The sequence below is a fragment of the Scyliorhinus torazame genome, chromosome 14 (genome assembly GCF_047496885.1).
Source record: "Scyliorhinus torazame isolate Kashiwa2021f chromosome 14, sScyTor2.1, whole genome shotgun sequence".
In the NCBI taxonomy this organism is placed as follows: Eukaryota; Metazoa; Chordata; class Chondrichthyes; order Carcharhiniformes; family Scyliorhinidae; genus Scyliorhinus; species Scyliorhinus torazame.
Genome location: NC_092720.1, coordinates 38,043,728 through 38,169,119, shown reverse-complemented (window position 1 = coordinate 38,169,119; position 125,392 = coordinate 38,043,728). Strand labels below are relative to the sequence as shown.

The following is a 125,392-nucleotide window of genomic DNA, read 5'->3' as shown; positions in this document are numbered from 1 at the left end:
TAGAGCTACGTCGGAGGCGTCGCTCTCGACCTGGAAGGGGAGGGACTCGTCGATGGCACGCATCGTGGCCTTTGCGATATCCGCTTTGATGCGGCTGAAGGCCTGGCAAGCCTCTGTCGACAGAGGGAAGGTCGTGGTCTGTATTAGGGGGCGGGCCTTGTCTGCGTACTGGGGGACCCACTGGGCGTAGTACGAAAAGAACCCCAAGCAGTGTTTCAGGGCTTTTGGGCAGTGCGGGAGGGGAAATTCCATGAGTGCGCGCATACGTTCGGGGTCGGAGCCTATTATCCCATTGCGTACTATGTAGCCCAGAATGGCTAGCCGGTCGGTGCTAAAAACGCACTTGTCCTCGTTGTACGTGAGGTTCAAGGCTTTGGCGGTCTGGAGGAATTTCTGGAGGTTGGCGTCGTGGTCCTGCTGATCGTGGCAGCAGATGGTTACATTGTCGAGATACGGGAACGTGGCCCGCAACCCATGTTGATCAACCATTCGGTCCATCTCCCGTTGGAAGACCGAGACCCCGTTTGTGACGCCAAAAGGGACCCGTAGGAAATGGTATAATCGCCCGTCTGCCTCAAAGGCTGTGTACTTGCGGTCACTTGGGCGGATGGGGAGCTGATGGTAGGCAGACTTGAGGTCCACGGTGGAGAAGACTTTATATTGGGCAATCCGATTGACCATGTCGGATATGCGGGGGAGAGGGTACGCGTCTAGTTGTGTGTACCTGTTGATGGTCTGGCTATAGTCAATGACCATCCTTTGTTTCTCCCCTGTCTTCACTACTACCACCTGCGCTCTCCAGGGACTATTGCTGGCCTGGATTATGCCCTCCTTTAGTAGCCGCTGGACTTCGGACCGAATGAAGGTCCGGTCCTGGGCGCTGTACCGTCTGCCCCTAGTGGCGACGGGTTTGCAATCCGGGGTGAGGTTCGCAAACAAGGACGGGGGTTGCACTTTGAGGGTTGCGAGGCCGCAGATAGTGAGTGGGGGTATGGGGCCGCCGAATTTGAACGTAAGGCTCTGTAGATTACATTGGAAATCTAATCCCAGCAAGGTGGGGGCACAGAGTTGGGGAAGGACGTTAAGTTTGTAGTTTTTGAACTCCCTCCCCTGCACCGTAAGGGTAACTATGCAGAATCCCTGGATCTGTACGGAGTGGGATCCTGCAGCTAGGCAAATCTTTTGTGCGCTGGGATAGGTGGTTAAGGAACAGCGTCTTACCGTGTCGGGGTGTATAAAGCTTTCCGTGCTCCCGGAGTCGACTAGGCATGGCGTCTCGTGGCCGTTTATTAGGACCGTTGTCGTCGTCATCTGGAGTGTCCGGGGCCGAGCCTGATCGAGCGTAATCGAAGCGAGCTGTGGTTGTAGTAGTGGAGTGGGGTCCGTTGTTGCCGTCCAAGATGGCGTCGGGATGAACAAAATGGCCGCCCCCATACATCGCATGTGGCTGGGGGGTCACAAGATGACGGCGGGGTGGACAAAATGGCCGCCCCCATGCGTCGTACAGGTCTGGGGTGGTCCAAGATGGCGGCGCCCCTCCTCCCCTCGTGGTGGTCGGGACCCAAAATGACGGTGTCTGCGGGTCTCACATCGGCGCCCCTCCTCCCCTCGTGGTGGTCGGGACCCAAAATGGCAGCGTCTGCGGGTCGCACATGGTGTGCTGGGGGGGCTGGGGAGCGCTAGGACCGCGAGCGCAAGGACCGCGCGGAGCTCCCTCACCGGGGACAGCGGTGGTCGGGGCCCAAGTCGGCGGCGCCGGCGGGTCAGGCGTGGGGCCGCGAGCGCAAGGACCGCGCGGAGCTCCCTCACCGGGGACAGCGGTGGTCGGGGTCCAAGTAGGTGGCGCCGGCGGGTCAGGCGTGGGGCGCGGGACGGGGGTTAGGGTGGCGTTAGGGACGCGAAAAACTCCCTCCTCTCCGTGGAGAGTGTTGGCCGGGACCCAAAGCGGTAGCGCCGGCGGCGGGTCATACATGGGCTGCGGGGAGAGGGGTTGGGGAGCGTAGGCGGCGTGCAGGGCTCCCAGTTCTCCCGGGACCGCGGTGGTCGGGACCCAGAGCGGCTGCGCCTGCGGGTCGTACATGGCGTGCTGGGGGGGGTTGGGGCGCATAGACTGCTTGCAGGGCTCCCTGTGCTCCCAGGACGGCGGCGACCTCGCGGGACCGGCACACAACCGCATAATGGCCCTTTTTCCCGCAGCTTTTGCAGATGGCTGCGCGGGCCGGACAGCGCTGTCGGGGGTGTTTCGCCTGGCCGCAGAAATAACAGCGGGCGCCCCCGGTGCGACTCGGCGTTTGGACCGCGCAAGCCTGTGGGGTGTCCGGGGGGGGTAGGGGGTTTGCCGCGACGGGTACGTACGGGGCCCAATGGCCTGCCGCGCGGTCGGGGCCGTAGGCGCGGGTATTACACGCGGCCACGTCTAGGGAGGCTGCTATGGCCCGTACCTCTGAGAGTCCTAGCGACTCTTTTTCTAGAAGTCTTTGGCGGATTTGGGAGGATTGCATACCTGCCACAAAAGCATCGCGCATTAACATGTCCGTGTGTTCGTTTGCGTTCACCGACGGGCAGCTGCAGGCTCGTCCCAAAATCAGCAGCGCGGCGTAGAACTCGTCCATCGATTCTCCGGGAGCTTGCCGTCTCGTCGCGAGCTGGTAGCGAGCGTAGATTTGGTTAACTGGGCGAACGTAGAGACTTCTGAGTGCTGCGAACGCCGTCTGGAAATCGTCGGTGTCTACAATGAGGGTGAAAATCTCCGTGCTCACCCTCGAGTGCAGGACCTGCAGTTTTTGTTCGTCTGAGACTCGGCCGGTGGTCGTTCTGAGGTAGGCCTCGAAGCAAGTCTGCCAGTGTTTGAAGGCTGCTGTTGCGTTCACTGCGTGGGGGCTGATCCTCAGGCATTCTGGAATGATCCTGAGCTCCATAGTCCTTTTTAGGCACGCTTAATAAATTGTAGCGCACAAAGATTCCATGAGACGAATAGAGTGAAGTCGATGAGGCTTTATTAAGCGTGTCTGTTCCCCCGCAGCTCGATAGTAAACTGGCCTGCGGGGGAAGACTCCGGCTTCTTATACTCCGCCTTCAGGGTGGAGCTTGAGGTCAACGGCCAACCAGGACCCGGGATCTGTCAGCCAATGACATTAGGGCTTCCAGTCCCACATGACCCCCAATACATACTACCACAACTCCCAGACCAGAGGAGTGGCCATTTTGGTCAGTAAACGAGTGGCATTTGAGGCGGGGAGCATTGTGGCGGACAAGGGGGGCAGGTATATAATGGTGAGTGGCAAGCTGCAGGGGGCCCGGGTGGTGTTAGTGAATGTATATGCCCCGAACTGGGACGATGCGGACTTCATGAGGCGCGTGTTGGGTAGGATCCTGGACTTGGAGATAAGTTACCTGATAATGGGAGGGGACTTTAATACGGTCTTGGATCCGAGCTTGGATCGTTCCAAGTCCAGGTCGGGAAAGAGGCCGGCGGCGGCCAGGACCTTGTGGGAGTTCATGGGCCAGATGGGGGTTGTGGACCCCTGGAGGTTTGCGCGGCCAAGGACGAAGAAGTTTTCCTTTTTCTCCCATGTTCATAACATCTATTCGCGAATAGATTTCTTTGTGCTGAGTAGGGCGTTAATCCCGAGGGTGGAGGGGATTGAATACTTGGCCTTTGCGGTCTCGTACCATGTCCCGCCCTGGGTGGACCTGCGACTGCGGGCGGAACGGGGTCAGCGCCCTCTCTGGCAACTGGATGCGGGCTTCTGGCGGACGAAGAGGTGTGCGGGCGTATAAGGAGGAGTATTGAGAATTGTGTGGGAGCGAACGACACAGGAGAGGTGACAGTGGCAGTGGTTTGGGAGGCTCTGAAGGCGGTCGTTAGGGGAGGGTTAATCTCCATTAGGTCCCATAGAGAGGAGAGGGCGGAGAGGGAGAGACTGGTGGGAGAGATACTCATGGTAGACAGGAGGTACGTGGAGGCCCCAGAGGGGGGGCTGTTGAACGAGCGCCTGAAGTTACAGGCGAAGTTTGACCTGCTGACCACGGGGAAGGCGGAGGCACAGCTGAGGAAAGCGAAGGGGGCAGTTTATGAGTATGGGGAGAAGGCGAGTAGGATGCTGGCGCACCAGCTGCGCAGGAGGGAGGCAACCAGAGAGATTGGGGGAGTGCGAGATAGGGAAGGCAACATGGTGCTGAGCCCAGAGAGGGTTAATGAAGTCTTCAGGGAGTTCTATGGGGCGTTATACGAGTCGGAACCCCCCGGGGAGGAGGAAGGGATGAGGCAGTTCATGGACCGGTTGAAGTTCCCAAGGGTGGAAGCAGAGCGGGTGGAGGGACTGGGTGCCCCGATTGAGTTGGAGGAGGTAGTCAGGGGGCTGGCAGGCATGCAGACGGGCAAGGCCCTGGGCCCGGACGGCTTCCCCGTAGAATTTTATAAGAAGTTCTCAGAGCTGCTGAGCCCGCTCCTGCTGAGAACCTTCAATGAGGCAAAGGAGAAAGGGATCCTCCCTCCGACAATGTCGCAGGCATTGATCTTGCTTATCCTGAAGAAGGAGAAGGATCCGCTTCAGTGTGGGTCCTACAGGCCGATATCGCTCCTGAACATAGATGCCAAGCTGTTGGCAAAAATTCTGGCCACCAGAATAGAGGACTGTGTCCCGGGAGTGATTGGGGAGGACCAGACAGATTTTGTAAGGGCAGGCAGCTGAACACAAACGTGAGAAGGCTCCTGAATATCATCATGATGCCCTCGGAGGGGGGGGGGGAGGTGGAGGTGGTGGCTGCGATGGACGCGGAGAAGGCCTTTGATAGGGTGGAGTGGGAGTATCTGTGGGAGGCGCTAGGCAGGTTTGGATTCGGAGAGGGATTTATAGGGTGGATCAAGTTGCTGTACCAGGCCCCTGTAGCAAGTGTGTCCACAAACCGGCTAAGGTCGGAATATTTCAGGCCGCACTGGGGGACGAGACAGGGGTGTCCCCTGTCCCCGTTGCTGTTTGCCCTGGCAATTGAGCCATTGGCCATTGCGCTCAGGACTTCGAGGGATTGGAGGGGGCTGGTGCGCGGAGGGGAGGAACACCTGGTCTCCTTCTACGCGGATGACCTGCTGTTGTATATTCCGGACCCGTTCGAGGGGATGGGGGAGGTCATGCGGATCCTGAGGGACTTTGGGAGGTCCTCGGGGTATAAGTTGAACGTGGGGAAGAGTGAGCTGTTCGTGGTCCATGCTAGGAGCCAGGAGGAGAGACTGAGGGAGCTCCCGCTCAGGATAGTGGAGAGGAGCTTTCGGTACTTGGGGATACAAGTGGCCAGGAACTGGGATGCCTTGCACAGGCTCCCCCTTTCCATGGCGGGACGGGTGCAGACTGTGAAGATGACGGTTCACCCCAGGTTCCTCTTCGTATTTCAGTGCTTCCCCATTTTCATCCCCAAGTCCTTCTTTAAGCCGGTGAATAGGATTGTTACGGGATTTGTGTGGGCGAATAAAACCCCGCGAGTCAAAAGGGTATTCTTGGAGCGTAGCCCGGGAAGGGGGGGGGGGGGGGGGGGGGAGGACTGGCTCTGCCGAATTTCTGGAGTTATTGCTGGGCGGCCAATGTGGCCATGATTAGGAAGTGGATGATGGAGGTGGGGGCGGCGTCGTGTAGAGGCATCAGTCTAGGGGCACTTGTCACGTCTCTGCTGCCGTTCTCGCGAGCGCGATACACCACAAGTCCGGTGGTGACGGCGGCACTGAGGATCTGGGGTCAGTGGAGGAGACACAGGGGAGAGGAGGAGGCCTCTGTGTGAACCCCGATATGGAATAACCGCAGATTTGCTCCAGGTAGGATGGATGGAGGGTACCAAGGCTGGTATAGGGCAGGTATTAGGAGGATGGGGGACCTGTTTATAGACGGGCTTTCCCCAGCATGCAGGCGCTGGAGGAGAGGTTCGGCGTGCCCCCGGGGAATGTGTTCAGGTACCTTCAGGTTCGGGATTAACTTAGAAAACAGGTGGGGACATTCCCGATGCTGCCCCCATGTAGGATCCAGGATAGGGTGGTGTCTGGCGTCTGGGTAGGGGAGGGGAAGGTGTCGGACATATATTAGAAGCTGCAGGAGGTAGAGGAAGCCTCAGTGGGGCAGTTGAAGTATAAGTGGGAGGAGGAGCTGGGCGAGGAGCTGGATGAGGGCCTGTGGGCCGATGCCCTAGGCAGGGTGAACTCCTGCTCAGCATGCTTAATCCAGTTTAAGGTGGTGCATCGGGCGCATATAACGGCGGCAAGAATGAGTAGGTTTTTTGGGGTGGAGGACAGGTGCCCGAGGTGTGCAGGGAGTCCGGCGAATCATGCCCATATGTTTTGGGCATGCCCGGCGCTTAAAGGATTCTGGCAGGGGTTTGCAAGGGGATGTCTAGGGTTTAGGATGCTAGAGTGAAGGCGGGTCCAGCGGTAGCGATATTTGGGGTGTCGGAGGATCCGGGAGTGCAGGAAGCGAAAGAGGCTGAGGTACTGGCCTTTGCCTCCCTGGTAGCCCGGAGACGGATTTTGTTAATGTGGAGGGACTCGAACCCCCGAGTGTGGAGACCTGGGTTAGCGATATGGCGGGGTTCCTCAGCCTGGAGCGAATAAGGTTTGCCTTGAGAGGGTCCTTGATGGGGTTCTCCCGGCGGTGGCAATTTTCCTTGACTTTCTAGGGGAACAGTAAGTGTCAGCAGCAGCAGCATCCTTGGGGGGAGGGGGGGCGGTTCAGGTGGGGGGGGGGGGGGTACTGTTGATATAATGTGAGTTGGGCATGGAGACAAAACCCACCTTGTTCTGTTTAAAAAAATGTTTTTTCTGTTTTGTAATTAGTTTTATTGTAAGCTTTGGGCTATGATCATTGTTATTTTTTATTACCATCTGTATTTCTATTTTTGTTATGTAAAAACACTGATTGGAAAAACTTTAATAAAACATTTATTAAAAAAAACAAATCACATTTGATTAACTTGTCTGCATGAAGTTAATGAAGTTAGCAGAGGTTCTTGAGGTAATCTGGTCCTGGATATGAACTTTCAAAAGGTATTTGACAAAGTGCTACCTAATAGAGATGTTAGAAAATTAAAGCACGTGGGATTAAATGAACAGCAACAGATACAAAATTGGCTCAAGGATATAAAACTAAGAGGAGTGGCTATCGGCATCATAATTCGGAAGCAGAAACAATAAGTAAAGCAATTTTCATCAAGGAAATTGTCTGTGATAAAAGCCCATAAAAGGCTGCCACCACATTAAAGGGAAGCCATTTATTTCATCTCACTTTTGAAGACTTTTGAACTTGACATGATGGGAGAGTGTTTAAAAGTTTTAGGGCTACGGACAGAAGACTTTCAGTTTCTCCTCACAGATCTTTGATCTTGACATGCTGAAAGGCAGTTTAATGATTTTCAGGGCTACAGATGGGAAGACCAGTCAAATGAACCCATCCCTGGAAAGACCCCCGACCTGAGCTCCTCCAATCTCCCAGGCCCCCATCTTCCCTGAAGGGCCCCCTCTGCAACCTGGAGACAAATGACGGGAGGGTACTTACAGCCTTGAAATCCAAGGTGCCAAGGGGTGGGGACTGAAGGGGGGACTTGGGGGGGAGCACCCTTGCCAGCTATTGTGGGGGCTTGTGCCAGCGATTGGGGGTGGGGCTTGCCAGCGATTTGCCAGAAATTCAGAGGGGGGCTGCAACATTATTCTGAGATCAGGGCGCCCATTCACAATCTCTGCGGATTGGGACCTGTCAGCGAGAATAGGCCACACCTCTCTGAGGTCCAGCATAGAATCTGATCCGCAGAACAAAGATATCTAAGTGCCGTTGAATGGTATGTTAGCTTTTCTCTTTCTTAACACCAGCGAGGAACAATCCCGGTTCTCCGCTGGTGGAAGCGCCTAGGTTGAAAATGCGAGCATTGTGCCCAATGGGCAAGATTCTCCATCCCGGGTCACCTGGATTGCGGGTTCCCCATTGAGACGGGGAATCAATGCGATACTTCGACCCCCCCCCCCCCCGGGGGCGAGAATGAGCTCCATGCCGCACGCCAGAAGGGGCATGTAAATGAATGCAAATGGATCACAACGATCCATTTGAATCCATTTTGCAGGCCCAGTGCCTTATACTCTGACCTTCCATGATTCTCCGGTCCCTGCGGCTGGGAATCACGCGGGCCCAGATCACTTGTGGTCTCTACCGCATGGCCCTGGCATGGTGGGCCTCGTGGTGAGCCAAGGGAGGTAAGTGCAGTGAAATCACACGCTTGAGTGAATGGAGTGCACGTAATGCTTAGAATGCACTTACCTCTCTTTGATGTGGTCAATATTTACAAACATCGAGGTTTCACCACTTAGGCTACTGCACTGTGAAGGGAGATGAATGAATCAAAGCTGCAGAAGCTGTCAAACACAGACCACTAATAGAAAGCCAAGGAATGGCTTGCAGCCAATGGATCTGTAGGAACCAGACGCAGGTCACAGCTGCTCTCCTTCCAGGAATAGACACATGGAACTGCAAAGTAAATTATAACTGTAATTCTTCTCAGTGCCCATGTCTGGACTGCTCTCTAGCTTCCTCACTGAATATTCATACCTCACCGACGTGAGAATTTACAATAGCTATATAAAAATGGCAATCAGTCGAGTGGAACCCGCCGAGAGTGCCATGGCACAGGTTGGCACTGTCCTGGCACAGGTTGGCATTGCCCCCAGTGCAAGTCACCACTGCCCCAGCACTGCCCCCTGGCATAGGTTGGCAATGCCCCAGCATAGATTGGCTCTGTCCCTGGAACTGACCACTGGGACAGGTTGGCACTGCTCTCTGGCAGTGTCACCCTGGTAGTGCCACATTGGCACTGTTAGGTTGGCAATGTTCTCTGGGGGCCCCATGGAGGGAGTTCTCTCACATGTGTTGGCTGAAACCTGTAAGGTGGGGGGGAGTGCCCTGATACACGTGTGGTAGGGGGTGAAGGCGGAGTGAGCCCCCTTTATGCCTGTGATTGAGGGTCACCAATGCTTGTAGGGGGTGGGGGGGCAGTCCTCCTTGTCTGTGGGGAGGGGTGAAGTTTTTATCAATGCTCTATCAGGCCCTGCCCCACCAGAGTGAGACAACCCCCCCCCCCCAGATTTTCTCTGCACTAAATGCCAGGCAATCTGGTCTGAAAACTCAATGGGGGAAATACATGTTGGTTTTCAATCAGAACCTGACACTCTGCCAGATTTTGGTAACATTCCGTCCAACATGTTTTGGGCAAAGAAGATGGGGTCCCCATCAACCTCACCATTGGATTTTGCTGATCCTTCATCTGAACCGAAACTGGGTATATTTGAGAGTGTTAAATGACAAACACAGGATGTTTATCAACCTGATCACCCAATTTATTTGGAAAAGGACTTGTTACACGTCATATCGATGTGTGAGCCATGTTTGGTTCCTGTTTTTAAAAACATTAAGAATCAGCTCTGCAGTGACAGAGACCAATAGAAAGCCATTGAACTAGCTGCAGTTAAGGCCATAAACAGCAATAGCTTGAGAGTGCGAGAAGGAAGATCCTGCAACCTGTTCTGACTTCAGGTTCACTTGAGGGCTAACGTCCTGGAAAGGCAACTATAAGAAGCCTTGCAGCTCATTGACAAACCTCTAATTACAAGATCTTCAATTCAACTAAAAGTATCAACTCATCTAAGAAACTATAGGCCTGCCACAAAAGAGAGATTGAGACATTATAAAATATATATTGGAATTGCACTGCTTATATCTAATCCTTTTGTGAGTGATGTGTACGAGGCGAGTGATTGAGACAATGTATTTTAAACTTCCGGCAAGTGTTGGACAGTAAATATCCTTCTTTATTTTAAACCTCACAAAAATGCTTGTTGCGGGAATTATTTAAATTGGGATTATCTCTCTGAGGGTAAGAAAATACACACACACTTCACATGGAAAACACACTGAGCATGGACAGTAAGAAAACCGATTTTTTTTGTCCGTAACAACAGTTTATTAAATATACACTGTGCACAAAAGGGCAATTTTAAAGCACAAGCTCTAATTTTCTTCTGCATTAAGCTAAAAGCTGTGAAAGAAATGCAAAATACATCAAATGGACCGCAAGTTTCTTTAAAATTGGGAGCAGCGCTTCATTTTTCTGTGCAAACAGTTTTCGCCAGAGCACAGAAAAATTATGAAGGTCAAGCACCATCTACTAATGAGATCAATGTCTGTTTTCAAGATTCCAAGAATGTGTTGTTTGTCGACAAAATGAAAAGGAAACTGGACGTTTTAAGCTCTGTATAAAACTGGATCCGATACTTCTGGAAGTCACTGATCCATCAATCCATTACATTACTTCTTTTTCTGTAAAACATATTCGATTATCCAGTGAGATTTCTTTCTTACAATTTTCTCCCTTCTCACCCTGAAAATATTGGCGGCTTGCTGAGGTAGGGATCCATGGGCACTGGTTACCCTCCTGTACATTCTTCAAAGCAACATCATTCATGCATCAACTCTGCAATGAATGACGGTATACTGTTAAAACCTTCCCCCCAAATGTCTTCATCCAACATTCACAATGACATCAGGATATTGCTCGGGATAGTGAACATTGGTCACTTTTTTCCTGTTAATTCAAGGAATCTGAGGTCAACTTCTGGCATCCTGATTGTATGAAAAAGAAAATCCATTCAGCCTAATTAACTAGCCCATTTTGGGACTTCATGCAATCTTTGAAAAAAGCATTTTGCAAATTCAAATCCATTTGCTTTGTTTGGTAAATTAGCAATTGATCAAATTTCTCTGTAACTGTTTGAATTGAGTTTGTGTTGCAGTAGGTGGCAGTCTTCTCCACAAAGCGACAGTCTATAGGAAGTCCACAAATTCTAAGTTTGCAGTTTCCATTTCTTATAATCATTCACATTCCCTGGTTCCAAATTTAAAAATAAATAAATGTAGATTAGGAGGCGATTTAGCGTGGCCAATCCACCTAACCTACACATCTTTGGATTGTGGGGGTAAAACCCACGCAGACATGGGGAGAATGTGCAAACTCCACACGGACAGTGACCCGGGTCCTGGATCAAACCCGGGTCCTCAGTTCCCTAGGTGGCAGTGCTAACCACTGCGCCACAGTGCTGCTCCCCTGGTTCAAAATTACCATGTTCCAACCATTCTTTGTATGGGCAGGGAGATTAGTAGATTTGTTTGTTCACTAAAATGAATCAAATTGCCCACTGAAGGTAATCTTCACGTTGTGAATTCTTGTCTATATAATGTAAAATAACTGAAGTTCATGTGGGTGATGTTCAAAATGTCTGTTACCTGAATAATGTATTGCAAATCCCATTAAATGACAATGCCTTCCTTGTCTCCTTTTAATCTGCATTACTAAAACAAACTTATTTCCCCTTTAATAATTATATCCATGGCCTATGAATTTAACGCTGGTGGATTTTACAGTCCCACTGAAGCCAATAGAGCTTTGAACAGTTCGTTACATTTTACGGTTCCACCCTTGCCGAAAAATTCCTCCTTCTGTTTTTTCCCTCAATTGTTCCTTTTGCCTGAGTTTCAAGGGAGTCACCTAACTTAAGATGTGCATTCATTATGGAACACCATCTCATCAATAATATTGTTTAATCCCCTGTTCGGGGCATCACAAGATTTTAGCACTGAAGTTTAGCAATTTGTATACATACACGTTGATGTGTAATATCTCTTGACCATGGTTAATCCTAAATAGTTTTCTGGTACCTTGTAATTGAATAACAGTATAACAGAAATGAAAGCATATTTTTTCAGATTGACAACTTGAATCCATCCTTCTGTGAATAGTTAAACTGCTATTCCTTAATTGCCTTTGGATAGTCACTTATGAGGTTCAGGCTAATAGGCCAATCAGGAGGCAGAGAAAGGTTTGATCAGTAAACCAAGGGGCCAAAGTGGTTGAGTTCTATATAGTAAAAAGTAAATGGTGATGACAGATAGTAAATTTACGATTTTAAATGCACAACAAAACAATAATGTCTCAAGACACAATTTTCAGTCAGATATAAGGACTACGACCTTCCTATCTGCAGTGATCGGACTGTTGCCATGTTTACTGGTACAATACTGACAAAGATCAGCTATGATCTTATTGAAGGGTGGAGCAGATTCGAAGGGGGATATGACGTATTCCCGCTCCTATTTCTTATGTTCTTATATGGATTCAGGTACTTCCATAACAGCATGATTTAGGGCTGTGTCCTATGGAGGACCCTAATGGAATCATGTTAAGGTATGTAGCAATCCTCATGGCCACTGGTGGTACAGCATGGATGGATGACTGCAGGTGACCCAACATAGTCACAACCTCCCTCATTCACTATCATTTGGTACGCCCAAGTAACTGCCAATTATATGGCTGGTACATGCTGTGAGCCAAGCACTACATAACTTCTGCACCCCAGAAAGTCAATTCTTCCTGCTCAAGCTTCCCTGTTTGATTCTCCTTTTTCTTAATGCACTGGGCATATTTTGTTTTTTATTTTAAGTTCACAAACTCTGTGTGTAAACTGGAATTAGTTTATCATGCCCTTCTGCAGCTGTTACACACTGTGGCTTACCTTCTTTTTCCGCTTGGCTTTTTTGAGCTTTTTTGATTTTTTCAAAATGTTGCTGAAGGTATCCTCACTCATTTGGGCTGTCACTTTCATCGTCAAACTTGGCAACTTTGCTGGAAAGGAAAATAAATCGGAGATCATTCTCCCAAAGAGTGTATTGGCTATTCTGTGCCTTTAACTTTAGATTAATAAATAGAATGAAGGCTGATTTATAACATCGACCGTCAATATTTCCTTCTGTTTTATTGACAAGGGATGTATCGTGATCTTTCACAATCTTACACATGTGAAATTCTACAAGCCACAAGTGCTAACCACCACAAATCCAATCTGCATGAACCCCAAAGTAGTATAAATACACTGCCTTAGCCATTATTCATAGAATCATACAGGTGGAGACTGTGGATGGGATTTACTGAACTGCCCCCCCCCCCCCCCCCCCTCTGCAGCGAGTGCTGCGGTGGCGGAATCGGTCCACTATTGGCTGGTGTGGGATTTTCCGGCTCCGCCGTGGACAACAGATTTTACCATGGCTCGCACCCTCCACCATTGGGGAATCTGCAGTTGGGGGGGGGGGGGGGGGGGGGGCTCTTGCAGTCAGAGGCTGCCAGAAATGGCTGGAAGATCCCAACCTGTTTAGAACATAAAACATAGAACATTACAGCGCAGTACAGGCCCTTCAGCCCTCAATGTTGCGCCGACCTGTGAAACCACTCTCAAGCCCATTTTTGCCCATCATCTCTGTGCTGGCTCTTTGTAGGAGCAATGTCGTTAATCCCATGTCCATGCTCTTTCCCTGTAGCAAAGTAAAATTCTCTCTTTCAAGTACACATCCTCTTCAAAGTAACTATTGCACCTGCTTCCACCACCCTTTCTTAAAGTGCATTCTAGACCATAAGCACCTTGGGACATGTATTTTATAAATTCAAATTGTTCTGGTAATAACTCACTGCATAAAAAAATACCTCATTGCCTCCTCAGATATTTAAAAAAAAACGTATTATCTTAAATCTGGGCCTTCTGGTTTCCAAGCCTCTCGCCAGCAGAGACAGTTTCACATTATCGACTCTTTCAAAATCCCTCAATCTTGAACACCTCTAAGAAATCTCCCCTTAATCTTCCCTGCACTAGGGAGAATAACCCCAGTTTCTCTGGTCTATCCACAGAACCCCAAAAGGCCCAGATTGTCACCGCGTCTTTTCAAATACTTGTGAAGTACCCAGCTGATGTTAAATTTTAGGGCATTCCAAATCCTGGATGGGAAACTTGGAATGGTGGCTCCTAACTGTATTTTTTGTTATAATGTGGGAAAGGCGTGAAGACCAGTGAGGAAGTTTCCAGTCTTGTTGTAACAGTTAAACAAAATAAATGTTTATTAAAAAATAAAAGACAGAACAAGAAAGGCAACTAAAAAAAACCATACACTTAATTACAATAATGGTTACACACAGTAACTAAATTGAGAGCTAAACCTCCCCAAACAACATCCATTGGTTTTACAACTATAGACAAAATACAATAGTTACCATGCTCAACACCGACAGCTCATTTGGGATTGCTTCTGGTCTAGAACAGAAACAATTGGCGGCTCAAACAGGATTCCCCAGGCAATGGCTTGTTTGGAATGGACACAGCTTCCTGCCGTGTATAGCTGTGATGTTGGACCAGCTCAGCTCACTATATACGATGAAGCCTGCCACTAATATACTTATACTTATGAGATTTTCTTATCTGAACATTTTTCAGAGTGGTCTCTCTTCATGAAATTTCTTCCATGAGTTCACCTCTTTAGACTATCAGTGTGAAATTGACCCTCATCTTCTCTTTTGAACTTTTACGATCTGTGCTTTAATTTCTGAAATTCGAAGCCCTTTTGTTATCCACTTCTCTTCGGGAGGTGCCGGTATACGGAGTTGCTAGATGAATCCGCATATTAAAGGCCTCAGTAAAATTGTCTTCCTAACCAATTCCCGGTTAAAATTAGTTTGCTGTCTTTTAATTGTACATTCACCAGAACACATTCCCAATTATTCGATTCCTTCATTTTCACAACTTGTTGAAAACTGGGTGGGGTTTGGATACAGAGCCTCACCCCCAATTTTAGGAAATCCCATTATTGCCAGCTGGGGGAGGGGAGGGGTGTGAATCACTTGGGTTCGAAACACAAGAATCTGCTGGGCCATTTGAAATTAGTGCTGCATTCAAACAGACCCCCTTTTCACTGTCTTAACCCACAGAGTGGGAGCCATGGTTTTATGAAGGAGGAGTAAATACTTGTGAAAGGTGGACTTAAGTTCTGTTTAAGTGTCATGATCTGAAGTGATTTAAATCCCTAGTTCTTTAAGATTGAAAAAAAATCTGTTTGCAGCTTCTACTTAGAGTATAAACAAGATGCATGCTAGAGTGCATTGATTGACAGGCTATCTGATATAGCTTAGAAAAGAAATATTAAACATCCGTTCTTGCAACTTCAACTCCATTGTTTACTCCTGTCAAGATTTGGTATTACAAGTGAGCCTGTTACGAATGCTAGGTTGAGTTTCAACATGTCCAGAATCGCTTATTTCAGCAGTGGCCTATATATACATATTGATTGACAGTTTAATAATAATAATCTTTATTGTCACAAGTAGGCTTACATTAACACTGCAATGAAGTTACTGTGAAAAGCCGGTAGTCCACACATTTCAGCGCCTGTTCGGACGCAGGGAGGGAGAATTCAGAATGTCCAAATTACCTAACAGCATGTCTTTTGGGACTTGTGGGAGCACCCGGAGGAAACCCATGCAGACAGAGGGAGCGTTCAGGCTTTGCACAGACAGTGACCCAAGCCGGGAATCGAACCTCAGTCCCTAGTGCTGTGAAACAACAGTGCTAACCACTGTGCTACCGTGCCGCCCAGAGGATTTGATGTCTTTGATATAGTTAGTGAAATAGATGTTTATTTTTAACAACAGATTGATATCCTGACGGAATTTACAATTTTTGAATGGGCACCATGAATGAGAAGTTTTATTTTCAGTACCAAGTGTGTTTGAGTGAGACATCTATTAGATAGTTAGAAGTTTAATTATTTTCATCTACTTATGGTCCCTGAGGTCTTCCCATTGTGGATACTGGATAAGTGGCTGTGGAGGATACATGAGGGCAAGGAGTTAACGTGGTGTTGGGGAATATGAGGGGGCATGGAATTGGGTGGTGTGAGTCTATTTGAGGGATGAAGGCTAGAGGCCATTTAGCCTTTAATACAACTGGGCTGTAGTCAAGGCCCACTTCTGTAATATCTCACCTTTGTGGCCACCTCTCATCTTCCACCGGAGATGGTGGGCCCAACTCCATCCGCCCTCATCTCGCCAGAACCAAGATATGGCTCCTTTTAAAGGAGACAGGTCTGCCGGGCTTAGCAGATTCCCAACTGAACGTTTTCATCTCCCAGTAAATCTGGCCCAAAAAGTCTTAAATTTACACTTTTTGGTTCTCACCCCTCAGTGTTTGTAGTGGAAGGGTTGCACTGAGTGCTGAATTTGGGGCATTTGAGTGCTATAGTGAGAGTTTGGTGACTGAGGGAGTTAGGTGAGGAGGGAGTAAGGCGCTCCTTTCATTTTGTTTCCTACATTTCCGCAAAGAGCGAGAAGGGAGCCAGGAGTTTACAGAGAGTGCAGCTGACGGGGAGCAGAGTCGGAGGGCGGAGGTCCAGTTGGTCCACAGGGCAGCTATATTCTGTAAGGTAAGAGGGGATGGAGGCTAGGCCAGTTGCATGCTCCTCCTGTAGGATGTGGGTGGTGAGGGATACCACCGGTATCCCCACTGACTATACCTGCGGGAAGTGCACCCGACTCCAGCTCCTCAAAGACCGTCTTAGCGAACTGGAGCTGAAGCTGGATAAACTCTGGATCATCCGGGAGGCAGAGGGGGTGATAGAGAAGAATCACAGGGAGGTAACCACACCAAAGGTACAGGACAAGAGTAGCTGGGGAAAGAAAACAAACAGGCTGACAGTGCAGGGATCCCTCGTGGCCATTCCTCTTCAAAACAAGTATACCGTTTTGGATGCTGTTGGGGGGATGACCTACCATCGGAAGGCCCTAGCGGCCAGGTCTCTGGCACTGAGGAACCGGATTTGTAGTCCAGCAACTAAGCTAGCCGATGTTCAGGACGCCAAAGCGTGTAGTGAGGCAGTGGGGGAGGGAACACTGACAAAGGAGAGTACTTGCAGGCACGGAGATGGGTTGAAGTGTGTATACTTCAACGCAAGAAGCATCAGGAATAAGGTGGGTGAACTTAAGGCGTGGATCGGTACTTGGGACTACGATGTGGTGGCCATCACGGAAACTTGGATAGAAGAGGGGCAGAAATGGTAGTTGGAGGTCCCTGGTTATAGATGTTTCAATAAGATTAGGGAGGGTGGTAAAAGAGGTGGGGGGGTGGCATTGTTAATTAGAGCTAGTATAACAGCTGCAGAAAGGCAGTTCGAGGAGTATCTGCCGACTGAGGTAGTATGGGTTGAAGTCAGAAATAGGAAAGGAGCAGTCACCTTGTTAGGAGTTTTCTATAGGCCCCCCAATAGTAGCAGAGATGTGGAGGAACAGATTGGGAAACAGATTTTGGAAAGGTGCAAAAGTCACAGGGTGGTAGTCATGGATGACTTTAACTTCCCAAACATTGAGTGGAAACTCTTTAGATCAAATAGTTTGGATGGGGTGGTGTTTGTGCAGTGTGTCCAGGAAGCTTTCCTAACACAGTATGTAGATTGTCCGACCAGAGGGGAGGCAATATTGGATTTGGTACTTGGTAATGAACCAGGGCAAGTGATAGATTTGTTCGTGGGGGAGCATTTTGGATATAGTGACCACAATTCTGTGACTTTCACTTTAATAATGGAGAGGGATAGGTGCGTGCAACAGGGCAAGGTTTACAATTGGGGGAAGGGTAAATACGATGTTGTCAGACAAGAATTGAAATGCATAAGTTGGGACCATAGGCTGTCAGGGAAGGACACAAGTGAAATGTGGAACTTGTTCAAGGAACAGGTACTATGTGTCCTTGATATGTATGTCCCTGTCAGGCAGGGAAGAGATGGTCGAGTGAGGGAACCATGGTTGACAAGATAGGTTGAATGTCTTGTTAAGAGGAAAAAGGAGACTTATGCAAGGCTGAGGAAACAAGGTTCAGACAGGGCGCTGGAGGGATACAAGATAGCCAGGAGGAAACTGAAGAAAGGGATTAGGAGAGCTAAGAGAGGGCATGAACAATCTTTGGCGGGTAGGATCAAGGAAAATCCCAAGGCCTTTTATACATATGTGAGAAATATGAGAATGACTAGAGCGAGGGTAGGTCCGATCAAGGACAGTAGCGGGAGATTGTGTATTGAGTCTGAAGAGATAGGAGAGGTCTTGAATGAGTACTTTTCTTCTGTATTTACAAATGAGAGGGGCCATATTGTTGGAGAGGACAGTGTGAAACAGACTGGTAAGCTCGAGGAAATATTCGTTAGGAAGGAAGATGTGTTGGGCATTTTGAAAAACTTGAGGATAGACAAATCACCCGGGGGGCCTGACGGGATATATCCAAGGATTCTATGGGAAGCAAGAGATGAAATTGCAGAGCGGTTGGCAATGATCTTTTCGTCCTCATTGTCAACAGGGGTGGTACCAGGGGATTGGAGAGTGGCGAATGTCGTGCCCCTGTTCAAAAAAGGGACTAGGGATAACCCTGGCAATTACAAGCCAGTTAGTCTTACTTCGGTGGTAGGCAAAGTAATGGAAAGGGTACTGAAGGATAGGATTTCTGAGCATCTGGAAAGACACTGCTTGATTAGGAATAGTCAGAACGGATTTGTGAGGGGTAGGTCTTGCCTTATAAGTCTTATAGAATTCTTTGAGGAGGTGACCAAGCATGTGGATGAAGGTAAAGCAGTGGATGTCGTGTACATGGATTTTAGTAAGGCATTTGATAAGGTTCCCCATGGTAGGCTTATGCAGAAAGTAAGGAGGCATGGGATAGTGGGAAATTTGGCCAGTTGGATAACAAACTGGCTAACCGATAGAAGTCAGAGAGTGGTGGTGGATGGCAAATATTCAGCCTGGATTCCAGTTACCAGTGGCATACCGCAGGGATCAGTTCTGGGTCCTCTGCTATTTGTGATTTTCATTAATGACTTGGATGAGGGAGTTGAAGGGTGGGTTAGTAAATTTGCAGACGATACGGAGATTGGTGGAGTTGTGGATAGTGAGACATAGATAGGATGCAGAGCTGGGCTGAGAAGTGGCAGATGGAGTTTAACCCTGAAAAGTGTGAGGTTGTTCATTTTGGAAGGACAAATGTGAATGCGGAATACAGGGTTAACGGTAGAGTTCTTGGCAATGTGGAGGAGCAGAGAGATCTTAGGGTCTATGTTCATCCATCTTTGAAAGTTGCCACTCAAGTGGGTAGAGCTGTGAAGAAGGCCTATGGTGTGCTAGCGTTCATTAACAGAGGGATTGAATTTAAGAGCCGTGAGGTGATGATGCAGCTGTACAAAACTTTGGTAAGGCCACATTTGGAGTACTGTGTACAGTTCTGGTCGCCTCATTTTAGGAAGGATGTGGAAGCTTTGGAAAAGGTGCAAAGGAGATTTACCAGGATGTTGCCTGGAATGGAGAGTAGGTCTTACGAGGAAAGGTTGAGGGTGCTAGGCCTTTTCTCATTCGAACGGAGAAGGATGAGGGGCGACTTGATAGAGGTTTATAAGATGATCAGGGGAATAAATAGAGTAGACAGTCAGAGACCTTTTCCCCGGGGGAGCAAACCATTACAAGGGGACATAAATTTAAGGTGAATGGTGGAAGATATAGGGGGGGATGTCAGAGGTAGGTTCTTTACCCAGAGAGTAGTGGGGGCATGGAATGCACTGCCTATGGAAGTAATTGAGTTGGAAATATTAAGGACCTTCAAGCAGCTATTGGATAGGTACATGGATTACAGTAGAATGATATAGTGTAAATTAATTTGTTCTTAAGGGCAGCACGGTAGCATTGTGGATAGCACAATTGCTTCACAGCTCCAGGGTCCAAGGTTCGATTCCGGCTTGGGTCACTGTCTGTGCGGAGTCTGCACATCCTCCCCGTGTGTGCGTGGGTTTCCTCCGGATGCTCCGGTTTCCTCCCACAGTCCAAAGATGTGCAGGTTAGGTGGATTGGCCATGATAAATTGCCCTTAGTGTCCAAAAATGCCCTTAGTGTTGGGTGGAGATGTTGACCTTGGGTAGGGTGCTCTTTCCAAGAGCCAGTGCAGACTCAATGGGCCGAATGGCCTCCTTCTGCACTGTAATTTCTATGATAATCTATGATTAATCTAGGACAAAGGTTTGGCACAACATCGTGGGCCGAAGGGCCTGTTCTGTGCTGTATTTTTCTATGTTCTATGTTTTATGTTCTAGATCAGCGATATAAACCCCTTAATTGTCATGTTAGTGCATCGATTATTTACAGTAGCATGAGTGGTAATGTCCTTGGTTCTCCGGATTGAGTGCATTTTCACAGGACTCAGAAAGAACAACATTTGCTCTCTGTAGTGGTGGCTGGACTCAGATGATGGGTAACCCTGAGTTCAATGACTACACCTACCTGCTGGGTGAATAGGTGCTCTTCTACAGTGGTGACATGCTAATGCTGTGAATCTTCATTGTTGCACCAGTGTAGGGCCACGGGGGGAAAACCCTTAGAACAGTATTTGAGATGAGATTAATAAACATTTAGAAATGTATCATTAATCAAAGTCAGCCAGCATGGATTTGATAAGGGTAAGTTTAAACAACTTAAGATCTTGTTACCTACAGGACAGGGTTCTTTCCTGGTCACCACAAACACAATGGGCATACTTCAAACCTCCCCAAGGCCATTTCTGAGTCAGACGAGAAATTTAAATGTAAAACATTTCAAACACAACCTCAACCTGCCTAATTCTGGTTTTAATGGAGGTGGGAAAGGGTGTGGAGGACCAGCTCACTCTCAGAAGATGTGTTAGTGGTTAAAAGGTTTTAAGGAAGCTATGCACTTCCAATTTTACAAGCTTTTAATCTTTAACCCATTTGGTTGGGATTCCAGGGCTACAGGAGCGAATATAGCCAGATCCAAAATGGAAGTGCTTTTACAGAACAGCTTGTGGGCCAGGAGCAACAGGGGTGCTTCCATCCTCCTTCCTCTACTGGCCCAACAACTCTTAATTGACTTTGTTTCAATGATCGGCAACAAGCCCCTCAATGCCCCCCCCACCCCCCAGACTCCACCGACTATGAAAATCCCTCCCTGTAATTTCTCCACCCACATCCACCTCTCTGTTGCTTGGCTGTAGCTACGCATCACAGGACTTCCCACTCAACAGGCAGCCAGCAGCAAAAAAATGTTTTAAACGCTCCGTTAATATCGACAAGACGTCTGGGAAAATCACATTTCTGTAATTCCAGTTCAGGACTTGTCCCCACAAACACCCTCCTCATTCCCCATGTGAATATTCCAAATGGCTTCCTCCTTTACTGTAAAGAAAGATGTAGAGAAATTGTAAGTTGTTGATAAACTGATTGGATAATAGCACACATTTTGAAAATACCTTCTTTTCTTTCGTGTAAGGCATTCAGTATCGCTTTTCCACACAGTTCACCGAGGCAATTATCATCTAAATCCAGTTCAGTCAAATGATCAGAAAACTTGATTAGCCTGCGAGAGAATTTCCATTGAAAAGACACAGTAAAACAGTGATATACAGGATGGTTCAATTCTGAATATATCTTTAAAAAAGCTGAGAAATACTGGCCCATAATTTGCTGTAGCATGCCGATGAAAGGCATCCTCTATTTGTTAGTAAAACATGCATGGACCATATAATGCTCCAAAGTAGGCTCACTGTGTTGTTATGGGCTCAGAAACTCCAAAGTGTATTATGAAGCTCACCTGACCTATAACTTTTATGTTAAATTTGGCTAGGATGAGCACAAGAGCCTCCACTTCAGGTGTGAGTCATCAGACTTCCTAGGTGCTTTTATCAAAACAAAGTTTATTATAAGAATGTAGTTAACATATATAAAAAACTCAGCAAGAATTTGTTATCAATTACAAACATGAACAAAACACAACAGCTACAGTAATCTATGTGTATAACTCCTAATGAATCCCCCTTAGCTGTTCCAATTCAATACAAAATCTAATAAAACCAAAATCCCTTTTCAAGGGCGTGGCCCAGCACACTGTAATATTCAAAACTCCTTCAGAAAGCAACTCTAGCTTTAAGGTTACCAAGGCAGCTTGCCTCACCCAATGTACTGTCAGTTCACTGGAACAGCTTTAGAAATAAAACAGAGAAAACAGGGGAAACTTCCTGCAGCTTAGCACAGTGCTTTCCAACATTCCAACTTCTGCAGTCCAAACGAACAAATCGAAAATGAAATCACAACGCCAAGCCCCCTCTCACCTGTCAGCCACAGCCCAGCTCCACCCACAAATTACATCACCGAAGCCGTGCTGCAAGCCATGTGGCAAAAACAAAACCTTTCTTAAAGGGACACTCACATGACAGTGTCACATCAAACCAGCTATCACTTTCTTTGTTGAATGTAGCTACTATCTACGGTGAGAAAATCTATCAGCGGAATGCTCTGTTCATGAGGCGGTGTTGACGTCGGGGCAGGATTTGTGGACGGCTACGACAGCAAAACTGGCGCCCCACCTGGACCGATTCAAAGACCATTGAGGGGTTGGAACCGGCACCATGTGGAATGCGGTCGATTCCAATGGAAAATAGTGTCTAATTTGCCGGGGTCAGGATTGACACTCAAGAGGCTGACAACCTGCAGCCGCATATTAGCACTTACTCCCCACACACACTCATCCCAGCCAACAAGATGAGACTGGTTGCGAGGAGCACGCCTATCCGGTTGATGGGTCGGCTGGGGCCAGAGCGTACCTAGGAGGGGTGGCCTTATGAATCCAGTGCTAGGTTCACAGTGGGTAGTCAGTGGTGTGCGCAGTTGCATGGCTGCCTGGCAGGCTGCGGCAGTGGTGCCAGTCCACTACGACCCCACGGTCAACTCCTGGCCACCCCCTACTTCTCCCACAGTCCCTGGTAGAAGATCCCCGGCCAGCGGCACAACTGTCAGCACACTATGGCGATGTTGGACACTTTCCGTGCCCCCTCCCTCCCACTCATCAGGAACGCCGCTTGTTTCATGATTTTTAAAAACACAAGTGAACCTCGCCGCTGGGAATTCCCCCCAGTGGAGGCAGAAAATCGCCAAGGCCCTGGACAATACTGGGTCAGGCCCGCTAATGATATGCCAATGGCATTTATTGTAAGTGCGGAGTAGAACGCGTTGACACCTCTGTTGAGGCACCGGCGAATTGCGATTTAGCGTGAACCCGCCGTCGGCCACGATTTTAGCGTTAAAACCGATTCTCCGCTCAATTGCCTTTCCCGATTTTGGAGTCTGCCGACGGAGAATCCCACTTAGAATCTTTGTTTGTGTGTTTTTGGTGTGGTGTTATTGTGGGAAAGCACCTGTGGGAGTCCCCCTAGGTTAACTGGATATTGTAACACCTATGGCACAGACTGCACCAATGTTTTAATACACCAGATCCTTTCTCAGGTCAGGGGCCTGACCTCAGCTCAGGTCAGAACTCTGTTGGGCAATATTAACAGGTCCCAGGGCAGTTAAAGGTGCAGAGTGTAGCAGTGATCAGGAACCCGTGGTGAACAGCTTTTAGTCAAGAGCTGAAGAGGTGGCAGCTGAGATGCTGTCATTAGCTGGGTCGCAGAAAAAACCATTAGGAACTCAAGAGGCGACAGAATATCCTTTTTAAAAAAAAAAAATATTTTATTGAAAATTTTTGGTCAACCAACACAGTACATTGTGCATCCTTTACACAATATTATAACAACACAAATAACAATGACCTATTTTATAAACAGAAAATGAATAAATAATAAATAACAAAAATGAAAACTAACCCTAATCGGCAACTGCCTTATCACAAGTAACACTCTCCAAAAATATAATTTAACAGTCCAATATATAATTATCTGTAGCAACGACCTATACATATTATACAGTATATATTAACAACCCTGAGAGTCCTTCTGGTTCCTCCTCCCCCCTCTCCCCCCCAACCCCCCCCCTCTCCCCCCCCCACCTCCCCGCCCCCCCCCCCCCCCCCCAACCCCCCCCTCTCCCCCCCCCACCTCCCCGCCCCCCCCCCCCCCCCCGATCCTGGGCTGCTGCCGCTGCCTTCTTTTTTCCATTCCATCTATCTTCCTGCGAGGTATTCGACGAACGGTTGCCACCGCCTGGTGAACCCTTGAGCCGACCCCCTTAGGACGAACTTAATCCGCTCTAGCTTTATAAACCCTGCCATGTCATTTATCCAGGTCTTCACCCCCGGGGGCTTGGCTTCTTTCCAAATTAGCAATATCCTACGCCGGGCTACTAGGGACGCAAAGGCCAAAACATCGGCCTCTCTCGCCTCCTGCACTCCCGGCTCTTGTGCAACCCCAAATATAGCCAACCCCCAGCTTGGTTCGACCCGGACCCCTACTACTTTTGAAAGCACCTTTGTCACACCCATCCAAAACCCCTGTAGTGCCGGGCATGACCAAAACATATGGGTATGATTCGCTGGGCTTCTCGAGCACCTCGCACACCTATCCTCCACCCCAAAAAATTTACTGAGCCGTGCTCCAGTCATATGCGCCCTGTGTAATACCTTAAACTGAATCAGGCTTAGCCTGGCACACGAGGACGACGAGTTTACCCTGCTTAGGGCATCTGCCCACAGCCCCTCCTCGATCTCCTCCCCCAGCTCTTCTTCCCATTTCCCTTTTAGTTCATCTACCATAGCCTCCCCTTCGTCCCTCATTTCCCTATATATATCTGACACCTTACCATCCCCCACCCATGTCTTTGAGATCACTCTGTCCTGCACCTCTTGTGTCGGGAGCTGCGGGAATTCCCTCACCTGTTGCCTCGCAAAAGCCCTCAGTTGCATATACCTGAATGCATTCCCTTGGGGCAACCCATATTTCTCAGTCAGCGCTCCCTGACTCGCGAACTTCCCATCCACAAAATGATCTTTCAGTTGCGTTATTCCTGCTCTTTGCCACATTCCATATCCCCCATCCATTCCCCCCGGGGCAAACCTATGGTTGTTTCTTATCGGGGACGCCCCCAAGGCTCCAGTCTTTCCCCTATGCCGTCTCCACTGTCCCCAAATCTTCAGTGTAGCCACCACCACCGGGCTTGTGGTGTAGTTCCTCGGTGAGAACGGCAATGGGGCTGTCACCATAGCCTGTAGGCTAGTCCCCCTACAGGACGCCCTCTCTAATCTCTTCCACGCCACTCCCTCCTCCTCTCCCATCCACTTACTCACCATTGAAATATTAGCGGCCCAATAATACTCACTTAGGCTCGGTAGTGCCAGCCCCCCCCTATCCCTGCTACGCTGTAAGAATCCCTTCCTCACTCTCGGGGTCTTCCCGGCCCACACAAAACCCATGATGCTCTTTTCGATCCTTTTTAAAAAAGCCTTCGTGATCACCACAGGGAGGCACTGAAACACAAAGGGGAATCTCGGGAGGACCACCATCTTAACCGCCTGCATCCTCCCTGCCAGTGACAGGGATACCATATCCCATCTCTTGAAATCCTCCTCCATTTGTTCCACCAACCGCGTTAAATTTAACCTATGCAATGTGCCCCAATTCTTGGCTATCTGGATCCCCAGGTAACGACAGTCCCTTGTTACCTTCCTCAACGGTAGGTCCTCTATTTCTCTACTCTGCTCCCCTGGATGCACCACAAACAACTCACTTTTCCCCATGTTCAATTTATATCCTGAAAAATTCCCAAACTCCCCAAGTATCCGCATTATTTCTGGCATCCCCTCCGCCGGGTCTGCCACATATAGTAACAAATCGTCCGCATACAAAGATACCCGGTGTTCTTCTCCTCCTCTAAGTACTCCCCTCCACTTCTTGGAACCCCTCAACGCTATCGCCAGGGGCTCAATCGCCAGTGCAAACAATAATGGGGACAGAGGGCATCCCTGCCTTGTCCCTCTATGGAGCCGAAAATATGCAGATCCCCGTCCATTCGTGACCACGCTCGCCATCGGGGCCCTATACAACAGCTGCACCCATCTAACATACCCCTCTCCAAAACCAAATCTCCTCAACACCTCCCACAAATAATCCCACTCCACTATATCAAATGCTTTCTCGGCATCCATCGCCACTACTATCTCCGTTTCCCCCTCTGGTGGGGGGCATCATCATTACCCCTAACAGCCTCCGTATATTCGTGTTCAGCTGTCTCCCCTTCACAAACCCAGTTTGGTCCTCGTGGACCACCCCCGGGACACATTCCTCTATTCTCATTGCCATTACCTTGGCCAGGATCTTGGCATCTACATTTAGGAGGGAAATAGGTCTATAGGACCCGCATTGTAGCGGGTCCTTTTCCTTCTTTAATAGAAGCGATATCGTTGCTTCAGACATAGTCGGGGGCAGTTGTCCCCTTTCCTTTGCCTCATTAAAGGTCCTCGTCAATACCGGGGCGAGCAAGTCCACATATTTTCTATAGAATTCGACTGGGAATCCATCCGGTCCCGGGGCCTTTCCCGCCTGCATGCTCCTAATTCCTTTCACCACTTCTTCTACCTCGATCTGTGCTCCCAGTCCCACCCTTTCCTGCTCTATCCACCTTGGGAAATTCCAGCCGATCCAAAAAGCCCATCATTCTCTCCCTCCCATCCGGAGGTTGAGCTTCATATAATTTTTTATAAAATGTCTTGAACACTCCATTCACTCTCTCCGCTCCCCGCTCGATCTCTCCTTCCTCATCCCTCACTCCCCCTATTTCCCTCGCTGCTCCCCTTTTCCTCAATTGGTGTGCCAGCAACTTGCTCGCCTTCTCCCCATATTCGTACTGTACACCCTGTGCCTTCCTCCATTGTGCCTCTGCAGTGCCCTTAGTCAGCAAGTCAAATTCTACATGTAGCCTTTGCCTTTCCCTGTACAGTCCCTCCTCCGGTGCTTCCGCATATTGTCTGTCCACCCTCAAAAGTTCTTGCAGCAACCGCTCCCGTTCCTTACTCTCCTGCTTCCCTTTATGTACCCTTATTGATATCAGCTCCCCTCTAACCACCGCCTTCAGCGCCTCCCAGACCACTCCCACCTGGACCTCCCCATTATCATTGAGTTCCAAGTACTTTTCAATGCACCCCCTCACCCTTAGACACACCCCCTCATCTGCCATTAGTCCCATGTCCATTCTCCAGGGTGGGCGCCCTCCTGTTTCCTCCCCTATCTCCAAGTCTACCCAGTGTGGAGCGTGATCCGAAATGGCTATAGCCGTATACTCCGTTCCCCTCACCTTCGGGATCAACGCCCTTCCCAGCACAAAAAAGTCTATTCGCGAGTAGACTTTATGGACATAGGAGAAAAACGAGAACTCCTTACTCCTAGGTCTGCTAAATCTCCACGGGTCTACACCTCCCATCTGCTCCATAAAATCTTTAAGTACCTTGGCTGCTGCCGGCCTCCTTCCAGTCCTGGACTTCGACCTATCCAGCCCTGGTTCCAACACCGTATTAAAATCTCCCCCCATTATCAACTTTCCCATCTCTAGGTCCGGAATGCGTCCTAGCATCCGCCTCATAAAATTGGCATCATCCCTGTTCGGGGCATAGACGTTTACCAAAACCACCGTCTCCCCCTGTAGTTTGCCACTCACCATCACGTATCTGCCCCCGTTATCCGCCACTATAGTCTTTGCCTCGAACATTACCCGCTTCCCCACTAATATAGCCACCCCCCTGTTTTTCGCATCTAGCCCCGAATGGAACACCTGCCCCACCCATCCTTTGCGTAGCCTAACCTGGTCTATCAGTTTCAGGTGCGTTTCCTGTAACATAACCACATCTGCCTTAAGTTTCTTAAGGTGTGCGAGTACCCGTGCCCTCTTTATCGGCCCGTTCAGCCCTCTCACGTTCCACGTGATCAGCCGGGTTGGGGGGCTTCCTACCCCCCCCCCCTCCTTGTCGATTAGCCATCCCTTTTTCCAGCTCCTCACCCGGTTCCCACGCAGCTGTATCTCCCCCAGGCGGTGCCCCCCCCGCCCATCCCCTCCCATACCAGCTCCCCCCTCTCCCCAGCAGCAGCAACCCACTAATTCCCCCCCCCCCGATAGATCCCCTGCTAGCGTAATTACTCCCCCCATGTTGCTCCCAGAAGTCAGCAAACTCTGGCCTACCTCGGCTTCCCCCCGTGATCTCGGCTCGCACCGTGCGACGCCCCCTCCTTCCTGCTTCTCTATTCCCGCCATGATTATCATAGCGCGGGAACCAAGCCCGCGCTTCTCCCTTGGCCCCGCCCCCAATGGCCAATGCCCCATCTCCTCCAACTCCCCTCCTCCCCCATCACCACCTGTGGAAGAGAGAAAAGTTACCACATCGCAGGATTAGTACATAAAACTCCTCTTTCCCCCCTTTTTAACCCCCCTCTTCGCCCCCCACATTCGCCCCACCACTTTGTCCAAACGTTCTTTTTAATAACCCACTCATTCCAGTTTTTCTTCCACAATAAAAGTCCACGCTTCATCCGCTGACTCAAAGTAGTGGTGCCTTCCTCGATATGTGACCCACAGTCTTGCCGGTTGCAGCATTCCAAATTTTATCTTCTTTTTATGAAGCACCGCCTTGGCCCGATTAAAGCTCGCCCTCCTTCTCGCCACCTCCGCACTCCAGTCTTGATAAACGCGGATCACCGCGTTCTCCCATTTACTGCTCCGAGTTTTCTTTGCCCATCTAAGGACCATTTCTTTATCCTTAAAACGGAGGAATCTCACCACTATGGCTCTGGGAATTTCTCCTGCTCTTGGTCCTCGCGCCATCACTCGGTATGCTCCCTCCACCTCCAACGGACCCGCCGGGGCCTCCGCTCCCATTAACGAGTGCAGCATCGTGCTCACATATGCCCCGACGTCCGCTCCCTCCACACCGTCAGGAAGACCAAGAATCCTTAGGTTGTTCCTCCTTGCATTGTTCTCCAGTGCCTCCAACCTTTCCACACATCGTTTCTGATGTGCCTCATGCATCTCCGTCTTCACCACCAGGCCCTGTATGTCGTCCTCATTCTCGGCTGCCTTTGCCTTCACGACCCGAAGCTCCCGCTCCTGGGTCTTTTGTTCCTCCTTTAGCCCTTCGATCGCCTGTAGTATCGGGGCCAACAGCTCTTTCTTCATTTCCTTTTTGAGCTCTTCCACACAGCATTTCAAGAACTCTTGTTGTTCAGGGCCCCATGTTAAACTGCCACCTTCCGACGCCATCTTGGTTTTTGCTTGCCTTCCTTGCCGCTGTTCTAAAGGATCCACTGCAATCCGGCCACTTTCTCCTCCTTTTTTCATCCGTATCCAGGGGGGATTCCCTTCTGGTTTACCGCACAGTGTTTTTAGCCGTCAAAATTGCCGTTGGGGCTCCTATCAAGAGCCCAAAAGTCCGTTTCACCGGGAGCTGCCGAAACGTGCGACTCAGCTGGTCATCGCCGCACCCGGAAGTGCGACAGAATATCCTTGACTCCATGCTGCAGTGGGACTGGATACCAGGGATGTCCCAGAAGCTATTGGCAGCTCCATACTGCTGAGAGATGCGGCACATCAAAGCCCTGGAGCAGTCATTGATCAGTGGAGCTGGATGCTAGGGCTGTGGATAGCCCAGGAGCAGTGGTGTTCTGCTCAGAGCAGCTACAAAACTGGGATAGTTCTGATCATTAGATGCAGAGGTTCAGCCTTATGAATCCAGTGAGATGCAGTCTCATGATAAGATTGACTAACGACGAGGCACGCAGCCATTAGGGCAGTCTGGGGTGGAGTAGCTATTGAGGGAAATTGGAGACCACGGACTGGATTCTCAGTTTCTGCGGCTGTGCCGGTGCGAACGTAGAATCTGCGGGAGGTTCTCGACAGGAAAATCGGCGCAAACCATTCACCTATTCTGGTACCGGTGAGGGGCTAGCACCGGCGCCACATGAAATTCCCGCGGATTGTGCCAGAGAATGGCCGGGTCCCGGGCCGTGCATGCACAGGGCTGACGACTTGCACCGGTCGCGCCGCAAAACATGGCGCCGTCCGTGCACGAACCCTAACCCGCCAACCGCGACCCCACAGCCCACCCCCACCAGCCCGAGCAGAACTTCCCCTCTGGCCACTGGCACGGAACCCGGCGTCGGAATCCATTCTACGGAGAATCCAGCCCCACATCCTTGACAGAGAGGAGTTGAAATCCCTTGTGAGGAAGAAAGAGTTTTAAAGAATTTTTGTGACTTACAGTGATCACTGACGTGTGGATGGGTTACTGAGAAATTCATGGGATCTGTGTTGCTTGTATCCGCCGTTTAACATGCAGTTTGTAGTGTGTTCAACCGCAGTTTACTTCTTATATCATGTTTACCTCATGTTAAATCTGGATGTTAGAGTATAAGATAGATCGTGTTGACTTTGCTTTGTTGACTTTTGTATGGTCAGTTTAAAATGGTGGAGTTTTGGGATTTTATTTTCTTAAAAACTGGGATTTCGAATTTACTTTACTTTACAACAAAATAGTGACCCCTAACTAGATCGTAACAAAATTTGGGGGTATCATCCAGGACCGGAACAAACTTGTGGGGTCTGCTCTGGGATCATAACTAAATTAGAGGCTCTTTATGAGGCCTCAAATCCACAGTGGATACAGGTGCCGGGGTTTGTTAGGACTAGCAGTATCTTGCGGTGAATTGTACTGTACGTATCGGAAATCATGATGGTTTTGTCAGTTACTGTGACTTTTCTGGAGAGGGGAGATTTGCCTCTAAATGACATGCAACAAGTGACCAAGGTTAGGTTGATAGTCTTGTCAGGAAAGTTGAAGATAGCGTTAAAAGCATGGGCTAAAAAGCAGCCATAATTGAACCAATACCACAGTATTTGGACTTGGAAGAAGAAAAGTCTGATGCAAATAAAACACAGCATGAGTTGGCTAAAATTCAGGTGCAGCAGCTTGAAATAGAATGAGATAGAGAAAAACAAAAACACGGACTTGAAAAAGATGTACAGTATAAAAAAAGAACAAATTAAATTGAAATGCGAAAGTCAAACTTAAACTCGAGGGAGGGAAGTTAGGGAGGGAAAATATAAGGAAAGAAAACGAGAGCGTCAGGGAGAGAGATAAGTTAAAGAGATAAGTGGGGCAGCACGGTAGCATTGTGGATAGCACAATTGCTTCACAGCTCCAGGGTCCCAGTCGATTCCGGCTTGGGTCACTGTTTGTGCGGAGTCTGCACATCCTCCCCGTGTGTGCGTGGGTTTCCACCGGGTGCTCCGGTTTCCTCCCACAGTCCAAAGATGTGCAGGTTAGGTGGATTGGCCATGATAAATTGCCCATAGTGTCCAAAATTGCCCTTAGTGTTGTGTGGGGTTACTGGGTTATGGGGATAGGGTGGAGATGTTGACCTTGGGTAGGGTGCTCTTTCCAAGAGCCGGTGCAGACTCGATGGGCCAAATGGGCTCCTTCTGCACTATAAATTCTATGATAAACAGAATAAGCTGGACAAAGAAAAGCTTAGGTGATTTGATTTAAAAGAAGTCATTCTAGTCAATAAAGATGGTAGTTGTCGTGTTGGGTGTTCCGATATACAAACGGACCAACACGGTTGTAGATGGTACAACTCTGTTTTATTATTCTGTATAATAACAACTGTTAACTTCTGGCTGTGGTTCTTACTTCACCAGTTTACCTGTGGACCCAGCCCTAACACTATCCTAGAGAGGCACTCAGCACATGGTGTATGTCTGAGTGGCACGCTGTGAGCTCTGTGCTCTGAGCTATCTCCTGGTGGAATGAGCGGGAACTGTTGTGTTCCCTGTTTTATAGTGCGTGTGCTCTCACTGGTGATTGGCTGTGATGTTGCGTGTGTGTTGATTGGTCCATCGACCTGTCCATCAGTGTGTGTGTGTGATTGCACCATGATATGTTAATATGGATATCATGACAGTAGTATAAACAAGAAATGTGACAGAAGGAAACCAATATGCTTTCATTGCCATAAGAAGAGGCATTTGAAGCAAACTGTTGGAAGTTGAACAATAAATGGATGGCAGTCATGAGGACACCTAAGGTGTGATCAGACAAGACTGTACCAGAAAAGGAAATGTGTGTTCAAAACGTAGCAATGGTACAAGTGTACAGCGGTCCCTCAGAGCCTACTGGAATGGAGGATAGAGTTCAGGATAGTCAAAAGGATTATTTCCAGGATACTATAGGATCCATAGAATCTCTACATAGAAGGCCCATTAAGCCTGCTTCAACCCTACCTATGCCCACTCCCCTCCGCCCTATCCCCATAATCCCACCTAACCTGCACATCTTTGAACGCTAAGGGGAAATTTAGCATGGCCAATCGACCTAACCTGCACATCTTTGGACTGTGGGAGGAAACCGGAGCACCCGCAGGAAACCCACGTAGACACGGGGAGAATGTGCAGACTCCACACAGGAATTGAACCCAGGTCTCTGGCGATGTGATGCAGCAGTGTTAACCACTGTACCACCGTGGTGTACTGATGAAGTGAGTCAAATTACTGGTGGTTAGAGATTTTGTCTCCAAAGGGGAACATTCCTTTACTCCTCCAACAAACCACAGGGCTCAGAGTTTGGGTCCTTGCTGTTTGTTATGTATATTGATGAATTAGACTTAAATGTGGCAGGCATGATTGGGAAATTTGCAGAAGACACAAAACCTACCCATGTAGGTGACATTGAAGGGGATAGCCGTCAACTCCAGAATGATGTAGAATCCCTACAGTGCAGAAGGAGGCCATACAACCCAGCAAGTCTGCACCAGCCCTCGGAAAGACACCCGACTTAAGCCCACGCCTCCACCCCACCCCTGTAACCCCACCCAACCTTTTGGACATTAAGGGGCAATTTATCATGGCCAATCCACCTAACCTGCACATCTTTGGACTGTGGGAGAAAACCGGAGCACCCGGAGGAAACCCATGCAAACACGGGGAGAATGTGCAGACTCCACACAGACAGTGACCCGAGGCCAGAATTGAACCCGGGTCCCTGGGCTGTGCGGCAGCAGGGCTAACCACGGTGCCATCGTGCCGCCCCATATCAATGGTTTGGTTGAGTCGGCGGAGAAGTGGCAAATGGAATTCAATGTGGAAAAGTGTCAGGTAATGCTTTTATGGAGGGAAAAGAAAGCAAGGGAATATTCAATAAATAGGTGAATATTTGAGGGGACAGAGGAAGTTGGAAACCTTGGAGTACATGTCCAGAGGTCCCTGAAGGTGGTAGGTCAGGTGGATAAAATGGTAAATAAAACATATGGAATGCTTTCCTTCATTGGCCGAGGTATTGAGTACAAAAGAAATGATAATGCTGGAACTGTATAAAATGCTGGATAGGTCACAGCTGGAATGTTGTGTACAGTTCTGGTCGTTATGGTAAGGTTGTGGTGTGGTGGTATTGTCACTGGACTAGTACTCCAGAGACCCAGGGTAATGTTCCCGGGACCCAGCTTCGAATCCCACCATGATAGATTATGAAATGTGAATTGAATAAAAGTATCTGGGGCGGAATTCTCCGTTATCGGCGCAAAGTCCGCCGATCGGCGCAAAAAACGGCGCAAATCCGACTTGCGTCATGTCGGAAAAATGGGTCGAAAGTCTCCGGCCCGAAATGGGCTAGCAGCGACGTAATGGGATCCGCGCTTGCGCAGTGGTTCACGCCGTGCAGCGTCATACGCGCCGCACGGCGTGACAGCTCAGAGGGCCGCGCTACTCCACCCCACCCGACCGGAACACCCGACCGGAACACCCGACTGGATGGCTGGCCGCCGCTCAGCCCCGAGGTTCGAGTCACGGGATGTGGAGGCGCTCCTGGACGCAGTGGAGCAGAGGAGGGACACCCTGTATCCCGGGCATGGCAGCAGAGTTGCCCCACGCCACAGCCGGCGTCTGTGGAGGGAAGTGGCAGAGGCCATCACCGCTGTGGCCCTGACACCACGGACAGGCACCCAGTGCCACAAGAAGGTGAACGACCTCGTCAGAGCAGGCAGGGTCAGCCTCCCCATATCCCCCCCTCCCCCATATCCCCCATATCCCCCCCTCCCCCATATCCCCCTCCCCCATATCCCCCTACCCCATATCCCCCCTTCCCCCTCCCCATATCCCCCCACCCCATATCCCCCTCCCCCATATCCCCCCTCCCCCATATCCCCCCTCCCCATATCCCCCCTCCCCCATATCCCCCCTCCCCCATATCCCCCCTCCCCCATATCCCCCCATCCCCATATCCCCCCTCCCCATATCCCCCCTCCCCCATATCCCCCCTCCCCCATATCCCCAAGTGAATCCAGCCCTAATCTTAACCTCTGCAATGCACGCGCAACCGATGGCGTGCATTCATATACCTGCCTAACAGTGTTGCCTTTTACCCCTGCCACCACCCCCACCCACCCCCGCCCCCACAGGAGAAGTGCGCACACAACAATAGGGAGCATGTGAGGACTGGAGGAGGCCCCACTGATGAGAGGCCACTGACCGAACAGGAGGAAAGGGCCCTGGAACTGGCTGGCGGACCTGAGGACTGGGCGGTTGCTGATGCAGAGGTCGGGGGCGTACTAGCAAGTGAGCCACCGACAGCCCGTCCCCATATCCCCCCTCCCCTATATCCCCCTCCCCCATATCACCTGATCACTGCCTGCGTGTCTAACCATGCATGCTTCATTGTGTATCGCAGGACCAAACGTCCAGGCACCCATCCCCGCAGATGCAGACCACCCGCAGGATGCCCCTCGGAGGCCACGGGAGACAGAGAGACCCGGACCCTCCAGCATGCGACGCCCGCAGGAGACGGAGAGACCTGGAGCAACAGGGAGCTGACACCCCCGTCACGTGCGGGAGCGACCACCCAGCGACGAGGGGGGCAGCCACAGGCCCCCGTCACATCCGAGCCAGGACACCACTACCCAGGACACCACTACCCAGGACACCACTACCCAGGACACCACTACCCAGGACACCACTACCCGGGACAGCACTGCCCAGGACACCCCTACCCGGGACAGCACTACCCAGGAAGACAAAATACCGGACAGTGACTCAGAGTGGATGGGTGGAGACGAACCCCCACCCCAAAGTGCCATGGACTCAGAGTGGGACGAAGAGCACGACACAATGCCACTGCTGTCACCAACACCCTCCACCATCGCAGAAACACTCACCTCGGGTGGGCACTTTAGTGATGAGGCGTCTGGTACACTCACTGGTGCGCACAACACAGCCGTCCCGGTACAGCAGTTGGAGGTAGGAGCAGCAGAGGGGCCGGGCGGTCGGAGGGCAGCCCAGCCCAAGCGAACATCTGCCGCCCAGATGGATCCCGGGTTCCTGGAGTTTCCACACCCACACATAGATCCGATGCAACCACTGACCCGGAGACGAGCGAAGAGGGTGACGGCCGGCTTGCGGCGGCTGCAGTCGCAGGTGGAGGAGTCCACCCGCGTCCAGGAGCTGGAAGTGGTGCCGGTAATGCGTGCCACCCAGGCCGACACCGCACGAGTGGCGTCCGCGGTGGAGGCAATGGGTGCGACGGTGTCAGACATGGGGAACGGTTTGCGAGGCCTGGGGCTTTCCGTGCAGGCGGCGTCTGTGGCCCAGGACATGGCTGCCCTCTCACAGGAGGCCATGAGCCAGTGCCAGCGCCAGATGGCAGAGGCGCTCAACACCATAGCCCAGTCTCCGCAGGCCATGGCCCAGTCTCTGCAGGCCACGGCCCAGTCTCTGCAGGCCATCGCTGAGGGCATCGGCGCCAGTGGCCATGTGCGAGCCGACGTCGCACTGTCACAGACAGGGTTTGCCAACCCCCTGGGCTCCATGGCTGCAAACCTGCAGACCCCTGTCGATACCAGCACGGGCCTCCAGGACTGGCAGCGCCAGATGTCGGGGCGTCGGATGGCCAGTCCGTTCGCATCCCCCACCCATGTAGAGGCCTGGGGGCCATCGGGCACCCCGAGGGAGGAGGAGGTGGTGTGGTCCGTCCCGTCCGTAGGGGAGGTCCCTGAACACCGCGACACCTCGGACTCCCCCCCTTCCGTCCCAGGTGCATCGGGTGGGCAACGGGCAGGACAGGCTGGCAGCTCGCCATCCCAGTCGCCCGGGCCGCAGCCTGGCCCATCTAGGCCAGGACGCCCCAGGAAACGGCCGCCAAAGGGATCCAGTGTCAGAGGGCAGGAATCACAGGAGTCCACCTCCAGTTCTGCTGTACCATCTGGGAAACCACGTAGACGTAGTCAAAGGGCCCGTAAGGCCAAACAATTAGACACTGAGTAAGTTGGCACGGGAGAAGGGCACAGATGAGTTTTAGGGGCTAGGGCACGTGCATGAACTCCTTTGGTTATTAAAGTCAATGTTACACCTACAGAAGCTGCCTTTGTGCTCTGTCCAAAGCGTGCGGGGGTGTCATGTACGTTGAGCGCAAGTGTGTGTGTGAGGGGTGGTCTTACCTCAGCCCCAGGTGAGTCTTCACCCTTTCCCCTGGGCTGCCATCAACATCCCCCCGGGCAGAGGACGGGACCATGCGCTGCAGTGTCACAGCCGCATGCAGGGATGGTCCGGGTGGTTGGTGGTACTGTGGCCATGGGTCAGACATAGTCCAACGATGTAGAGCCAGGAGCTCATCGGAGGCGGGTTGTCATCATCCTCCATGGCCTGCAATAGACACGCGTCCACCCGCAACTGTGTGAGCCCGGCCGTTGTGCCGCAGGTGGATCGGCAATGGGGGGGGGGTGGTGTGCATGCGGGTGGGGTGTGTGGGGTTGGGGAGGGGGGTGAGGGTGCTGGGTGGGTGGATGGGTGGGGGGTGTGGGTGGTCGGCTGTTGCCATGGTGTGCGGTCTGTGGCCATACTACCCGATTCCCACGCCCATCTAGTCAGTGAAGCGGGCGGCTATCAGTCTGTCCCGTGCCCGCTGGGCCAGCCGGTAACGGTGGACAGCCACCCGCCTGTGTCTACCCCGTCTGCCCTGACCATTACCCCCATCCCCCTCATCTGGGGAGCACTGCGCCTCTTCCTGCTGCTCCTCCACTCCGCCCTCCTCTGCCTGCAGCACATCGCCCCTCTGCTGGGCTATGTTGTGCAGGACGCAGCACACCACAATGATGCGGCCGACCCTATCTGACCGATACTGGAGGGCGCCCCCAGAGAGGTCCAGGCACCTGAAACGCATCTTCAGCACGCCAAAGTACCTCTCTATCACTCCCCTTGTCGCTACATGGGCATCATTGTAGCGGTTCTCTGCCTCATTGCATGGCCTCCGTATAGGCGTCGTCAGCCACGATCGCAATTGGTAGCTCCTGTTGCCCAGCAACCAGCCCCTCAGCCGGGGATGGCGTCCCTCGTACATGCTGGGGATGGATGACCGCGACAACACGTATGAGTCGTGTACACTGCCTGGGTAACGGGCGCAGACTTGCAGGATCATCATGCGGTGGTCGCAGACCACCTGTACGTTCATCGAATAGGTCCCCTTCCTATTGGTGAACACGGCCCTGTTATCTGCAGGTGGCCGCACGGTGACGTGCATCCCATCAATCGCGCCCTGGACCATGGGGAACCCGGCCACGGCAGAGAAGCCCACGGCCCGGGCATCTTGGCTGGCCCGGTCCACAGGGAAGTGGATGTAGCGGTGCACCATGGCATATAGGGCATCTGTCACTGCCCGGATGCACCGATGCACCGATGTCTGCGATATGCCGGACAGGTCCCCACTCGGTGCCTGGAATGACCCCGTTGCATAGAAGTTCAGGGCCACCGTAACCTTGACGGACACGGGGAGAGGGTGTCCCCCGCCAGTGCCACGCGATGACAGGTGTGCCAGCAGGTGGCAGATGTGTGCCACGGTTTCCCGCCTCATCCGGAGTCTCCTCCTGCATTCCCGGTCCGTGAGGTCCTGGTATGACTGCCAGGGCCGGTACACACGGGGCGCCCTCGGGTGCCTCCGTTGCCGTGGGGCCGCGACGTCCTCCTCCACCTCCTCGTCCTGTCGGTCAGGTGTCCCTCCAGCCTGGGCGGCTGCCGCCTGCCCCTCTGCGGCAGCCTGTGCCGCCTCTCTGGCACGCGCCTCCTCCTCCTCCTCATCCAGGGCAACATGGACATTAGCGGCTGCCGCCACGGCGGCCAACATCGCTGGATGATCGGAAAACATGACGGCCTGGTTGGGGTCGGGGTGGGGGGGGGGGGGGGACGTCGACATGTCATCATTGCCCATATCCCCTCCTTCCCCCCAGCCAGGTGGCATGGACCGCATGGGTCCAACTGTTGGAGGCTGGCACCTGGCCAGGTGGACCAACTCACTTGCCCTCTCACCCCCCCTTCCCCGGCCCGGACCCCCCATCCCCCTCCCCGGCCCGGACCCCAACCTCCTCCCCGGCACGGACCCCCCATCCCCCTCCCCGGCACGGACCCCAACCTCCTCCCCGGCACGGACCCCTCACCCCCCTCCCCGGCACGGACCCCCCATCCCCCTCCCCGGCACGGACCCCCCCCAACCTCCTCCCCGGCACGGGCCCCCCCATTCCCCTCCCCGGCCCGGACCCCAACCTCCTCCCCGGCACGGACCCCCCATCCCCCTCCCCGGCACGGACCCCCCCAACCTCCTCCCCAGCACGGACCCCCCAAACCTCCTCCCCGGCACGGACCCCCCATCCCCCTCCCCGGCCCAGACCCCCCATCCCCCTCCCCGGCACGGACCCCAACCTCCTCCCCGGCACGGACCCCAACCTCCTCCCCGGCACGGACACCCCATCCCCCTCCCCGGCACGGACCCCCCCAACCTCCTCCCCGGCACGGACCCTCCATCCCCCTCCCCGGCCCGGACCCCCCATCCCCCTCCCCGGCCCGGACCCCCCATCCCCCTCCCCGGCCCGGACCCTAACCTCCTCCCCGGCACGGACCCCCCATCCCCCTCCCCGGCACGGACCTCCCCCCATCCCCCTCCCCGGCACGGACCCCCAATCCCCCTCCCCGGCACGGACCCCCCCCCATCCCCCTCCCCGGCACGGACCCCCCATCCTCCTCCCCGGCACGGACCCCCCTCCCGGCACTCCCCCGGAGCCCAGCCCACTCTAACCACCCCCTCCGCCGCACACACACACACACAACCCGAGACACACCTCTCCCCACACATTCAGACTGCGGCCACGCCATCGCCTGCCCAGCGGCCAACCCCCCAGGCCGTCACTCACCTCCACGCTGGTCGGCGTGAACCTGGAGCACAGGTTCACACCGATGAAAAGGAGGTTTGATTTACGTCGACGTGAACGGTCATCACGTCGACGGGACTTCGGCCCATCCGGAAGGGAGAATATCGGCAGGCCCAAAATCGGCTGCCTTGCGCAGACCCGTGCCATTCTCCGACGTCAGCGGCGCCATTAACGCCCCGCCGACTTTTCTCCCTTCGGAGACTTCGGCAACCGGCGGGGGCGGGATTCACGGCGGCCAACGGCCATTCTCCGACCCGCTGGGGGGTCGGAGAATGACGCCCCTGGTCTTAAAAGTCTCATGTTGACCACGAAACCATTGTTGTAAAAACCCATCTGGTTCACTAATGTCCTTTAGGGAAGAAATCTGCCATCCTTACCTGATCTGTCCTACACGTGACTCCAGAACCACAGAAATATGGTTGACTCTCAAATGCCCCCCCGAGGGTAATTCAGGATGATCAATAAATACTGGCCCAGCCAGCCACGCCCACATCCCATGAAAGAATTTGAAAAAATTACAAGAAGGACATAACTGCTCCGGAGAAAGCGCAGAGGAGATTTACAAGAATTTTTCCACCCCGAGTCTGGTGGGCATCTTGAATACATCGCCCCAATTGGTGGTTGAGGCTGAAACACTCTACTTATTTAAAAGGTACCTGGATCTGCACCTGAGGTGCTGTAACCTGCAATGTTATGGACCAGGTTCTGGAAATTAAAAGTAAGTAAAGTCACCATAGTCCCAGCTGACCAGAGGCAGCTTTCCCCTTTGAGGGGGGAGAGCTGACTGGTGGTGATTTAACCTGAGGATCACCACACCTCAAGCGAGGGGCAAGGTTGAGAAGGCGGGGACTTCATTGATAACCTCAGCTGGCATGGGAATTGAACCCACGCTGCTGGCCTTGCTCTGCATCATGTACCAGCTGTCCAGCCCACTGAGCTAAACCAGCCCCAGCTGGAAAGTGGGCTTAAAATGAGGGGCGAGTTTCTTTTTCTCTCTTTTTTGGCTGATGCAGACACAATGGGCTGAATGGCTTCTTTCTATGCCATAACTGTTTATTAAAAAAAAAAAGAGGATCTAACATGTAAAATGATGGAAGGAACAGTCAGCAACCATGAAAGAAAGATTCAGGAATTAAATGAATGCCCACATGAAGTTGTCAGACTTGTAGAAGGGTTCTGCAGATAACTCTGAAACAAAGGCAACCAAACCCACCCAGGGGAGTTGGTAAAGGTCATCAAACTTGAAAAAGAATTGGAAAACATGATGACGTACAAATATTTGGATGAAATTATGAAAGAAGGGGAGATGGAAGCTCCACTTTTGAAGTACCAGCAGGAAGAATATGAACATATGCAGAAGGCTCAAGCACATCTCTCAGCTAAATTAGCAGATGACATAGGTAAAGGGAGCAAAACTTCCTCCGTGTAAGCTTATTCATGTGGTGTTGATCAAAATGATGAAACAACAAAATCTGGTCCAAGGAAATGATGGAGGAAGATCATTTAAGCTGGCTGTCAATCAGAATGCAAGCTTTCTTTAACAAACTTAAAGTAAAAGGCATGTTTTATTATCAACAGAGGAAAAGAATAAAATCTCTCCCCCGCCGCCCTTCATTAAAGTTGGGAAAGCTCTGTATCATATAGCGTGACTACTATGCATCCATATGTGACGGAGGGGACACCTCCAAATTCTTGATGCAGTTCCATCAGAAAGGTTGAAAAACTATGGCTCAAAATAGAATATAAACTGCTCAAGATATTTCTAACAAAAACTTCAATGTATTTTCACTACATTTGGTTGACAAAGAAAACATTACATGAAACCAGGTAATTGTTGATGGCGTCTCCGGAGTTTTAAAAAGGAATGTAGGAGAAGAAGCAGGTTCTGAGTTATGACAATTCCATGATGTCTGAATCCTGCTAATCCTACTTGTCAGAGTTTTTGTTTCGCCTTATAATTTTGAAAATGTGATATGTGTAATGGTAAAGTGTGGAAGCGTTATCCACACAGTATTTAATGAGGGAGTTAGTGAAAGGTTTATGATGATAAGAACTTGCTGTATTCCAAAGTAATTGTCCTCAAAATGGTGAAGCTATCTTTTTCCCAAGGGGGGGGTGTTGTGAGGAAGTCTATATTTTTTGATTTTTGTCTGTGTTTTTGAGGTGGAACCATTGTGGGTTGGCATCTGTGGAAGTGATTCTTGGTTAACTGGCTATTGTAACATTAAGGTGCACACTGTACCAAGTTTCGATACACCAGATTCTGCCTCAGAGCAGGGGCAGGACCCTGTTGGCAGATCTTCACAGATTAGTTCAGACGATCGAGTGTAGCAGTGTCTGGGCAGTGTACAGCAGCCCATGGTGAACAGTTTCTAGGGCTGAAGTGGTGGCAGCTGAAGTGGTAGCATTAGCTCCATCTGCAACTGGGACTCGGAGAAGTCTGTCATGGCTGAAGAGGTGGCGGGACATTACTAGCTCCATGCTGTTGAGGGGGCTGGGGCTTAGAGATGCCCCGGGAGCCATTGGGAGCTGGGAGTCCAGGAGCAGTATTTGCTCTGAGTAGCTGGGCCTTGAGGATCAGCAAATCCCAGGAACAAAATGAATTTAGCAGCTGATGACAGGGATTGGAGGCTATATCCACAGAAGAGAAGAGCTGAAATACCTCATGAGGAAGGCAGAATTCTAAAGAATATTTATGACTCACAGTGATCGCTACATTTGGATGTGTTTCCAAGAAATCCATGGGATCTGACTTGGTTGTGTCTGCCATTTAAAGTACAGTTTGAGGTGTGCTCGACCATAGGTAGTCAGTTCATGTTTACTTTATTTTAATTCTGGATGTTCGAGTTTAAGATAGATAGTGTTAACTGTTTGCTTTGCTCACTTTCGTATTGTAAAATCTATTTTCTTTGTTCAAACCCGTGGAATCTTGTGGTTTTATTCTCTCAACAAGGAACTGGGATTTCAGATTTCGTCTACTTTACAATAAAAGTCACTGGCCACTAACTGGATCGTAATAAAATTTGGGGTTTCATTTGGGACCAAAACAAATTTGGGGGTCTGGTTTGGAAACATAGCACTACCGAGTCAATACAACGACCTCACACTATTTAACAAACTTCAATGGTGAACCAGGCAGCAAAGTTAATGGCGGAGCAACACATTCCATGTTGCAACTTTTGGGTTTCCATGTTTAACTGCACATTGCCAGAATTGCTGTCGTGATTGTGCATAAAAAATAGTGAGCATATTGCCCTCACTGTTATTCTGACAGCAGGTTGTAGGCCAATTATAGTTTCTTCCAGTCTAATCCATACAAATTCAGTGCCATAAATATTTCTGGCGTAACCTTCAATCAGCTATGGGATTTTTGCTTCATTCAAGTGAACAATAACTCAACATTACTTCTTGTCAAATCTTCTGGTTTGATAGTGGAGTTGCCATGCATCTATAACTACCACTGAGAGGACTAGAGCAAATATTAAAACATCCATAGTCCTGAAGTGCTATACAGAATTGTATATTATAGAAGGTATTCCAAAATAGTAACATTGGTTTATGATATGTGTAACTCCAGTGGAGGAAGGGGGAAATCAGGCTTGGCTCTGCCTACAGAAGGAATCTGTCTTGGTTGAATGGCCAGAATATGCAGGAAGAATAAAAAAGAAGCATATTATCTAAATGGGAAGAGGTTTCATAGCTCTGAGATGCAGAGCGATTTGGGTGTCCTCGTGCACGAGTTGCAAAAGGTGAATATGTAGGCTCAGCAAGTAATGAAGACATGATGACTGCAACGGTATAGTAGAGGTTGTAATACCAGTGAATGGTCTAAATGCAGTTTACATTCAAGCAAGCTTAAAGTCTTAAATCTATATGAACATTCATAAAGTCTTAAAGCAATAAGTGATATTCTACACACTTTCCACCCGCTAGAGATGAGTAGAAAAAGCAAATACTTTTTAAATGGTCAAAGATGCCCACGATCTTAAAGGAAGTATGCACGAATTTGAGAATCGGATTTAAGAATGGAGGCTTGAGGCACTGAGCTCATTTCACCAATAAGAAGGGAGTCACTCTTACCCAGAAGGCAGCAGTGGGAACCAAAGCATGAGCTTCTGAAAGTGCTAACCAGAACAGATTAACCTGGATCACATCTTTAACTGGGTGAATGTTTGATCAGCATTTAAATACTGCTCTACAATGCAGGTGGTGCATTTGCATCACTTTTCTTTCCTATATCTGATCTAGGTGTAAAGCAGCAACTGTAATTTTACATTCAGGTGGTTAAGGCAGATAATTGAGTTGGTAGCGAAATATATTGTTGTGATGCTTTTTTCATATTTGTGAAGTGGGCATTGGATCGTTACATGTTCTGTGATCTGCAAAGTTTTCAATTTTCCACGTGCAAATATCTGCATCTGCTATGGTTCGTTCAGAGGCGGCTTAGGGTTGTCCTTGAGCTTCACAGGAGATCAAAGCCAGCGGAGCTTCTGTGTCAGGTCCTTCACTATATGGTTGTGACTTCTTGTGGACTCCATTCTTGAGAATTCCATCTGGCTTGACAAGCTTCAGCAGAGCTCGAGCCACATTGTCAAAGGTGAAATGAACAGGTCCAAAAGGACTTGGGCAACTTCAAATGGTATTAGAACCATAGAGAACCATAGAATTACTGCAGCGTAGAGGGAGGCCATTTGGGCCATCGAGTCTGCACTGACCCTCCGAAAGAACACCCAACCTAGACCACTCCTCCGCCCTATCACCGTAACCCCACCTAACCTGCACATCATTGGACTCTAAGAGGCAATTTAGCAAAGCCAATCCATCTAATCTTCACATCTTTGGACAGTGGGAGAAAAGCAGAACAGTCGGAGGAAACTCATGCAGACACGGAAAGTACAAACTTCACAGAGACAGTCACCCAAGGCTGAAATTGAACTTGGGTCCCTGGCTCTGTGAGGCAACAGTGCTAACCTCTGTGACACCATGGTGCCCTGTTGAAGGGTATTGTTGAGATCCTGGTCGATGAGGCAGTCATTGATTTATCTTTATTCATTGGATTTCCTGGAAGTTTGTGGCAGTGCAGCTAATGGATGGGAAGTGATGTGTGGTATCATTGGCAGCCAAGGGGTTGGGGGATGGTGCTATACAGTATCACACTGTAATTGGACGTCAACAAGTTGAGTGTGGCTACTGCTGGTCCTTATTCGAGCATAGTACTCAACCATGTGTTATGGGCCAGGGTTTAGAGAACCCCCAAGTGTATCATGGAATTCACCTGACCCACAACTTTTAATAGATTGTGGTATGGGGAGCACACGGCCCACTCTACATGTGGTAGAGCAGAAATGGAAAATTATTTTTTAAAGCAAAACAATGTTTATTCTATGAACTCAAGTTAACCTTTTTAAAACATACAGTGAACATCTTAGCAACCATTATTCAAATACAACCCCCAAAGAATACAACACTAAGTAATCCTTAATAACTTTCCAAACAACATCCAGACAAAAGAAACACCTTTTAACAGAAGCACATTAGGTTTACATTTACTACTGAGAACATTTATAATTCTGAATTCACCAAATGATCAAGAGATAGTCTTTTCATGGCAGAGAGATCAACAGTACACTTGCTCTGTCAGGCTTCACCTCCAACACTGAAAACGAAACTAAAACACACCCTGCAGCAAACAGCCTAAAATGAAAGTAAAAAGCTGACAGACAGCCCAGCTCCACCCACACTCTGACATCACTGATCACCCATTTCTTCAAGGTACACTCCTGAAACACCCATTTCTTAAAGGTACTCTCACATGACACCTCCCCCCAAGAAAAAAAAAACCCATCAACTTCAAGATGGTTTCATTTTTCACTTTTCACCATCCTTTAAGAAATGCACACAGTAAATATACTTTTTCGTTTAAAAAAAAACAACACACGCAAACAGGTATAATAATATAGTCCATTTTTTCTTCTTCCTCCAACTAGAAATGAAATGAAATTGGATTGGATTGGATTTGTTTATTGTCACGTGTACCGAGGTACAGTGAAAAGTATTTTTCTGCGAGCAGCTCAACAGATCATTAAGTACATGAGAAGAAAAGGAAATAAAAGAAAATACATAATAGGGCAACACAACACATACAATGTAACTACATAAGCACTGGCATCAGAACGAGTATAGGTTAAGTAAAAAGTGGATCTGTTTGGGAGAGCTCGCAGAGAGTCGCCTCGCTCCGGCGCCATCTTGGAACCATCGAACCAATGAAATGAAAATCGCTTATTGTCACAAGTAGGCTTCAATGAAGTTACTGTGAAAACCCCTAGTCGCCACATTCTGGCGCCTGTTCGGACTGCTTCCGTTCATCACATTCGTGACAAAGCATCGGCTATCACGTTTTCTCGTCCTGCCACATATACTACTTTTAAATGAAATGGCTGTAACAATACACCCCAGTGAAACAGCCTTGCATTGTTAATCCGGAATCGCTCCAAATATGTCAAAGCATTATGATCAGTATATATAATGGTGTCAAACGGATTGCTGGTCACATAAATGTGAAAATGTTGAAAGCCAGCACCAAACCCAAAGTCTCCTTCTCAATCGTGGAATACTTTTTCTGGTGAGAATCCATTTTCTTTGAAAAATAATCAATAAGCCGCTCTAGCCCTTCGTCGTCGTCTTGTAGAAGCACCGCACCTACACCCACATCACTCGCATCAACCGCCACTTTGAATGGTTTCGTATAATTTGGGATGGCTAACACAGGAGCAGAGGTTAACACAGCCTTCAGGGGGACTTCCGGTTGCGGCTATGCGGAGCTAAGCCGCACGATTCGGCAGCTCCCGCTATCACGGACATTCGGGCTCTTTAGAGGAGCCCCAACGGGAATTCTTTTGAAGACGATCCGTGGGGAAGGGAAGAGCAATGTCCCCCTTCACCTTTTATGGACCGGACCAGAAGTGAAACGGCCAAAAAAACGGCATTGGAGCAGCGGGAGAAGCGAGGGAAAAAAAGCAAAATGGCGGCGGTCGGGGACAAAGCGGAATGCGGGCCGGAGCTGCAGGAGTTCATCAAGTGCTGCTTCGAGGAGCTGCGGAAGGAGATGCTGGTGCCTATGTTGTCGGCGATTGAAGGACTAGGGATGACCCAGAAGGCCCACGAGGTAAAGATCCAGGAGGTGAAGAAAAAAGTCAGTGAGAATGAGGACGAGATCTTAGGCCTGGTGGTGAGAGTGGAGTAGCACGAGAGGTGGGCGGGAAGATTCGAAGACCTGGAGAACAGGTCGAGGAGAAAGAACTTGCGGATCCTGGGTCTCCCTGAAGGAGTGGAGGGGGCCGATGCCGGGGCATATGCGAGCACGATGCTTGAGTCGATGATGGGCCCGGAGGCCCCTTCGAGGCCTCTGGAGCTGGATGAGGCACACCAGGTGCTGGCGAGGAGGCCCAAGGCTAACGAGCCGCCAAGGGCGATTGTGGTGAGGTTTCACCGTTTCACGGACAGAGAGAGGGTCTTGAAATGGGCCAAGAAGGTGCGGAGCAGCAGGTGGGACAATGTGGAGATCCGAATATACCCGGGCTGGAGCACGGAGGTTGCAAAGAGGAGAGCGGGTTTCAACCGGGCCAAGGCGGTGTTGCACCGGAAAGGAGTGAGATTCAGAATGCTGCAGCCAGCGCGATTGTGAGTCACATACAAGGATCAGCACCATTATTTCGAAACGCCTGAAGAGGTGTGGACCTTTATTCAAACCGAAACGTTGGACTCAATCTGAGGGTTTGTGAGGGTGGGGGGGATGTTTGATGTTTGATGGTTGTTGTATATAGGGTGTTAATCACGCGCAGGAAATGTTACAGGGACTGGGGGAGAGAGGGGGGATTGCGATGGGGAAAAGAGACAAGGAGCTGCGCCAGAGGGGGAGGGGTAGGCTTAGGAAAGCGCGGGTTTTTTTCCCGCGCTAGGGAAGAAAAGCGGGAGGGGGAATGGAGGAACGCACACTGATTGGGAGATTCCCACACGGGGAGGTCAATGGGACGGCGGGGGAAGCCGGGGTCAACAGGTGTCAGCTGACTTACGGGAGTGATATGGGGGAGCAAAAAAGCTAGACACGGGTCTAGCGGGGGGAGAGGGGGGAAGGGGGGGGAAAGGGTTGCTGCTGCACTAGCCGAAGGGGAATGGGACACAGGAGAGGTGGTCGGGGCGGGGCTCTCCCGGCTGGGGGACTGGAGGGTGAGGGCGGCGCGGACACGGGACTGGCCTAGAAAAGGAGATGGCTAGTCGGCGGGGGGGGGGGGGATCCGGCTGATAACATGGAATGTGAGGGGCCTGAATGGGCCGGTAAAGAGGGCCCGAGTGTTCACGCACTTAAAGGGCCTGAAGGCAGACGTGGTGATGCTCCTAGAGACACATTTGAAGGTGGCAGATCAGGTCAGGTTAAGAAAGGGGTGGGTAGGACAGGTATTCCATTCGGGTCTGGAGGCGAAGAATAGAGGGGTGGCAATATTGGTGGGGAAGCAGGTGTCGTTTGAGGCCAAGAATATCGTAGTGGACAACGGAGGGCGATATGTGATGGTGAGCGGGAAGTTGCAGGGGACGTGGGTAGTATTGGTAAATGTATACGCCCCGAACTGGGATGATACCGGATTCATGAAGCGCATGTTGGGGCGCATTCCGGACCTGGAGGTAGGAGGCCTGATAATGGGTGGGGATTTCAATACGGTGTTGGACCCAGCACTGATCGCTCCAGATCGAGGACTGGAAAGAGGCCGGCGGCGGCCAAGGTGCTTAGGGGGTTTATGGATCAGATGGGGGGAGTGGACCCGTGGAGGTTTGCCAGTCCATAGGCCAGGGAATTTTCTTTTTTCTCCCACGTGCACAAGACCTACTCCCGGATAGATTTTTTTGTTCTGGGCAGGGCGCTGATCCCGAAAGTGGAGGGAACGGAGTATTCGGCCATAGCCGTTTCAGATCACGCCCCGCACTGGGTGCAACTGGAGCTGGGAGAGGAGAGTGACCAACTGTGGCGGTTGGATGTGGGACTGCTGGCAGATGAGGTGGTGTGTGGGAGGGTAAGGGGGTGCATCGAAAGGCACTTGGAGGTCAACGACAACGGGGAGGTGCGGGTGGGGGTGGTATGGGAGGCGCTGAAGGCGGTGATCAGGGGAGAGCTAATCTCCATTAGGGCTCATAAGGAGAAGATAGAGGGCATGGAAAGGGAGAGGTTAGTGGGGGAGATTTTAAGAGTGGACAGGAGATACGCAGAGGCCCCTGAGGGGGGATTACTTGGGGAGAGGCGACGTCTCTAGACGGAGTTTGATCTGTTGACCACAGGGAAGGCAGAGGCACAGTGGAGGAAGGTGCAGGGAGCGACCTACGAGTATGGGGAGAAGGCGAGTCGGATGCTGGCACACCAGCTCCGTAAGAGGATGGCAGCGAGGGAAATAGGGGGAGTCAAGGATGGAAGGGGAGCCACAGTGCGGAGTGCGACGAAAATAAACGAGGCATTCAAGGCCTTCTATGAGGAGCTGTACAGATCCCAGCCCCCAGCGGGGGAAGAGGGGATGAGACGATTCCTAGACCAATTGAGATTCCCGAGGGTGGAGGAGAAAGAGGTGGCTGGTTTGGGGGCACCAATTGGGTTGGAGGAGCTGAACAAGGGTTTGGGGAGTATGCAGGCAGGGAAGGCCCCGGGACCGGATGGGTTCCCGGTTGAGTTCTACAGGAAGTACGTAGACCTGTTGGCCCTGCTACTAGTGAAGACCTTTAATGAGGCAAGGGAGGAAGGGACCCTGCCCCCGACAATGTCGGAGGCGACGATTTCTTTGATCCTAAAGCGGGACAAGGATCCACTGCAATGTGGATCGTACAGGCCGATCTCGCTCCTCAACGTGGATGCTAAGTTGCTGGCAAAAGTGCTGGCTACGTGAATTGAGGACTGTGTCCCGGGGGTGATTCACGAGGACCAGACGGGATTTGAAAAGGGCAGGCAACTAAACACCAATGTGCGGCGGCTCTTAAATGTGATAATGATGCCATCAGTGGAGGGAGAGGCGGAGATAGTGGCAGTTATGGACGCGGAGAAGGCCTTTGACCGAGTAGAGTGGGAGTACCTCTGGGAAGTGCTGCGTAGGTTTGGGTTCGGGGGAGGGTTTATCAGTTGGGTTAAGCTCCTTCACAGAGCCCCAGTGGCGAGTGTGGTGACGAATATGCGGAGGTCGGAGTATTTTCGGCTGTACCGAGGGACGAGGCAGGGGTGCCCCCTGTCCCGCTGTTGTTTGCATTGGCGATTGAACCCTTGGCCATATCATTGAGGGAGTCTAGGAAATGGAGGGGGGTGGTCCGAGGGGGAGAAGAGCATCGGGTGTCGCTTTATGCGGATGATCTGTTGCTGTATGTGGCGGATCCAGTGGAGGGGATGGTGGAGGTTATGCAGACTCTAAGGGAGCTTGGGGATTTTTTGGGCTATAAGCTCAATGTAGGGAAGAGTGAGCTTTTTGTAGTACAGGCAGGGGACCAAGAAAGGGGGATAGGCGATTTACCGCTGAGGAGGGCGGAGGGGAGCTTTCGGTACCTGGGGATCCAGATAGCCAGGAGTTGGGGGGCCCTACATAAACTGAATCTGACGAGGTTGGTGGAGCAGATAGAGGAGGACTTCAAAAGATGGGACATGTTACCGCTCTCGCTAGCGGGTAGAGTGCAGTCGGTCAAAATGGTGGTCCTTCTGAGGTTTCTTTTTGTGTTTCAGTGCCTTCCCATTGTGATCACCAAGGCCTTTTTAAAGAGAGTAGGCAGGAGTATTATGGGGTTTGTGTGGGCGAATAGGACCCCGAGGGTAAGGAGAGGGTTTATGGAACGCAGTAGGGACCGAGGAGGGTTGGCGCTGCCGAACCTAGGGAGCTACTACTGGGCAGCAAATGTGGCGATGATCCGTAAGTGGGTGATGGAGGGAGAGGGGGCGGCATGGAAGAGGTTGGAGATGGCGTCCTGTAAAGGATCGAGCCTTGGGGCGCTGGTGACAGCACCGCTGCCGCTCTCGCCGTCAAAGTACACCACGAGTCCGGTGGTGGTGGCAACGCTAAAGATCTGGGGCCAGTGGAGACGGCACAGGGGTGCAATGGGAGCCTCGGTGTGGTCCCCGATCAGGGGTGACCACCGGTTTGTCCCGGGGAGGATTGACGGGGGGTTTCAGAGCTGGCATCGGGCGGGGATTAGAAGAATGGGGGACCTGTTCATTGATGGGACGTTTGCGAGCCTAGGGGCACTAGAGGAGAAGTTTGAGATATCCCCGGGAAATGCTTTTAGATACATGCAGGTGAGGGCGTTTGTGAGGAGGCAGGTGAGGGAATTCCCGTTGCTCCCGGCACAGGGAATTCAAGACAGGGTGATCTCGGGTGTATGGGTCGGGGAGGGCAAGGTGTCGGCAATATATCAGGAGATGAAAGAAGAGGGGGAACCGTTGGTAGAGGAGCTGAAGTGTAAATGGGAGGAGGATCTGGGGGAGGAGATTGAGGAGGGGTTATTGGCTGATGCCCTAGGTAGGGTTAATTCCTCCTCGTGTGCCAGGCTCAGCCTGATACAATTTAAGGTGGTTCAATTTAAGGAGCGCACTTGACGGGGGCGAGGTTGAATAGGTTTTCTGGGGTAGAGGACAGATGTGGAAGGTGCTCAGGGAGTCCGGCGAACCATGTCCATATGTTTTGGTCATGCCCGGCACTGGAGGGGTTCTGGAGAGGAGTGGCGGGAACAGGTGGTGAAAGTCCGGGTCAAGCCAAGCTGGGGGCTAGCAATATTTGGAGTAGTGGACGAACCGGGAGTGCAGGAGGCGAAAGAGGCCGGCATTCTGGCCTTTGCGTCCCTAGTAGCCCGGCGAAGGATCTTGCTAATGTGGAAGGAGGCGAAGCCCCCCAGCGTGGAGGCCTGGACAAACGACATGGCTGTGTTCATTAAGCTGGAGAGGATTAAGTTTGCCTTGAGAGGGTCTGTGCAGGGGTTCTACAGGCGGTGGCAACCGTTCCTAGACTATCTCGCGGAGCGTTAGAGGAAGGACGGTCAGCAGCAGCAACCCGGGGGGGGGGGATGTCCTGTGAAGTGGGGGGGGGGATGTCCTGTGAAGTGGGGGGGGGGGGGGGAGGAGGGAGGGGGGGGGGGAAGCGGGTTTGCCTAGGGGGTGTTTGAGCAAGAGAACACATGAAAGATTTGGGAAACTGACATGTACGGGAGGGAGCCAGTGTACAAAGCTCTGTAACATATCGTTTTACCATGTATATATCTTGCTATGTGCGTTTTCTTTCTATTTTGTTGCAAGGGGGGGGGGGGGGTTTAATGCTTGTAAGGGTGACAAATTGTGTTAAAAAACTTCAATAAATATATATTTAAAAAAAAACACAGCCTTCAGGCCGTCAAATACCTGTTGACACTCCACTGTCCACTGGAATTTGTTATGCTTCGTGAGCAAGTCCGTCAGTGGAGCGACCACACTGCTAAAATTGGGTACAAATTTCCGGTAAAATCCACTCATACCATGAAATTGCATTATTTCTCGTTGTGTCGAGGGTATCGGAAACTCCCCAATAAGTTTTGTTTTCACATCCTGTGTGACCATTCGACCCTGTCCGATTGTATGGCCAAGGTAAGTGACTTGAGCCTTTCCAAATTCACTCTTGGCTAGGTTTATCACCAAACCCGCCTCCTGAAGTCGACCGAATAACTCCATCAGATGTTTTAAATGTTCTTTCCATGTCTGGCTGAAAATGACCAGATCGTCGATGTATACCACACAATTGGGTAATCCTGAAACGACTTTGTTACTTAATCGTTGAAATGTGGCTGGGGCGTTTTTCATGCCAACTGGCATAACTTTGAATTGGTATATACCATCTGGAGTCACAAAAGCTGAAATCTCCTTCACCCTTTCGGATAAAGGTACCTGCCAGTAACCTTTAAGTACATCCAGTTTGGAAATAAAGGCTGATTGTCCCACTTTCTCAATGCAATCCTCCAAACATGGGATAGGATAAGAGTCAGTTCTTGTAACTGCATTAACCTTTCTATAGTCCACACACAACTGTTGGGTACCGTCTGGTTTAGGTACCATCACTATGGGTGAGCTCCATTGGCTGCAACCCACTTCAATTATGCCATTTTTAAACATACTCTCAATCTCTTTGTTAACCTGTGCCAATTTTAAAGGGTTAAGTCTGTATGGATGTTGTTTGATTAGAACAGCATTTCCCACATCGACACCATGTATAGCCATTTTAGTACTTCCCAATTTATCTCTACAAACTTGCCCATGTAATATCAATAACTCTTTCAGGTCAGTTTGTTTTTCCTCTGGAAGGTAACTCAACAATTTATCCCAATTTTTAAGAACATCCTCATTTTCCAATTTAATTTGAGGTATGTCAAATTCACAGTCATCTGGATTTGTTTTGTCACTTTGAGTTAGAATCATTAAAACCTCCTCCTTTTTCTCTCCTTCCCTTTCAAAGTATCTTGTAAGCATATTCACATGACACACTCGGTGAGTCTTCCTTCTATCTGGTGTTTTTACCACATAATTCACCTCACTTAATTTCCTTTCAATCTGATAAGGTCCACAAAACCTTGCTTTTAAAAGTTCACCTACCACTGGTAACAACACTAAAACTTTATCTCCACTGGCAAAACTACAAACTTTGGATTTCTTGTCCGCTACCCGTTTCATCACATTTTGTGCAATTTCTAAATATTGTCTAGCCAATTCACCTGCTCTGTTTAATCATTCCCTAAAATCTGACACGTAATCAAATAATGTAATTTCCAATTTCTCTTCACCAATTTTTCCTTAATCAATTTAAGTGGTCCTCTTACCTCATGACCAAAAATTCGTTCAAAAGGACTGAATTTGGTTGACTCATTAGGTGCATCCCTAATTGCAAACAGTATGAATGGAATTCCTTTATCCCAATCCTCTGGATAATCTTGACAATAAGCCCTCAACATTGTCTTTAATGTCTGATGTCACCTTTCTAACGCTCCCTGCGATTCTGGATGGTATACAGTTGATTTAAATTGTTTTATTCCTAAGCTATCCATAACTTCTTTGAATAACCTTGAGGTAAAATTTGATCCTTGATCCGATTGTATTTCTGTGGGTAGTCCATATATAGAAAGAATTTAAGTAACTCCTCCACAATCTTTTTAGCTGTAATATTACATACTTGAATGGCCTCTGTAAACCTAGTAGACACATCCATTATAGTCAAAAGATATTGATTCCCACTTTTTGTTTTACGAAGCGGTCCTACGCAATCAATTAAGACCCTTGTAAAAGATTCCTCAAATGCTGGAATGGGTATTAAGGGTGCTGGTTTTATCACTGCTTGAGGTTTCCCTATCACTTGACATGTGTGACATGATTGACAAAATTTAACTACATCTTTATGTAGTCCAGGCCAATAAAAATGTTTCTGGATTTTAGCTTGAGTTTTCCTTACTCCCAAATGATCTCCCACTGGTACCTCATGTGCAACTCGCAACACCTCCTTTCTACCGGCAACACTACTTGATGAACTTCTGCCTACTTTTCATCCGCCTGCATATGTAAAGGTCTCCATTTTCTCATCAAGACATCACTTTAACGGTAATAACACTCTGGTATACACTCAGATTCCTCTTCTGTGTATGCTGTCTGATACATCCGTACATCTATATCTTTTTGTTGTAACTCTGCCAATTTTCCTGAACTAAAAATTTCCGCTTCATTCTCCATCTGTTCTTGTTCCTTTTCAACCATCTGATCAAAAATCGTTTCTGGTAATTGCACTTCAACTTCACTCTTTGATTTCTCCTCTTGTCTTAACCTGTGACTTTGCGACCTTGTTACTACACAATCCAGAAAAATCCCAGGATATTTGCCCTTCAGCACTTCAGTTGTCTGATTTTCCACTGGCTTATCAACCACAGTAGGCATCACTCCCACCTGCGATCCAGCTATATCATTACCCAAGATAAACTGTATTCCTGGACAAGATAGTTTCTCTATTACTCCTACTACCACTTCACCACTCTTCACTGGATTTTTCAACCTTACCTTATATAATGGAATACTACTCCTCTCACCCTGAATTACACATATTACCACCTTTTCTGGCAACATTCTTCCCAATCTACATAACTCCTCATCTCTTACCATTAAAGATTGACTAGCTCCCACATCTCTTAAATTTGTGACTTCTTTACCTGCTCCCCCTGATACACATGAGTAAACTTTACCCACACAAATAAATTCTTTAAAGAGATCTGGCACCTTCTTATCAATCACCTCTTGATCAGGCTGAACGATCTTTTGCACCTCCTTCGCTTCACTTGGGCTTTCTGTTACCACTTTAACAAACCCCACTGTCTTATTCTGTTTTACCATCACTAGGTAAGGTTTAGAGGAGATGTACGAGGCAAGTTTTTTACACAGAGGGCAGTGGGTGCCTGGAACTCGCTGCCGGAGGAGGTGGTGGAAACAGGGATGATAGTGACATTTAAGGGGCATCTTGACAAATACATGAATAGGATGGGAATAGAGGGATACAGACCCAGGAAGTGTAGAAGATCTTAGTTTAGATGGGCAGCATGGTCGGCACAGGCTTGGAGGGCCGAAGGGCCTGTTCCTGTGCTGCACTTTTCTTTGTTCTTTGTTCTTTGTTCACATCAGCCTTCCCAGTGCTATTCTTCAACCACCAACACTGTGACTTTACATGGCCTAGTTTATTACAGTGAAAACATTTGAAATTTTTCATTTCTTTTCCACCGTCCTGGATTTCTTTTTTAATCTGAGGTACACACTCCTTATTATCTCCCATCAGATCACCTTTACCTTTACCACTTGAGTATTTCTAATGTCCCCAGTTTCTATCCCTCACAGGCTGAAACTGATGTCGGAAACCAAGCTTTGATTTATAAACTAATTCATAATCATCTGCCATTTCTGCTGCTAACCTCGCAGTTTAAACCCTTTGTTCTTCCACATAAGTTCTCACTACATCAGGAATTGAATTTTTAAACTCCTCCAAAAGTATAATTTCTCTGAGAGCTTCATAGGTTTGGTCTATTTTCAAAGCCCTTATCCACCTATCAAAATTACTCTGTTTGAGCCATTCAAACTCCATGTATGTTTGACCAAATACGTTCCTTAAATTTCTAAACCTTTGTCTGTAGGCTTCAGGCAATAGTTCATATGCACCCAAGATGGATTTTTTCACCTCCTCATACGTCCCAGATACCTCCTCCGGTAGTGATGCAACCACTTCACTAGCCCTACCTATCAACTTTGTTTGAATCAGTAATACCCACGTGTCCTGTGGCCATTTCATTTGTTTAGCTACCTTCTCAAATGAAATGAAAAAGGCTTCTACCTCCTTCTCGTCAAACCTTGGCAATGCTTGGACATATTTAAATAGATCCCCACCAAGCCTTTGACTATGACCCTCTTTCTCACTATCATCCAAGGTACGTTTCCCTTTACGTCTGCCAATTTTAACTGACTGTCATGTTTCATGACCATTTTCTGAAGTTCAAACTCTCTTTATCTTTTTCCCTACTCGGTATCTCCCATTCTCTTTCTTCTTCCTCTCTATCTCTTTCGTATTCAAGCTGCTTTAATTCTTTCTCATGTTCCATTTGTTTAAGTTGTAACTGAATTTTTGCCATTTCCAATGAGTCAAACTGTATCTCAGGCAACTTTAAATGCTTAGCCACCGCCATAATTACCTCATCTTTTCGCATTTTGTCAGGTAATGTTAACTGCAATGTTTTTGCCAAATCTAACAGTCTGCTTTTAGTCTCTGACCATAAGGTACTGTGTGTGACCGTCTCCACCCCTAAAAACTTCAGAGCCTCTGAAAGAGCCATTGTCCACAGCACACTCCCTACTTTAATTAAAATACCACATCTGATTACCAACCACAATATGCTTACCCCTCGCTGTCTTTAAGTTCACTAAGCCAATCCAATAGATCGACTTTTATCCCGGACGGGCCTCCAATTTGTTATGGGCCAGGGTTTAGAGAACCCCAAAGTGTATCATGGAGTTCACCTGACCCACAACTTTTAATAGATTGTGGTATGGGGAGCACATGGCCCACTCTACAGGTGTGGCAGAGCAGAAATGGAAAAGTATTTTTTTAAACAAAACAATGTTTATTCTATAAACTCAAGTTAACCTTTTTAAAACATACAGTGAACATCTTAGCAACCATTCATTCAAATACAACCCCCAAAGAATACAACACTAAGTAATCCTTAATAACTTTCCAAACATCCAGACAAAAGAAACACATTTTAACAGAAGCACATTAGGTTTACATTCACTACTGAGAACATTTATAATTCTGAATTCACCAAATGATCAAAAGATAGTCTTTTCATGGCAGAGAGATCAACAGTACACTTGCTCTGTCTGGCTTCACCTCCAACACTGAAAATGAAATTAAAACACACCCTGCAGCAAACAGCCTAAAACAAAAGTAAAAAGCCGACAGACAGCCCAGCTCCACCCACACTCTGACATCACTGATAATACCCATTTCTTAAAGGTACACTTCTTAAACACCCATTTCTTCAAGGTACCCTCACATGACACATGGGGTACACAAGCACCATCATATTCATGATGCCATCAAAGTGACACTGGGAGAAGATACATCTAAATGGTGGGTGTCCCTATTGGGAAAACTATGTAATTAGTAAAAATATAGATTTATTATTTTGTTTATCAAACACATTTGAAAAGAAAGCATTCCCACCAAAACTTTCTTCTCCTTTAACTGTCTCCTTTAAAGGAGGTGAAGCTATGTTTTCTGGGGCTAGTGGTCAATTTTGGCAGGAGTTTTTTCCCCCTGATTTTGAAGAGTTTGCTTCTTCCAAATATGATAAAATTCATTGATATCAAGCTTATATGGCCCAGTGATAAACATGCAAAGAGCTCAATGATGAAAACATTGAAACTCATAAATTAGATAAATGATCAAAAGGTTTCATGATGAACACACTGTCATTCAGAGTTAAATACTCCTATGCATATAATTAACATCTCCAGTCAGATTACAGGACAATTTTGAAGATACTTACTGACACACCATTTCAGTAAACATCATTGGACCTATTCTGCTTTGGTTTCCTCTCCCGTCGATGCCATTATCTGCGAGGTGCAATTTGGATAACAGGGGAGCAATTTGTGGGGGTTCCTTCTTACGTTTCCCTTCAAACATTGAGAAGAAAGATTTAGAAGACCAGATGATTTTTCACATATCTTTATGACAATATTTCATGTTGACAAATACTCCTAACATTCTTAGATGTAGTGGAGTGGGCTTCACAGGTAAAGATAAAAGGTAAAATCATCTGGCCTGTTGGCAGTCTTTCCGTGCTTCTTTTCTCTGGCTAGGCTTGGGTCTGTGTCAAGAGACATCAGAATTCCTCCCCCCCCCCCCCCCCCCCCCCCCCACACCATGAGCACAGAAACTGCCCTCATAGTTCACAGTCTTATGTAAATCAGACCCGACCATCAAAATGGCTTGGGCCTCACGTTTATGATGCCTGGGAGTAAAGTTTACTCCACTTCAGTCTGCCATGTAGAATTAAACACAGTGAAATTTATTGTGATATATTGATTAAATGCACCAATTAAATCTCAGACGGTGACCCATGGAAGACTGATTTAAGATGTGAGCATCTATTTTGATTTTTTTCTGAAAACCTTTTTGCAGCTGTAATGTCTATTTATTTTTGCCACAGAATTTTTGTGGTGATTTTCTCTTGGTGAAAATCTTGTTTGTCAGTCTCGTTATTTTTGCAAGCATTTACACATTTCACACTCACAGAAACATACATAGAAAATAGAAGCAGGAGAAGGCCATTCGGCCCTTCGAGCCTGCTCCACCATTCATTATGATCATGGCTGATCATCAAATTCAATACCCTGATCCCGCCTTCCCCCCATATCCCTTGATACCCTTGGCGCCAAGATCTATATCTAACTCATTCTTGAAATCACGCAACATTTTGGCCCCAACTACGTTTTGTGGTAGTGACTTCCACAGATTCACCACTCTCTGGGTAAAGACATTTTTCCTCACCTCAGTCCTAAAAGGTTTACCCCTTATCCTCGAACTATGACCCTTAGTTCTGTACTCCCTATCTAATCTTGTTAGAATTTTATAAGTTTTTATGAGATCCTCTCTCACTCTTCTAAACGCCAATGAATATAATCCTAACCAACTTATTCTCTCCTCATATGACAGTTCCGCCATCCCAGGAATCAGCCTGGTAAACCTTCGCTACATTCCCTCCATAGCAAGAACCTCCTTCCTCAGATAAGGACACCAAAACTGCACACAATGCTCCAGGTGTGGCCTCCCCATTGCCCTATACAATTGCAATAAAACATCCCAATTCCTAAACTGAAATCCTCTCGCTATGAAGGCCAACATACCATTTGTCTTCTTTATGTCTGCTATACCTGCACGCTTATTTTCAGCGACTGATGTACGAGGATACTAAGGTCCCGCTGAGTATCCACCTCTCTCAACTTACACCCATTCAAATAATAATCCACTTTCGTATTTTTGCTACTGAAGTGGATAACCTCACATTTATCCACATTATACTGCATCTGCCATGCACTCTCACTCAGCCTGTCTAAATCCCGCTGAAGCATCTCTGCATCCTCCTCACAGTTCACCCTCCCACCTAATGTTGTATCATCTGCAAATTTGGAGATAATACATTTAGTTCCCTTGTCCAAATCATTAATGTATAATGTGAATATTTGGGGTCCAAGCACAGATCCTCTCGGTACCCCATAAGTCACTGTCTGCCAATCAGACAAAGACCCATTTATTCCAACTCTTTGCTCCCTGTCAACTAACCAGCTTTCTATCTATCTTTGTTTCAAAATAAATTTAGCGTAGCCAATCATTTTTCTTTTCCAATTAAGGGGCAATTTAGCATGGCCAATCTACCTAACCAGCACATCTTTGGGTTGGGGGGATGAAACCCACGCAGACATGGGGAGAATGTGTAAACGCCACACGGACAGTGACCCGGGGTCAGGATTCGAAGCTGGGTCCTCAGCGCTGCAGTCCCAGTGCTAACCACTGCGCCACATGCCACCCAACTTTCTATCTATCTTAAGACACTACCCGCAATCCCATGCATTAATAATTTGCTACCTGAGACCTTGTCAAAAGCTAGATGAAAGTCTAAATAAACCACATCTACCGGTTATCCCTGGTCAACTCTACTAGTTAAATCTTCAAAGAATTCCAGTAGGTTTGCCGAGCATGATTTCCCTTTCGAAAATCCATGCTGACTTTGTCTCATTATACCACTGCTTTCCAAATACTCTAGTATGGAATCCTTGATAATGTACTCGTAACTTCCCTACTACTGACTTATAATTCCCTGCTTTCTCTCTGCCTCCATTTTTGAATAGTGGGCTTACATTAGCTACCTTCCAAACTGTAGGAAACATTCCAGAGTCCAAAGAATTTTGGAAAATGACCACAAACAGATCTACTATTTCTAGGGCCACTTCCTTAAGTATTCTGGGATGAATATTATCTGCCTTCAAAAAAACATTTCTCTACCTCTACTGATTTCCTTCAGCTCCTCACTAAAACTTGTGTTTCTCAGAACTTCCGGTACATTATTCATGTCTTCCTTTTGTGAAGACAGAAGCAAAGTACAAATTTAGTTCCCCAGCCATTTCTTTGTCCCCGTTATGAATTCCCCTGTTTCTGACAGTAAGGGACCTACATTCGTTTTTATCAATCTTTTTCTCTTTACATACCTACAGAAGCTTTTACAGTCAATTTGTATGTTCCCCGCTAACTTACTTTCATACTCTAATTCCCTTTCTTAATCAATCACTTGGTCCGCATTTGCTGAATCTTAAACTGCTCCCAATCCTCAGGCTATTTCTCACTAATTTTTATGCTTCTTCTTGGAATCTTTTAAAAAATATACGTTTATGAACACATTTCTCACTATAACGGGCTGGATTCTCCGTTTGGGAGACTAAGCCCCCACGCCGGCGTGAAAACGGTGGTGTTTTATGGCAGGAAAACTGACGCAAAAAGGCCACCGATTCCCTGCTAGTAGGGAGGCAGCATAGAGCTCCCAGCTCTAGCTGCCGATACAGCCACAATGTAGGCAGGGAGGACCAATGAGTCAAGTCCCACCTTATAGACGCAGTCAGCTGAGGAAAATTGGCCTGGTACAGTTGTTTAAAGAAATGGGTAATTACAACACCCAGATAAGTAAACTCTGAAGGGGACCACCTGAATGGGCAGTTAGCCGGGGAGAGATATCCAGCTTTGAAACAAATAGCAGCACATCATCAGCACAAAGCGTGTTCTTATGCTGTACCCCCCCCCCCCCCCCCCCAGCACTTTGCGATCACTGGAACTCAGTAGAAATTTAAGTTAAAACTTCTCATGTGCAAATAAGAATTGTTTTATTTGTTTGCTATTGATTACAATTTGAAAGTCATTTAAAAGGCAATTCGTAGACAAATTGAAGCTTTCAAAGAATCACAGAAATTATCTTCTTGCTTAGGCAAACAGCTTGACACTAACTTTTAAAGTCAAAGTCTGAAAATGAAATATGAATACAGGTAGACAGATAACGAATAGTAAGTCGAAAAAGAGAGAGAGAGAGAGAGAATCTTCAGCTTTAAGCCAACACCACCAACTAACCAACCTGGCAGAACAAAACTTACAGCTATACTGTTTCATATCTGTCTTAAGCCATCTGATCACACCCCAATATAATCCTAATTGGTTTGCGTTAGACTCAAACATATCTGATTTGATGGCAAGCCGTCCATCTTTAATATGTAACATTACTTCTAATAGTTTAATCTCTGCATACTTGTGTATGTTAAAGAATGCGATATTGTGCTTGATCAAGGCCAACAGAAACTGATTTTATGTTGGCTTGGCTATTGCAACAATGGAGACTTCATGTTATCTTGTCATGCAATGCTGGACAATGAGTTGAAAAATGTAAATCAAACTGTCTGTTTTAATCTAGTAAAGTGAATTATGCTGCTTCTATGAAATTGTTATGTTTTGAGAATGTTGGAATCAAATATATTTGATTCGATGTTCTAACTGTTAATTTATTAAAAACAAGCCAGCAATAGTCTAGAATGTTTCAACCTGTATAAGTTATGGAATGTGATTCAGGCTGTTATCACTAACGGCCCGAAATGAGAACAATAGAGCCTTTAAGTTACTGGGCTCATGTCCCCTCGTTGCCATGGATTCAGCCCTTGTCCTTGGAGAAATGTAATGAAAAGTGTTTGTCTTATCAGACTTCTGTGTTACTTCAAAACTATGTACCTAAAAGTTGTGTTGGAGAAAATGCTTAAATGAATTTGCAGAATATGTGTTTTTAATCCTTAACTTAAAACTGGGGCTTAATAGTTACGCTTAACCAGCTATCCTTTACCTATATTTGGTGTATTAGAAATACCTGGCTTCTACAGTAGTGCAAAAACCAAAGGTTTCCATCGAAGAGCCTCCTCCAGAGGGTGTATTGCCAATGCGAACAGTGCAGGGGATAAGGGCTATCCTGCCTGGTCCCTCTCAGAAGGCCAAAATTCTCAGATCTATAACCATTCGTACTCACTGCCGCCAAGGGCCTATGATACAGCACCTGTATCCACTTAACATATTCCTCCCAATCCAAATCTCCGCAACGTATAAACCAAGTAGTTCCATTCCACCCGGTCAAAAGCTTTCACTGTGACCAAGGAAATCACTAACTCATCTGACGCCCGCTTTTGAAAGACTTGGATAACATTCAGTAACCGCCTGACATTATTCCAAGAATTCCGACCCTTTATGACCCCAGCCTCATCCCCCCGGATGATCAACGGGAGAATTCCCTCTGAAGGATGCGCCAACACTTTGGACAATGATTTCAAATCAACATTCAGAAGTGAGATTGGCCTTTAGGACACTCCTCTGGGATCTTGCCTGCCTTCAAAATCAAAGAAATGTTCACTTCTCCGAGTGTCTGTGATGGAAGACCGGAATCAAGCGACTGACCGTACATACCAATTAATGGATTTATCAGCAAGTCCTTAAATCTCCTGTAAAGCTCACACCCTAAACCTTCCGGTCCAGGCACCTTGCCCGGCTCGAGCCCACTAATTCATTTCATTTTCATGACCACAGCCACCTCCCTTTTAGAGATAGGATTATTTAGCACCACCTTTGATCCTCTGATGCTGTAGGAAGCTGCGGTAAGAAAATAAGTGTTCCATGCATGTCAGTATGTCTCCTGACTGGCCTATCTTATATAACTTAGGATAAAAATTTCTAAATGCCTTATTAATGTCCACAATTTTAATTAACCTATTACCCCTGGAATCACGTACAGAAGGGTTAGCCCAAGAATCGTCCGTTTTCTTAGTCGGCCTATTCCTGGACTCTTACAATTTTTGCCTCGCAAACTTTAAATTCCTCTCAGCCTGCTGGGTCAGCCAACGAATCAAGCTCCACCCGAGCCGCGTTATTCCCCCTAAACAACTGCCGTTTGGGGTTCCTCCCATACTCCTCCATGGCACGGTAGTACAGTGGGAAGCACAGTTGCTTCACAGCTCCAGGGTCTTGGGTTCAATTCTGGCCTCGGGTCACTGTCTGTGTGGAGTCTGCACATTCTCCCCGTGTCTGCGTGAGTTTCCTCGAGGTGCTCCGGTTTCCTCCCACAGTCCGAAGATGCGCAGGTTGGGTGATTGACCATGCTAAATTGCCCTTAGAGTCAAAAGAAAAAGGTTAGGTGGAGTTATTGGGTTACGGGGATAGGGTGGAGGTGTGGGCTCAAGTAGAGTGCTCTTTCCAAGGGCCGGTGCAGACTCGATGGGCTGAATGGCCTTCTTCTGCACTATAAATTCTATGATTGTATGATTCAGCCAACCTAACCGGCAACCAGCGCTGGCTACGCCTTTTGTTCACTGTACAAGAAATGACCATTGCCCTAGCATGAGCCTTGCAGGTCTCCCATAAAATGGAGGGGATCACATCAGAAAAGGACTTGACTGAGTAAAAAATCTCAAACTCCTTCTTAAAATGTGTAGTAAGGGGGGAGGGGGGTGGTGGCCTTCGAGTAAAAACTCAAGAAAAACAAGAGCATGGTCAGCGATCACAATGCCACTTATAGAATAAGGGGATACTAAATGTAGGATTGCTCTAGGGATGAAGAAATAGTCAATTCTAGTATGACATTGATGAAGAGCTGAGAAAATTATGAATTTTGATCCCCAGGATGTAGTGTTCACCACACGTTTAAGTACCCCACCTCCTCACAAACCGCGTAAACGGCAATGTCCACCTGTGTCTGGGACACATCCCACAGCGACTGGGACATGATGTCGAGGCCCTCAGTCTTGATCATCACAGACTGATCCATGCCTTGGACACCACCACTCAAGACGCGGACGTCAGCCTAGCTGAATTGGCTGGGGTGCCACATAATCCCGGCACTATCTCCTGTGCCTGAAGCCTTCAGGACTCCTCCAATCGGCCTTACAGTCACTGGAATGTCGCAGACACCATCTCTGAGTCTCAGGGTTCTGTCCTATCATCTGCATCAGCTCTGGAAGAACCTTGTCTCGAGGCTCGGTATCTGGCTCAGACCCAGCTGTGTCAATGGATCCAACAGACCTAGACTGTTGACTCCCTTGGATATTCCTGCCTTCACCTGTGTGGTACTCACTGATAGTGACCCAGAAGCCTGCCCACTAATGTCGCCCTCCGAGATGTGCGGCTCTGAGTTGGTGGAAGGTGGGAGTGATAGCTATGACGCCTCGATGGTGGTCTCCTCTGAGCTCTCCTCCAAGGTGTTCTCTTGGGTGGCAGGGGAGAAGGGGTGGATGACTCCAGATGGCCGTGTGTTGCACTGAAGGAACTCGCCAAGGCTCCTTAAGCAGCACCTTCCAAATCCACGCTCACTACCAGCTAGAAGGACAAGAGCAATAGATACCTAGGAACTCCATCACATGAAGGTTCCCCTCCAAGTCACTCACCATGCCGACTCAGAAATATATTGCCATTCCTTCACTGTTGCTTGGTCAAAATCCTGGAACTTCCTAACTTAAAAATTTTTTTTTAGAGTGCCCAATTCATTTTTTCCAACTAAGGGGCAATTTAGCGAGGCCAATCCACCTATCTGTACATCTTTGGGTTGTGTGGGTGAACCCACTCAAAAACGAGGAGAATGTGCAAACTCCACACAGACAGTGACCCAGAGCCGGGATCGAACCTGGGACCTCAGCTCTGTGAGGCAGAGTGCTAACCACTGCACCACCGTGCTGTCCTGGATCTCCCTTCCTAACAGCATTGTAACCGTGCTTCACATCAGGGACTGCAGCGGTTGAAGAAAGCAACTCACCACCATCTTCTGAAGGGCAACTAGGGATGGGCAATTAATGCTTGCCTAACCAGCGACATCTACATCCCGTAAAATGAATCTTAAAAAAACACTTATGCTGTGTCACCTCTGAGAATTGCCAGATCTGGCCTTGCCTCACCGCTTCCAGAACCTTCTGGTGATCTTTGAAGTTGCTAAAATGAATGATCATGGGCCTGGAATGTTGGTTGTCCCGAGGCCCCAAAACAGGATAATGAAGTGGCCTTTTCCAGCTGGAAACCCCCAGCCTTGACATCCAACTAAAGAAAACGTGGTAGCCAGCTCTCAAAAAACTTAACAGGGATCTTACCCTCCACCGACGACCCGATAGTCTTCCTCTGGCCTCGGTGCTCCAAATCCTCCAGGATTTCTGACATAGCACACATCTGGTCTTCCAAGTATCAGAACCACAGATAACTTAAAGCACAGAAGGAGACCATTTGGTCCATGCCAACCTGAGGGTACCCAGGTGCCCTTTCTAATCCCACCTTCCTTCCTGCATCCAGTCCATAGCCCAGTAGTTTGCAGCACTCATGGTGCAGATTCAGCTACCTTTCAAAAGAGTTTAGGGTCTCTGCCTCCACCACCAAATAGGGCAGCAAATTCCAGACAGGCACTACCCTCTGCGTAAAGACATTCTTCCTCATGTCCCCTCTACACCTTCTGCCATTAATCTTGAATCTATGTCCCTAGGTTGTAGAATTCTCTGCCAAGGGAAACAATTTTATCCTGTCCACTCTATCTCTTCCCCTCATAATTTTGTACACCTCAATTAAATCAGCCCTCAGCCTTCTCTATTCCAAGGTAAATAACCTCAACCTATTCAATCTCTCCTCGTAGTCTTGTCAACATTCTTGTAAATTTCCTCTGCACTTTCTTCCAAAGCGATTATGTCCTTCCTGTAATGTGGTGACATCAGAAATGCGACAATGCACTATTCAATCAGTCGTAATCTTATTAAATGGCGGAGTAGGCTCGAGGGGTTGAATGGCCTCATGTGTGTACGTTCCCTTATGTACGCACTCAAGTCTGTTGCTTGACATAGCTTTGCAACTGCACCAGGAGGGTTTTTTTGCAGTTGCTTTCATGTTACACGGGGTCCACTTGAATATCCACAACAAGGTGTGGCTAACAAAAAGTACACAGACACCATCTACCCATGAACTATCCAAGAATGTCGGGACAACTGGAAAGGAGCAAATTTCTTCCTCTAAATTCCAGCATATTCTCAACATTCTCTTTGCCCCAGAGCCCAACATTTGTAACTACACAACAAATAACCCAGGAAACTCTGCTTTCCCACAAGTAACAAATCATTCCAGCTTGGATTGCATGTCAGTCTAAATTGACAGCAGTTAAGAAGGCCCTCCCTCACTACCAATAATCCTTAACCGTAAAGTCTAGGACAGTAAGGACTTACCAAAATGTAAAAGCTAACCAACAGTTTGATTCAGTAAATGTCGGAAATTCAACTTGAACTGTTATGTCTGTTCACGGGAACGATATTAACCGGCAGTCCACTCTATTAATCTGGACCTTTGCCAACAGCTATAAAATTCACAACCTGGAACATAATTAACGATACTGTTTTGCTAAAAGAATGCAATGAAAGCCTAAAGGCTGACAGTGTCTAATGAAACATTCAGGAAATACCAATCCATTGAATCAATGAGGGCAGCATGCTAACATCACTGTGAACTTAAACTTCTCTGACCTTATCAAAACAACTGCCCTCTTTTGCAGGATTAGCAAAAGCGTACACAAATCCAAGAGCAGTCTGTTGTGTTATGCTGCTTCGGATAACACAGGCTGCTACTTGATGCAGTCTTAACTAAAGGATGCTCCAGACACTGAAATGAGTTCAACATGTTTATTGAACTATTAACACAGTTCTCAAATGAGTTTGACTCTCTGCTAATCTAACTGTAGTAACTCAGTCTAACTGTACCAGCTTGCTCTAAGCCACGCGCTGGGGTGTGATGCTGCTGATCAACCCTGTCTAACTCTCTGGATGTCTGTCTGTGGAAAGAGGCAGGGTGTGAGTGCCTCATCCCTTTTATAGTGTTTATGTCATGCCACCTTGTGGTGATGCCACCTCTGAGTGTCCTAACTGCCCATTGGTTGTGTCCTATTCTGAGTGTTCATTGGTTGCATGTTTGCATATCATGACATCTCCCCTTTTTTTCTAGATGTATATACATGTGAATATGTCTGTCTAATGTGACTGACTGAGGAATACAGAACAGAACAAACAAAACAAATGCTCATAAGTTCAGTCTCTGAGGCTTGTGTCTGATCCTCGTCGACCGCCGGAGAGGTGGTGGAGGGGATGACGGAGTCTTGACAGGCGAGTGGGAGGCACGACTGGCGGCCTCATGGTTCGAGGTGTCTGGAGGTGGCAATTCGACATGTGGAAATGGAGGGGAAAGTGGTTGTGGGCAAGCAACTTTACGCAGTGCCCTTCGATTCCTTCGCACAATGGAACCATCAGCCATGCGTATGACATAGGATCTGGGCGCGACCTGTCGAACAACGACAGCCGGAGCAGACCACCCACCATCCGGTATCTTGATCCTGACCGTGTCTGCCGGAGATAGCACGTCCAGATCGGTGGCATGTGCGTCATAGCCCTGCTTCTGGCTGTCGCGAAGCTGCTGCATCTTCTGCAGCACCGGGAGGTGATCAAGGTTGGGCAGGTGTATGGCTGGAAGCATTGTCCGCAGGTCCCTGTTCTTCAGGAGTTGAGCTGGTGATATGCCAGTGGACAAGGGAGTTGCCCGGTACGCAGGTAGTGCAAGGTGTATGTCAGAAGCGGAGTCTGAGACCTTGCGGATGAGCTGCTTAACGATGTGCACCCCTTTTTCGACTTTACCATTGGACTGTGGATAGTGCGGACTGGAGCTGACATGCCTGAAATTGTAGCTATTGGCAAACGTGGACCATTCTCGACTGTGGAAGCACGGGCCATTGTCGCTCATGACGGTGTTCGGGATGCCATGCCGTGAGAATGTCTCTTTCCACTTTGATGACGGTCCGTGAGGTGTGGTCTGGCAGCTTCAGTACCTCAGGATAGTTCGAAAAGTAATCGATGATTAAGATATAGTCGTGATCATTCGCGTGGAATAGGTCAATGCCAACCGTGGACCACGGAGAGGTCTCTAGGTCATGTGGTTGGAGTGTCTCCTTGCTCTGCGCTGGCTGGAATCTCTGACAGGTTTCGCAGTTCAGGACCATGTCCTTGATGTCCCGGTTGATGCCCGGACAGTAGACAGCTTGCTGGGCCCTGCTTCTGCGCTTTTCTACGCCCAGGTGTCCCTCATGAATTTGCCGCAGCACCATGTCTGGAGATGTAGCGGGATGACTATTCTGTCCAGCTTGAGCAGGATGCCGTCGATCAGCATCAGGTCGTCCTTGACGTTGTAGAATTGAGGGCATTGCCATTTCTGCCAGCCATTGCTGAGGTTGTGGATGCCTTGCTGCAACAGGGGGTCTTTGGTCATCTCTTCTCGGATGAGAACGATCTTGTCATCTGTTGCCGGGAGAGTGCTTGCACACAGTTGTACCTGCAATTCAATGTGCTGTATGATCTCCAGTGGTTCACTGGGTGAGTTGATGGAGCGGCACAATGCATCGGCGATGATGAGCTCCTTGCCAGGGGTGTACACCAAATTGAAATCATACCTCCAGAGTTTGAGCAGAATTCTCTGCAAACGAGGCGTCATGTCGTTCAGGTCCTTTTGGATGATGTGGACCAGAGGCCTATGATCCATCTCAACAGTAAATGTTGGCAAGCCGTAGACATAATCATGAAATTTGAGGATGCCGGTGAGAAGACCTAAACACTCCTTCTCAATCTGCGCATATCTGGTCTCAGTGGTGTCATTGCCCGTGACGCGTATGCTTTGAAGCAACACCGCCACAATGCCATCCTGACTCGCATCTGTGGATATCTTGGTCTCTCGGTCTGGGTCAAAGAATGCAAGGACGGGAGCCGTGGTGAGCTTGGCTTTCAGCTCCAGCCACTCTGTTCGGTGCTCCGCCTTCCACTCAAAGGCGGTTGATTTTTTTCACCAGGTTGCGTAGGGCCGTGGTGTGTGTGGCCAAATGCGGGATGAACTTGCCAAGGAAATTGACCATTCCCAGGAAGCGCAGTACTGCCTTCTTGTCCTTGGGGACTTTCATTGCCTCGATGGCTTTAATTTCGTCTGTGTCCGGGCGCACACCGAGTCGAGAAATCTGATCGCCCAGGAAGTTCAGCGTGGATGTCCCAAAACAGCACTTGGACCTTTTTAGCTTGAGGCCACGTTCATGTATGCGTCGGATACTTTCTTGAGTCGCAACACATGTTCCTCTGGGGTTGTGGACCAGATTATGATACCGTCGACGTAGACACAAACCCCTTCTATTCCCTCCATCATCTGTTCCATGATGCGATGTAAAATCTCTGATGCCGAGATGATGCCAAATGGCATTCAGTTGTAGCAGAATCTGCCAAAAGGCGTGTTGAAGGTGCAGAGCCTTCTGCTGGATTCTTCAAGTTGGATTTGCCAAAATCTTTGGGATGAGTCCAATTTTGTGAAGAAGCACGCGTGTGCCATCTCACTCGTGATTTCTTCCCTCTTCGGGATGGGGTAATGTTCCCGCATAATGTTTTTGTTTAGATCCTTGGGGTCAATGCAGATGCGTAGATCCCCCGAAGGCTTCTTTACGCACACCATCGAGCTGACCCAGTCGGTTGGTTCAGTGACCTTGGAGATGATGCCTTTTTGTTGTAGACTCGTGAGCTCTGCCTTCAGGCGCTCTCAGTAGAGCAGGGACTCATCATGGTGTGTGGACCACTGGCTTGGCATCAGGCAGCAGTAGAATCTTGTACTCATATGGCAGCATTCCCATCCCGCTAAATACATCTGGGTACTGGGTTAGGATGTCGTCGATGCTGGCCTGAAGATCTGAATGGGACGGCGTCATGGTGTAGTCCTTTTGAATGAGGTTCAGTTGCTTGCAGGCGTGCGCACCTAGCAGGGACGCCCTGTATGGTTTAACAATCTCGAAGCGTAAGCTTGTTTGTGTGTGTCGGCTGGACACCTGCAGATGGCAGGACCCCAGTGCCTTGATTGCGTTTGCATTGTAGTCCAGGAGTTTGCAGGCAGCTGGAAGGATTGTGGGGGGGCTTCTTGTTTCTCTTGAAGTCCACCTGCGAAATCAGGTTGGCGGAGGCACCTGTGTCCAGTTTGAACTGGATGGGGCAGTGGTTGACCTTCATCACTGCATGCCATTCGTCCTCGGAATCCACGGCCAGGATTGATTGGACTTGCGATGTGTCCGGTGTGGCGTATTCGCACTTCATAATAATGCTCACTCGGTAAGTGCTGTCTAGGTATTCATCATCTGGATCCGTCGCACTGCCTGGATCAGAGTCATGCATTCAGTGTTGCACACTTCTGATGCGCCGCTGTCGGAATTGGGAGCGCTGGCTCATGACTGTTGGTGCAGATCTGCACAGGACTGCATAGTGGTTTGGTTTCCCACAGTTTAAACAACGTTTTCCTCTTGCAGGGCAGTTATTTTTAAAATGGGCAGTGCCGCAGATTGCACACTTCATGACGTTGGCGTCATGGTTCTCATTGCGTGGTTGCGCATGCGCGGTGCGGTTCTTGGACGTCTGCACCTGCGCAGTGCGGTGTTCGGCCGTTTTGTGTTCCCAATTGCATTGCGCGTGCGTCGCGCCCCGGGAAGAGCGCACGAAAAGGCCGCTTTCGTCAATGTGGAGGCGCTGCATCCGGGAGATGGCCTGAACACTCTCCACCTCGTGGGAGGCTTGTTTTTCACTTTCTGCCATTTTGTACTGTGAATTGCAATTTTTAGAGTGCTCATGCACAGTACACGGTTCAATCGCGACTGGCAGGGTCAAGTGCTTGATTTTCAACAATTGCTCTCGCAGAGGATCAGAGTGGACTCCAAAAACGATTTGGTCTCTGATCATGGAGTCAGTGATATCACCGAAGTTGCAGAATCTCGCTAGCAGTCTAAGGTTAGTTAGATAGGAGTTGAAGGATTCGTCTTTACCTTGCATCCTCTGCTTGAAGATGTAGCGCTCAAAGATTTTGTTGGTGTCCACCTCGCAGTGGCTGTCGAATTTGTCCAGGATGGTTTAGTACTTCATGTTGTCCTGCCCTTCGGAAAAGTGAAAGGAGTTGAAGATCTCTAACACATGGTCACCCGCAGTGGTGAGTAGAAGAGCTATCTTCCGCGCATCGGTCGCACCATTGAGGTCGGCTGCTTCTATGAATAGTTGAAATTTCTGCTTGAATTATTAAGATTGCCGGCGGTCCTGAGCTGATGAGGAGCCTGAATCTTGTCCATTGTGCCTGTAATCAGTAGCTGGTTGTCACGGATCTTGCTGAGTTGAACTAAATAGATTGAACAGTCAATCCTGGTATCATGTTGTGTCATGCTGCTTCGGATAACACAGGCTGCTACTTGATGCAGTCTCAACTAAAGGATGCTCCAGACTCTGAAATTAGTTCAACGAGTTTATTGAACTATTAACACAGTTCTCAAATGAGTTTGACTCTCTGCTAATCTAACTGTAGTAACTCAGTCTGACTGTACCAGCTTGCTCTAAGCCACGTGCTGGGGTGTGATGCTGCTGATCAACCCTGTCTAACTCTCTAGATGTCTGTCTGTGGAAAGAGGCAGGGTGTGAGTGCCTCATCCCTTTTACAGTGTTTATGTCATGCCACCTTATGGTGATGCCACCTCTGAGTGTCCTGACTGCCCATTGGTTGTGTCCTATTCTGAGTGTTCATTGGTTGCATGTTTGCATATCATGACACAGTCCATGGAGCTCCTGTTATATTCCAGCAAAATTAAACATCTGTACTAGAGTTTGACCGAAGGAAACTCCTTTTAGCTCCAGAGGGAAAGCAAGATATAGGAATAGCCTGTAAAAAGTCACAGATGGGGCAATACCACAGGCATGATTTAGATTAAGCCACAGCATTGCTGCAATTTTAAATCAGAGTTGTTATAATAGATTGAAGCAATTGGGGAGGAGGGGGCGAGTGCTGGGGAGGAGAGGGTGCGTGCCGGGGAGGAGAGGGGGAGAGGGCGCGTGCCGGGGGAGGGGGGGGGCTGGGGAGGGTGTCCACCTGGCCAGGTACCAGCTTCCAACAGTCGCGACCATGCAGCTCATGGCACCTGGCTGCCGGGGGCGGGGGGGTATGGGCAATGATGGCATGTCGTCTATCCCCCCCACCCCCTGCAGGCCGTTATGTTTGGTCATCACCCAGCGATGCTGGCCGCCATGGCGGGAGCCACACTTCTACATGTTGCCCTGGGGGAGTAGGAGCAGGAGCGTGCCAGGGAGGCGGTGGAGGCTGCCGCAGAGGTGCATGCTGCAGGGAGGCAGGTGGCAGCACCCGGCAGGAGGAGGAGGAGGAGGAGGTGGTGGTGCCACGGCGACGGAGACGCCCGATGAGGCCCCATGTGTACTTGCCCCGCTCGTTGTACCAGGACCTCACGGACCGGGCATGCAGGAGGAGACTCCGGATGAGCCAGGAAACTGTTGCCCATATCTGCCACCTGATGGCACACCTGGCACCGCGTGGCACTGGGATAGGACACACTCTCCCCGTGGTCGTCAAGGTTACGGTGGCCCTGAACTTTTATGCCACGGGGTCATTCCAGGCACCGAGTGGGGACCTGTCCGGCATCTCGCAGTCATCAGTGCACCATTGCGGACCGCTACATTCAGTTCCCTGTGGACCGGGCCAGCCAGGATGCCCGGGCAGCGGGCTTCGCTGCGGCGGCCAGGATGCCCATGGTCCAGGGGGCGATCGATGGGATGCACATCGCCGTGCGGCCACCTGCGGATAACAGGGCCGTGTTCACGAATAGGAAGGGGACCTATTCCATGAACATTCAGGTGGTCTGTGACCACCGCATGATGATCCTGCACGTCTATGCCCGGTACCCTGGCAGTGTAAATGACTCATTCGTATTGGCGCAATCTTTTATCCCCACCATATTCGAGGGACGCCCCCCCCCCCCCCAGCTGAGGGGCTGGGCGACAGGGGTTACCCGTTCCGGTCGTGGCTGATGACGCCTACACGGAGGCCACAGACTGACGCGGAGAACCGCTACAACGCTGCCCATGCAGCGACCTGGGGTGTGGTCGAGAGGTGCTTTGGGCTGCTAAAGATGCGCTTCACGTGCCTGGACCGCTCTGGAGGGGCCCTCCTGTACCCGCCAGATAGGGCTGGCCGCATCGTTGTAGTCTGATGCGTCCTGCACAACATAGCCAGCAGAGGAGCGATGTGCTGCAGGCAGAGGAGGGGGAAGGGGAGGAGAAGCTAGACGAGGCGCAGACCTCCCCAGATGAGGAGGATGGGGGCAATGGTCAGGACAGACGGGCTGGACATGGATGGGAGGCTGCCCACATTACCGGCTGGGCCAGCGGGCACGGGACAGGCTGATAGCTGCCCGGTTCACGGACTAGGGGGGCGTGGGAATCGCCGAGTATGGGTACAGACTGCACACCATGGCACCAGCCTACCACCCTCACCCCACCCGCCCACCACCAACCACCCTCACCCCACCCTCATGCACACCACCCCTCCATTGCACATCCACCTGCGGCAAACGGGCCGGACTCACACGGTCGCCGGTGGAAGCGTGTCTATTGCAGGCCACGGAGGATGATGACAACCGGCTATGCGATGAGCTCTGGGCTCTACATCGTTGGACAATGTCTGACCCATTGCCACATTGCCTCCACCCGGACCGTCCCTGCATGCGGCCGTGACACTGCAGCGCACGGTCCCGTCGTCTGCCCGGGGGGATGGTGAGAGTTACCCGGGGGAGGGGGGGCACACTCACCTGAGGCCGACGTTCTATCACCCGTCACACACACACCCCAACCCCACACGCACCGGACAGAGCTTAAAGGCAGCTTCTGTAGGTGTGAAAGTGATTTTAACAAACAGTTCATACACGTGCCCTTGCCCCTATAACTAATCTGTGCCCTGCACCCGTGCCAACTTACTCAGTGTCTAATTTTTTGGCTTTACGGGCCCTTTGACTACGTGTACATGGTCCCCCAGACGGTACAGCAGAACTGGAGGTGGACTCCTGCGATTCCTGCCCTGTGACTAGGGACCCCTTTGGCGGCCGTTTCCTGGGGCGACCCGGCCTAGATGGGCCAGGCAGTGGCTCGGGCGACTGGGATGGCGAGCTGCCAGCGTGTCCTGCCCGTTGCCCACCAGATGCACCTGGGGCAGAGAGGAGAGGGAGTCCGAGGTGCCGCGGTGTTCCGGGACCTCCCCTAATAGGGGACCCGGGACGGGCCCCAGCACCTCCTCCTCGTGTTGGGTGCCCGATGGCCCCCGGGCCTCTACATAGGTCGGGGATGCGAAAGACCGAGCAACCGACCCCCCCCCCCCCCCCTCGACACCTGCCGCTGCCAGTCCTGGAGGCCTGCCCTGATATCAACAAGGGTCTGCAAGTTTGCAGCCATGGAGCTCAGGGTGTTGGCCATTCCTGTCTGTGTCTAGGCGACGCCGGCCAGCACCTGGGCAATGGCGTCGTGCCCTCAGCGATGGCCTGCTGAGACTGGGCCATTGCCTGCTGAGACTGGGCCTCTGCGATCTGCTGCTGGCTCTGGCTCATGGCTTCCTGTGAGAGGGCAGACATGTCCTGGGCCATGGACGCCGCCCGCACGGAATGCCCCAGGCCTTGCATACTGCGACCCATGTCTGACACCGTCGCACCCATTGTCTCCACTACAGACGCCACCCGTGCGGTTTCGGCCTGGGTGGCACGCATGACCGGCACCACTCCCTGCTCCTGCACGCGGGTGGACTCCTCCACCTGCGTCTGCAGCTGCTGCAAGCCGGCCGTCACCCCCTTCGGTCGTCCCTTGGTCCGTGACTGCATCGGGTCTATGGGTGGGTGGGGTAACTCCAGGAACCGAGGTGAGTGTCTCTGCGATGATGGAGCGTGTAGGAGATGGCAGTGGCGTAGTGTCGTGCTGCTCATCCGACCGGAAGTCCAGGGTCCCCTGGAGTGGTGATTCTTGTCCATTCGTCCCGTGTGTGGGTGTCGTGTGCGTCAGTGTCGTGTGCGTCAGTGTCGTGTGCGTCAGTGTCCTGTGCGTCAGTGTCCTGTGTGTCAGTGTCCTGGGTGTCAGTGTCCTGGGTAGGTGTGTCCTGGGTAGGTGTGTCCTGGGTCGGCTGCGACGGGGGCCTGTTCCTGTGGCTGTCTCCCTCGTCGCGGGGTCTGGCCCGCTGGCGTCGCCGCACTCGCACTAGATGGGGGCGTCATCTCCCTGGTGCTCCGGGTCTGTCCCTGGCTCGTGGCCGCCCTGGATCGTCCTGGCGGCGTCGTATGCCTGATGGGCCGGGTCTGTCCCTGGCTCGTTGCCGCCCTGGATCGTCCTGGGGGCGGTCGTCATCCACGGGGACGGGTGGGTCGACGTTTGGTCCTGCAATACACAATACAGCATGCATGGTTAGACACGCAGACGGGGATAGGGGACAGGGGGTATATGGTGGAAGGGGGATATGGGGGATAAGGGGGATATGGGGGAAGGGGGATATTGGGGAAGGGGGATATGGGGGATAAGAGGGATATGGGAGAAGAAGGATATGGGAGAAGAGGGATATGGGAGAAGAGGGATATGGGGAAGGGGAATAAGGGTAATATGGGGGAAGGGGGAAAGGGGGGCAGGCCGTGGGGGGTCTCACTTGGTGGTGCGCCCCCGACCTCTGCATCCGCAACCTCCCAGTCCTCGGGTCTGCCTGCAAGTTCCAGGGCCCTCTCCTCATGGATGGTGAGTGGTCGCAGTTCAGGTGGACCCCCTCCGGTCCTCTCACGCTCCCGGTTGTTGTGAGTGCGCTTCTTCTGTGGGGGGTGAGAGGGTGGCAGGGATAAAGGGCAACAGTGTTAGGCAGACATGTACATGCGGACCGGTGGTTGTGTGTATGTTGGCAGAGGTTCACAACCCCTCCTTCCACTGCAGGCTGCATGGGTGAGTGCTGCCATGTCGGTTGCACCTAGGGCTGTGCCGCACATCGGGGGGGGGGGGGGGGGGGGGGGGTACTCATCCTGGCTGGCCTGACTAGGTCATTGACCTTCTTGTGGCACTGGACGCCTGTCCTGGCTGTCACGGCCACGGCGCTGACGGCCTCTGCCACCTCCCTCCACAGGCGCCGGCTGAGACGTGGGGCGACCCTGCGGCCGTGTCCGGGGTACAGGGCCTCCCTCCTCTGCTCCACTGTGTCCAGGAGCGCCTCGATGTCCCACTCCTGGAACATCGGTGCTGCGCGGTGGGCGGCCATTTTGACGGGTCTCCGGGGTGGGGGCCGTCTTTTGTGCTGCGACGTGGGGGGGCCTTTGCGCGCGCATCCGTGACGGGTGACGCCGTCGCAAATGGCGTCATGCCACTGTTAGCCCATTCCCGGCCGGAGAATTCGTGATGTTCCGGGGGGTCCGACGCTGGAGTCACTCATGCTGTGTTTGCCACCGGGTTCGGGCCATCGCGCTGATTCATGGAGAATCCCGCCCCACATTTTTCTGGACCTGTGGGAGGAAACCTGAGCACCCGGAGGAAACCCACACAGGCACGGGAAGAACGTGCAGACTCTGCACAGACAGCGACCCAAGCCGGGAATTGAACCTGGGGCCCTGGCGCTGTGAAGCAACAATGCTAACCACTGTGCCACCGTGCTGCCCAGATGCCGGTAGAACAAGCGAAATCAACTGAAATGTAAAAGCAATGGGGTTCAAAACGTAATTGCCGAAGGGAGCATTATGTTTCTGCTGTACAGTAGGCTCTTTCAAAGTTCATCCAAATTAAATTATATTAAATGCAAACAAAAAAATGTACACAAGAGATTTATTTTCTGCTGTTTTTTATTTACTTTCGCCTCTGGTTCATCTGTCTTTCATAAAGGCTTGGCTCCGTGCAATCCTCTGATCCTGAAGATCAGGTTACAATTTAGGCTTTACAAGTTTCTGTGAATACTGGAAACCACTGTTCCCATAGACATAGGCCCAAGATAGAACACAGGAATGTACACACCGACTGATGTTTATAGTGCACCTTTAACATAATAATGTTGAGCACTTCGCATACTTTGGCAGCCTCCTCTCTCAAAAGGCCACCATTGACGAGGGGATCCGACACAGTCTTGTATAAACTAGTGCACACGAGTGTTTGACAACAAAGACCTCCACAAGTCAATGCGAGTCCCAGTGTATAAAGCAGCCTGCATCACCATACTTGTGCCTTGCAGTGAGACCTGGAGATGGATTTTACGGCAGGGCGGATTATCCGTGCCTCTCCAACTGAAAAGTCCATTGGCGCTGTGCCAACCAGTTTCCTGACTGTTGCGTAGCAATATTATTCTGGGGGTGGGGGGGGGGGGGGGGGGGGGGGGGAAGTCTTAAATGGATCAAAGTGGGTCTTCTGCTGCCATCTGTCAGCTGGAGGACTGAAAACAATGGCTTCAGCCTTCCCAATATCCAAGTGGATGTCGGTCGGGGGAAGCGGTCTGATGAGTTAGCAACAGCAGAGGAGCATAGAGAGGTGGGCAGTGAGGTGGAGCTGGGAGTCATTGGCACACACAAGAAATGGCTTTTGGATGTCTTCCTGGGGCAGTGGTAAGATGAGAAATAGGAGGGGGCCAAGGATAGATTCTTGGGGAACAGTGGATGTAATGGTGCAGGAATGGGAAGAGAAGGCATGAAGTGATGTCCAGGGCCAATAAAGCCCCAATTAAAGTTCAATTTAGTTGGTTCAAGTGTCCAGGAAATATCATATCCTGCAATTTCCTGTCGTACTCCTCTGTTCATGAATACTCCAACAGTACACAGAATTGGTACAGAAGGAGGCCATTTGACCCAATATGTCTGCACCGGCTCTCTGAATGAACGACACATCATTTTCAGTCCTCCTGCCTTCTCCCATCACCCGGCACATCTTCCCTTCAGATAACAGTCTAATTCCCTTTTGAACGCTGCAGCTGAATCTGCCTCCGCCACATCCTCAGGCAGTGCATTCCAGACCCTAACCACTCACTGTGTGAAAACGTTTTACCTCATATCATTATAGCTCCTTTTACTAATTACTTTAAATCCCTGCCCCCTTGTTCTCAATCCTTTCATGAGTGGGAACAGTTTCCCCTTATACTCTGTCCAAACCCCTCATGGTTTCGAATGCCTCTATAAAATCTCCCCTCAGCCTACTTTCCTCCAAGGAAAATTGTCCTAACCTCCAATTCAGCTTCATAACTGAAATTTTTCACCCTGGAACCATTCTCATGACTCTTTTCTGCACTCTCTCCATTACATCCCTCCAAAAGTGTGGTGCCCAGAACTAGACGCAATGCTTCAGCTGAGGCTGAACTAGTGACTGAGAGAAGTTCAACATAACCTCCTTGCTCTTGTGCTCTTATGGGCCCTATTAATAAAACCCAGGACACTGTATGTTTGATTAACTGCTCTCTCAACCTATCCTGCCACCTTCAATGGTCTATGCACATGTACACCAGGGTCTCCCTGCTCCTGAACCACTTTTAGAGTTGTATCCTTTATTTTAAACACGTCCTTGTATCACGACGAATCATTCAATGCTTAATGCACTCCTACGACAAGTGACAAGTGCACCTCAGCTAAAATGGCAGACAGAGAAATCACAGAGAAAAGTGTTGAACATTTGTCTGCTTATTTTGGTCTGTTATTTTCAGGTATGGTGGAGCAACGTACTGACTGGAATGGTTTTCCCTTTGGCTGAAACAATTACTGTACGTTAGATGAATTTGGTGACTTTATGGTTGTACATGTTTGTGGTTGTTACATATATTTACACATTCGAGGAGGCACTAGTAGGCACCTTTTAAAGGTTTTACACGCAAAAATGCATTTAGTTTACTAAACACTGATTAGTAAAAATCAATAAACTTAACACATGGTTAAGTATTGCTATTTTCTGTGATTTAAAATCTGGTTACTTACAGGTGGAGGACTAGACACTCTTTTAAAAGCACTTTTTTGTCATAAACCCATTTTCAGCTGTATTAACAAAATAACCTCAGGTTATCGTTCTTAAATATATCAATTAATATTTTCAACAATTACTTCCCAAAGTGGAAACATCAGAAAGCCAAACGCTATTCCATTCAGACTGGCGATCTACTGATTTGTGCAGGATAGTGTCATTTGCATGCCATCAGGTGTTGCTCATCTCTGGTACAAGGTGGGAGTTCTGTACTTTGTGGTGATACACATCACTGTATATACACAAGGGGTTAATGTAAATACACTACATCTAAGTAACCACTAGATGGAGCACCAGAGGTGTCATGACATGCAGACATAGAGCCAGTGGGTCATTACAACAGGACACAACCAATGGGTAATCAGGACACCCAGAGGTGGCATTACCACAAGGGGGCACTTCACAACCCATATAAAAGGACAGGGCACACATGCTCTGCCTCTTTCCACTGACAGACATTAGAGAATACATCAGGGTTGATCAGAAGCATCATATCCAGCATGTGGCTTAGAGCAGACTGGTTTAGCTAGACTGAGTTACTACGGTTAGATTAGCAGGAGAGTCAAACTCATTTAAGAACTGTGTTGATAGTTCAATAAACATAGTGAACTCATTACAAAGTCTGGACCTTCCTTTGTCAAAGCATACATCAAGGAAGCAGCTTATGCTCCACGAAGAAGCATCACACAACATTCTTCTCCGCTCTGCAACTTTATTAACGATTATCTTCTGTTATTCTGGACATCAGTGGCAGTATTGTCCATTTGAGAGACTATTTTCTCCCATCAGAGTAGAATCATTCCTGGCCTGTGCTGGCGCTAAGGAGTGGAGCCGAGGAATGATTCACTCTCTATTTGCCATGCTAATTTATACACGGTGGGGAGCTCCAGGGATCCCGTTCTTAATCCAGCCAATGGGCCGCCAGTTTTGATTGGGTGGCCCAGTACCAAAGTCCGGCGCCTGGCCTTTCTACCTCACCCTCATAATGCAAATCCTGCCCCCCCACCCCCGGCTGTCAAGTAAGGAATCTCAGCCCCCCCAACTCCCACACAACCACAGGAATTGCTGGGTCAGGCATACATGAGGGTGGCCCGTTTCGCCCCTTTCCCTCACCCCCCCCCCCCCCCCCCCCCAATCAAACATCTAGCTGTGATTGACAGGTCATCACCACATCAAAAACAGGCTTTTCTGCTGAGAAAAAGAGGAAGTGAAAGCACTTATCTCCAGGATGTTTAAAACCATCTGTGGCTAGCTTCTCAGCAGGGTACTCTGAGATGCATAAAGGGAGGTGAAAATAAACAATCCAGACAGCTGGCTGGCTGGAAGCAATTACCCTGCCAATTATTAAAATCTATTTATCTTTGAAAATGTAAAGTGAATAGAAGCTTCGAAGATCAAATTACCTGAGGGCGCTTAAAGCCTTGTGATGTGTTTTGGCTTTCTATGAAGAATGAGCCGCTGCTTTCAACATTTCTGTCTGAGGCAGCAGGTGCAAGGGACAAGTAAGTGAATACGCTGCGATTTTTCACTATTTCTGCCTGGACTGCTCTTTAGCTTCTAGGCAGAGATGACTGATTGGGGGGGGGGCGTCTCTGATATGGGGGGGTGGTCTCTGATATGGGCACATCTCTGATTATAGGGGGGGTTCTCTGATATAGGGGTTCTCTAATATGGAGGCCTCTGAAATGGGGGAGGGGGTTTCTGATATGGAGGTCTCTGATGGGATGTCACTGATATGGGGTGTCTCTGATATGGGCATCTCTGATATGGGGGTGTCTCTGATATAGGAGGGTCTCCGATATAGGGGGGTCTCTGATATAGAGGGGTTCTCTGATATTGGGGTTCTCTGATATGGAGGCCTCTGAAATGGGGGAGGGGGTTTCTGATATGGGGGTCTCTGATCGGATGTCACTAATATGGGGTATCAGATATGATGGGTCTCTGATATGCGGTGTCTCTGATATGGGGGGTCTATTTTATGGGGGTGACTGATATGGTGGTCTCTGATATGGAGTGGGTTTCTGATTGGGGGTGACTGATATGGGGGTCTCTGATTGGAGGGGTATCTGACATGGATGACCTCTGATATGGGGGGATCTGATATGAGGGGGATCTCTGATGGGGGTGTCTCTGATAGGAGGGTCTGATCTGGGGGTCTCTGATATAGGGGTTCTCTGATATGGGAGGTGTGATATGAGGGGTCTCTGATATTGGGAGCTCTGTGATGGGGGCTCTGTTGGGGGTCTCTGATGGGGGGGTCTGATGAGGATCTCTAACAGGGGTCTCTGATGGGAGGGTCTCTGATGGGAGGGTCTCTGATTGAGGGTTTGATGGGGGGCTCTGATGGGGTTAGGGGCACCAATGTTACATACTTACCCCTTGACCCACCATGAGGTCCACCGCGTCAGGGCCATCCTTGAAAATAATTGCAGCAGCACGGTGGCGCAGTGGGTTAGCCCTGCTGCCTCACGGCGCCGAGGTCCCAGGTTCAATCCGGCTCTGGGTCACTGTCCGTGTGGAGTTTGCACATTCTCCCCATGTTTGCGTGGTTTTTGCCCCCACAACCCAAAGATGTGCAGGATAGGTGGATTGGCCACACTGTATTGCCCCTTAATTGGAAAAAACTAATTGCGCACTCTAAATTTAAAAATAATAATAATTACAGCAATCCACATCCACATGAATCCTGGCCAAGAGGGTCGGAGCATCACTGAGGCGTGGATAATCGGGCATCCAACCTGTTAATTGGATGCAAATGGGTTTAAATCACCAATCGGCACGCTGCTGCAGCCAGCAGGGGACCAGAGCTTCGGAACGTTGTTTGCCCGATGTGCGATTCTCCATCGGATTAGGAATTCCACTACCAATGGCGGGCGGTGGAGAATCCACCTCCAGATATTCCTAAAATATGGAAGATGTCAGGATTATTACCTTTCTTCTTTTTCTTTGATGCAGTAATGTTGCTGTTCACGACATCCTCACCATCAATGGCAGCATCATGTCCAAGGCCCTGGCTCAATATGACCGGCTTCAAATCAGACTGGTCAGTTCCTGATAAACCAGAGGGAGAACCAAAATAATGAACAAGCAGATTACAATTCAACATTGTGGAGAACAGTTGAAATATTAAATTCTAAAACACTGATTTCCAGCAAGTAACTCCTGTCCTGCTCATAGTTATATTTTTAAGGACCTTTTGTCACAGTCATGAACAGCACACATGGGACACAATTTAATGGCCTCGTCGCACCCGACCTGGTGTTGGGGCGAGGCCGTTGAATGTCACGAGAGGCCTCTTGCAAGATTTGTGATGCTCGAAATGCCACGTACGATTTAACAGTCTTGCAAGATTTAATGGATTGATCCAGATCAGCATTGACTGGACGTGATCCAGGTCAGCATATTTAAATGAGTTATTAGGCTCACTTACACACATATTCATGGGATTCTCCCAGCGCCCGGAACCTAACAGCTGTGCCAGCGAGACTTCACCAGGGGTGTCATTTAGTATTGGTTTGCACAAACGTGTACCAGTCATAATGGCACCTGGGGAGTCTTCCAGGCCACGGGAGACCCCCAGGTGGTTGGGGGCAGGGTAAGGTGATGCCCTGGCAGTCCCTCTGGCACCTGTTCACCTTTTAAGGCTATAAAATTCCGATAATATGAAAGTTCCAACAAGTATTAATGACCCCTTTGCGTCATTTTTCTATTCGATTTTTCTCAGCCATATTTGAGAAACTGAACAATATTTGTTCTATCGTTCATTTTTTGGATTGAATTATTAATCATCTCTTTTCCCAAGCGATACCTTACAATCAATAGTCCTATTTTGCTGTGTAAGGTGTTTATGTAATATCCTACTGCACCTTCTAACAAGCGTTTTGATGGATCCTCCTCAAAATCTAAAGATGTACCAAATTTCTTCCTGGCCATGTTTTCTGCATAATCTGCGATAAACTTGATAAGGTCACAAGCTCCTTCACATTGTAAGTTGTTGCCATCCAAAAACAGATCTCTGCAGCAAAGATATTTACAATTTATCTTGCAAGACTAATTTGCAATCTCATTAAATTACGTAATTCAATAATTATACATCCAGCTGCTAAGTTTATGTTGTAAACAATCCTATAAGATTATTTGAAGAGACAACGGATTCCTGAATTCGTGGAATAAGTTAGGTTTTACAATTATGCCACAGCATTAATCGGCTGCAGATTCTAACCAATGTCTATACACCAGCAATCTGTAACTCAAGAGAATTCTGCAATCCTCTCACTGCAGATATTTGCGATCTAGATTGGGGAAAAATGTAAGTATTTAAATAACAAGAAGACTCGGATTTGAGTTCAAGGCTGATATTAAATGATTCAATGATTTGGGAATAACATTTTATATCATGAACTGTTTAAATTACAGTGGAAGTAGCCTTGTCATGTGAATCTGGTGGAATCATTTTGCCTTCCGCTAGTATTTGAGTGTTGAGTCCAAATGGAGCACTCCATTCCTATCCAAAGTGAAATAAGTGTGGTCCAAATTCAGATCGTTTGACTCCTGGTTGATATTCCATAAGGTGATGTTTTATCCATTGGGCCTAAAGAGTCCTAAAACAGATTCCATGATGTCAAGTGTGAAATGACAAGATTGACAACAGATTGGTTAAAAGATGATAAATAAAGGGGGCTGGATTCACAGTTCCTGAGACTAAGTGTTGATGCCAGGGCAGGATTCGTGGACTTTCACAACAGCAAAACTGGCACCGAACCTGGACCGATTCAGTGACTGAGGAGGGGTTAACACCAGCACCATGTGGAACACAATCGATCCCAATGAAAAACAGTGGGGGTCTCATGATTGACACTTGGGAGGCTGACAAGTTGCAGCGGCATATACACATTACAATCCCCACAAACACCATCCTAGCCAACAAGATGTCACTGGTTGCCCATACAGCTGATTGGTCGGCTAGGGTCAGATGCCCAGCCGGGGGTGGCCTGGGGGGACACCTATACGACCCATGGCCCTAAGTTCACAGTGGACTGTCAGTGGCGTGCGCAGATGCATGGTTGCGTTTCTGATTGCAGCAATAGTGTTCTCTGACCGCAACCCACCCCCCCACCCCCCGACCACACTGTTAGTAAACTAATAATAATAATCTTTATTATTGTCACAAGTAGGACATTAACACTGCAATGAAGTTACTGTGAAAATCCACTAGTCGCCACATTCCGGCGCCTGTTCGGGTACACAGTGAGAATTCAGAATGTCCAATTTACCTAACAGCACGTCTTTCGGGACATGTGGGAGGAAACCGGAGCACCCGGAGGAAACCCACATAGACACAGGGAGAACGTGCAGATTCCGCACAGACAGTGACCCAAGCGGGAATCGTATGGTGATGTTGGACACTTACCATACCCCCTCTCTCTCCCTCAGCAGCCACAACGTCGGTTTCATGATTTCTAAAAGCACAAGTGAACTGCGCCATCGGGAACTCAGCCCATCGGAGGCGGAGAATTGCAGAGGCCCCAGAGAATACCGGGTCAGGCCCGATAATGGTATGCAAACGGTGTTTACTGTATCTGCACTGACGCTGCTGTCGAGGTGAGGGAGAATGGCGATTTGGTGTCAAATCGGCGGCCATCGCGATTTTGGCAATGGAATCTATTCTCTGCCCAATCGCGGTTCCCAATTTCACCGTCAGCCAACGGAGAATCCCGCTCAGGGTGTTTTTGAATGTGGCACCTTCCCAATATGCCCCTGTCACAAGTTTTTCTATGGTTTCCATTCAATCATTTATATTCTTTTAACCATCTGGACGTGGCTACAGAAACTACATTTGCAAATGATGGAAAATTATATCGCAGCCAGGGCCTTGAAAGGAAGTAGATTTTAAATTGATGAGGAGAGCTTATGAAAGTGGCAATTGTATTTCATTGCATGAAAGTGTACAGTAATACACCTGGTTCAACGAATAGAGCACAAAATCAATGTAATTTAAAATTAACGAGAGGGAGAAATCCATGGCAGTAATAATCCCTAGTCTTTTAAAATTCAAGCATGATCACTCTGACCAAAACAAATCCTGAGTTGAATTGACTGCGTTACTCAATACAATACTGGGATCAGGGTAATGAAGGTCTCTTAATACTGATTCTCTCAACTTCAGGGAGGATATTGTGATTCTAAAGAAATGGTATAAGATTGGTCTCAATTCTGCACACGTTGGCCTATGTACAGAGATGGGGGAGGAGGTTGGTGAATTAAGAATAGTGCGAAACATAGAAGCACAGTCAATCAGCTTTCTATTTTATACTCAACATGATTCTCCCCCCCCCCCCCCCCACTCCTGTATAGTTTGGAAGGGGTTGGGTCGAAGTTTGCAGGTATTGTGTTACCGGCCAGCCCCTCGCTGTCTTGGGTTATATTCGCTGGAGAGATAGATAGAGGAATTCTGACACAAAAACAGAAAATGCTGGAAAATCTCAGCACTTTAGAGAGCAAAACAGAGTTAACGAGCGAGGTCGCCTGGCTCCACACAGCATGTTTCTCGGAGGCGGCCACCATTGGGAGGCGGTGGGAACTTCTGGTCCCGCCGCGTCAATGGGATTTCCCATTGAATCCGCCCCACACTGTGGGGAAACCCGCGGCAGGGGTGCACCATCAGCGGGATGGGAAGATCCTGCCGGAGCGTACAGATGGAAGATCTTGTCCAATATAACTCTCCTTTGGAGCTGGCTACAGAGGAGATCAGACCCTTTATTTAAAATGATTAAACACATTGACAGCAAGCAAGTAGACAGAGGGTGGAATTTTCCCACAATTTGTCAGTGTCGGGTTCAGATTGAAAACCGGCTTGTGTCTCTCCGGATGCACAGCCGGGTTTGCACTCCAGGGGCGAAATTCTCCGTTATCGGCAGAAAGTCCGCCGATCGGCGCAAAAAACGGCGCAAATCCGACTTGCGTCACGTCGGAAAAATGGGTCGAAAGTCTCCGGCCCGAAATGGGCTAGCAGCGACGTAACGGGATCCGCGCTTGCGCAGTGGTTCATGCCGTGCAGCATCATACGCGCCGCACGGCGTGACGGCTCATAAGGCCGCGCTGCTCCCCCCCACCCGACCGGAACACCCGACCGGAACACCCGACTGGATGGCTGGCCGCCGCTCAGCCCCGAGGTTCGAGTCATGGGATGTGGAGGCGCTCCTGGACACGGTGGAGCAGAGGAGGGACGCCCTGTATCCCGGGCACGGCCGCAGAGTTGCCCCACGCCACAGCCGGCGTCTGTGGAGGGAAGTGGCAGAGGCCGTCACCGCTGTGGCCCTGACACCACGGACAGGCACCCAGTGCCACAAGAAGGTGAACGGCCTCGTCAGAGCAGGCAGGGTGAGCCTCCCCATATCCCCCCCTCCCCCATATCCCCCCTCTCCCATATCCCCCATATCCCCCCCTCCCCCATATCCCCCCTCCCCCATATCCCCCCTCCCCCATATCCCCCCTCCCCATATCCCCCCTCCCCCATATCCCCCCTCCCCCATATCCCCCATATCCCCAAGTGAATCCAGCCCTAACCTTAACCTCTGCAATGCACGCGCAACCGATGGCGTGCATTCATATACCTGCCTAACAGTGTTGCCTTTTACCCCTGCCACCCCCCCCCCCCACCCACAGGAGAAGCGCGCACACAACAATAGGGAGCATGCGAGGACTGGAGGAGGCCCCGCTGATGAGAGGCCACTGACCGAACACCAGGAAAGGGCCCTGGAACTGGCTGGCTGACCTGACGACCGGGAGTTTGCTGATGCAGAGGTCGGGGGCGTACTAGCAAGTGAGCCACCGACAGCCCGTCCCCATATCCCCCCTCCCCTATATCCCCCTCCCCCATATCACCTGATCACTGCCTGATGTCTAACCATGCATGCTTCATTGTGTATCGCAGGACCAAACGTCCAGGCACCCATCCCCGCAGATGCAGACCGCCCGCAGGATACCCCTCGGAGGCCACGGGAGACGGAGAGACACGGACCCTCCAGCATGCGACGCCCGCAGGATGCCCCTCGCACACCACGGGACACGGACCCTCCAGCATGCGACGCCCGCAGGATGCCCCTCGCACACCACGGGACACGGAGAGACCCGCACCCTCCAGCATGCGACGCCCGCAGGATGCCCCTCGCACACCACGGGAAACGGAGAGACCTGGAGCAACAGGGAGACGACACCCCTGTCACGTGCGGGAGCGACCACCCAGCGACGAGGGGGGGCAGCCACAGGCCCCCGTCACATCCGAGCCAGGACACCACTACCCAGGACACCACTACCCGGGACACCACTACCCGGGACACCACTACCCGGGACACCACTACCCGGGACACCACTACCCAGGACACCACTACCCAGGACACCACTACCCGGGACACCACTACCCGGGACAGCACTGCCCAGGACACCCCTACCCGGGACAGCACTACCCAGGAAGACGAAATACCGGACAGTGACTCAGAGTGGATGGGTGGAGACGAACCCCCACCCCAAAGTGCCATGGACTCAGAGTGGGATGAAGAGCACGACACAACGCCACTGCTGTCACCAACACCCTCCACCATCGCAGAAACACTCACCTTGGTTGGGCACTTTAGTGATGAGGCGTCTGCTACACTCACTGGTGCGCACAACACAGCCGTCCCGGTACAGCAGGTGGAGGTAGGAGCAGCAGAGGGGCCGGGCGGTCGGAGGGCAGCCCAGCCCAAGCGAACACCTGCCGCCCAGATGGATCCGGGGTTCCTGGAGTTACCACACCCACACATAGATCCGATGCAACCACCGACCCGGAGACGAGTGAAGAGGGTGACGGCCGGCTTGCGGCGGCTGCAGTCGCAGGTGGAGGAGTCCACCCGCGTCCAGGAGCTGGGAGTGGTGCCGGTCATGCGTGCCACCCAGGCCGACACCGCACGGGTGGCGTCCGCGGTGGAGGCAATGGGTGCGACGGTTTCAGACATGGGGAACGGTTTGCGAGGCCTGGGGCTTTCCGTGCAGGTGGCGTCTGTGGCCCAGGACATGGCTGCCCTCTCACAGGTGGCCATGAGCCAGTGCCAGCGCCAGATGGCAGAGGCGCTCAACGCCATAGCCCAGTCTCTGCAGGCCATGGCCCAGTCTCAGCAGGCCATGGCCCAGTCTCTGCAGGCCATCGCTGAGGGCATCGGCGCCAGTGGCCATGTGCGAGCCGGCGTCGCACTGTCACAGACAGGGTTTGCCAACCCCCTGGGCTCCATGGCTGCAAACCTGCAGACCCCTGTCGATACCAGCACGGGCCTCCAGGACTGGCAGCGGTAGATGTCAGGGGGGGCGTCGGATGGCCAGTCCATTCGCATCTCCTACCCATGTAGAGGCCTGGGGGCCATCGGGCACCCCGAGGGAGGAGGAGGTGGTGTGGTCCGTCCCGGCTCCCCCTGTACGGGAGGTCCCGGTACACCGCGACACCTCGGACTCCCCCCCTTCCGTCCCAGGTGCATCGGGTGGGCAACGGGCAGGACAGGCTGGCAGCTCGCCATCCCAGTTGCCTGGGCCGCAGCCTGGCCCATCTAGGCCAGGACACCCCAGGAAACAGCCGCCAAAGGGATCCAGTGTCAGAGGGCAGGAATCACAGGAGTCCACCTCCAGTTCTGCTGTACCGTCTGGGGAACCACGTAGACGTAGTCAAAGGGCCCGTAAGGCCATACAATTAGACACTGAGTAAGTTGGCACGGGTGCAGGACACAGATGAGTTTTAGGGGCTAGGGCACGTGCATGAACTCGTTTGGTTATTAAAGTCAATGTTACACCTACAGAAGCTGCCTTTGTGCTCTGTCCAAAGCGTGCGGGGGTGTCATGTACGTTGAGCGCAAGTGTGTGTGTGAGGGGTAGTCTTACCTCAGCCCCAGGTGAGTCTGCCCCCTTCCCCCTGGGCCGCCATCAACATCCCCCGGGCAGAGGATGGGACCGTGCGCTGCAGTGTCACAGCCGCATGCAGGGATGGTGGATGGTGGTACTGTGGCCATGGGTCAGACATAGTCCAACGATGTGGAGCCAGGAGCTCACCGCAGGGCGGGTTGTCATCATCCTCCATGGCCTGCAATAGACACGCGTCCACCCGCAACTGTGTGAGCCCGGCCCGTTGTGCCGCAGGTGGATCGGCAATGGGGGGGGTGGTGTGCATGCGGGTGGGGTGGGTGGGGTTGGGGAGGGGGGTGAGGGTGCTGGGTGGGTGGATGGGTGGGGGGTGTGGGTGGTCGGCTGTTGCCATGGTGTGCGGTCTGTGGCCATACTACCCGATTCCCACGCCCATCTAGTCAGTGAAGCGGGCGGCTATCAGTCTGTCCCGTGCCCGCTGGGCCAGCCGGTAACGGTGGACAGCCACCCGCCTGTGTCTACCCCGTCTGCCCTGACCATTACCTCCATCCCCCTCATCTGGGGAGCACTGCGCCTCTTCCTGCTGCTCCTCCACCCCGCCCTCCTCTGCCTGCGGCACATCGCCCCTCTGCTGCGTTGTGCAGGACGCAGCACACCACAATGATGCGGCCGACCCTATCTGACCGATACTGGAGGTCGCCCCCAGAGAGGTCCAGGCACCTGAAACGCATCTTCAGCACGCCAAAGCACCTCTCTATCACTCCCCTTGTCGCTACATGGGCATCATTGTAGCGGTTCTCCGCCTCATTGCGTGGCCTCCGTATAGGCGTCATCAGCCACGATCGCAATGGGTAGCCCCTGTCGCCCAGCAACCAGCCCCTCAGCCGGGGATGGCGTCCCTCGTACATGCCGGGGATGGATGACCGCGACAACACGTATGAGTCGTGTACACTGCCTGGGTAACGGGCGCAGATGTGCAGGATCATCGTGCGGTGGTCGCAGACCACCTGTATGTTCATCGAATAGGTCCCCTTCCTATTGGTGAACACGGCCCTGTTATCTGCAGGTGGCCGCACAGCGACGTGCATCCCATCAATCGCGCCCTGGACCATGGGGAACCCGGCCACGGCAGAGAAGCCCACAGCACGGGCATCTTGGCTGGCCCGGTCCACGGGGAAGCGGATGTAGCGGTGCGCCATGGCATATAGGGCATCTGTCACTGCCCGGATGCACCGATGTCTGCGATATGCCAGACAGGTCCCCACTCGGTGCCTGGAATGACCCCGTTGCATAAAAGTTCAGGGCCACCGTAACCTTGACGGACACGGGGAGAGGGTGTCCCCCGCCAGTGCCACGCGGTGACAGGTGTGCCAGCAGGTGGCAGATGTGTGCCACGGTTTCCCGCCTCATCCGGAGTCTCCTCCTGCATTCCCGATCCGTGAGGTCCTGGTATGACTGCCGGGGCCGGTACACACAGGGCGCCCTCGGGTGCTTCCGTTGCCGTGGGGCCGCGACGTCCTCCTCCCCCTCCTCGTCCTGTCGGTCAGGTGTCCTCCAGCCTGGGCGGCTGCCGCCTGTCCCTCTGCGGCAGCCTGCGCCGCCTCTCTGGCACGCTCCTCCTCCTCCTCATCCAGGGCAACATAGACATTAGCGGCTGCCGCCACGGCGGCCAACATCGCTGGATGATCGGAAAACATGACGGCCTGGTGGGGGGGAGGGGAACGACGCCATGTCATCATTGCCCATATCCCCTCCTCCCCCCAGACAGGTGGCATGGACCGCATGGGTCCAACTGTTGGAGGCTGGCACCTGGCCAGGTGGACCAACTCACTTGCCCTCGCATCCCCCTCCCCGGCATGGACCCCCCATCCCCCTCCCTGGCACGGACCCCCCCCAACCTCCACCCCGGCACGGACCCACTCCCCATCCCCCTGCCCGGCACGAACCCCCCCCCAACCTCCTCCCCGGCAGGGACCCCCCCCAACCTCCACCCCGGCACGGACCCCCCCCCAACCTTCACCCCGGCACGGACCCACTCCCCATCCCCCTCCCCGGCACGGACTCCCCCCCCCAACCTCCTCCCCGGCACGGACCCCCCCCAACCTCCACCCCGGCACGGACCCCCCCCAACCTCCACCCCGGCACGGACCCCCCCCCCAACCTCCACCCCGGCAAGGACCCCCCCCCACGGACCCCCCTCCCGGCACTCCCCCGGAGCCCAGCCCACTCTAACCACCCCCCCCCCCCCCACGCCGCACACATACACACACAACCCGAGACACACCTCTCCTCACACATTCAGACTGCGGCCACGCCATCGCCTGCCCAGAGCCAACCCCCCAGGCCGTCACTCACCTCCACGCTGGTCGGCGTGAACCTGGAGCACAGGGTCACGCCGATGAAAAGGAGGTTTGATTTACGTCGACGTGAACGGTCATCACGTCGACGGGACTTCGGCCCATCCGGAAGGGAGAATATCGGCAGGCCGAAAATCGGCTGCCTTGCGCAGACCCGTGCCATTCTCCGACGGCAGCGGCGCCATTAACGCCCCGCCGACTTTTCTCCCTTCGGAGACTTCGGCAACCGGCGGGGGCGGGATTCACGGCGGCCAACGGCCATTCTCCGACCCACTGGGGGGATCGGAGAATGACGCCCCATATTTCCAGAAACTCCATGCCCCCAGATGCACTGACGCTCTGGAAGGACAGGGCCTGATAGAGCAGGCAAGGCCGGCTCCAGGTGGCACCTCGATATACGCAGAGAATAAACTCCCCCCCACACCCCATGGATATAGATGACACCCCATCCGGCCGCGCCCCCCCCCTCCCAACATCAGAGCACTCCCCATTCACAGTCATTCCTCTCACGGACAGGGCACCCCCACTCCTCCCTGCCCCCCCCCCCCCCCCCACAGGCATCAGGAACACTCCCACCCACAGGTATTGGGGTATACCCTGCCTCGCAGGCAATCCCCCCCCCGCCCTACCTCCACAGGCATCGGGACACTCTACCTCCCTCGGAGTACTTCCTCACTCACAGTCAATTCCACCCCTTCCATCACAGGCATAGGAGTGTGCCCCCCACCATACATAAGGAGAAACGCGCCCATTGGGGTTACCCAGAAGGCCGGTACTGGTATTGCCACCCTGGCCCCAGGTAGGCACTGTCACGTTGGCAGTGCCAGGGTACCAGGGAGCAGTGCAAGGGCACTGTCCGGGTTGTCCCTCAGCATCCAGGGGCTATACTTACCTCTGCGCCCCCGGCATGATCATCACAGCTGATTTGTGTTTTTGAAAACCAGTAGTTGTTCGCCCTGGCATGACGTCACGCCAGGTGGGTGGAATAATGCACTGAGAGCAGATGCAGCAGCGTTAAGACCACTAATGAGATTAAAATATATTCTAGTATATGCTAATCAGACCTGCCTCAGCGTGAACCTGTCATCAGAGGGGGGCTGGGAGGTTCGCGTTCAGAAATCTCACTGGCGCAAATCCCATTTTTGGCCTCTCATGAGATTTAGCGGCGATTATGGGATTTGCGCCTGCAGCTGGCACGGCCGCTAAATCGCGGTCAAAGGTGTTTTAGATAACGGGGCCAGGTAGAATTAAAGGCTGGAAATGCGATTTTACTATTCTTAGAAAGGCATCGATCTGTGGAACAGGACTCCAGAAGTGAAAGCAAAGACCTCACAGATTCTTCCAAGCATGATGATCGTGGCATCTAGACGACTAATTGTTCTGAAAAGTAGTTAACAGCTCGCAGGCCACTTGAGGTTTGCTTGATCTTCCTCTGAGCGGTCTGCGTAATTTTTTGATAGTAGATTCCTGAATTGAACATAGCCAACTCATATTTTCTTAAGTCTTTCCCAAGGACAGGGATGAGATTAGACAAAGAACATGCTGCCACAAGGTAGACCAAATATCTTGAAGGAAAATTAGATAAGTCTGAAACTGGCATGGAGATGGCAGTGTTGTGGTCAATCCGCAGTCATTCATTTTGCTGCAGGCAGATTGTAAATAGCTGCCTGCAATCAAGCAGTAGAAATGCTGCTGAGTAATTGTAGGCCACAGCAGGAGGCCGCAAGTTTGAATGTGGCTGGCACTAAGCTAGACTACACTACTTAGATGCAAGGGGAATTGTGGCTGCAGCTGTTGCCGCATGTCACTGGGAAAACCATTCTGAGCAGGAAGATGAGTGAAAATGGTGTGATGGTGAAGGTAGCATGCTCCAGTGTTCTTTTAACACAGCAATGGAGGCCATGGGTCCAGCGGAGCGGGTCCAGCGGAGATTCACACGGATGATCCCAGGAATGGTAGGCCTGACATACGATGAACGTCTGAGGATCCTGGGATTATATTCATTGGAGTTTAGGAGGTTGAGGGGAGATCTAATAGAAACTTACAAGATAATGAATGGCTTAGATAGGGTGGATGTAGGGAAGTTGTTTCCATTAGTAGGGGAGACTAGGACCCGGGGCCATAGCCTTAGAATAAAAGGGAGTCACTTTAGAACAGAGATGAGGAGAAATTTCTTCAGCCAGAGAGTGGTGGGTCTGTGGAATTCATTGCCACAGAGGGCGGTGGAGGCCAGGACGTTGAGTGTCTTTAAGACAGAAGTTGATAAATTCTTGATTTCTCGAGGAATTAAGGGCTATGGAGAGAGAGCGGGTAAATGGAGTTGAAATCAGCCATGATTGAATGGTGGAGTGGACTTGATGGGCCGAATGGCCTTACTTCCGCTCCTATGTCTTATGGTCTTATGGTCTTGTGGTGCAGGAGATGGATGGGAGAAGAGAGCTTTTATATCTAGAGAGGCCCAGGAGACCCAATAGACAGGCAGAAGGCACTGGGAGCAAATAACTTTGTGGCAAATGCCAGCAGTCTGGCTAAGAGGACATGAATGCAGTGTTGCAAGAAGTTAAATGACCTCGCATGAATGGTTAAGGTCAGTGAACACATCTTGAAATGCCATATCCTTACAAATGAACCAGTAATAATAATAACAATAATCTTTATTAGTGTCACAAGTACGGTAGCAGAGTGGTTAGCACTGTTGCTTCACAGGGCCAGGATCTCAGGTTCGATTCCCGGCTTGGGTCACTGCCTATGTGGAGTTTGCACGTCCTCTCTGTGTCTGCATGGATTTCCCCCAGGTGCTCCGGTTTCCTCCCATAAGTCCCGAAAGATGTGCTGTTAGATGAATTGGACATTCTGAATTCTCACTCTGTACCTGAACAGGCGCTGGAATGTGGCGACGAGGGGCTTTTCACAGTAACTTCATTGCAGTGTTAATGTAAGCCTACTTCTGCCAATAAAGGTTATTAAAAATTAAAAGTAGGCTTACATTTACACTGCAATGGACAGAGTAGGAGAGCTCCACCCAAGCAGAACCTGCCTCCGGGCTATCAACGGGGGAAAGGTGAGGACACCCACTTCGCCCCTTCTGCAGCACCGGCGAGTTTGAGACCCCGAAAATAGCCATTAGCCGACAAGGCTCTAGCTCAAGATCAAGAATCTCTGACATGGTGCTAGAGAAGGAGACCTAGAAGCTTTCAAGCTTAGGACATAACCAGGACACGTGGGTATGATATGCCGGACTCCCGAGAACAACCCTCGCACCTATCTTCCACCCGCAAGAAAAAAACATTGACCCTCGCCTTGGTCATATGCGCTCTGTGCACCACTTGCACTGAATCAAGCTGAGCCTAGCACACGAGGGGGCGGACTTGACTCTGTGAAGAGCCTCACTCCACACACCCACTCCATCCAAAACCAGACCCAATTCACTCTCCCACTTCACCTCATCCAACGGAGCCCGCTCCGTCGACAGGATCTGGCCACAAATGTCCGCAATCTTCCCCTCACCCACATTGGCCAGAGATAAAATCCTATTCAAGGGAGAGAGCAAAGGCGCCGAGGGAAATTAAGAAAACTCCTGATGCAAGAAATTGTGAACCTGGAAATACCTAAATAAATTAGTCCTGGGAATTAGAATTTGTCCAACAGCTCCTCAAAACCAGCAAACCTACTCTCCACAAACAGGTCCCCAAACCTCTCCAGATCCTCCTCCCACCATGACTCGAATGTTGAATCTAAGCGCACTGGCACAAAGAGATTACTAAAAATATGAGTTAACAACGACATGGAGTCGAACTTAAAATGTTGTCTAAGCTGCTTCCAAATCCTCAAAATGGACACCACTACCGGACCCGAGGTAAATTTTAGAAGAAATGTCATTGCCTCTTCGTGACCTTTTGGGTGCAAATTGGCTATCATGTTTCTTACGTTAAAAAAATTAAATTATGGGATGTGGGCATTGTTGGCTAGGGCAGCATTTGTTCCCCAATCCTGATTACACTCGAGAAGGTGGTGATGAGCTGCCTTCTTGAACAGCTGCAGTCGCTATGGCGTAGGTACACCCACAGTGCTGTTTGGGAAGGAGCTCCAGGATTTTTGACCCAGCGACAGTGAAGGAATGGCACTATAGTCCCAAGTCAGGATGGTGAGTGACTTGGAGGGGAGGTTCCAGGTGGTAATGTTCCCATGTATCTGCTGCCCTTGTCCTTCCAGGTGGTGGTGGTCATGGGTTTTTGAGGTGGGCTCAAAAGTACTTAATTGGCTGCAAAACACTTTAGGATGTCCTTGTGTCATGAAAGTGTTATGGGCCAGGGTTTAGAGAACCCCAAAGTGTACCATGGAGTTCCCCTGACCCACAACTTTTAATAGATTGTGAAATGGGGAGCACACGGCCCACTCTACAGGTGTGGTACAGCAGAAATGGAAAACTACTTTTTAAAAGCAAAACAATGTTTATTCTATGAACTCAAGTTAACCTTTTTAAAACATACAGTGAACATCTTAGCAACCATCAATTCAAATACAACCCCCAAAGACTACAACACTAAGTAAACCTTTAAGCTTTCCTTTTTAACATCCATACGACTTAAAAACAAAACCTTTATCAGAAGCAGATCAGGTTAAAGTCACTACTGAAAACATTTATAATTCTGAATTCACCAAATGATCAAGAGATAGTCTTTTCATGGCAGAGAGAACAGCAGTACACCTGCTTAGTCTGGCTTCAGCTCCAACACTGAAAACGAAACTAAAACACACCCTGCAGCCGGCTCAAAAACGAAAGTAAAAAGCTGAGACAGCCCAGCTCCACCCACTCTCTGACATCACTGCAGTAGTAAACACCCATTTCTTAAAGGTACTCTCACAACAGATATCTATATACACACCCATTTATAAACACCCATTTCTTAAAGGTACTCTCACATGACAAAAGGCATTATGTAAATGCAAGTTATTCTTTCTTTCTGACATTCTCCAGTTGCAACTGCTTAGCATAGACAGTGGGATGCAGGTATTTTCGAGGTGTGTGGACTTGTTTACCTTTGAGGATCAGGATGAAAGTGCACACCACTTGATTTTTACGGAAGTAGTTTGTTAGTTGGCTCTCTTCAGGGACCGGATGCACAGGGCAGGTTGCATGGCAGAACTAATTGTGCGTGATCTGTGGAGGCAATGAATGGGATGCATGGTTTTCCCCTCACTCCCATTACAGACTTTTGCATGCTGTGACAAATTGTCAGAATGTTGCAAACACCTCTATTTAAGTTTGCGTTGATGCACTTTGGCAGGAAGAACATGGACAGACAATATAAAATAAGGGATACAGTTTTGAAGTGGGAGCAGGAGTACAGGGACCTGGGTGTATATATGCAGCGATTATTGAAGGTGACAGGACTGGTGGAGAGAGCAGTTAAAGCATACAGTTTTCGCACGGTGCCGAGGTCCCAGGTTTGATCCCCGCTCAGGGTCACTATCCGTGTGGAGTTTGCACATTCTCCCCGTGTCTGTGTGGGCTTCGCCCCCACTACCCAAATGTGCAGGGTGGGTGGATTGCCACGCTAAATTGCCCCTGAATTGCAAAAAATGAATTGGGTACTCTAAATTTAGTTTTAAAAAGCATACAGTATTCTGGGCTTTATTAATAGGGACATAGAGTACAAGAGCAAGGAGGTTATGCTGAACTTATACAAGACACTATTTCGACCTCAGCTGGAATATTATGTACAGTTCTGTGTGCCACACTACACAAAGGATGTGACTGCATTGGAGAGAGTGCAGGCGAGGTTTCAAGAACGATTCCAAGTTTGAGAAACTTCAGCTATAGGGATAGATTGGAGAGGTTGGGACTGTTCTCCTTGGAGAGAAGAAAACTAAGAGGAGATTTGATAGAGATGTTCAAAATCATGAGGGGGCTGAACAGAGTAGATAGGGAGAAACTGTTCCTGCTTGTAAAAATATCGAGAACAAGAGGGTGCAGATTTAAAATGCTTTGCAAAGGAACCAAAGTTAATGTGAGAAAGAGCTTTCTCGTATTATGAGTGTATGTTTCAGGTTTGGAATGCACTGCCTGGAAGTGTGGTGGAGGCAGGTTCAATCGAGGCATTCAAGATGATTATTTGAACAGAAACAAGGTGGAAGGGGAAAGGGAAAAGGCAGGAGAATGACATAAGCCATAATGTACATTTGGAGAGACGGTGCAGATATGATGGACCAAATGGCTTCCCTCCGCACTGCAATACCTGCGATTCTGTGATTTTGCATAAAGTAATAGCCACAGTTCTGTTACTGTGATTTACAAATCATTTATGTTGCCGAAGCTAAAATAGGCTATCTGCAAGGCTTACATCGCCCAGAATAATTCAGATTACCGAATGGCAGATTTGGCGACAAGTTCTCCCAACAATGATCCACTCGGAGGTCCCAGATTGCAGTAACACAAGCTTAGTGTTAATAGCTGACAGTTCTCCTTTAGTCCACAGCAGAGGCCCCTGAGCCCTTCATCAAGAAACCTGAAAATAATAAACTTGTTACTAATGTATGAGAGGAAACATATTTATACTCCGACTTGTATGACCATTTGCTTGTCAGAAGAAACAGTTGAATGTTCCAAATAATAAGGCTGATTTAATTTTTACTTAAATAAATTTAGAAATCAAAATTAAGTTTACGGTAAGCATTCTTCTTTTGCAACCAAGTTCATATTAAAGATCAATATACTCCAGATTAATAACTACATTCAAATATGTACATTATAAGATGGGTCAGATGAACATAATCTCTTAGCCCATTCAATCTCAATATTCAATGAGGCCTGCTATCTTCCCATTGGGGCACCTAACCATTTCTTAACTGAGTTGGTATTAGGGCCTTGACATTGCTCGGAGGTATGAGTTACAAGACAGTACTTTCAATTCTCTGTTTATTCTTAGGCCAGATATATTGGGCTAGAACAAAAACAACTGCAAGTACAGGATAATTGTGAATAAATCAAAGAGGGAGTTCAGGAGAAACGTCTTTACCGAGAGAGTGGTTGGAATGTGGAACTTGCTATCAGTAGTTGAGATGAATAGCATTGGTGCATTCAAGGGGAAGTTGGATAAGGATATATGAGAAAAAGGAATAGAAAGGTATGTTGATGGAGTTAGCTGAAGCAGGGAGTTGGGAGGAGACTCTAGAGCCATAAATACCACAATGGGCTTCTTCAAACAAATGCCTATTTTTGTAATAATAATTCTAAATACTTGGTAATTTAATCAAATTCATTTCTGAAATTTGTTGTTCTGATACATTTCTGACAGTAATGAGTAAATAGTGCCTGGGAACAGAATACTAACATGAGGGATAATCCCATTTTTAAAGAATTGAATTAAAAAACAGCATATTGTTTTAAAATGCCTCTACGTGCTGAAGGTAGTTTGAAGCTATTATTGTTTAGTGTTAACCAGCTCATAGCACTGTATGACGTTAATGGTCATATAAAGAATGTCCTGCAGCCATAACTCTTAGCTGTTTTGATCTACATAAACTAGCCTGTTTTTGGAGCAGTCCTACATTATTATATAGGAGCAGCCCTAAGTGGTTCAATGAATAACGTCCTTCACATCTTAACAGGTGATTAACTTTCATCCATCTTTCCCAATTCGTTCCAAAGACAATAAATATCTTAAAGGAAAGCAGTGAATCCTCAGATGATGGTGAAATGCCCCAATTCTTTCCCCGCACCTATGGCAGACTTTTGTCTGTTTCCATTGCTGGTAATTCCCAGAACAGGTCACATGTCTGTCACTGAGGAAATCAATGTTAGTTACTCAAAATTTTCAGGGGGCAGAATCTGGGAGGGGGTTAAGAAGAACAAGAATACTTCCATAGGCATTCTTGGAACTGTGCAAGATAAACACCAGAAGGTATCACAGCAAGCCAAGAATGCATCACCTGATGATGCCCTTTCATATCCTCACCACCATAGCCTGTTGAATGACAGTATGTACTGAACCAGGCAATTGACAATGACTATACTTGAAGGTAGTACGGTGCACTCAGACACATACCAATAGGGTCACATTGCACAGTATTATATAACTGGCCTTGGTACAGTTGGAAAATTTGATGGAAATTGCAGTAATCTGCTTACCAGACTGCAATGAAACCAATATAAATCTTCTCCAAGATATTGTCATTTAGAGCTTTTGCAACGGTGACAGCCAACTCTCCTGTACCGGCGGCAGCTAAAAACTCACTCAGCTATTAGGAGAGCTCTGATGCCAATATGTATAATTGGCTATCTCTCATCTTTAACTTTGTCCTGCGATGAATCTGGCTCAAATAAATGATTCTGGACCTCTCTTGTTCTTAAGATCTCCACTGACTTCAGCTCATCTCAATCCCTCCCACTGATTCTGTCATCATGGTTACTTGATCCACTTGAGCTCTTTAAGCACTTTGTGATCAAACAACATGACTCAGATCCTTCAGACTTGGGTGACTGACCTTCCCTATCCTTCAGCTTTTCACCTCTTCTCTACAGAGTTGGTCAGGGTGTGGAGAGAGGGATAACTCACAGGGGTGATCTATCTTGGCAGGGGCCTCCAATGAGCACAGGGGGCCTGAAAGGCGGCACAGCCTCCCCTTCACATTTCCACTCATCCTGTGCTCATCCCACAAGCAATGAGAGAGATTGAAATAAGTGGTTCGTGCAAATTTGCAAACATTGAAATAAATGGGGATGGCGATTTGAGGGGCACCTTCTTTAGTCTCGGATTCAAGGGGTTAGTCATTCCTGAGGACAGGGGAGGAGAGCCTGCACACTATTTGCCATATTGACTTTTGATGACCAAAGGTGTATGAAGTGCACTGTGTGATATGGGAAATTTGGGGGTTGGGCAAAGACCAAACACCACTACAGTTCATTGTACCTGTTCCAGCCACGTTTGTTGCAGGGATAAGGTGACATTCCACAGGCAAAAACAGTGACAGTGATTGCCACATTTGAGAACCAGTCCTGATGTTAGGAGTCTTTTTCAGATTATTACACGTGACCAGTTGGGAATATTAACAGTTTAAGCAATATTGCAATGGCTTATATTTTAAAATTAAAAGTTTTATGACCTGCAGGCCATGGGTGGGATTCTCCATCCCGCTACCCCATTTTCCGGCGCGGTGCGCCCCCCCCCTGGCAGCAGGATTCTCCGTTCCCACAGCCAGCCAATGGGGTTTCCCATCGTGGCCACTCCACACCGTTGGGAAACCCACGTGTGTGGTAGCGCTGCCGGCGAAGCGGAGGATCCCACCGATGGAGAATCCCACAGCATATACTTACTCGTTATAATCTAGAACAATGCAAGTCAATGCACTAGAACTGACAGCCTTCCCAAGCCTTTCTATTGACCATGTATCTATTCCACAATCCAACAGCTCTATTTTGGAAAATGGATAGGATGTTCGTCCGCGGAGTTCCAGAACTATTGCCTATAGAGTTACAATGAACAGGATAAAAGGCAAGCTGTTAACAATTACTTTTAAAGGTTACTTGAAGCTAAGAAACAAGAGTCTTTTTGTAGTTTTATGCATTTCACTTACGAAAACAAATGAAGGCTTCAGAATTCCCACAACATGCCTGTGCCAGGGAGGTGGAGGGGATTATTTTAATGAATTAAAAAGTATGGACAGCACGATGGCGCAGTGGGTTAGCCCTGCTGTCTCACGGCGCCGAGGTCCCAGGTTCGATCCTGGCTCTGGATCACTGGCCGTGTGGAGTTTGCACATTCTCCCTGTGTTTGTGTGGGTTTCGCCCCCACAACCCAAAGATGTGCAGGGTAGGTGGATTGGCCACACTAAATTGCCCCTTAATTGGAGAAAATGAATTGGGTAATCTAAATTTAAAAAAAAAGTATGAATATAAGATGCACGGTTCCCTTTAATTTTATAAAGGTCAATAATGAATACAAACACAGGCACGAGAAGACCACTTGGTCCACTAAACCTGGCCTATTTTCATGATGGTAGGGTATCTCGATTAGACACTTCCTCGCCTCTCTGGAGATATGTCATCTCCTGACAGAGGCAAAGAGAGAAAAATCCATGGTTAATGATGAAAATTCAAACTACACTGGAAAGCTTCTCTCTGCTCCTCTCGATGATCAGAATCAGTCCAGGAGATAAACAATAATAATCTTTATTATTGTCACAAGTAGGCTTACATTAACATTGCAATGAAGTTACTGTGCAAATCCCCTAGTCGCCACACTCCGGCTCCTGTTCGGGTACACTGAGGGAGAATCCAGAATGTCCAATTTACCTAACAAGCACATCTTTTGGGACTTGTGGAAGGGAACCGGAGCACCTGGAGGAAACCCACGCAGACATGGGGAGAACGTGCAGACTCCGCACAGACAGTGACCCAAGCCGGGAATCGAACCCGGGTGACAACATATTTGTTATCTGCTAACCCATTTACCTTGATATGACACAGTCATCGACACAATCAAGACCAAACTCCTTTGTATCTTAAAACAAAATTGAGAATCTACTTATCTTTTAATTAAAAGGAAAGGGGACTTAACTCCTACATCTTTCCTTAATCTTTTTGGGGTATGTGGTATTCATGACCAACATCTGTATCCTGAACTCAACAAATTTACAATGAACACCAGCTACCATGAGGTGTGCGAAAGTGAGACTGAAATCAGAAACTTGCAATAAGGAAAATCAGAAGTAATGCAGACACAGCAAATAACATTCTTTCTGCTAGCAATTTGCAATATGGACATTCCCCTCGCACCAAGTCAGGCAATGCATGGACCAGTGGAGAACCTGGACGCATCTCCTTTATAAATGTAGAAGACACACAAAGAAGTGGCAATCTAAGTGAGCAGGAGATCTTGGCTGTGCTGGGACTTTTTTTAAACATGGTTTTGATGGATTATTGATCATCGACATCAACAATTTTAATGTTAAAATACTGCGATCTGAATTCTAGATTGAGTGAAGCATTTGAAAGGCACCACTAGTTTTTGCATTGCAAATACTGCAGATATGCAGTTACCATCGCCTTATATGACTTTGCCTGCGTATAGGTTGATTGACTGCACAATTTGCAGTCAGAAGCAACATTATAGTCTGGGTTTTTGCACCATTGAGATATGTGTGTCTGGAAGCTCCACGAGATGCACTGCAGCAACACGCCAAGGCTCCTTTGACAGCAGTTATGCCACATAGGTTCAGGGAGGTGGCTCACTGCGGCAATTGGTGATGCGCAACAAGTGCAGGCTTAGCCAACGATGCTTACATCCCATGGATTAATCAAAGAAAAGCTTAACATGTGGCAAATTTGGTGAGGAATTCAGGTTCATTGAAAAACATTGGAAAGGAAGTCACAATTCAGCCTAAATCACTGGTAAAATTGTGAAAGACAGACGCTTCAAGTCATTTTTGAGAATTATTACTGGTAATGATAATAATAATCTTTATTTGGTGATATAAGTGGAAGTTCGTGCCTAACTGAATCATTTGGTAATAACTATTCCCATCTCACACTCCACCAACCCCAACAGGTGGGAAATGTAGGGGGGTGCACTTGGACTTTTCATTCTGCAGGAGATTATTAAAAGTCTAAGAACCGAATTTCCAGTCCCACATGCTCCGAGACGGGCTGGAACAAAACATTTACCTCTAAATAGTTTTTTGTAAATTCACAAATACCAAGATGTCACAGTTCAATACCCGGTCAAGTCTATGGCACCATGATGCCCATGTTTATTAATTTAACGTGTACTCTCTCCACTCAGGCCCCCACAAACCAGTGGCTTCAACATGATAGGAATATCGTTGCTTGAGTTGCGAAAGTTACTTTTGTGAAAGTATCAGTGCTTGTAGGTGATTGATTACATTTATATTTCTGCATTCTGTACCATTGTTGAAGGATTGGATTTAATTACCTTACACACACAAATCGTTGACCTTGCAGTAGATTCTGAAATATGGGGCTGTAGTTAACGGGGGAGCATATTGTTTGACCCCTAGAAGAAATGTTGCACGCCAGTTGACTCACGTTAAACAAAGGCCATCCCACAGGAATAACATTATAGAGTCACTACAGTGCAGAAGGAGGCCATTTGGCCCATCGAATCTGCGCAGAACTTCTGAAAGAGCACCCTAACTAGGGCCACTCTGTTGGCCTATCCCTGTAAACCTACCTAACCAATTGGACACCAAGGGGCAATTTAGCACGGCTAATCCACCTAACCTGCACATATTTTGACTGTGGGAGGAAACCAGAGCACCAGGAGGAAACTCACGCAGACACGGGACGAATGTGCAAACTCCACACAGAGAGTCACCCAAGGTCGGAATTGATCCCGTTTCCTTGGAGCTGTGAGGTAGCAGTGCTAACCACTGTGCCACCGTGCTGAGGGCAGAATGAACAAGATGATGAGAGTGGGACATCAATCTCTCACTGGGAGGAAGCCCTACCTGTGGTGGATGTATTATACCAATAAGCCACCATTGTATCTGTACCATGCTTTGCCCTTGTATTTGTATCTGTGCTATGCTGTTGCCCTTGTGGGCTCCATCTATGGGCCATTGTATGGCATTATCCATAGGGGAACATGTTGGGGCATGTATGGGCTCCGCCCATGGCTCCTCCCCTTGAAGGGAGGCATAAAGAGCAGTAGACCTGTGGGCGGTTCTCAGTATTGGATCAGTCGCAGGTAGGCACTGTTCTAAGTTGATTAAAGCCACGGTTCACTTCTACTCTTGTCTCGAGTGAATTGATGGTCGCATCAATTTAATCAACTTAAACGCAACTATGGAATTGGTCCTCAAACCTGACCGACTGGAACTCGATCCGCAGGCCGCGGAGGCAAAATACATTTTTTCGCACTGGCTCCGCTGCTTCAAGGCCTATCTCACAGCCTCCTCCACGCCTTCCGTCACCGACGAACAGAAGCTGAGCCACCTCCACGCACGGGTGAGCCATCGAATCTCTGTTCAACTCGACGAGGCCTCCTCCTATGCAGATGCCCTCGCGATGCTCGAACGCCTCTATGTACTGCCCGTGAACAAGGTCTACGCGCGACACTTCCTCACCACTCGCCACCAGCGCCCTGGGGAATCGCTAGAAGACTACCTACGTGACCTCAAAGCCCTCGCACGCAGCTGCAACTACCAGGCCGTTACGGCCACTCAACATATGGAACTCGCCGTCCGAGACGTCTACGTGGCGGGAGTCCAGTCCAACTACGTGAGACAACGCCGACTCGAAAATGGGGCCCTGGACCTGGATCAGGCGGTAAAGTTAGCCTCCTCTTTGGAAATAGCGTTCCAGAGCCTTAATGCATTCCCGACTGACCATACGACCCCCTCGTGGACCCCCGATCAAAGACTACCCCAGGCTTGTGCCGTGCGGCCGTCCGCCCACCATGGGGGGCTACTCTGCTATTTCTGCGGCCAGTCCCAACACCCCTGGCAGCACTGCTCGGCCCGTAACACGAACTGCAGCAGCTGTGGGAGAAAAGGACATTTCGCCAAAGTCTGCCTGGCCAGGTCCAAGAACTCTAACTCACAGGCCCGATCCTCAGACTTACAGGCCCACAGACCCCGCAGTGTGGCAGCGGGTCTGCCGACTCCACCCCCTCTAGACGCGTCATCAGCCTCCTGCTATCCGTGGGGGCAGCCATCTTCCAGCCCTCACAGCACATGCAACTCACGGGGGCCGCCTTCTTGGCCATCCTCCCCCACGCGGCTGGCCACATGCGATCCATGGGGGCCGCCATCTGCCATGCCGCACGACGCGTATGATCAACAAGGGCGGCCTATCGCGGAACCGCCCCAGCTCCTCCGACCACGCCGGCTACCCGCAACTCAGCGCGGTCACCCTGGACCAGTCGCGACCCAAGCACCTCCGGAGCTCCATGATGACTGGGTAAGGGCACGAGACGCCTTGCCTTTTCGACTCCGGGAGCACAGAGAGCTTTATTCACCCGGACATGGTGTGACGCTGCTCGCTCCCAATCTTCCCGGCGCACCAAACCATCTCCCTCGCCTCTGGGTCGCACTCGGTGAAAATCCGAGGGTGCACTACCGCAATACTGGGCGCCGAGTACAGCAATTAAAAATTATATGTGCTCCCAGACCCCTGCGCTCCTCTCCTATTGGGACTAGATTTCCAATGCAACCTCAGGAGTCTAACCCTAAAGTTCAGGGGGCTCCTACCCCCACTCACCATATGCAGCCTCGCAACCCTAAAAGTCGACCCTCCCCCACTCTTCGCAAACCTCACCGCCGACTGCAAACCAGTCGTCACCAGAAGCAGGCGGTATAGCATACAGGACAGGACTTTTGTCAGGTCTGAGGTCCAGCGACTCCTGCGGGAGGGAGTCATCGAGGCCAGCAATAGCCCCTGGAGAGCTCAGGTGGTGGTCGTCAAGACCGGGGAAAAGAACTGGATGATTGTAGATTACAGCCAAACCATAAACCGGTACACGCAACTCGATGCCTACCCCCTTCCCCGGATTGCAGACATGGTAAACTAGATCGCACACTATCGGGTGTTCTCCACGGTGGATCTGAAGTCTGCATACCATCAGCTCCCAATCCGCCCGGAGGACTGCCACTACGCGGCTTTTGAGGCAGACAGCCGCCTTTTCCACTTCCTCCGGGTCCCCTTTGGCGTCACGAACGGGGTTTCGGTCTTCCAAAGAACAATGGACTGAATGGTGGACCAGTACGGGCTGCGGGCCACATTTCCGTACTTGGACAATGTCACCATCTGCAGCCATGATCAGCAGGACCACGACGCCAACCTCCACAGATTTCTCCAAACCGCCCAAACCCTAAACCTCACGTATAACAAGGAGAAATGTGTTATCCGCACAACCAGACTAGCCGTCCTCGGCTACGTCGTGGAAAATGGAGTTCTAGGACCCGACCCCGACCGTATGCGCCCCCTCCTGCAACTCCCCCTCCTCCACTGCCCCAAGGCCCTGAAGAGGTGCCTCGGGTTCTTTTCATATTATGCCCAGTGGGTCCCTAACTATGCGGACAAAGCCCGCCCACAATCAAGGCGGGCACCTCTTCCCACTGGCGACTGAGGCCCGCCAGGCCTTCAGCTGCATCAAGGCGGACATCGCCAAAGCCACGATGCACGCGATGGACGAGTCCGTCCCCTTCCAGGTGGAGAGCGACGTATCAGAGGTCACTCAGGTCAATCAAGCAGGCAGACCGTTAGCGTTTTTTTCGCGCACCCTCACCACCTCCGAAATTCGGCACTTCTCAGTCGAAAAAGAGGCCCAAGCCATCAGGGAAGCCGTACGGCACTGGAGGCACTACCTCGCTGATAGGAGGTTAACCCTCGTCACCGACCAACGATCGGTAGCCTTCATGTTCGATAATATGCAGCGGGGCAAAATCAAGAACGATAAGATCTTGAGGTGGAGGATCGAACTCTCCACCTATAATTACAATATAGTATATCGTCCTGGGAAGCTTAATGAGCCCCCAGATGCCCTGTCCCGCGGCACATGAAATGAAATGAAATGAAAATCGCTTATTGTCACAAGTAGGCTTCAATGAAGTTACTGTGAAAAGCCCCTAGTCGCCATATTCCGGCGCCTGTTCGGGGAGGCTGGTATGGAAATTGAACCGTGCTGCTGGCCTGCCTTGGTCTGCTTTAAAAGCCAGCGATTTAGCCCAGTGAGCTAAACCAGCCCCTTGCCAGATGCGCCAGGGCGCAAGATAACCGACTACGGGCTATCCACGATGACCTGTAGGCGATTCTCAGTATTGGCTCAGTCGCAGGTAGGCACTGTTCTAAGTTGATTAAAGGTACGGTTTACTTCTCTTGTCTCGAGTGAATTGATGGTCGCATCACTACCCTTGAGAACTTACAGGCAATCTGGTTGGCTTTGGTTAGCTCAGCAGCACCAGAATACAGTAATGGGGGCTTCTGTGACTTCCAGCAAGTCCACAGGTGAAGGAGACATTGTCAACAGGGAAAGTAAAATCTGGGATTTTGGACAGGGAAGGATTGGAGAGCCTAGGGAAGTGGGTGCGAGGGGGCACAGGAGAAGCTATCATCTTGGGAGCTGGTGCCCCGGTGAGCACAGAGAGCTTCCAAAGGACGACCCAACCTTCCTTCCCGCATTGCAATCAGTTTGTTTTTAAAAAAATGTTTTGTCCACTCCCGTTCGCAAGCCCATGCCGACTGTTCTATGGTATGAGCAGCATATTCTGCATGTCAATTGGCTTGGTAACAAGCTCAATTGAACCCTAATTATTTATTTGAAATGGCCGTTGTGCTGCCAAGTTCAGCATTGCCCACCTACCTTCGGGAGGCAGCCCAGGGTAGGATGGGAAGGTAGTTGCTTGCCACCCCCTGAATTTAAATGCCCTCCATCACAGAAAACACATGTCTACGTAGTCTCAAATTGCCATTAAAATGAGTACGATTACTTACTAAATTTGCTACATCTTGGTTGTTAAGAGCAATGTGCCAGACACACAATTCTTTTCCATACATGTAGCGTTCATCTCGGATTGTCGTTAGCAATGGCTTCAGAATGACTGGTGGTAAATCACCTGCAGTTGTCTCAGGGGGTGCAAGAATGAACTAGAAAGCAACCAGAAATAATTAGACAATAACATCTTCTACTCCAATTAACACTTGATCCACACTTTATGTACATTAACACGGAGTCTACAATGTCAAATTTCATTATGCTAAAAAAAATCCACATTTTTGTCATCCTCTTCTACTTCCTTGCAATTTAATCTTTTTCTTAAACCTCACTGTGAATACATTTCAAGACTTCTGTGATTTTTTTTTGTTCCAATGAGATTTTTGCATAACCTTCTGCATATTTCAGTTGTAATGATACTGCAAAAGTCCTTCCCGTCTATTTCCTTTGTTCCCACTTATTTTATTTTATTGATTTGGTCCATGGATCAATAATTGGGATGTGCCTTTAAGTAGAGGGAGGAAAGCAGAAGGCTCAAAGTTTAAAACAGCTGGCTTGCCAGGATACTGTAGTCTTAGACTTTGATTTTGGGAGAAGGAGTAGCCAGACATTTCGGCACCAAGTAGATTTTGGACAGGGAAGGATTGGAGAGCCTAGGGAAGTGGGTGCGAGGGAGGAACCAGTTTTGGAGTGAATCGGTTTGATTGGTTAACTGGCAAGCAATGGGTTGGCCAGGGACAGTGTTCTGCCTGACAACAGTCAATGATTGGTTCCTGCAGGGTGAATTTTCTGAGAGAACCTTCCAGAAGTGATCGGACCTCAGAGGTTAAAGGAGCTTTTTTCACTCTGCTGCCTGTTGTCTGCTATCTGTCGGTAGAAGCTGAAGATCTTTTAAGCATATCGTAACCAGCAGCTTTTTGTTCTTCAGGAGCTGAAGTAAAATAACTGATCTATTGTTTTGAAAGCAGTGAGTGTCCAGCATATCCTTTGCTGTAAACCTGAAAGGATGCTGGGTCTGCAGGGAAAGTAAACGACCTGGCCTGAGAAGATCATATCAAGCCTGCAAGAAAGGAAGGACGAAACCAGAAGCCTGAACTTCAGAGAAACATTGGCTGGACATCATCGCTGTGAATCAAAGATCCCTATGCTTTTATCTTATTAATATTTCTTTCCCTTTCCACCACCCTTCCCCCTCTATGTGGTTTGTCTGAGTCTGTGTAAAGAATGGGGCGAGTTAGAAAAGTGGAGGGAAAAGGGTTTGGAAATGAGTAGTAGATAGACAACTACATTTTCTGTCTGTGTAATTAAAGATACTATTCAAAATAAAAGGTTACTTGTGTTTTAAAGTTACAAAGCTGGTGACGGTAGTTTATTGGACTCAACCAAAGACCTCTTAAATAAATCTAATTTCACTTGTGTTGCGACTCCGGGTCAAGTGGGGCTGGAATTGACCGGGCAGTAGCCCAGGGAGTTGTAGCAATACCATGACCACAATTTCATGTGTGCTTCCTGGACATTTCTATTACTTACCAAACCATTACATTATTAAATGTTTATCCACTTATTTATTGGTTTTCTTTCCACAACCAACCAATTTTGCTGATTTTCTTAATAATCCAGTTTGTGATCCGTTTCTATGCAGAAAACATTCACATTATTCAGAAGCAGAATATTGTTATCATACTACATTTTTCTGTATTCTAACAGATAACATCTGGCAACCTCCCCCACATAGATCCAGGATGTTTAATATTGGGCCTTTGAAATTGCAGAAGGAAATTCAGAAACAGGAAACCACCAACAAGCCAGAAGAGGGGGGTAAAGTTTAATATTTGGGGTGATACAAAACAGGTGATAGCAAATCAGTAGTCCTTTAATTCCCACTAATTTTTATTTACATTAACTTTCTCTTTCACACAAAGTGAGATTCTCTGGCCTCCCACCTGCATGTTTCTTGGTGGCGCGCTGTTCGCTGCCAGCGGGATTATTTGCTCCCGGCATTGTCAATGGAAATTCCCAATGATGCCACCCCATGCCGCTGGGAAAGTCACGGTGGGGATGCGCTGCCAGCGTAATGAGAGAATTCTGTTGCCAGTGAAATGCCGAAGAATTCCAGCCAAGATCTAATCCCAGGTTGCTTAACAGCCTGCCTCCACTGACACCAAAGTGGTGGATCATATGTTAGCCAGTTGGATGCATTCATTAGACATCATGGGGTGAATTCTCTGCCCCCGGTGGGGGGCTTTCCAATCCGGTGGAGAATCGAGTGATGAGCAAAAACCGGGATTGGCACCCGGATCCCCCGCCAGCAGCGGCAGCATGCTAGATGCCCCGTTCCTGCGAGAGGATGCAAATGGGTTACTTGCATCCAATTTACGGGCTACAAGCCTGATTGAGCGATGACCGTTGATGCTCCAACCCTCTTAGCCAGGTTTCATTCAGGCGTGGATTGGTGCAAGTATTTGCAAGCTTGGCCCTGATATGAGTGGCCATGCATTGGGCCAAGAGGGTAAGTATTTAACCAAAGCCCATCAGAGGGTGCCCCACAATGCAAATTCTGTCCACCTCCCCAGTCCCCCTATCTCCCCCCCCCCCATCAGACCCTGGACAGAGTCCCCATATCAGAGACATTCCCCTATCAGAAACACCCCTCATCAGAGACAGCCATATCCGAGAACCCCATATCAAAGAACCCATATCATACCCCCCCCACATCCCATCAGTCATCTCATAGGGCAGCACGGTAGCATTGTGGATAGCACAATTGCTTCACAGCTCCAGGGTCCCAGGTTCGATTCCGGCTTGGGTCACTGTCTGTGCGGAGTCTGCACATCCTCCCAGTGTGTGCGTGGGTTTCCTCCGGGTGCTCCGGTTTCCTCCCACAGTCCAAAGATGTGCAGGTTAGTTGGATTGCCCGTGATAAATTGCCCTTAGTGTCCAAAATTGCCCTTAGTGTTGGGTGGGGTTACTGGGTTATGGGGGTAGTGTGGAGGTGTTGACCTTGGGTAGGATGCTTTTTCCAAGAGTCGGTGCAGACTCGACGGGCCGAATGGCCTCCTTCTGCACTGTAAATTCTATGATATGATAATCTATGATAATCTCTGTCTGGAAGCTAAAGAGCAGTCCAGGCAGAAGCAGTGAAAAATCACTGCGTTTTCACTTACCTATCCCTTTACACCGGCTGCCTCAGACAGAAATGTTGAAAGCAGCAGCTGTTACTTCACAGAAATCCAAAGCGCATCACAAAGGCTTTAAACCCCCTCAGACCCTTTGATCTGCAAGGCTTCTATTGAAGACAAATAGCTTTTTGTAGGTTGTAATTAACAGGGTAATAACTTCCAGGCAGTCAAATGCCTGGATTTTTAATTTTCATTTCCCTTCACGCTTGAATGCATCTCAAGTACCCTGCTTTGAATCTAATCACAATGTTTATATATATCTAGCCATGATTGACAGACCTTCACCACCTCAAAAGAAGCTAAGTGCTTTCTGCTGAGAAAAAGAGGAACTGAAAGCACCTACCTCCCAGATGTTTCTGCCTGGACTGCTCTTTAGCTTCCATGTAAGGTGACTGATGGGGGTGGGGGGAGGGGGGGGGGAGCGATTGGGGGTTTCTGATATGCGGGTCTCTGAGGGGTGCCTCAGATAAGGGAATCTCTGATATGGGCATGTCTCTGAGATGGGTGGGTGTCTGAGGTGGGAGTCTCTGAGGTGTCTGATGGGGGTGTTTCTGTTGGGAGTCTGATGGGAGGGTGTCGGTCATCCTTATGTGTGCGTGCTGTGGTGAGAGGGTGACCTGTAATGTTGCGAGGGGGAGGGGGACTCAAAATGCTGGCCTGGTATCGGGTTTCCTCCCTGCCATGCATAAATTTGCATGGCAAGGGAGAGGGAATGGTTCCTGGATGCCACTCCTAGAGCCAGCACAGACCAGGAATGATTCTACTCTGGGAACAGAACTTAGTTTCTCAAACAGAGAATCCTGCCCACATTGTTGTCACTGATGACATAGGATAATGAATAAAGTGCAAGGACTACAAAAGACCATTATTAACAAAATTTAGAAATGCTAGTAAATCCAATAGTCCCCCTAGAGATGGAAAGAAGTGGTCAAAACTTTCAAAATATTTGATTAATTTATCAATTTACCTCATAATTTGAGCCCCCAAAATCAGGGGTATGGATTAGCAACATGGCTGGGTTTCTCAGGCTTGAGAAAATTAAGTTCGCCCTGATAGGATGAGTGTTAGGGTTCGTCCGCAGGTGGCAGCCATTTATCGACTTCTTTTGGGAAAACTAAACTCTCAGCAGATACAATAAGCGGGCGGAGGTTAGGGAATAAGGGGGTAGAGGGAGTTAGTTTAGTTTAGGTTAGTTCAATTTAGGCGGGTTCAGCGAGGGGAGATCGAGGGACTTGGGGATTGTGTGTAAAAGCTATGTTGGTGGGGTATGGTTGTTGGTTGGGGGGGGGGTGTTAATAATAAAATATAATCGCTTATTGTCGCAAGTCATCTTCAATGAAGTTACTGTGAAAAGCCCCTAGTCGTCATGTTCCGGCACCTGTTCGGGGAGGCCGGACGGGAATTGAACCCGCGCTGCTGGCATTGTTCTGCATTACAAGCTGGCTGTTTAGCCTGGGCTAAACCAGCCCCATGTGTTACACACTGAATTAGGTTTACATTTGTATTTGTATCTTCTTCTGTTATCAAACCATAAACGCCTTAATAAAATGTTTGTTAAAAAAAGATTTACCTTATAATCTACCCAAGTTAGAATGGCAGCGCCATTAACTTTAGTTACACATCGCGAGCCATGTATAGTTACATCGAGCACAGCCAACTGAATGGTAAGGTGCAAGATGACTTACCGAACGTCTTCTTCATATCACTGGCTCTATTTTATAGAATTGTGACTGAATTCTTCCCATTGATTGTTTAAAAATCTTGATGCTACCTCAGACTTTTACTATTGCTACAAAGTCGACTTATTGGGGATCGAGTATTTTCTAGTTGGATCTGGAAACCTCAGGGTTTCTACAACCAACAACCTCCTGCACAAAGACAGACCTGCTGCATGCAGTATTCGGATAACGAAGGAAGTCACTTGACCAGTATTTTTAACAGAAACTCTCATTGCCGTCGCCATATTTGTGGTTGTTTACAGTAATTGTCTCCACCTCAAAACCAGAAAATTAAATGTTACAAGTGTCCCATTTTTGGTTTCCTTTGATATAAAAAACCTTTCATGTGAGATTTTCCCAATCTTAGGGTTCTTTTTACAACACCCTCTGGGCATCTGTTCTAACATATGTTTTACATTTTACTTGAGATTTGGAAAACAAATACATGTTTTGTTTCCAGAGACACTGAGCGTGTCAAGAATTATTTACTTGCACCAGCTTTCTACAGTCCTGTTGTACCCTCAATAGCGACGCTTAGAGTGTAAACGGCAAAGAAGGCTTTAATAAGCTAAGAACTAGCCTGGTGCCGAGACGTGTGCTAACAGAGGCGCCGCCCACAAGGTGGCCCCTTATATACGGCTCCCAGATGGGCGGAATCCCCCAGGGTTCCAAGCCCGGTCTTAAAGGGGACATCGCCTTACATGATGACAAGGGTACAGTGTTACAGCAACCGTTCAGCACAAGTCCCAAAACGAACTTGCTGCGCAGCCAGTGTTTGAACAAATTTACACGCTTAGCTTGTTCTGCCTTTCAATTCGATCACAATTGATTTGCATCTTACCTTTGCCTATCCACTTTTGGTTCCGGAGCATCTCAGACGTTTGCATAGCAAAAACCTATCAATGCTTCTCAAAAATACATTGTGTTGCAGTCAGCCGAGAGGTGAGGAAAATGGGGGAAACATTATTCCACCACCTCCCCTTGTCTGTAATAATTCTAATTTTCATACCTGAGGGTAATGTACCCAGGGCAGTATGTGAACAAGAATAATCTTTTTATCCCCAAATCTCCATAATACTAATGTCCACAATACCCATTTTCTCGAATACACACTTCCCCCAAATGTGGCAAGACAATGCAGTTGAAGACAAAGAGGATGTCCTCAGTACACGTGACAATAAACAAATCCAAATCCAATATCTTGTGATGAAATTTCCAGGAATACGTCCAACCCTATTTGACAGCCCGATACGTACTGCCTACTGTGGTGTTGGGTGTTCTAACACACAGAAGAGCCAACACAGTTGCATATGGTACAACACTTGTTTATTTAAACTCACTATTTACAACTTGGTCTTTGCACTCTGCACGTGGGGGGCTCCCTGCTTGTTGTGTTTCAATTGCTCTTTCATGCTTCCTTCTCCCCAGACCTACTGACCTCCAGGTGTCGTGCTCGTGCTTTTTATGTGGTTGGTGTTCTTGTCTGTGATTGGTTGTGGTGTTGTGTACTCTGATTTGCCTGTTAGTGTGTCCATCATGATGTGTGTGTTTGAATATCATGACATCCCCCCTTTTTACAAAGATATGTGCCTACGTGGTAATAAATATGATCGTGACGTGAGTGCATCTAAGAGTGTGTGTGTGTCGTGTGCAGCATGTGTCTATGACGGAACTATGTACATGGGGCGATGTCGAGTGCGTCACATGAATCCAGTTGTACCATAACATAACAGAAATGCGAACGAGAGAAGAAGAAAAAAAATTTTGAACAGTTGTCCAGTCAGACGACATCTGGAACGATAAACAACAACAGGTTATCATGTAAAATTGTCCAACTTATTAAACATATGAACTGTATTATAAGTCCATTCTAATGGGTTTGCGACGAATTCGGGTTGACCGCCTTAAGGGTGGATCAAGAACCACCGGCTGCTGTGCAGGCATGGCCATGGGTGGCGATGGAAAGGGCGTGATGTGCGGCAGCTCCACAAAGTCATCCTCGGAAGCCTGTTGAGGATCTGGCGTGTTGTGTGGCTGTGAACGTGGAAGTCGGCGAAGGGCGCGCCGATTGCGGCGACGCACGGAACCATCCGGCATGCGAACCAGGAACGAGCGGGGAGCCACTTGTCGGAGGACTTCGGCCGGTGCTGACCAGCCACCATACGGTTGATGGACGCGTACTTTGTCTCCGGAGGACAGGGGGGGCAGGTCCGTCGCTCGTGTGTCGTACCGACCTTTCTGGCGATCACGCTGCAGTTGCATGTCCCGAAGAACCGCCTCATGGTCTGTTGTCGGTGCCAGGACGGAAGGTACCGTCGTCCTGAGGGAGCGACCCATTAGTAGCTGCGCTGGCGAGAGGCCCGTGGATAACGGGGCCGATCGATAGGCCAGCAAGGCAAGGTTAAAGTCCGATCCGGCATCAGCCGCCTTGCACAGGAGCCGCTTTGCGATGTGGACACCCTTTTCAGCCTTCCCGTTCGATTGTGGATGCAGAGGGCTGGATGTCACATGAGTGAAACCATATGCTGCGGCAAAGGACGACCATTCACGGCTGGCAAAACAAGGTCCATTGTCTGACATGACAGTCCTTGGAATGCCATGGCGAGCAAACGTTTCCTTGCAGGCCCCAATGACTGCGGACGACGTCAGATCATGGAGAGGCATGACTTCCGGGTAGTTTGAGAAGTAGTCTATAATAACAATGTAATCTCTGCCGAGCGCGTGAAATAGGTCAACACCCACCTTCGCCCAGGGGGACGTCACCATCTCGTGTGGTAGAAGTGTTTCCGGAGGTTGCGCCGGCTGAAACCTCTGACAGGTTGTGCAGTTGAGCACCATGTTGGCTATGTCTTCATTAATACCCGGCCAATATACCGCCGCCCGGGCCCTTCGTCTGCATTTTTCGACACCCAAGTGGCCTTCGTGTAGTTGACGAAGAATCATCTGGCGCACACTGTGTGGAATGACGATCCTATGCGATTTCATAAGGACCCCGTCTATATTGGTGAGATCATCTCGCACATTGTAAAACTGGGGGCACTGCCCTTTTAGCCACCCTTCCGTCATGTGGCGCATCACTCGCTGCAGCAGAGGGTCAGTCGCCGTCTCTGCGCGTATGTGGGCCAGACAAGGATCATCAGCTGGCATATTTGCTGCTGTCAGAGTCACGTGTGCCTCAATTTGACGCACGAACCCCTCCGCATCTGGTGGTGTGCTCACTGCTCGGGAAAGAGTGTCCGCCACTATGAGTTCCTTCCCCGGAGTGTAGATCAGTTCAAAATCGTACCTCCTGAGTTTGAGTAAGATGCGCTGGAGGCGAGGAGTCATGTCGTTCAGGTCTTTGTTAATGATGTTGACCAGGGGGCGGTGGTCAGTTTCGACCGTGAATCGTGGCAGGCCATACACATAGTCGTGGAACTTGTCCAGTCCAGTTAACAAGCCCAGGCATTCTTTTTCGATTTGCGCGTAGCGCTGTTCGGTAGGGGTCATGGCTCGTGAGGCATACGCAACCGGGGCCCATGATGACGTGCTGTCTTTTTGCAGGAGTACCGCTCCAATACCAGATTGGCTGGCGTCTGTTGAGATCTTTGTAGGGCGAGTCGCGTCAAAGAAGGCCAGCACTGGTGCCGTGACCAGTTTGTGCTTGAGCTCCTCCCATTCCTGCTGATGCGACTGGTGCCAGTTGAATTCCGTCGATTTTTTTACGAGATGGCGCATGTTTGTTGTATGAGAAGCCAGGTTGGGAATGAACTTCCCAAGGAAGTTGACCATGCCCAGGAATCTTAAGACAGCCTTCTTGTCAGCCGGTCGTGGCATGGCTGTGATGGCGCTAACCTTGTCTGCATCGGGACGGACCCCGGACCTTGAGATGTGGTCCCCGAGGAATTTCAGCTCCGTCTGGCCGAAAGCACACTTCGCACGGTTGAGACGCAGGCCATTTTGCCGTATGCGGGTGAAGACACGTCGAAGACGATGCATGTGTTCCTGCGGAGTGGTGGACCAAATGATGATATCGTCCACATATACACGTACCCCTTCGATGCCTTCCATCATCTGCTCCATAATGCGGTGGAATACTTCAGATGCCGAAATGATGCCGAATGGCATCCGGTTGTAGCAGAATCTGCCAAAAGGGGTGTTGAATGTGCATAGTCTTCGGCTGGCCGGGTCCAGTTGGATCTGCCAGAATCCTTTGGACGCATCCAATTTAGTGAATATGTTGGCTCGCGCCATCTCGCTGGTGAGGTCTTCTCGTTTTGGGATGGGATAGTGTTCCCGCATGATGTTGTTGTTCAGATCTTTTGGATCTATACATATACGGAGCTCGCCAGAGGGCTTCTTTACACAGACCATGGAGCTGACCCATGGCGTGGGCTCCGTGACCTTGGATAGGACCCCTTGGTCCTGAAGAATCTGCAGTTGTGCCTTGAGGCGGTCTTTGAGAGGCGCAGGAACCCTGCGAGGTGCGTGAACGACAGGGATGGCGTCCGGTCTGAGTCGAATCTTGTACGTGTGTGGCAATGTCCCCATGCCTTCAAAAACCTCCTGGTTGTGAGCGAGGAGGGAATGGAGATTCGCGTGGAACTCAGCATCCGGGAAGTCGGATATCTCATCTGGAGAGAGAGACATGATGCGCTGTACCAGGTGAAGGACCTTACACGCTTGTGCGCCCAGTAACGAGTCCTTTGATGAGCCCACAACTTCGAAGGGGAGTGTGGCCGTGTACCCCTTGTGAGTCACCTGTAGCTGGCAAGATCCTACGGACGGGATAACGTTCCCGTTATAGTCAACCATCTTAAGCCGGGATGGTGTGATGAGTGGTTTGACCTTCATGGCCTGGACTGCAGAGTAAGCAATCAGGTTGGCGGATGCGCCGGTGTCCAGACGGAAGGCGACGCGCGATCGGTTGACCGTCAGGGTGGCACACCACTCATCGTCTGGATTGATGGCATTGACCTTGTTGACATCAATGACGGCAACTCTGAAGTCATCCTGGTCATCTGCATCACTTAACTGGAAGTCTTGATGCGTGGGCTGGACGGTCCTGACTCGTGTGCGAGGTTGTCGAGGATGCGCCGGATCCATGGGTTGAGCCGCACGACAGCGGGCTGCGTAGTGGCCTATCATGGCACATCTGTTGCACTGTTGGTATTTTGCAGGACATTGCCCTTTTAAGTGTAGACCTCCACACTTGCTGCACGTCATGACGTCACGGCGTTCGTTGCGCCACTGCGCATGCGCAGTGCGATCTTGCGGTGGGCGCGCCTGCGCAGTGCGTCCCTCGTTGTGGCCGTTATTCTTGGCGCGCACCTGCGCGGGAGACCGCGAAAAGCGCGGGAAGCGGCCGCTGTCGTCCGGGCCGTGGGGCGGGAAGAAATCGACGGCCTGGATGCGTTCAACGTCGTGGGCGGCCTGGCTTGCCGATTCGACGGCTGGGGACCCCCTCCGTGCCAACTCGGACGCCTGAAATCGGGCAAAACGGCAGGTCGCATTTTCATGGAGGACACAGGCTTCCACAGCAGACGCTAAGGTAAGGCTCTTTATTTTAAGAAGCTGCTGGCGTAGGCCACTGGAGGCAACGCCAAAAACAATCTGGTCCCTGATCATGGACTCTGTGGTGGTGCCGTAACCGCAGGACTGCGCCAGAATCCGGAGGTGCGTCAAAAAGGGTTGAAAAAGCTCCTCCTTACCTTGCAGGCGTTGCTGAAAGATGTATCTTTCGAAAGTTTCGTTTACTTCAGTTTGAAAGTGCTGGTCCATTTTGAGGATGACCGTGTCATATTTGGCCTGGTTTTCGCCTTCCTCGAACACCAGTGAATTAAAGACATCATTTGGGTGGGGGCCTGCGTAGAAGAGGAGCATTGCAATCTTCGAATCATCCGAGACATTCTGTTTTTCGGTGGCACGGATGTACAGGTCAAATCGCTGCCTGTAGAGCTTCCAGTTGGTGCCTAGGTTCCCCGTGACTTGCATCGGCTGCGGTTTGCCGGTGTGGTCCATGTCCAGAATGGCAGGTTGGTAGGCAGGTATCGATCCACTCCTGTACCATGTGGTGTTGGGTGTTCTAACACACAGAAGAGCCAACACAGTTGCATATGGTACAACACTTGTTTATTTAAACTCACTATTTACAACTTGGTCTTTGCACTCTGCACGTGGGGGGCTCCCTGCTTGTTGTGTTTCAATTGCTCTTTCATGCTTCCTTCTCCCCAGACCTACTGACCTCCAGGTGTCGTGCTCGTGCTTTTTATGTGGTTGGTGTTCTTGTCTGTGATTGGTTGTGGTGTTGTGTACTCTGATTTGCCTGTTAGTGTGTCCATCATGATGTGTGTGTTTGAATATCATGACACCTACGTTCATTAATTTATTCCCCATCAACTACTCATGCAGCACGGTGGCACAGTGGATAGCACTGCTGCCTCGCAGCACCAGGGACCCAGGTTCAATTCCGGCCTAAGGTGACTGTGTGGTGTTTGCACATTCTCCCCGTGTCTGAGTGGGTTTCCTCCGGGTCGTCCCACAGCCCAAAGATCATAGAATCATTTACAATGCAGAGGGAGGTCATTCGGCCCATCAAGTCAGCACTGACCCTTGGAAAGGGCAGTCTACTTAAACCCACATCTCCATCCTATCCCCGTAACCCAGCTAACCTTTTTGAACACTAAGGGCAATTTAGCATGGCCAATCCATCTAACTGCACAAGATGTGCAGGTTAAGTGGATTGGCCATGCTACATTTCCCTTAAAGTGTCCAAACAAAAAGGTTGGGTCTTCTTGGGTTACAGGCATGGTGTCGGGGTGTGTGAGGTCGGTGCAGACCAGATGGGCCAAATGGTCTCCTTCTGCACTGGACAATTTCTATGATTCTATAATAAGTATATCCCCTCCTAGAATATAGGGCGGGATTCTCCCATTCGGCAGCAGAGTGTCCACGCCATCGGAAATGCCATCCCGTTTCACGAGGGCGTGAATGGCCCGCTGGGAGTACCGATTCTGGCCCCTACAGGAGGCCAGCACGGCGCGAACTGAGTGCCGCGGGATCCGGGCATGCGCAGTGGCACCGGCGCCAACCCGTGCATGCACGGTGGCCTCCCTCAACGCGCCGGCCCCGACGCAACATGGCGCGGGAGTTCAGGGGCCGGCGCAGAAGAAAATAGGCCCGGGGGGCGAGAGGGTGGCCCGCCGATCCCGGGCCCCGATCGCGGGCCAGGCCCAATCGGAGGACTCCTCCCGGGGTTATAGTCCCTCTCTCCCCCCCCCCCCCTCCCCCCACAGGCCGCCCCCTGACCCTGCGCGCGGAGTTCACGCCGGCTGCGACCATGTGTGGACGGCACCAGCGGGACTGTGCCTTTTTAGAGCAGCTGCTCGGCCCATCCGGGCTGGAGAATCGGCGGACCAGCCACGTATAGCGGCCCGCGACTAGCGCCGCATCAAACGCGTCGGCGTCGGGGCAGCGTGGCCCGGTTGTGCAGATTCTCCGACCCAGCCCCGGGCTGGGAGAATCCTGCCCATAGTTTCTCTCTCTCCAATCACTCACTACACCAACATGTTCATTTGCCAACTTGAATCTCAGAGTCCCACATCCACCCACTCAAAATTCCAATCTCCTAAATACTCTCCATCCCCTCAACTGCGCATTGCCCCTCCCTGCTTCTTTACTACGCACATTCTTCCACTCAAACTGCATCACAGTCCCAAATCCAAATTACGTTCTTCCAAATACCTTCTGTACTCTTTCCGAACGACTCACCATTTCGTGCATAACAGCAGAATTTCTCCACCCGCTGAACATCTCGTGCACAGATTTCCAAATTTTTGAAAACAGTGCACCCCTCTCACAAGCAACACGTTCATTCACTTATCATCAGCTTTGCTATAAAAGACCATCCTTAGAAAATACCATGGGCGGGATTCTCCGACCCCCCCCGCCGGGTCGGAGAATCCCCGGGGGCGGCGTGAATCCCGCCACAGTGCTCCGACGCCGGCAGCCGTATTCTCCAGCACCGGTTTTCGGGTGGGGGTGATGTGTATGCCGCGCCGGTCGGGGGCAGTTGGCAGCGGACCCCCGACAATTCTCCGGGCCCCGATGGAGTTCCTGGCCAGTCCCGCCGGCGTGAAATGGACCTGGCCCCACATGGCGGGACCTGGCTGGTGGGCCGTCTAGTGGAGTCCTCGGGGCGGGGGGGGGGGCGCGGGGGGATCCAGCCCGGGGGGGGGGGGGGGGGATCTGGCCCGGGGGGCGGTGGGACCCCCACAGTGGCCTGGCCCACGATCGGGGCCCACCGATCTGCGGGCGGGCCTGTACCGTGGAGGCAATCCTTCCTTCCGCTCTGGCCTCTGTAGGGCTCTGCCATGGCTGGCACGGAGAAGAACCCCCCTGTGCATGCGCAGGAACACACCGGACAGTGTGCGCATGCGCGGAACCATCCGGCGGTTCTGCGCATGCGCCAACTTGTGCCGGACCTTCGCTACTGGTTGGCGCAGCACCAACCCCTCCGCCGCCGGCCTAGCCCCCGGAAGTGCGGAGGATTCCGCAACTTCCGGTTGGCCCGACGCCGGAGTGGTTTGCGCCGCTCTTGGCGTCCAGCCAATTGCGGGAGAATCCCGCCCCAAATCCTATAACTTGCCATTAACAGCCTCATAGATCAGCTGATATATTAAAAACATGTATGCCAACACTCCGGTTACTACACAAATGCTAAACACTACAGGCGGCACAAATTTTAAATACAGGCTGACATTTTCCAGCCGTTGCGATTCATTTTTCCCGCCAGCAGGGCACTCAGCCCGTGGGTTTCCCGGCGGCATGGTGTGGTTTCAATGTAAAATCCCATTGACAAGCGGCGGGAATGCAGAATCCCGTTGCCAACGAAAGATGCGCCCAATCTTAATACTGGGAACGCTCAGCAGGTCAGGCAGATTCTGTCACAAAGCAAAGAAAGTAAACAATTCAGAAAGCATTTCTGGGACCTGCTAAGATCACAACGAAGGTAGACAGGACCTGAAAATGTTGGCCGTGTCCCAAAGGCTGCCTGCAGAGGAATTCACCACCCCCAGATCCCCCACCCCCTTCCATACACTGGCTGCCTTTCCTGCTTTTGATTACACTTTTTAAACATGGTGGTGAGAAGGCAACACCGCAGCCTCCTTGTTAAAGTGCCCTCTTACTTATCCTCTATTTCAAGCTACTTGCTGGTTTGATTGGCCCTCCGTCTTGGAAAGCCCGCCTGCCACTTAATTGGTCAGAGAACCAGTCTTGTTGCCAATTAAAGGGGGGGGGGGGGCGCCCTGGTCAAAATCCAAAAGAGTGACTCTTGCCCCTCAGGGTGTAGGTTCAGAATCCAGAATAAGTCCCAACTCCCATTTCCTGTGTGACGATTGGAGGATTTTTGGAAAATTTGGGACAAATTAACTGTTAAAAGCCAGGGGTTATAGGGTGTTTGGCTGCAATGTTCATGTATTTTAAAAGGGATTTTGTTTTGCTTCTTGTAAATAGCAGGTGAAATTGACCAGAATAATGATTGGGGAGGTCCCTGGGGAGTTACCGTGCTTTTGCAGCCTGCAGAGATGAGGGGCTGGATTCTCCGTCCCTGCGTCTAAGTGCTGACACTAACGGAGGATTGATGGTGTTTCACGACGGAAACATCGGCGGCAAACCCACACCAATTCTGCTGCGTTAAACACCTGTGGAACGCGCAAAAAAGAATTGGAGAATCGCCGGGTCCGTGCTGGACATGTACAGGGCTGACAAGCTGCAGCCGCGCGTACACCTACACCCCCCCCACACACACATGCACTGTTTGTGCCGGAAAAGATGGTTGTGCTAGATCATGTACCCGTCCACCCCAACCCCACAGTCCACCTCCTCGCCAACCCCCCACAACTCCCCCCAGCCAGCAACATGGCTCTCATTGGAGTATGATGGCGCTGTACGCCCTCGCTCTCACTCTCCGCAGCCGCCACGCCAGGCTCACAACTGCTGAGACGACACGTGGCCCGCGTCATCGGGAACTCGGCCCATCGGAGGCCGAGCATCGCGGGTGGGCCCGATAATGATATTCAAGCGGAGTTGTGACTGTGCGCGCCGCATTTCTCGATGATGCCGATTTGGAGGGGGCGGAGCATCGCAACCCGGTGTCAAACTGCCACCTGCCGTGATTTTGAGGTTGGGAGCCATTCTTCGCCCGATCGCCGTTCCCGATTTCGGCATCAGGCAACGGAGAATCCCGCCCAATGTTTTTCAGCTGGAGAGACGAGGCAGAGAGGCAGTGAGTTTGGAGAATCATTGACAGAGAGAGAGGATCCAAGTTCTGATCTGCCTCACTTGAGTCCACAAATCTTTCTAAGTAGAATAGTTAGAAGAGCAGTAATATTTTAAAGCAGGACAATCTTGTCTGAAGACAAGGAAGAGGCTTAACCAACCTCGTTGAAGCTGCTAGTTGAAGATATTCAGCCAGAGTCTGAAGATGTCCTAACCGAAGTCAAGTATGTTTTATGAAGCAAGTATTACTCTACGTTCTGCTAATTTTAAGCTGATTAAAAGCTCTATGTTTTTTTTCTTGTTGTTAATGGGAAACTGTAATGAAATGAAATGAAAATGAAATGAAAATCACTTATTGTCACAAGTAGGCTTCAAATGAAGTTACTGTGAAAAGCCCCTAGTCGCCACATTCCGGCGCCTGTTCGGGGAGGCTGGTACGGGAATTGAACCGTGCTGCTGGCCTGCCTTGGTCTGCTTTCAAAGCCTGCGATTTAGCTCTGTGCTAAACCAGCCCCTAAAGTAGCATTAAGGGGTAATTGTCAGCTGCACTTTTTGTGTGAAGTTAAAAGTTTAATATTGTATCCCGAATAAAGTTTTGTTTTAGAAATACCAAGGCCCTATTTTATTCTTGCAATCACTCCTGGAGCAAGTCATTACTTTTGCACAGTCTTAAAATAAACTCAAATATTAGGGTTTTGGACCTGGATCCAAGCCACTGGTGGGGTCTGGCCTGGGACCGTAATACCTGTCTCCAAAAGAAAAATCCAGACCGTCAGATTTTATGGCCATTCTTCTGAGAAAGGGTCACAATATTTGAAACTTTGACCATTTTACTTTCCCTGCAGGTGCTGCCTGTTTCCAACATTTTACGTTTTACTTCAATTTTAATCAAACAATCTTAAGATGAAAGCAAATTACGGCGGATGCTAGAATCTGAAACAAAAACAGAAAATACTGGACAATCTCAGCAGGTCGGACAGCATCTGTGGAGAGAGAAGGGAACTAATGTTTCGAGTCTGGATGACTCTTGGTCAAAACAATGTTAAACTGCTTTGTACATCACAACTGCAACCAGAAACTAGCAAAGCATATTGGAGCCCCTGGAGTTTCCAGGCTAATAACGATAAATAAACAGGTTACCTTTGTTAGGATTTCTTCATTTTCGATGCACTTATGCAGGTTTTGTACGAGCGTTGAGCTGACTGTGCTGAAAGTCTGACCACACTGTCGCTCGTAACTTTTCAAAAACTTCTGAATGATGACTGAAACGTTTTGTTTCTTCCCCTTCTTATCCTTCTTTTTCTTCAGTTTCCCCATCTTTCTTGTTCTTCCCAAGACTTTACTGTAAAGTGACACAAGAGAAGCAACTTACTGTTCGTCTCAGCTACCTAACTCCCGAGAGTATTTTATTTGTTTGAAATTAAAATGCCTCCTAGAAACCACTTCAAAGTGACAGGTGTAATGAATACCATGAAACTGCCTGAGGTTAATGTGTTGAGTGAAACCAATCCTGATAAAGTGTTCATAGCAGTTAAAGCAGACAGAATTAATGTACAGGGAGCATTGCAAATTAAAAGGGGAGCAATTACTAAAATAAATCCTTCCCTTTTGCCGTGCCTTGATTTCTTTGTCCTTCAACTTAATTTCCTGCTTTTTCAGAACATCTAGCCATGGTGTCCCAGTAAAACATGATGCCACTTTTCCACAGGGCTACTATTAACATTCACAAGGCAACTGCTGTGCCACATGACAAGATTTTACAATCACTCTGCCCTGGAGACTAACATAAACAGAAAGCGTAACCAATGCTGCATAATGAATGTTCATGTGCTCGGAGGATTCAATGTAAACTATTTACAGAACAAATCACCAACTCATCTCTTTGGTATCTCTCTAGGACATAGATGGGCAACCTAGGCTAGTGAGTGGGCCGCATGAGTGGCCCTCCTTCATCTCAGTGGGCCACAAGATTGAAATCAGGCTTGTGCGCTAACCAATACCCCATGCAAAAGGGTAAATACATTTAATGCACACCAAACATTTCAAATTGAGATACAGAAAATGCTAAATCATTCATATATTAATAGAACAGTCATTAACTCACACAGGCAAAACAAAATAAATATTTACTTACCTTACATATATTACAATTTATTCTGCTTCACAAAGCTAATACCAGCTACAACCAAAAGTTATACATTTAAACAGATATGTGCTTCAGGTATTTATTTTATTAATTTATTTTATCTTTATTTATTTTAATTAATGCATCCAGATAATCTTTACCACTGCTGTTACAAAAACTTTATTATGAAGAATATGTTACAGCTACCAATACACTGGAAAAGTGTTTAAAAATAAATGAGGAAAACAAATAAAATACTCACCAACCAATTGCTTCCATCTTGGTCTCGCTCTTTTCCATGTAATTATATTTCCTGGCTCCTCTCTCACCCTCGCTCTTTTTTGCACTCTTTTATACTTCCAGCTCCACTCACACTATCACTCTTTCTTGTGCTCCTTTAACCTTCCAGCTCCGCTCTCACTCTCTTCCTTTCACGTGCTCCTTTCTCCTTCCAGTTCTGTTCTCACTCTCGCTCTTTCTTGCGCACTTTTATACTTCCAGCTCCACCCTCACTCTCGCTCTTTCTTGTGCTCCTTTAACCTTCCAGCTCCACTGTTGTACCATCAATTCACTGCAAGATGATGAGAACGAGTGAACAGAGGCTTGACCTCCTGCCAGCAGGGAATCAGGAGACTTCTAGACCGGAGGGCAAGAAGAACGGCCTTCCATACCGCCGCGTTCTCCCTCTCCACCTGCCCGTTTCCCTGCGGGTTGTAGCTCATAGTCCTGCTCGAGGCGATGCCCTTACTGAGCAGGTACTGACGCAGCTCATCGCTCATAAACGATGTACCCCGACACAGTGGATGTATGCAGGGAAACCGAACAGGGTGAAGATGCTGTGCAGTGCCTTTATAACAGTGGCCGAGGTCATGTTGGGATAAGGGACAGCGAAGGGGAAGTGGGACTACTCGTCAATGACGGTCAGGAAGTGGTCGGTGGACAGGAGGGGCCCTTTGAAGTCAATACTGAGGCGCTTAAAGGGCCGGGAGGCCTTTACCAGATGA

The 125,392-nt window shown here is 49.7% G+C and overlaps 1 protein-coding gene across 1 annotated transcript; it reads right to left on the bottom strand.

Annotated features, from left to right (window-relative positions):
• Nucleotides 1–9,806: 9,806 nt before the first annotated feature.
• LOC140389648 (uncharacterized) lies at nt 9,807–123,623 on the bottom strand. Its single transcript, XM_072473967.1, has 10 exons — nt 123,404–123,623; nt 107,106–107,258; nt 99,969–100,117; nt 97,021–97,161; nt 82,280–82,428; nt 81,345–81,464; nt 57,005–57,134; nt 21,170–21,276; nt 12,587–12,696; nt 9,807–10,337 (listed from the first exon to the last, which is right to left on the bottom strand). The coding sequence occupies exons 1-10, from the start codon at nt 123,578–123,580 to the stop codon at nt 10,326–10,328; spliced, it is 1,248 nt and encodes a 415-aa protein (XP_072330068.1). The 5' UTR covers nt 123,581–123,623; the 3' UTR covers nt 9,807–10,325.
• Nucleotides 123,624–125,392: the final 1,769 nt, after the last annotated feature.

Coding starts and splice junctions, on each gene's coding strand:
- LOC140389648 (XM_072473967.1), bottom strand. CDS start 123,580: ATGGGGAAACTGAAGAAAAAGAAGGATAAGAAGGGGAAGAAACAAAAC. Junction 57,135..81,344: donor ATCAAAGAAAAAGAAGAAAG/GTAATAATCCTG, acceptor CAATGTTTGAAG/GGAAACGTAAGAAGGAACCC. Junction 12,697..21,169: donor CTTACACGAAAGAAAAGAAG/GTATTTTCAAAA, acceptor TTTCCTTTCCAG/CAAAGTTGCCAAGTTTGACG.